This window comes from Episyrphus balteatus, chromosome 3, assembly GCF_945859705.1.
Source record: "Episyrphus balteatus chromosome 3, idEpiBalt1.1, whole genome shotgun sequence".
In the NCBI taxonomy this organism is placed as follows: Eukaryota; Metazoa; Arthropoda; class Insecta; order Diptera; family Syrphidae; genus Episyrphus; species Episyrphus balteatus.
This window is the reverse complement of record NC_079136.1, coordinates 53,040,372-53,162,267: the sequence shown is the minus strand read 5'-3', so window position 1 is coordinate 53,162,267 and position 121,896 is coordinate 53,040,372. Positions and strand designations below refer to the sequence as shown.

At 29.4% G+C, this 121,896-nt stretch overlaps 7 protein-coding genes across 7 annotated transcripts; 4 read left to right on the top strand and 3 right to left on the bottom strand.

The window, feature by feature from the left end:
* Nucleotides 1–1,438: 1,438 nt before the first annotated feature.
* LOC129914994 (reticulocyte-binding protein homolog 2a-like) lies at nucleotides 1,439–3,158 on the top strand. The gene is made up of 3 exons (XM_055994450.1): nucleotides 1,439–1,547; nucleotides 1,793–2,233; nucleotides 3,046–3,158. The coding sequence occupies exons 1-3, from the start codon at nucleotides 1,439–1,441 to the stop codon at nucleotides 3,156–3,158; spliced, it is 663 nt and encodes a 220-aa protein (XP_055850425.1).
* Nucleotides 3,159–22,801: 19,643 nt separating this feature from the next.
* Nucleotides 22,802–24,053, bottom strand: LOC129916121 (serine protease grass-like). The gene is made up of 3 exons (XM_055995913.1): nucleotides 23,670–24,053; nucleotides 23,425–23,606; nucleotides 22,802–23,361 (listed from the first exon to the last, which is right to left on the bottom strand). The coding sequence occupies exons 1-3, from the start codon at nucleotides 23,990–23,992 to the stop codon at nucleotides 22,952–22,954; spliced, it is 915 nt and encodes a 304-aa protein (XP_055851888.1). The 5' UTR covers nucleotides 23,993–24,053; the 3' UTR covers nucleotides 22,802–22,951.
* A 15,236-nt stretch (nucleotides 24,054–39,289) lies between these two features.
* LOC129914993 (uncharacterized) lies at nucleotides 39,290–41,330 on the bottom strand (the record flags this gene model as incomplete). The annotated part of the gene is made up of 1 exon (XM_055994449.1): nucleotides 39,290–41,330. A coding segment is annotated over exon 1 (1,764 nt), but the record flags the coding sequence as incomplete, so codon positions are not given.
* Nucleotides 41,331–46,314: 4,984 nt separating this feature from the next.
* LOC129914992 (uncharacterized) lies at nucleotides 46,315–47,598 on the top strand. The gene has a single exon (XM_055994448.1). The coding sequence runs from the start codon at nucleotides 46,315–46,317 to the stop codon at nucleotides 47,596–47,598; it is 1,284 nt and encodes a 427-aa protein (XP_055850423.1).
* A 37,253-nt stretch (nucleotides 47,599–84,851) lies between these two features.
* Nucleotides 84,852–90,768, top strand: LOC129916117 (probable cytochrome P450 313b1). Its single transcript, XM_055995908.1, has 7 exons — nucleotides 84,852–85,141; nucleotides 89,062–89,259; nucleotides 89,379–89,561; nucleotides 89,612–89,684; nucleotides 89,735–89,861; nucleotides 89,922–90,101; nucleotides 90,159–90,768. The coding sequence occupies exons 1-7, from the start codon at nucleotides 84,988–84,990 to the stop codon at nucleotides 90,744–90,746; spliced, it is 1,503 nt and encodes a 500-aa protein (XP_055851883.1). The 5' UTR covers nucleotides 84,852–84,987; the 3' UTR covers nucleotides 90,747–90,768.
* A 5,709-nt stretch (nucleotides 90,769–96,477) lies between these two features.
* Nucleotides 96,478–100,073, top strand: LOC129916118 (probable cytochrome P450 313b1). The gene is made up of 7 exons (XM_055995909.1): nucleotides 96,478–96,737; nucleotides 98,432–98,629; nucleotides 98,691–98,873; nucleotides 98,924–98,996; nucleotides 99,047–99,173; nucleotides 99,233–99,412; nucleotides 99,476–100,073. Exons 1-7 carry the CDS (start codon nucleotides 96,584–96,586, stop codon nucleotides 100,061–100,063), a joined length of 1,503 nt encoding a protein of 500 aa, XP_055851884.1. The 5' UTR covers nucleotides 96,478–96,583; the 3' UTR covers nucleotides 100,064–100,073.
* A 3,806-nt stretch (nucleotides 100,074–103,879) lies between these two features.
* LOC129916113 (C-1-tetrahydrofolate synthase, cytoplasmic) lies at nucleotides 103,880–106,759 on the bottom strand. The gene has a single exon (XM_055995901.1). It carries the CDS (start codon nucleotides 106,720–106,722, stop codon nucleotides 103,918–103,920), a length of 2,805 nt encoding a protein of 934 aa, XP_055851876.1. The 5' UTR covers nucleotides 106,723–106,759; the 3' UTR covers nucleotides 103,880–103,917.
* Nucleotides 106,760–121,896: the final 15,137 nt, after the last annotated feature.

Here is a 121,896-nt window from a genome sequence, read left to right as displayed (position 1 = left end):
CCAATAATAGCTTGATTTTGAAATTTTTTAGAATTTTTTCAATACCATTGTCAGTCTTGCAATAAATTTATCTATTGATTAAAAAAAATTCAACTCTTTACATTGTCGCGTTTAGAAAATAGCCAATTTTTTGAAATTTTGTTTTACCCCTATTTGCCCTATTAAAAGATGGAATTTTTAAAATCCTTCAAATGTTTAACCTTAGGTTATTATCTTTTTAATAAGCTATAGCAGATTTGTGTACCTATCTCTAATAGTTTATTTTTAATTTTGAATTGAAATTTTTGCCGCACTGCCAAAAATTTCAAGTGGAACGTTAGAAAATGGCTTTACTTTTTCGTGGTGGCTGCCATGGTTCATTCATTTATAAGACGTTATAACGTCAAAAACAACCTAAAAACGAAAAAAATTGGGTTTGTTACTGTGCTCTAAATCAATTAAATCAAATTCATCTGGAACAGATAATATCTCACCAAAATTTTTACGTTTGAGTTTTCCAATTATTATAATTATTTCAATTGCCACAATAAAAAAAAATATTGTTTACCACTTTAACCTATTTCCGGCTAGCGTTGCTTTTTCGCAACATCATGTTTGAAGACTTCTGTAAGAGATTGTTGAATAATTATCTAATCGACCTATCTTTGGATTTCTGTGTGAACAAATTTGTTCGTGCTTTTTTTAGGACTTTCAAAATTCAAGCTCTAGTAAAATTTGAAGCAGGATTTTTGAACGCATTTAACCATTTTATTTTCAAAAATTTTCCAATACCCAGTGTATTTATATTTAGTTAATTTCTTCAAAAAAATATTTAAATAAAAATGATTTATATACTTTAAGTACCTAAAAAATTTTTTTTTAATATTTTTTATAAGGCCCATTTTCGGCGAGCGTTGCGTTTTAATGGTAAATAATTGAAATAAAAATTTGATATACATATTTTTGTTTTTTATTTTCAAATTCTTTATTATAAAGTATAATTTGGTACATTAAGATAAAATATTCTTATAGTACCGATATTTCCTTATATTTTTATATAATTTAAATTAGTTTTGATAACATTAATGATTTTATTTAACAAAGATAATAACAAAAAAAAAAAAAAACTTAAAAACTATTACAAAAAATTAGAAAACAAAAATCATTAAAATTCAATTTGAACAAATTTTAAGAAAATGATAAATATTTGTAACACATAAAATAGATTTGAAGATAGAAGCGAAAAGTGGGGAAAAAGAGCTTTTATGAAAGCTGTGCTATTTGTCAAAGGTAAAATTGAGCATTTAGTATAGGTATATGTAAGTATCGTAGTATTTAACTTCAGAAATTATTATCTTATAAGTTTTTCGACTAAGAATTATCTAAGGAATCCATGGTTTTTGACTTTAGCGGAAACCGGAAATTGTGATTCACCCTGTATACAAAATGATTTAATAATATGAATAATCAGAATAATCTGAATAATCTACATTATCTGAATAACAAGAATAAGAAGAATAAGAAGAATACGAAGAAGGAGAAGAAAGAGAAGCTCCCTCTTCTCCTTCGTAACCTACTTCTTCTTCTTCATATTCTTCTTCTTCTTCGTCTTCTTCTTCTTCATCTTCTTCATCTTCTTCTTCTTCTTCTTCTTCTTCATCTTGTTCTCCTTCCTCCTCTTCTTCTTCTTCTTCCTCTTCCTCTTCTTCTTCTTCTTCTTCTTCTTCTTCTTTTTCTTCTTCTTCTTCTTCTTCTTCTTCTTCTTCTTCTTCTTCTTCTTCTTCTTCTTCTTCTTCTTCTTCTTCTTCTCCAGAAACAGAAGAAACAGTATCAAAAGAAGAAGAAGAAGAATCAAAAGAAGAAGAAGAAAAAGATCTTCTTCTCGGAGAAGAACAAGAACATCTTCTTCTCACAGGAGAACATGAAGGTCTTCTTTTGAGAGAGGAACAAGGAGATCTTCTTCTCAGAGGAGAACAAGAAGATCTTCTTTTCAGAGAAGTACAAGAACATCTTCTTCTCACAGGAGAACATGAAGGTCTTCTTTTGAGAGAGGAACAAGGAGATCTTCTTCTCAGAGGAGAACAAGAAGATCTTCTTTTCAGAGAAGTACAAGGAGAGTTTCTTCTCAGAGAAGAAGGAGAAGGTATTCTTTTCAAAGAAGAAGAAGAAGGTACTCTTTTCAGAGATGGCGAGGAAGGCCTTATTTTCAGAGAAGAATTAGAAGATCTTCTTTTTTTGAGTGAAGATGAAGAAGGTCTTTTTTTCAGAGAAGAAGAAGACGATTTTCTTTTTAGAGAGGAAGATTTTGTTTTCACTTTCTTTTCTTTTCGATTTGAAGCACGAACTACTAAATTAAAAAGTATTGATAGAGCAACATGGTGCATACTATTATCAACAGCAGGAAAATTTAAGCCTTTAACACAGACTTTAAGTTTTTTATCAACAAAAACAAGATCTAAAATACGATCTAAAGAATTAGTGATATTATTTTCCTGTGTTAAATTCAAATTTTTTAAACTATCAATAACTAATTTTTCAATATTCGTTGTAATATTATACGGAATTAAACATTTTTCACGTGAATCAAATTTCCAATCAACATTACCAATATTAAAATCACCTAAATAAATAATATGGTCAGAAGGACTTAAATTACTAAAAGTTGGTTGAATATTATTTAAATGAGTTTGATATATTTCATAGGGACTACCTGGTGGAATATAGCTCACGTTTAAATAAATGTTTTTACTATTTTCGAAAATTATTTTTACAAATAATTGATCAATATCAAGGCAATTTGAATTCTGGTTAGATGATAAGTCTATCTGATTAGAAATAAGCCTAGTATGAATTGCAATTAATACTCCACCACCTTTTTCGGCACCGGTTTTGTCGGAACAACGATCTTTACGATACACATTAAATTGTTGAGCATTAAAAATTTCACTCGTTTGGTGACTATTATTCAACCAAGTTTCCGTTAGTACAATAATGTCATAATCATGAGAAGCAAAGTAAGAATTTAAGCTTTTTAATTTTGTTCTAATACCTCCTACATTTTGGTAGTATACATTAAAGCTTTCACGTTTAGAAGACATAATTTCCAGCAACGGTACCAACTTCAGCAGCAGCAGCAGCAAATTCGTAAGCAGCGATATTCTCGGCAAACAGGGTTGTAGTCAGAAGCAGCAATTATGAATTTTATTCAAAACAACATCAACAGCTTCAGCAGCAAGATCAACAAAGGTATTGTTAAAGCAGTGTTAAAATTCCCAGTTGGAGGTCGATAAACGTAAGACACAATTCCAATTCTTCGAGTCCAAAGTTCAGAGTTAGGAAATTGCGTCAAAGTTCACAAATCGGAGTTTAAGTACGTCACAATCACGTCGATTTATAGAAGACAACTTATTTCCTTTATTTGTTTCCTCTTCGTAAAGAGATTAGTTGTGAACTTAAACTTAAAAGATTGAAACACAGAAACAGACTGAATAGTTTATGTTTAAATATTTTCAATATATATAATATGCAGCCCTTAATTCAAAACTTTATTTTATTTTCCAAGTGATGACACACTATCATTTAGTTTTTCATTCACAATAAAAGCACATAGCACAGCACATTAGTCATTCTAAGGGGGAAGTTATAGAAATCATTAAAATGCATCATTAATAGTTTGTATTTCCGTTTTTAAGACAATGTTGCAAACTATTAACATTATTACCACTTTGGTCTCTTAAGAACGGAAATAAAAAAGATCATTGATGCTCTTCAATTAAAAGCTATAAATGGCACAAAAAATGGGAATTCCCATAAACTATAGTTTAGTTTTTGAATTACAATATGACAACATGAGTTTAGTCATGTCACACTACTTTGTAACATATAGTCGGTAGATAGCAAAATTTTCAGTCATAAAAAGCAAAATTTTACAGGGGATGATTTTTAAGTTTCAATTTGATTTAAAGTGACATTTTTGTTGCTCGTCTGTCATCAAAGTTATGTATTTTATAAATTTTGTTGTCTTTAGCTTGGTTGCGATGTACATACGTACGTATTACTACGTAGATAATAATGGTCAAGTTTAGGATTCGTTAAAAAAACTCGAATTCGAAATAACAATCTGACATGACATTACCATGATAAAGAATGCGAAAAAAGTGGGTGCAACAAATCTATCTGCCTGTCAGTTTGTATCTATCTTGATGTACACGTACTTCGATCTGCCAGCCTAAACTACTTGAACGATTTTTTTCAAACTTGGAACTTATGAGTCTTATAAGATTCTCTAGAAACGAATATTGAAATTTTAACGATACTTACCATATAACTAAAATTTAAAATATTGTTTTTCTTGAAAACAAGTCAAACGATTTTAATAAGGAAAGTGTATTCTTGCACATATGGTCCTACTTTTGATAAAAAAAAATACTTTTGACCTGCAGATAGAACCGTTTTCTTGATTTCAGACTTTCTCGTAAACCACTAATTTAATTTTTTTTTTAATCAATTTTTTCAAAACGGATCAATGAATTTACTTGGGGTCTTTCTTGCATTTTTCTCTAAACTGGAGGGTGACCGGGCAAAACGGACTTGAGATTCGGATTCAGCGTCCCCAAAAACATATAAAAACATAGGTCTGGTTCCTGGTAAATGACAATTTTTTTTGTGTACTTATTTAAAAAAGAGCTCATACAATTTAAAAAAAAAAAAAAAAAAAAAAAAAAAAAAAAAAACTATGAAATCAAATGGCAAACTTTATTTGGAGATTAAAATCATTTAAAAATGTGTTTTCGTTATTTTAAAATCAACTTTTAATGGTTTTCTTACAACTTATTTATTTAATGATAAAATAAATTTTAAATAATTTTTTTTTTTTTAAGCTTATAAAAAGTTTTAATATTCCAAGCAACTTAAAACTAGTCTGGCATTAAATAAAAACGCTTTTACTAGCTTCACTATAGTAGGTAACCATGGTTGTTAGAATATTTATTTAAAAAATGCATTTGAAATTAAAAAAAATATTTATTGCAAATCGAAAAACTTGCATTAAAAAAATATTTACAGCTACATATTAAAAACTTCCATTAAAAAAATTAATTAATTAATATTAATATTATTTCAACTGAAAATATTTTAATTAAAAATTATGTTTATTGCAACTAAAAATTTCTTTCATTCAAAAAACCTTCTATATATTGAACCTGATGTAAGAAAAACAACTCGTCAAAGTTTAAAGAAATACGACGAATGATAAGAAAAGAAAATATTTAATGCACTCTGTTTGCATTGTTTTTTTTTTTTTCAATGATGAAAATTTTGTATTTGCAATAACATTTTTTTAAATGCAAATTATTTTTAGTTGCAACAAATATTTTTTTTTCATGCAAATATTTTGCATTTGCAATAAAAATTTATTTTTCTTATGCAATTTCTTTATTTGACATAAATATTTCTTTTTTAATTAAAAATGGAAAACAAATGCATTAAAAAAAATGTAGGCGCTCTAAAGCTATTGCATTGCATTTTTTATCAACTTATGCAGTTTAATTATTTATTTATTTAATGGACGATAATTTTGCGAATAAATTTTTGAAGCTCAAAATATATATTATAAAAAAGCGAAAATATTAATTAAAGTTAATTAAATTAAAAATTAACATTTTTCATTATGTCATTTTTTTAATGCAGAAGTATACACAAAAACTATACCTTCAATAAGCTTTATATTTCTTCTAAAGAATTAAATTATATTTTAAGCCTATGTGCCGTATTCATAGTTGTCTACTAAGCTCCTTCTTAGCTACTACTTTAAAGTCCAAAGTTTAACCTATTCATAAAAAAAATTTAGACCTATGTTTAGGACTAAAACTGTGGTGCTGTGTTTAAGCAGTTACTAATACGAGCAAACGCAAAATCAATTTTTTTTTTGTAACGCAAAGCTAACAAATATTATTATGTATTTTAAATCAATTTAATTCTCTTCAAATAAAATCTCGATGGATATTTGAATAAAATAAGATTTTGATATATCAGAGGATTTTCGAAACATTAATTAAAAATGTGGAACAATCACAACACCAGTGTTCACCATTTCTGAAGATATTAACCTAATACCTAAATGTTCTACCAGAGTGACATAGTTATACTTTTTTTCAATGATTTAAGTGCAGCAGAAATATTTATGGAGTCTTCGTTTGATAAAAAATTCTTTTTTTTTATCCAAAGGTATATATGACAGATTTAGATAATTTGTTAATTTGTTTTTTTTTTTTTACCAAACGAAACCCCCATAAGACAATTCTGACATTTATGATGTCAGATGTCATTATTTGAAGTATAATTGTAATAGATTTTTTCAATAAACCGAGTTTAGTTAGACATTGCAATGAAAACGTCTATGAATAGCAGTCGAGTTTATTTAACTTATTTAGCTTAAACTGTGGACTTAGAAGTCATAACTTTAGTAAATCTTTATGAATATCGCCCTATATGTTTTGTAGAAAGGATACAAATTATTATTAATATTGTCAATATTTTTACATGACAACCTATAATAATATAAATTTTATATCATATGAAAGCTTATTGTTTCAACTTTCATTATTTATTACCCTCAATCATGTTTGTACGACATCTAGAAAAACTTTTTTAATGCAATAAATTTTTATTAAAAAAATAAAAAACAAAACAAACTTTTTATTCTTTCATTTCTATTTGGTACATTTTTTAATTTGACAAATTATAATAAATTTTATATCATTGGATTATTATTTTACCTTTAAAAAAAAAAATGTCCAACTGTATTAGTAGTACACTTACAAAAAAGTTACATTTTTGTTAGGGCAACCATGTCAAAATTAAAACTGAGATTACAGTACTTCCCTCACTGGTGGCTGGTGTCAGGAAATGATCTCCCACAGGTGGTTTGTTTGTATTGTTTTGTATTACTGAGTTATGTATTTAAAAATAAGAACAGCGTTTTTACCATTTTTTTCATAAATTTATTTTTTATTTTTATTGATATGTCATAATCAGAACAAAAAAAATGGAAAAAATTTGTGAAACAAAATTTATTCAAATACATAGATATTATTTATTAATTTGATAAAACTGAGCTGTTTAAAAAAAAAAAAAACAACTCCTAAGAACCATAAGAACCTTAATAACTCAAGAACGAAGAGAAAACGAGATATGATAATATTCAGATATGATATAAACACAACTTTATTTCGTAGATTATAGATATATTTTTTATTTTATTTGATAATCAACAAATAATTTTATTTCTGTGAAGTGCGCTTATATCAAAACCATACAGTGTCTCTTGGACACCCTGTTTACAAAATAATTTAATAATCTGAAGAAGAAGCAGAAGTATAAGAAGAATTAGAAGATGAAGAAGGTGATTTACTTCTCTGAGGAGAAGATCTTCTTTTTCTCTGAGGAGAAGATTTTCTTCTTTTTCTCTGAGGAGAAGATTTTCTTTTTCTTCTCTGAGGAGAAGATTTTCTTTTTCTTCTCTGAGAAGGAGGTTCTCTTCTTGTCAAAGAAGAAGAAGAAGAAGCAATGTTACCATTTCGATTTGAAGCACAAACTAGTAAATCAAATTTTATTGACAAGGCAACATGATGCAAAGAATTATCAACAGCAATAGATTTTATCTCTTTAATAAAAACTTCTAGTTCATTATCAACAAAAACAAGATCTAGAATACGTTTGTCATCATTTCTGATAGTATTTTCCTGAATTAAATTGTATTTTCTTAAATAATCAACAACGAATCTTTCAATGTTAGTTTTAACATAACGCGGTGGATGAAATCTCCAATCAACTTCTGGAATATTAAAATCACCTAGGCAAATAATATGATCAGAAGGACGTAAATTACGAATGATTGGTTGAATATTTTCAAAATGAATTTTATACAATTCAAGGGGACTTCTTGGTGGAATATAACTCACGTTTAAATAAATTTTAACACCGTGTTTGAAAGTTATTTTAACAAGTAATTGATCAATATCATGCCATTGTGATTTGTAGTCAGATGATAAAAATATTTGTTTTGAAACCAGCCTAGTATGAATTGCAATTAATACTCCACCACCCCGTTCGGCACCAGTTGTTTTGGAACAACGATCTTTACGATACACATGATATTTTTCAGGATCAAAAATTTCGCTCGTATCGAAGCTATCATTCAACCATGTTTCCGTTAGTACAATAATGTCATAATCATGAGATTGAGAATCAAAGTAAGAATATACATCATCTAACTTTGTTCGAATACCTCCTAAATTTTGGTAGTAAATATTATAACTTTCACGTCTAGAAGACATAATTTACAGCAATCAATAGCAGCGACTTCAGCAGCAGCAAACAAATCGTCAGCAGCGATATACTCAATTAAAATATGTATATTCTTAGGCAAATAGTTCTGTCATCAAACGCAGCTACCTTATTATTTATAATAACATCGACAGCTTCAGGAGTTTTAAAGGACTGTTGAAGTGTTTAGCGTGGAATTCCCAGGAGGAGGTCGATAAACGTTAGACCAAATTCCAATTTTTTTGAATCCAAAGTTGAGAGTTAAAAATTGCATCAAAATTCACAAATCGGTTATCTACGTTACAATCGGGTCGATTTACAGGAGGCAACTCGTAATATTTGAGATGTGTTGTGAACTTGAACTTAAAAGCTTGAAGCACAGAAATAGACTGAATAGTTAAAATAAATATTTTCAATATATATGCAGCCGTTAATGCAAAAAATTGTTTCTTTTTCCAAGTGATGACACACTATAGTATAGCTTTTCATTCACAACAAGAACACGAAAGCTTATTCATTTAAAGGGGGTAGATATTTATAGCAATCATATTAAAATGCATCATATTGAAAATGTTTGTATTTCCATTTTTAAGACTAGACAATGTTGCAAAATATTAATTTCATGTTGTTGGGTTGGCCCTTATCAACAATAAAAATGTTCATTGATGCATTTCAATTAAAGCTTTAACTGGGCACATAGAATGGGAACTCCCAAACAATATGAGCTTAGTCATACTAATAAGATGAATGCAAATAAAAATAATACTTTGTAACATTAAAATGGTTCTAAGCCATAATAATCAAATTCTAAATGAGATGATTTTCAAGTTTTAAATTGATTTAAAGCGACAGTTTTTTGCTCGTCTGTCATTCAAATTATGTTTTTTTATATACATAGTTTGTTTTTTTTTTTGCTTGCGATATTGGTAGGTACTAATGGACAAGTTTAGGATTGGTAAAAAAAATAGAACTCGAGATTTTTTTCAAACTTGTTACTTATGAGTTTTATGAGATTCCCTAGAGGAGAATTTGAAATTTTCTTTTTATAACCATAAGCATATGATACATATATCCAAAGAAGCATTTTTTGGGGTGCATAATACTTTTGTCCAATGCTGTATATTGTGGCACATGAGGGCCTACCTTTAACAAAAAAAACACTTTTAAATCGTAGAACCATATTCTTGATTTCTGAATTCCTCGTAAGCCATTAAACCGATTTCAAAGAAAATTTTTGTGCAAAAACACTTTTGGTACTATAGCCTTAATTTAAAACTTTAAAAGAAAAATCAAAAAAGTCAATTTAGAATTCATTTAAAATATTTAAATTTTTTTTTTTGAAAAGTCAATTTTTTTCAAAACGGATCATTTAACTTAGTTGAAATTTTTTTTCGAATGTTTGGAAAAATAATTTATTTTAATATTTTTTTTTAAAACGGATCCAAATATTAAAAAAAAAAAAATAGTAAAAAATTCAATGTAACAATATAAATGTACATTCCATTTATTTTCTTATTTATTTGGATATTTCAAAAAATTTAAAAAGCTGTTTTCGTGTTTTAATTTTATTACACATTCCTTGTAAAATTTATACTAATAACATTAAATAAATATTATTCATTTACGAAGTTTATATTTAACATTCTAAGCACTTTAAACCATAACAGCAAGTACGTGCTATTTAATAAATTTGCTGCGCCCTGATTGCAGAGGGACGAATTTGTTATCAAATGATATTGTTATGTGTGTGAAATATATTCAAAATTATTCATTGGAAAGTCGAGATATTTGAGGTTGAAATTGACCCGAATAAGAACGTAAATTCAACGAAAAAATTCGTTGAGTCAACGAAATGGCTTTTATACTTTAATGAAGCGCAATCAAACAAAATTGTCATATTTTAAGGAAATTCTTTCATAAAAACTTTCGATCAAAAAATTAATGAATTTTTACATCACTTTACTTACGAATTTTTTTCATCAATTAACTTAAAATATATTAAACGCTGCAGCGCGCTGGTGCGTTCTGGACACATACAAACCATACAAAAATATATCGCTCTTGTTGTAACTGTCACACATGTCGTATGTCGCACTTGTTGCATTTTGCTTGCTGGATGTTGCAAGTGGCTTGTGGCACGTTGCATGTTGCATGTTGGCAAATTGCATGCTGGATGCTGCTTAATGCATGTTTGATGTTGTTCATAATACATGTTGCATGTGGTACATTGCATGTTGCATGTTTTATGTGGCATGTATCATCTTTAATGTAGCATGTGGCATCAACGTTACCACTTGCAAAAAAAATTCGAAGTAGATTCGAAAAAAAATGGAAGTAGGTACATTGAGAAAAATCGAAGTAGATTTCAAAATATCCTTTTTTTAATAAAAATCCTTCTGAAAAAAAATTATGGTCTTAATTTTATTTAAGTTAAATAATTTAATTAGTAAAAACAACTAAAACCAAAAATTTGAATTCCTTCAACCTCCATAGTTTTGGTATAAATATATTTTTAAACATTACTAGCTGACCCGGCGGACTTCGTTCCACCTTTTCAAACATTTATTTCCAATTTTTTTCTCTGTAGTATGAGAACCTTCTCTAATATTAACAGAAATCGGGTCTCAAAAACAAATCTAATACATAAAATTCTGTTAAAGCGGTGTTTCTTATCCAACTCCTCCGAAACAGCTGAACCGATTTTTATGACATTTTTGTGGGAATATCAAGTTGGTCTGGAATCAGCAAACACCTATTCTTCATACCCCTCAATGGTTACGGTGGTTCTAAGGATTTTTTTAATTTTTTTTTGCAATGATTTTTATGAAAGTTTAACTTTGTATGCATATTAGGGAGGTCTGAGAATGGGCCAACATCTTTTTTTCCATATGCAACCAAATTATTTTTATGAAGTAACTTAATATTGCATTCCTTTGCATTTGGCTTACCTTTCACATTAATAAAATACTTATATTTACTAAACCGTTTTTTTGACATCACAATAATAAAATATTTATGTTTTTCGACAGAAAAAAAAAACAAATAACATAAAAAAATTGTTCACAATAATAAAACACTTTATTTTTCGATAAAAAATCGCAATTAAAAAACATTGGTTGATCTTAGAATGTTTTTAATTTGAAGTTGGATGTATTGGTTAGAAGTGAATCATAAAAAAATTAAAAAAAATTGTTTTCTTACCATTTATTTGTATGAGAAATAGATATTGGCCGATTCTCAGACCTACCCGATATGTGTTCAAAATTTCATAAAAATCAGTCCATCCGTTTGCATGGATGCATTTAATTAGTTAGGATGACTTAGCTTATGTTGGCTTATTGGGATTTAAAAAAAAAACTAAACTAGGTAGGTATAGTTTGGAAATTCCCATTTTTAGAGTTATAGCTAAATCATTAAACATTTTTATTTCCATTCTTAAGAGAGTAAAGTGGTGATAAGAGTTAAGAACATGAAGTTAATATTTTGCTACATCGTCTTTAAAACGGAAGTGAAAATTTGCAATGATGCATTTAAATGATAGCTATAACTTCCCCCTTAGGATGACTAAGCTTATGTGTTCTTATTGTGAATGAAGAACTAAATGATAGTTTGTCATCACCTGGAAAAAAAAGTTTTGAATTAAGGGCTGCATTATATATATTGAAAAAATTTAGCTTAAAATATTCAGTCTATTTCTGTGTTTCAATCTTTTAAGTTTAAGTTCACAACACAATATTAGTTATTACGAAGTGGAAACAAATAAAGGGAATAATCATTTGTCTCCTGTAAATCGCCCCAATTGTGATGTACATAAACTCCAATTTGTGAAGTTAAAAAAAACTGGTAGGTATCCCGGTTGTATTTACATATGTTAATGCAATTTTTAATTCTGAACTTTTGATTTGAGGAATTGGAATTCGCTCTTTCGATTATCGGCGCCATCAAGGAGTTTCACTGAGACTTAGACGCTGACCACTTCAACACTTCTTTTATCAATTTTACTGTTTCTATTAACTATTTATTAACAATATGATTGTTGATGTTGGTTCTGTTGATGATGATGTTATTTTAAATAATATGGTTGCAGCTTTTGATGACAAAACAAATTAATTGCCGAAGATCATATTGTAATTAAGTATATCGCTACTAACAATTTTGTTGCTGAAGTTGGTACTGTTGCTGGAAATTATGTCTTCTAGACGTGAAAATTATAAGATATACTACCAAAACGTAGGAGGTATTCGAACAAAATTAGATGACGTATATTCTTACTTTGATTCTCCTGATTCTCCTGGTTATGATTATGACATTATTGTGCTAACGGAAACCTGGTTGAATGATAGCTTCGATACGAGCGAAATTTTTGATCCTGAAAAATATCATGTGTATCGTAAAGATCGTTGCTCCAAAACAACTGGTGCCGGAAAGGGTGGTGGAGTATTAATTGCAGTTCATACTAGGCTAAATTCTAATCAGTTAGATTTATCATCTAACCAAATAACACATGGATATGATATTGATCAATTGCTTGTTAAAATAATTTTCAAAAATGATGTTAAAATTTATTTGGCCGTTAGCTATATTCGACCAAGAAGTCCCTTTGAATTGTATAAAATTCATTTTGAAAATATTCAGCCAATCATTTGTCCTTCTGATCATATTATTTATCTAGGTGACTTTAATCTTAGTAAAGTTGGTTGGGGATTTGATGTAGGTCAAAACTGTTTAATTCCATTTAATCTTAGAACCAAAATTGAAAAATCTGTTATTGGTTATTTAAGCAAATATAATTTAACACAGAAAAATCGTTTCACAAATAATTCGAAAGATCGTATTCTAGATCTTGTTTTTGTTGATAAAGAACTTGAAGTTTGTATTGAAAAAATAGAAATTCCTGCACCTGCTGTTAAAAATACTCCGCACCATTTTGCTTTAAAAATAGATTTTAATTTACTGGTTTTTGATTCAAATATTGTTGTCTTTTATGTTGAGACCTCTGTTCTAAAATGTTACTCTTTAATTCAGCAACTCCAACATGCTTTTGATCGTTTTAATCCTTTTGGTTTAATCGCAACTAAAAAAAAACAAGAATAAGGCTTATAAAAGATATTACAAAGAAAAATTAACTCAATAAATCGTCAGTATAATTTTTCTATCCAAAATGTAATCGATTTTTTTCCTAACCATCATTTATTATGAAAAGAATTCTGTTAAATAAAATCTAACACTTAAAATATTGGTTGTTTTCTATTCTTTTTTTTTATTTAATATAATACCGTGATTGATCATAATTATCTGCATCCCATCATTGATCCATAGAACTAAGGATTTTTAAACAATAATCTCAGATTTAAAAGAATATTTCTACTCAATTGGCAAATAAAAAGAAAAAAAAAAAAGAAAATCAAATTTCGTTAAACACAAATCAAAGTATTTGATTTGTTTTATTAAAATACGTCTTTAAAAAAAAAAGCTTTCAAAATTGTTAAAGCCGTTTTTTAAAAACATAATTTTTTATAAACAATTTTTTGGAAAAAAAGTTTTAAAATAAAATTGGTATGGCATTTTGTAGAAATCATTAATGAACATCTAAAGCCTAAATTTAAAAGAATTTAATGCTCTGTTTTGTAAATTTTCCAAAAATTTTTCAAAAAAAAATTTCAAAATTTTTTTAAAAATCCAAAAATTATTTTTTTTTTTTTAAGTTTTACTTCTGATTTAAATTTTACAAAAAGTTTCGTTGATATCGAATTAGCTGGTAGTTTCGGTTCTATGACAGGTACCGTTAGTAATGATTTTCAAAAAAAGAAAAAAATTCTTTAAAAGTAAGACCTTATCTTAAAAGTTAGTTGAATTTTTTTAGCAAAATCGTTTGAGGCGTTTTTGAGAAATTTCAATTTTACTAAAATCGGTATATTACAAGTACCAACAGTTATTTTTGGTTCAAAAAAATTAATTCCAAAAACCCAAATAACCCTACATACCAAGTTTGACATTAAACGGTTCATCCGTTTAGACTGTTGCTTCGTGTACAGACAGACAAACTGGCAGAAGACAGACGGACTTCCGGGACTAACTTTTTTGGCATTTTCTATCATCGTAATGCCATGTCTAATTGTTATCTCAACTTTTTTGTTTGTTTAAGAATGCAGAACTTGATATACAGGGTGTCCCAAAAGTAATGGATCAAACGAATTATGCTGATAGGCCAACTTAAGAGCTCTCAGAATTTGGTAACCTATATCACAAGTAAAAAATGTAAAAAACGGAATTTTTGATTTTCTAACGGGAATAATTTCAAAATTGTGATAAGTATCATTGAATTTTTCTGACATTTGTATCAGTCAATGAGGAGTCAAATGCAGGGAATCCGTAAAAAAATGTGATGTCAGCTAAGTTTGGATGCAGTATTGAAGAGGACTTTATCCTGAGTATAAATCTCTGTGCGACCAGTCGTTCTCGAGATATGGAGACTAATGCGTTTTTCAAAATGGCGGACGCCCCACAGGGCCAATCAATACGCAAATTGAGATTTATATTCAGGATAAACTCCTCTTCAATACTGCATCCAAATTTAGCTGACGTCACAACTTTTTTCGGATTTTTCCCCATTGGGCTGAAAGAAAGGTGTGATTTGGTTTCTATAACAAAAAAAAAATTATTTTGTAGATAAGTGTTATCACAAAATTTTTTGGAAAGTTAAACTAAAAGTAGGTATGTACTACCAAGAAAATGTAAAGAGAAGAGGTTGCGCGTGCTTACGGGTATTTGGCGGTCTTTTGAAAAAAAAAAAAAAACTGTGAAAATGATATCAGTTTGTTTTTTTCTTTCCATGTAAAAAAAATTGGTTACATATTATAACTTAATTGGTAAACCTCTGAACGTTGATTTGCCAGCAATAAAAATATGCTGAAAAACTGATTTGTAATGAATAGAGTCAGTTAACCTATTACATAGAATTTCTTCAAATACTTTAGGCAACATGAAATCTTGCGTAGGTCAAAATTGGTAAGATCTAATACCGATTTATAAGTTGGAGATAAAAAAGAAATTTTCCAACAATCTAAAAACTGTCCAGTGAATGATTAAAATTCAAGAAATAGGCTTTTAGTACAGCAATAACGCAATTTTTAGTCCTTCACTTTTTCTAACATCTGAGTCAGATAAAATGGTATCAACTTCGAGGGGGCTAACATTATCCGATCCAATATCAACATTCAACAACTTTGCTTATCTGTTTGGCAAAATGTATACCGTCGGTCGCCTCAGAAGCAAAGTATCTATCATACCACAAAATTTTGCGATTTTTCAAATATTTTACATCAACATAGTGGAGTAACTAAAGCTCAAAAATTGGCAATATTAGGGAACCCGGCCGAACAGCTTAGATTTTGATGATCTTTTTTTTCAAACGTCGGTAATTAAAAATACTTTAAAGTCTATAGATTAAAAATTGCCGGTGTTGCCGTTTTGATTTTTTAAATTTAATTGAATATTTTTGTGAACAAAAACAAATTTTTTTCAAAAAATTTTCTTAAATTTCATAAATTAATTGATGCCAAAAGATTTTCTAGGAAATTCAGGGAAAAAAAATATATGGGAGTGAGGGACAGTCTTCCATAGTTCAAGCGATAGATGCAATTTTCTTATTAATTGACTTCAAACACAAAAAAAAATATTTGAACACAACGGCAACACCTACAATATTCAAATATACATTTTTTAAAAGCTAGAAGCTTAGTCATATATGTAAAATTAAAATTAAGTTAATTGAATGAACGGCTTTTGAAAGAATGGTAATTGAACTCAGATTTTTGAAAAAAAAAATTATTGAAAAAATTTTAACACGTCGTTTTTTAAATTTGGTCGTAATATAAAATGCATTTATTTTTTTATTTTTTTTGGCCGCATTTATTATGATTTCAAATGATAAAAGGAAATTCCAATATCTATTACGGTTTATGAAAAAAAACTAAAAAGTATTTCATTTTCGAAGAACTTTTTTAATTAAAGTTTTGAAAAAAAAAATGTAACTTATTTTTTTTTTTAAAGTTCAACATCTAAACATCATTTAACAACCCTTACTGTTGAAAGTTAAATAGCAAAAATTTAAAGTTCCTATTTACCACAGTCTTTGAGAAAATTAATTATTTCAATGCAAAAATTTAGTTTTAATAAAAAAAAAGTATTGAAATTGAAGTAATTTTTCATATTTTTTTCAAAAGTGTGATATATTCTACCTTTCTTGCTTCGAAATTCAACTGATAATATTTATGGCCAAAAATTTTTTTTAAATAAATTCATATTTTATTAGAAAAAGTTTGGAAAAAAGTAATTTTAAATTTTTCCAATAACATTTTTTTTTTTAATTCTGAGTTTGAGGACCATTTTTTCAAAAAGTCTTGATTAAATTTAGTGGATTTAAATTTAAGAGAAAAGAATGAGCTTCTGGCTTTTTAAAAATTCATTTTAAAATATTGTAGGTGTTGCCATTGTGTTCAAAATATTTTTTTTGTGTTTGAGGTCAGAATGTTAGAAAATTGCATTTATCGCTTAAACGATGGAAGATTGTCCCTTACTGCCTTCTATATATTTTCCTTAAATTACCTAGAGAATCTTTTGATATCATTTGTTTTATAAAATTTAAGAAAAAAAAATGGTTTTGTTAAAAAAAAATTAATTTTAATTTTAAAAAACAATACGGCAACACCGGCAATTTTTAATCTATAGACTTTAAAGTATTTTCAATTACCTACGTTTGAAAAAAAAAATCTTCAAAATCAGAGCTGTTCGGCCGGGTTCCCTAATAATTTGCTTTAGTTACTCTACTAACAGTTTCAAATTTGTTAAGAAAATATTTTCATTAACACAAATCAGCAAATTAAAAACTATACTCACTTCTATATATGACAAAAACGTTGCGTCAATTTCCTACATAAATTACCAAAAATTTTATCGGTGAACAAAAAAAATTTAAATAAAGTTTACCTATATCTTTTGCAAATATACATAATACTTTCCTTATAATACGTATATTATGAATAAATTAACAAGCTCTACCAACATAAGGTAAAAAAACCCTCCCACAGGGAACCATATAGCATATATACTTACCCACTCTCTCACAATTGTGTTTTATGCTTCTAATCCAAATATAATAATCTCTTAAGGGACGTCATATCGTAGACATATCCATTTACCACAAGAAGAAAAAAAAAAATAGTAAATATGTCGGTACCTACCTATACCTATACGTATGTATTTATATGTGTGTTTGGGCCAAATAGTTAGTGAACGAAGAGTCATAAGAAAAGTCAAGTCTGCCATAACAATGACGTCACCTGTCGGATTTTCCTTTAGCAATAATTTTTTTTTTTTGCAAATTTAAATCAACATTGAATTAAATTTATACAAAAAAGAAGAGAGATATAGTTTTTGCGCAAGACAAAATTATGTTTTTCGCTTAAGAGTGGATAGACTCTTTTAAAACATGACATTCTCTTATGCGCGGATAAAAATTATGTCAGAAATCATCTTGTTTATTAACTTTTTTTTTTAAATGTCTTGGTCTTTTCTGTGATGATTCAACAATTTGTTTTTATTATTATCTTAATGGGAAAACATTTTGTGGATACACTTTTTAATACCTAGGTTTTTCTGCAACATGGTGGAAACTGCTGAATGACAGCCTTAACCCAGTGAGTGAAAACTGATAAATCGTAGCCGATATTGGTAAAACACAGCAGAACCTGTGTTAATCGCAGCCGAAATTGGGTAAATCGTTGCCAAAACTGACAAATCGTTGCCAAAACTGGCAAATCAATGCCAAAACTTACAAATCGGAGTATTAGCAAAAGCGTAAAGCCAAAACTAGCAAATCGTTGCCAAAACTTCCAAATCGGAGCCTTAACCTAATAAATCGTAGTGAAAACTGTTAAATCGCAGCCGATATTGGTAAAATGCAACAGAACCTATGTTAATCGCAGCCAGAACTGGGTAAATCGTTGCCAGAATTAGCAAATCGTTGCCAAAACTGCCAAATCGGAACCGTAACTGGTAAGTTACAGTCGGAACTTACGAAGCAAAAACTAAAAAATCACTGTCGAAAATAGTAAATCGCATGCGGTTTGGCAAATCGCAGATTGTAAAGATTGAAATGCATCATTACAATAGGGTGGAATCAAAAAAGCCAACCTTCTTACAAAATTATTTACAAATCTTAACTCAGAAATATATGCAATACATTATATGTCAAATTTATAAAATTTTAAATGTGTCTTTCATTCTGAAACATGTTTATTTTCGTTATCAACTTTAAGTTTTTATTAACCACATTGACTTCTCTTAGATTCTCTTATGAGTGATAAGCTTTTGACCTCTCCATAGACGAACCCATTGAAAAAAACTCTCCCAAATGCACCTTTTATCGTTCGCTTTGCAGTTCCCTTAAGGTTTTCGTGAAAATTGGTTAGGAGATTTGTTTTATTCCCACCCAAACCATTTGATTTTTTTTTCACAACCGGAAATAAAAAATATTTGTTTTCTATTTTCTTCTGTGTTGTGTTAAATTTCAAAACTCTATTTTTATACGCAGAAAAGTTTAAAACTTTCTCTATCACTGAGACTGACTAATAAAAAAAACAACTGCAAAATATTTGGTTTTTAATTTATTTGCAGAAAAGAATTTTTTTTTTATTTTTAATCACAGAATATCAAATTTTTGAGTTTTTTATTTTTTTTTAAATATGAAGTTTTTGTGTGTTTTCGAAATCAATAATAATTTTTTTTTAGAAAATAATGGTGAAATAACAAAATGACTTGACTTCGGTGTTAATACAATTACACAAATAATGAAAACTGAAAACAAAACCAATATATTCTAAAAAAAAGTGTGAGAAATCAGAACTGAGTGAAAAAAAAACTAAAAATCCATATTAGGGTACGCTGAAACTTGCTATCGAGGATATGTTAGTTGTTCAATATATTCCATATTGCAAGCAACTATAAATTTAATCATACTTCGATAATAAGTGCATTGTGCCTAATTTTAATTGCTACAATGTATAAATATCACCTTAGGAGTAAAAATAGTGAAATTTCGCTTTAATTTCTTTTATTGATGAAAATGTTTCCAGTTTTGTTCTGGCCCGGAAAGTTTATCTTTTGATGTTGATGCTATAGTTTTGCTGATAAGAATAATGTCCAGATCTTATTTCATTGCAGGTTGGAAAATGGTCCGTTCTTCTATCTTTCCTGGAGTTGGTTGGAAGTTCGGTGGAACTGCAGTGGAAGTTTTACCCATAAAAGTAAAAAGCCGAAAATTCTGGGATTATTTTTTGGTATTTTGGTGGATGAGTTAAGGAGTTTTTTCACTATAAAATAAAATTAAGAGTTATTAGCATTTAAATATAAAACGATGTTTTGGAAAAAGCTTGATAGATTATTAACAATGACCTAAAGTATATGTAAAACTACGAATAATTCACGAAAAAGTCTCAAATAATACGCTGCGCCCCTTACAACTAACCGAATTAAAAGGCGAATTTAATTTCAAATTAAAGCTAATAATGTCTTTTTTTGAAAACCAGAGGTCTTCCAAGCCACATCTTGACATTTCACCCCCCAGCTTGGGTGGACGTTTTAAGTAAAAAACGCTCCTAACCTTAAAACAAGCTGCGTGACCTAACTTCCAATTTTTGGCTTGGAAGACCTCTGGTTTTCAAAAAAAAGACATTATTAGCTTTAATTTAAAATTAAATTCGACTTTTAATTCGGTAAGTTGTAAGGAGCGCAGCGTATTATTTGAGACTTTTTCGTGAATTATTCGTAGTTTTGCATATACTTTGGGTCATTGTTAATAAACTATCAAGCATTTTCCAAAACATCGTTTTATATTTAAATGCTAATAACTCATATTTTTATTTTATAGTGAAAAAACTCCTTAACTCATCCACCAAAATACCAAAAAACAAGACTTTATGAAAAAACTCACTTTCATCGCTTCTAACCTTAAAACGGGCTGCATGACAAAACTGCCAGACTTTCGCCCGGAAGACCTCTGAATTTTGATAGCTGACAATATCACCTTTAATTTGACACCAATATTGTCTTTTAACTCTATGAGATGCACAATGCACTTTACCACGCCAATCGTGCCAGGATGCGAACGGGAAGACCTGTGGTTTTCGTAGCTACTAATAGCCCTCTTTCACTTCCCATTTGAAATTTTCTTTAGCTCGATGAGTTGAGCGTTTCTGCAGTGGCCGCCCGGACTAACGGGTAGGAAACTGTTTTGAAGATATTTTTATAATGAAATTTGAACCAACTGTGAACTATAATAACTTAAAAAATAATTAATAACACTGTGCAAGGTTTTTGAAAAAAAATTTTGAGACAGGCGTGCGATTAACTGTTTCGCCCTATTTCGGACCCGAGAAATCCATTGGCATCATTAGTTTTTCGATTTATCGGTACGACTTCGAACAAATTTTTTTTTGAAAGTTTTTTCAATTATTTTGAGAATTTTCCACTGTTTTTAGTCATTTTTCAATCAAAAACAATGTTTATATTGCTAATAATTCTGCTCAAACGTTGTTTGCTGCATTGTAAACAATTTTGAACAATTTATTTGAAAGTTTAGTGATTTTTTTTGAAATTTTTTTTAAAAAAATCGGAATTTTTTACATTGTTATCGTTTTTTCGCACAAAAACAAAAACATATTCTCTTTTGCACAAATACATAGCATGTTTTCCATTAAAAATTAATTTAACTGTTAATTTAGTGTTGATTAAACTTTGACATAATATCGATAGCATCGATAACAAAAAAATATCGAGTATATCGATACTTCACAAAACTATCGATAGTTTCAATACTTCCAAATTATTTTACCACAATTCTACCGATATTATCGAAAGCTTTGAAATTAATTAAACACAATTTGAACTACAAGTTAAGTTTTCGTTTGACATTGGATGTAAACAACGAATTAACATAGTGTTTGGTAGATATCGATAGTTTCCATTGTCGATTGTATCGATAGTTTTAAGAAAAAATATCGGTAGCCTTGTGGTATAATAATTTGGAAGTATTGAAACTATCGATAGTTTTGTGAAGTATCGATATACTCGATATTTTTTTGTTATCGATGCTATAGATAGTATGTTAAAGTTTAACCAACACTAAATTAACAGTTAAATTAATTTTTAATGGAAAACATGCTATGTATTTGTACAAAAGAGAACAAAAACAGCGAAAAAACGATAACAATGTAAAAAATTTCGATTTTTTTTTTTAATTTTCAAAAAAAATCACTAAATTTTCAAATAAATTGTTCAAAATTGTTAACAATGTCTTTCTACTGGTAGCAAATAACGTTTGAGCAGAATTATTAGCAATATAAACAATGTTTTTGATTAAAAAATGACTAAAAACAGTGGAAAATTCTCAAAATAATTGAAAAAACTTTCAAAAAAAATTTTGTTCGAAGTCGTACCGATAAATCGAAAAACTAATGATGCCAATGGATTTCTCGGGTCCGAAATTTGGCGAAACAGTTATTCGCGCGCCTGTCAAGAATTTCGACTTGCACAGTGTAATATAACATATTCTAAAGACGTCAAACGACGGACTGCTGCTTATATTGAATGTTGAATAGTACACTCCAGATCGGTGGATGTGGTAAATAATACATATGTATTTTCGGTACACTCCGGGTCGTTTGGTTAGGTACCTAACATTTTTGAGTGTTGTGTATATTCGTGTTTTGAAATAAAACGCTTTTTGCAATGATGGTATATTCGTTAATTGCATTTCCTCTATACTCAGTTTTTCAAATCGATATTTCATTTTATTTGAAAATGAGGAAAAAATGTAAAAAATATTCACCATAACATTTTGAAAATTTAATATCAAGGTTTGGCACACTGCAACAGGGCGGCGAAATTCCCGAAATTCAGCTTCTTTTTAAGCTTAATTAAACCATCAAAAATGAAATGCGATGTTCTAGAAATTGATACAATTTAAACCGAAATACAATTCTATACAAAATCAAAATTTCATATTATTAAAAAAATCTGAATAGGTAATACTTTTTTTTTAAAAGCAGAATTTCGTGAGCTTTGCCATAGGCTTTCAAATCTTGACATTAAATGCTAATAACGTTAGTATTTTTTCCCTATCATCTATTGAGGAATTGCAATTTGAAAAATTGAGGTGCCGAAAAGCGCTGGGGCTATCTCTTAAATATTTTTTTCTCTAATAGCCAATTTTTCAATAGTCAGATAAACCCCATTTAAGGCTTATTTCTACGAATACAAGTTTTTTTTTATATTGACATATATTCTTCTGATAGTCTAACTGACGATTGAAAAATCAGGGCTAAGAAAAATAATTGGATTTTGATAAAATTTATTGAAAATGTTATTTTTTGAAAAGCTTTAATTTTGTTTAAAATAATATTAATTTTCGATTTTTTTTTTGAAAAATTTACTAATTTTCACTTAAAAAAAGTAGAGTTTTGAACATTTTAATACTGTAATTTCTTTTCTGAAACTTTTACTCTAAGATTGTAACGAAAAACTTACTATCAAACACGGATACAATCGAAAAACCCATTTTTGAGATCGATTTTTCATTAAATCCATTTTAAGATTCTTTCAAGTTGCTAGCAATCCATGGCAAATATTCCGCAACATTAACAAAGACTCCAGTGCTATTTGAATCACATAAAATGTCACCACCTGAAGAAATGCCATATTGTGTGTAAAGCATATCACCATCCTTAGAACGATTAAACAATGGTCCACCAGAATCTCCTTTGCAAGTATTTCCAACACCACATATTTCGTTTTTGTTCAATGGTAACTTATCGAAATGTTCTTTACAGTATTCAATAGGTTTTACTGAAATAGCAGCCATTTCTAGAATACCAGGATTATTTTTGCTATTTCGACGATTTTCAAAAACAGACCATCCAGCGGTTAACATTATCATTTCACTGAAATCAGTTGGTGTTGAAACTGGTTTTATTGGTAAGCAAATTGGTTTAACATTTGCTTTAAAAGAAAGAAAAAAAAAATACTCAAAATCATGGGAAAAATTTATAAAAAAAAACTTACTAGAAATTTCAGCATTTTTGGCAAGTCGAACAAGACCAATATCATTGGAGAGTTTACGGCCATTATAGTCTTTGTGATGAATTACCTTTTCTACATCAATTTCTTGTACTCGTGGTCCACATTTCTTTGATTTATCACAGATTTGAGTGTCGACATTAAAACCACCTAAGCGGACGCTTACCCTGTGATTAATAACTGTGATTTGAATGTTACCCATTAAAATACAATTAATTAAAACCTCTTACAGTTTTAGACTTTCTCCATGAACGCGAGCACAATGTGCAGCAGTTAGAACATATCTTTCGTGAATCAATGATCCACCGCAAAGTGGTTTCTTCTCATCACGATCCATATAAATTATCAAGGCGGTCCACGGGTAATTGGAGATATTGACATCATCGATTCCCTTTTCAGCATCCAAATCAACATTTCCACAAACAGTTTTTTCTAACAAAGCAAGTCCAGCTTTTACATCGGCTTCTGATATTTCAGAAGACGGTTCTGCTCCAATACCAATGATCATCAAAATTATAGCCAACGAAATAAATGAACTTATTTTTGACACCATTTTAAAAGTCTGTCATATGTAAACACTGCGAATATGAACTAGAACTTGAAAGATTGAAACATAGAATAAGACTGAATAAAAACATTTTTCTAATCTTTATTATTGTTGCATTGGCTGTATCTTATGCGCAATAATAATGGGAAATTCCCAAGATTATCTTTAAGTTTAAACCTGAAAGTTGATTTAATTGCCGTTGTTTTTTTTTCAGAATGCGAATTTACGGATTGAACCAATTAGGTTCGTCATGAAAGTTCTTTATGCTTCACTTTTTGTGTTTAAATTATTACAAATAACCAGTTTTAAATGAAAAACAAGTCATTTTATTAAACGCAGAAGCAGACAAAGTGCATCTAACTGGCATTTAGTATAACTTCTATATGAGAACCATCGTGAAGACTGTGTGGAAACATCAGAAACTGTCATATGGGAAATACAAGTAAATTCTGTTCAATTGCTCATAGAACTTATTGCATTTCAAATTTATTGTTTATTTCGATATTGTTGATTAAGTATGACGTAAGGTGGGTGGGAAATGAATGGGATCCACAGTTCTGAGATTCATCTATTGAAAGTTTTAATGTGCATATCTACATTTAAAATAATTTTATTGAATTTTTTAGCGTGCAAAATGTTAAAACCAATTTTTACTAACGGATTTGAGTTCAGAAAAGGTCACCGATTAATAATGTAGATCTGATCACTCAATTTGTTGGTCCGTTTTTTTACGCACTCTACTGTTATTTGAATATAAATAATTATGTTTAAAATAACATAGAAAAAGGAAATACGACGTTTACGCGGGTTTTTCAATGGGTTATAAAAGAAGATAAAACCGTGAAATGCTATTAAATGAGAGGATGCAAATTGAAGATAGCGGGCAAAAGCCAACTCTTTTGGGCTTTTCAATACATCTCGTAGACAACGCAAAATTTTGATACAGTGTACTAACAATTTTTATAGAAAATTAAAATTCCTATCAGAATAGTGTTGTTTTTAAATTTAAAAAAAATTCATTCCAAAAAAGTCAAAACAAACATTAAGAAAATCAAAATATTCGATTTTTTGATTTTTTTTTTTCTTTTTTGGTTGTTTTATTTTTTTTTACTGAGATAGGCATAAGCTTAAGCATAGCTCAATAAAGTAGACTACATTTCCTTCAAAATGCTAAGCTAAATATATTTTTTCATTGCCCATGCTTAAAATTAGCAAACAAATATTTTGTTCCTACCTAGCATTTAAAATAAAATGCGAGACTAGATCGCACGTACTTGCTCTTGCAGTTCAAAATCCTTGTATGTTAGTTTACTGGTAGATTTTAAAAGCTGCCTCTGAAGGTATGTATAAATTTAATAAAAATATTGGAGCCGACATTTAATGCAAAATTTTGGGAAATGAAATCATTTTTTTTTTTTTTGTTATTTGACTTTTTTGAGAATAACTTAAAATGTAGTTTTATTGCAATATTTTTCAATACTACGTCTGCAAAGTTAATGCCGTTTTCGAGATAGTTGGTCTAACTTGAAAAATTTGTATGGGAGATACAAGTGAGATAAAAAAAAAAAAAACAAAAACAAACCAAAAATCATCTGTACCAAATTTGAAGAAAATGATACGTTTTTTTTGCATATTGATACCAATAATTTTCTCATACTACATTTTAAAAATCCCTTAAGACGCTCACAGCTATTTTTAAAAAAGTTGGCCGCAACGTTCCTATAGATTTTTTGTATCTATACCACAGGTGTATTTTTATAAAATCTTTTTTTTCAAATTTTGCATAAAAAAAAAAAACAAATTTCAGATTTTTCACAAGAGCAAGTGCAACAGCTTTGAAAATTTTTAACTGCTTATTGTAAATTATTGTAAAAAATAAAAAAAAAAAGAAAATAGAAAAAATCATTTATTCGTGGCTATGAACGAAAAAAAACTTATGTTTTATGAATGGGATGGATTTTTTTTTTCTTTTTGGTTTTATAAAAGTCATAGGTAAGTAGCGTGCCATGCACCTATCTGTCATCCTTAGCCGGACACTCTGTATAAACCAAAAATCTATTTTACCAAATTTTTGACTCCGTTGAAAAAGAGATAGCGTAAGTGATACAATTATTATTGACACCCTCTTCGTAAAGAACGTTTTATAGGAAAAAATCGCAACGATTTATATAAACCGTTTTTTTAATTTCTTCCCTCTTTCTTACTCTCTCACTCTTTGTTTTTAGTTGGGAGGTAGCTACTCAATTTTGTTTTAAATTTTGAAACTTAAACATCACTGTTACGAGAGTGTGTTTTTTTGGTAAAAAAGTGTCTATTTCGTTAAGGAGTCTTAACATGTAAGTCGATAATTATGTTGTACTTAGTAAAAGTATGATCATAAAAGTTTATAATATATGAAATTTAATGTCCTGGAGAAGGATTTAATGTATTTTTATTGTTTTTCTCTTATTATATATTTAATAAAATGGGGTGTCAACTACTGTCTGAAGATTTTAACATTTTCTATAATTGACACCCCTGTGTCAATAACTGTCTTGTATTGGAGTACAAACGTTGACACTGTGTCTATAATTGTACTTATAAAGAGTATTAGATCACTCTTTTAAATGAATACTAAGCTGGAAAAATGCCTTAGGGCCAATTTTTCAATAGTCAGATAAACCTCAGATAGAGCTTATTCCTACGAATACAATTTTTTTTTATATCGACATTTATTCTTCTGATAGTCTAACTGACGATTGAAAAATCAGGGCTTAATATACTAGGAAATACACCAAAACGGACCTCGAAAAACGCTCTTGAAGCTGTGAGGATACAAAAGATGTCCAAAAAGGCTGCAGCCAAATTTTTTCATATTCCTCGAACTACTCAACTAACACAACAGCTTCTGACATTTGAAATCTCGCAGGTACCACTTTTGATACAGCTTGTATTGAGCTTGCTTTAGAATTTAATTGCTTATAGAAGTTCGAACTTGTTTAACAACTTGTAGTAAGTTGTTTGAATACTCCTAAAGAAACTTAACCGAAGAAAGCTTGTTTTTCGGATAAGCTTGGTTAGCCAATAAACTAAACTATCTGTCGTATCTAAAAGCTTCGATAGAGCTTCGGTAAAGCTTCGTTTAAGATTCTTTTAGACCTTATAAGTTCATTGTTATAAAGGGTCTAACTTGTATAACGTTGCTCTTTTCCATGCCCAACAACCTAACTAAAGTTTAACAAAAGGTGAAATGTATCTTCGGGGTTGGGGTCGAAATTCTGTATGTTGCAAAATTCTGTATTCAAAATACTGTATGCCAAAATACTGTATGTCAAAATTCTGTATGTGCAAAATGCTGTACGAGCAAAATTCTGAAAGTCAAAATTCTGTGTAGCAAAATTCTGTTTGGTCAAAATACTGTATATCAAAATTCTGTACATCAAAATTCTGTATATCAAAATTCTGTAAAAATGCTGTAAAAAAATATCGTTTTGATAATGTAAAAAAGTGCGCGCGCACTTTTGTACATTATCAAAACGATATTTTTTTACAGCATTTTTATAGAATTTTGATATACAGAATTTTGCCGTACAGAATTTTACAAAACAGAATTTTGCAAGTCAGTATTTTGTCCATACAGTATTTTGACGTACAGAATTATGGTCTCACAGTATTTTGACCCTACAGAATTTTGTCGTACAGAATTTTGACAAGCAGAATTATGACCCGCTCCCGTATCTTCGGTAATACCTTTATCAAAGCTGAAATGTTATTTGGGAGAGGATGTACTTCATGCCGTCAAGGGTTTTATTGAAGAAGACAAAAAGGAAAATCCATTTGGGCCACAAAACAGGCGAACGGCTAGTTTAAGGCATTTTTGAGCCGACACCCTTCAAAGGGTGCCACGTAAAGGTTTAAGAAAATGACTTAAATCAGCCTCAACAAAAAAATCGTAATTTGTATTTCCAACTGTCTGTTTGAAGATATGTCAATAATTGTATAAATATGTGGTGTCAATAGTTGTACAAGTATGTCAATAATTGTATAAATATGTGATGTCAATAGCTGTACAAGAGTGTCAATAATTATATGTTTTGGTAGAGTTTTAGAAAAATCAAAATTTAACAATATCACGAATCTCTTAACCGATTTTAATACAAATATAATGAAAAACAATTGAGTAAGGTATTTAAAAATGTACTAAAAGTTTCACATATCCATACCAATTATATTTGCCAGCTGTGTGAACTGAAAAATTCCTTATGGGTGTCAATAACTGTATCGATTACGCTATGATAAAAAACCGTTTACTGTCCCTAAATCCAAATTTTGGAGGCATATTGTAAAGGTTTTAATACAAAATGTGTTAATATGTCGCGAGAAAAATAGTTTTTTTCTAATTATGTTTTTTTTTTTTTTGTTAAACTTCCAGAAGTGCACTTTTTAAACTAACAAAAATGGTTATAAAATGACTTCGGGCAGCTACAAAATTAATTTTTGGGCAACAAATTTTGTTTTGCAAATCTACAAAAAAGTAAAAAATTTAAAAAATCAACTTTTTTGAAAATTTTGACCATTACATATGAAATTGAGTCTTATTTTAGCGGAATACTGAATAACAAGAAAACTAATCGAACTACAAAACCGAGGTTTTTGGGTCTCGTCCTAGTCTATGTTACTTCAAATTTCTGCAAACAAAAATTTTGAACTTCGCATTTTTCGGATTTTGAAAGCTTACTTTTGAGTTTACATTTTTTAACAAAATCTTTAATACAGTAAAATAAGGAGAAAAAAGGGGTAAATCTCGGAATGAATGTTAGTAGAAATTTTTTTTGCTCAATATCTTCCTTTTGCCATTCTATAACATATCTCAAAAGTCTAGAAAAATCTCATGTCCGCTTGTCGCGATTTCAAGGTCAAATCGCGAAATGGAGATTTTCAAAATTAGCAAAAATAGGCTATGGTATTATATACACATATGATACATGATTTCAAGGTATTTTTTAATGCTGATTCCAAAAAATTTAAAATCAAGGCAATCTGACGTCTCCGAAAAAAGTTATACCTGTTTTTCACCTTTCAACCCATATTATTATAACAGTTGCTAACTTACTACCGAAAAACCCTTAAAAGTAATGGTAGCGGAATCATATTTTGCATGAGGGTTTTCATATCCATTATCATTCAGAATCAAAACAATGCAATGCAAAAAAACATTTATATCTATGACAAAATGGTATTTTTTGAGAAAAAGGGAAATTTTGGGATGTGCACTAAAAAACATCCTGGTACAATCTTGGAATTAGTGCTAATAGGCTAATTTTTTTGTTTCTATCTTTGTTTGGATATTCTATAACTTATGTCAAAAATCTAAAAAAATCTCATGTCCGCAAGTTCTAATTTTCCAGATTTTCCAGATTAAACTAAGTTAGGTGCAGATTTAAAAAAAATAATAAGAAAACTTTAGATTCTTATATGTATACCAACATAACCCATATCATTTCAAGGTATTTTTTAACGCTGATTCCAACAAAACCCACAAACAAATCAATATGACCATCCCTGAAAAGTATTGTACCTTATTCATGTTGATCTGACACAAATATCTAAAGAGTAGTTTTTCAATTTTTTCAAATCTGCACCTTATCTTCAAACCAAGAAAATTAGGGCTTGCGGACATGAGATTTTTTTAGATTTTTGAGGGTAGTTAAAGAATATCCAAACAAAGATTAAAATGATTAGCCTATTAGCACCTATTCCTAAGATGAACAAGAATCTTCTTTAATGCATATCCTAAAATTTGCCCCTCCATAAAAAAATACCATTATTTCGTAGGTATATATATTTTTTGTAATGGATTGTTTTGATTTTTAATACTGATGGATTCTAAAATCTTCATGCAAAATTTGGTTCATCTACCATAACGTTTAAGGGTTTTTCGGCAGTAAGTTTGCAACTGTTATAATAATATGAGTTGACAGATGAAAAACAGGTATAACTTTTTCCAGAGACGTCAGATTGTCTTGATTTTAGATTTTTTGGAATCAGCATTAAAAAATACCTTGAAATCATGTATCATATGTGTATATAATACCATAGCCTATTTTTGCTAATTTTGAAAATCTCCATTTCGCGATTTGACCTTGAAATCGCGACAAGCGGACATGAGATTTTTCTAGACTTTTGAGATATGTTATAGAATGGCAAAAGGAAGATATTCAGCAAAAAAAATTTCTACTAACATTCATTCCGAGGTTAAACCCTTATTTGACTGGATTACTTGAATATTTTAAAAACGGTTTGTCAAAATTGGGGTTTTCATAAAAAATCTTGTTTTCAAAATTAATGGAAAAAAGAAAAACTTCAAAAAGTGATATTTTAAAAATGTCTCCACTGGCCTGATCAAACCGGAAGTGCACTTCTGAAACTTTAAGTAAGTGGAGTTACAAATTTTTGCACAACAAATAAGCATTTAATTAGCTACAATTTTGGGCATCAAAACAATAATAGTTTTCCTATTTTCGTCCGCTAACTTCAATCTTATTAGATATAGCCGAATTTTGAATATCGAAAACACTGTTGAGGCTACAAAAACCATTTTTGTGGAATTGAACAGAATTTATAAAGCTACTAATTTAGACTTATTTAAGCGAAAATTTAATAATTCAAAAACTATACGAGCTTAAAATTTTTGGCTTGCGCAACAAATTAGCATTTAATTAGCTACAATTAATAAGATTACCTAATTTTTTTGGTGAATTATTTTTCAAACATGGATGTTCACAGTTTTGACTTTTAAAATTTCCATATCTCGAGTTGCAGTTTTTTTTTTCATTTCTTGTTTGTATGTGTGATTTTCATATACCTATTTCTCATCTATAATCTAATGAGATTCTAATATCAATTTTGTTTCTATCACTTTTTTAAAATTCACCTCTATTTACAATTATTCAATTAAAAATGTCTAAAAATTGTGAGTATTCAAATTTTTAAGTTAAATTTTCTCTGGCCATCAGTGTCAGAAATAAGTTCACTCAGTCCTAAACTGAAGAAACACCTTCCTAATAGAGTTCAGCTAACAACCAAAACCCAGATCAAATATTGACGAGTCAACTTTATAGAGCTCTTTCAACTAAATCCACATGCAAAAGCTTTCCACCGAAAACATCCCTTGTTTTGGAAAGAACGGGATCAGCCATTGGTTATGTTTATGGTTTTCATTGAAATTACCTGTATTTTTTGGTACCTAAATAAAATGATTTATTCTTCAAGATTGACAAATAAATACAAAATATTGAAATATAATATTTATTTGTTAATTAAAAAGTATAATACTCATCAAAAAGTGTAACCAAAAGTGTATCACATTTCTTCTCATATTTACCATAATCATCTTTGCGATACAAAACTCTAATTACGTTCGTCCTTGTAAAATAATTGCGTTCCATCTTGAATCTTCCTTAAAACACTCTTAACCACAATTGCGCTTTGCTTTCAACGATACACGTTTGACAACTAAACAGTGATATCAATATACCTAAGGAGTAGATATTGTTTGCATATAACGCTTTTGTTCATGACTCACCATCATACCGCATAAGGATATCATAACAAGTGAAAATTAATTAATTCACTTTGACTGTGAATATTCGGGGTAGCAATTACAAATTATAGCGAATCTTTAGTGAAAGGTAATATTATTATTATTATCCTATTAAGGATACACAGAATCACTATATCCAATGTGCTACACAGAAGTGGTGAAACTTGAGATAGCTAATACCTATTGATTGAGTCACGGTTATCCTCACAAAAGGTGCATAGCGACCATTCAAGTCAAAAGGTGATGGATAAAAACTCAAAATGCCACTCATTACAACCTTGAGATATTGGATTCGTAGTGATTAACTTATCCCAATTTATAGTATGGATGGTATCCTTGAAAAAATAAAAATTAGAAACCCTGGATAAATATATTTTTAGAAAGGAAGTGATCGCTCTTGAAGAAATAGAGGTTTTGTCCCATAATTTCTTGTCGAATTCTTTGAAGAGAAAAATATCACACCATTTTGTGATTTCTTCTTTTTTTTTCCAATATTTATGTCTTCCAATAATTAAACTCAAGATCCAAAGTACCAAAAATAAAAATAAAAGAAAAACATAAATTACCACCAAAAAAGCATTTTTATTATTCCTAAATTTCAGCTCAACAAGCATTTTCTGGCGAAATATTCTTATCTGCTCGAAAACCAGAACAAAACACAAACCATAAAAACCATTTTAAGTATCTTTCGTTGCTTATCTTAAACACGTTTGCTAAACGCTCTCACTCTGACTCTCTTTCTTTTTTTTTGTTCTGTGTTTATGTTCCTTATCTTTAAGCAGTAAAACTCAAACGCCTTCAATCCAAAACCAAAGCAAACTCTTCTTATACTGCCGTAAGATATGTACCGTTTCCTACATAAAGTATGACTATACACCAGCTACAACACAGCAGCAACACTAAATGTCCTTTTATATTCTTCCTTACACAATCATTCGAAAATTCATGACAATAACTCACCTGCCATAGGGTGACAAAATGAAATGAATTTGCCAGAAGCAAATAATTTATCTTCATTCCTTGGCAATGTTCTCCTTTCAACAGTTAATTAACAAGAGAGGAACAGCAATTTTACTATTGTGTGCGTTAGTCGTCTGTCTGTGTGGGTGTAGATGTAAGAAGGATAACTGGATCTGGAATCTGGATTTAACCATATCATAGATTGTACATGTTGACCTGGCTATTAAGAGAGTAAGGAGTTATATAAACCAGGAGATGGCTCACTCATTCTTTGAGAAGTGAAGCTACTCAATGGCATAAGTAGGCAATATTTGGACAGAAAAAAAAAAAACTCGATCAAAGGACGAAGAAATTGTTTTGGCTAAAATTTCTTCGATACTCATTTTTGGTTTGACAAATCATGGTAATTGGAAACGATAAAATTGACAGAGGAGAGCCTCGTTCTGAAATGAAATAGATACTCAATGAAGGCTCTTTACTTCATGAAGACTTCTTTTTAAGTCTTTTCGCTCATTGAAGCCTTTTTCTTCATGAAGACTTTTTATTTCAAAAAGTTACTTCATGAAGACTTTATATTTCAAAAAAGTCGCATCGCCTAGCCTTTTCACTTCTTCAAGACTTTTTATTTCAAATAGTTTCTTCATGAAGACTCCTTATTTCAAAAAAGTAACTTGAAGTCTTTTTACTTAATGAAGTCTTTTTATTTTAAAAAGTCTCATCGTTCACTGAAGCCTTTTAACTTCGTGAAGACTTTTCTTTTCAAAAAGTCTCATGACTCATTGAAGCCTTTTTACGTCATGAAGTCTTTTTATTGAAGCCTTTTTACTTCATGAGGACAATTTATTTCAAAAAGTCCAGTCGCAAATTGAAGCCCTTTTACTTAATGAAGACTTTTAATTTCAAAAAGTATTATCGCTCATTGAAGCCTTTTCACTTCTTGAAGTCTTTTTATTAAAGCCTTTTTACTCCATGAAGTCTTTTTATTGAAGCATGAGCAAAATTTATTTCAAAAAGTTTCATCGCACATTGAAGTCTTTTTGCTTCATGAAGACTTTGTAATTTCAAAAAGTCTCTTTGCTCATTGAAGTCTTTTTTTTTCATGAAGACTTCGTATTTCAAAAAGTCTTTTTGCTCATTGAAGCCTTTTTACTTCATGAAGCCTTTTTACTTCATGAAGCCTTTTTACTTCATGAAGACTTTATATTTTAAAAACTTCCATCGTTCACTGAAGCCTTTTAACTTCGTGAAGACTTTTTATTTAATAAAGTCCCATCGCTCATTGGAGCCTTTTTACTTCATGAGGACAATTTAATAGCAAATTGAAGCCTTTTTACTTCATGAAGTCTTTTTATTTTAAAAAGTCTCATCGTTCACTGAAGCCTTTTTTTTTCAAAAAGTCTCATGACTCATTGAAGCCTTTTTAGGTCATGAAGCCTTTTTACTTCATGAGGACAATTTATTTCAAAAAGTCCAGTCGCAAATTGAAGCCCTTTTACTTAATGAAGACTTTTCATTTCAAAAAGTATTATCGCTCATTGAAGTCTTTTTGCTTCATGAAGACTTTGTAATTTCAAAAAGTCTCTTTGCTCATTGAAGTCTTTTTTTTTCATGAAGACTTCTTATTTCAAAAAGTCTTTTTGCTCATTGAAGCCTTTTTACTTCATGAAGCCTTTTTACTTCATGAAGCCTTTTTACATCATGAAGCCTTTATACTTCATGAAGACTTTATATTTTAATAAGTCCCATCGTTCACTGAAGCCTTTTAACTTCTTGAAGACTTTTTATTTAATAAAGTCCCATCGCTCATTGAAGCCTTTTTACTTCATGAGGACAATTTAATAGCAAATTGAAGCCTTTTTACTTCATGAAGTCTTTTTATTTTAAAAAGTCTCATCGTTCACTGAAGCCTTTTTTTTTCAAAAAGTCTCATGACTCATTGAAGCCTTTTTACGTCATGAAGTCTTTTTATTGAAGCATTTTTACTTCATGAGGACAATTTATTTCAAAAAGTCCAGTCGCAAATTGAAGCCCTTTTACTTAATGAAGACTTTTCATTTCAAAAAGTATTATCGCTCATTGAAGCCTTTTTACTTCTTGAAGTCTTTTTATTAAAGCCTTTTTACTCCATGAAGTCTATTTATTGAAGCATGAAGCCTTTTTACTTCATGAAGCCTTTTAACTTCGTGAAGACTTTTTATTTAATAAAGTCTCATCGCCCATTGAAGCCTTTTCACTTCATGAAGACTTTTTATTTTAAAAAGTCTCATGACTCATTGAATCCTTTTTACTTCGTGAGGGCAATTTAATCGCAAATTGAAACCTTTTTACTTAATGAAGACTTTTTATTGAAGCCTTTATACTTCATGAGGACAATTTATTTCAAAAAGTCCAGTCGCAAATCGAAGCCCTTTTACTTAATGAAGACTTTTCATTTCAAAAAGTATTATCGCTCATTGAAGCCTTTTCACATCTTGAAGTCTTTTTATTAAAGCCTTGAAGCCTTTTTAAATCATTTAATTTGACTTAACGTGATATCACCCATCTAACTCTTTTGCCGGCAGAATGAAAGTCTAGATTTGAGAATAGTCGTGACCTAAATTATTATGTTTTATAAAAAATAAAAAAAAAATATTTCATTTCAAGCGTATAGCCTAATTTCATTTCACATTGCGAAATGTGGTAAGTTATAGTGGTTTGTTTCATTGAAGAATACAACATGATGATGAATGCGTTCTGAGGTAAAAATTAAAAAAAAAAAAAAAAAAAAAAAAAAAAATTAAAAACATTCAGTAGGAACTCAGAACATAAAAAGTTTTTGTGGTTCATTGCGAAATGAAAATTATGGTTCAGATATGGTGGGCTATTTAACCCATTAACGGTGGTTTTATTGATTGCCCTATAACAACCGTATAACCCAACACAAATTGAGAAGTTGTACATGAATAGAGTCTGAAGGCAATTTTTGCGAACCATGTCGATATTAATAAATTAAACGCGAAAAAATGCATATTTTTTTATTGAACATTTTTTTTTTCTGCATTGCAGCAGGGAGAAGGATAGGGTTGAGACAGGATGACAAACAAAAAAATAAAACACGATACAATTATAAATTTATTATATCTTCTACTCGTTGACGTTGGTTGGTTGGCTTGTTTGTATGTGCTTGTCCAGTCATTGAAATGGAATAGGTTAATGAATGTGGTTTTGGTTAAATTGTAAAAAAAAAGAATCACAATTTAGGGGTATCGAAATACTAAATATTGTATATCATAATTTCTAATGCCTGTTAGGGCATTGAAATTTCAAACCAAAAATAAACTCAAGTTGAATTATATAAAACTGAGTCAGAGAATTATTCGAATTATATTTCATGTTCATTAAAGTCCTTGGATTGATCCTTATCAAGGTTGATGGTACTGTGTAGGTGAATTCGGAGCTGCCATATAACTATGAGAGAAAAGCTAATTTTAACAAAAACGGTTCTAACAATTTTGATCAAAATTCTTGTAGGTATCAATGTGATACTGTGATTAAGACTGATTTTTTTTAAATAAAAAAAATATTTTTCGAACCGTTATTCGATTTAAATCGATTCTAACGAATCAATAAATATTTTAGATGTTTTTAAAAAAATTCAAATTTTGAGAACGGTTTCATGATAAAAGTCAAAATTTAGTTATAATTTGTTGATTAATATTTTCTTCTTTTTTGTTTGAAAAATGTTAGAAAATTTGTATATCTATACAATATAAGCCGTGTTTTATTGGTACTCAGTATTTTACTGAGTAAACATTTTATGTTGTAAACAACTACAATTGATTACTTTTATTTATTTATTAATAATCTTAATTGTTGAAGGGTCAAAAATGTATAAGTTTAGAAAAAAATTGTCTCTATAAACCAACAAATAAAAAACTTTTGTTTATCCTTAGCAATCTTTTGTTGTTGTTTCCCTTGTAAAATTTTACTGAGCTAAGTACTGAGTTACCAATAAAACACGGCTATAATAACCAGGGGCGTAGCTACCGCTGTATCAGCTGTATCTATGTAACAGGTTCCCCGGGATATAGGGACCCAAAAGATACAGAGCACATGACGAGTGTAATTCAATAAAATCTATAAACTTAAAATAATAATTTTTTGTACACGTGTCCATGTTTTTTCGCGTCAATAGTATTTTTCCGTGTTTCTATCAAACTTGGTATGTGGCGACTCCAGAGGGATTATTGAAATAATTTTGTATGACCAAAAAATAACGGTAACTCTGGAAAAATTATATTTTCTCAAAAACGACTCAAAGGATTTTGATGAAAAACTTCAAATGTTTGTTTCTAAACAAGGTCTTTATCATTGTTGACGGTACTATATGGACATTGAATGGTTTATTTAATTTTTGAAATTTTACGAAGTCACTAATTCAATTTTTACCAAGTTTTTAATTTAAAAACATTTACTATATATCTTTAATATTAATTAAAATTCGAAAAAAAAATAAAATAAAAAGTTTTGAACTATAAAATTTTTGAAAATGGGACATTTATTTTTTTAGATGTTGATTAACAATAGCTAACATTATTTAATTTTTTTTTTATTTCAAAAAAATATCTAAAGTGGGGAAGGACCCCCAAAATAATTTGGATACAGGGCTCTCACTGGGCTAGCTACGCCTCTGATCAAATGGCATACTTCGTTTTGTGTATGTCATGTCATTTTTTTGACGTGACCATGGCAGCCACCACAAAAAAGTGACGCCATTTTCTAACGTTACACTCTCGCACTTTCGCAGTGCGGCAAAAAATTTCAATTCAAAATTAAAAATAAACTATTAGAGATACAAAAATCTTCTATAGCTTATTTGAAAGATAATAACCTAAAGCTTAATCCAATGAAAGATTTTTAAAAATTCCGTCATTTAATAGAGTAAACAGGGGTAAAACGGAAAGATGAAATTTGGGCTAAAATCTAAACGCGAAGTCGTAGAGAATTGCTATAGATAGATGAGATTTATTTAAGAATAACTGCATTTAAGAAAATATTCTAAAAAAAATTTGAAACTAAGCTATAACGTTTTGTTTGAACGTTGTACCCGTGGTGGGGCTATGACAAAATGATGATTTTGGGTAAAGGAAATTTTTTTTGACAACTCTAAAAATGCCAGGTGAAAGATGAGAGAAAAAAAATTAGGCGTCTCATATGGATTTTTTTCCAACACTCTGCGTTTCGAAATATGAATTTTTGAACACTGAGGGAAAATCCACCATACAACAACGTAAAATCAATGAAAACCACATTGATTTAATTATTATTCGGAATGATTTTGCGTTGAAGATAAACATTTTAAAATCAACGTGGAAAAAAGGTTAAGTTTTGATGGTTTCGCATCTTAAAGTCACATAATTCAAAGTAGTTCATCTTTGAAACAACGACGTTTTAACTTCAATTTATTTTTTCCCTCAGTGAAAAACACCTTGTTTTTTAGGGTTTTTTTTGGGTAGTTTTTGATTTTTTGGAGCGTTCAATAAATCTCAAACTTATAGGACATGTAGGTTTTGGCTTTATGCATACCTGGAATAATGATAGACCATGACTACGACTATATGTGTGCGAAGTTTCAATCATTTTCGTAAACACAATTTTGAGATAACGGTAAAATAAAATTTTAGAATTCAACAAGTTATAACTTTAGACCAAGAGCAGATAGAAATTTTATTAAACTTTTATGTGCATCCTGATACCATTACCTTTGGTATATCACACATAACGGTAGACTACACAATGTTAAATCAAGAAACTTGCGAAAAACCTCAAAACACCAGTGGAGATCTGTTGCCCCCCCCCCCCCCCCCCCCCCGAACAGCCACCAGTGTGAGAAGTACCGTAATCTCAGTCTGGAAATTCGACATGGTTGACTTTAAAAAATTCTAACTTCTCTTGTAGTCATCTTTGAAATGAGATTGATACGTCATATGAAAGGTTAAATAATAAGCTTTTACATTGTATAAATTTTTTTTTTTTAATTCTATAGCCTGAGAACATAAACATAAATGTTTTTTTTTTTTTGCTTTTTTTAATGAAATTTAATCGAGTTCAAAAAATTTTAGCTCTTTTTGTAAATGTCTCATAGACCTGATCGATATATATATTTTGAGCTAAGACAATAAGCTTTCAGATGGTATAAAATTTTTTATAGGTTGTTAGGGAAAAAAATGGAATTAATGACGTGAGAAGATAAAAATTCATGTTTTTTTTCTTTTTTTTTTGATGAAAATGATTGTTCTCAATAAATTATTTTTATACGTTTTGCGCATTGTAATAATTTAAAAATGCTTTTATTTTTAAGAAGAAATACTTGGCTTTTAAATTGCATAAGCTTTTGAAATAAAAAAATTAATATAATGAGAAAATAAAAAAGGTATTTTTTTTAGCTTATTCTTGTAAATTATGATTGTTTGAAAAAGTAGGTAAACGCTTCAATTGACACATTTTAAACAAAAGCACACAACTTGTTTTCTGACGACGTTATCACGTAAAATCATCGTCCGTAAACCGGCTTTACAGACAACCTCTTTTTTTTCTGAATCAAAATAAGTTAAAATCCAAAAACTAGCATCTATTAACCTCAAATGAAATTGAAATTAAAAAAAAATTTTTATTTGTTCCTTAAAATTTAATAAAAAAAAAAGCACAAGAGTAATTAAAAATTTTTACTTCGCTTTGACAAATAATTTGTTTTTCAAAAGATTTCTCTTAAAAATATAAATTTCTGCAATAAAACACAAACCAGCAATAACATACGCCAATCCCATCACTATCCAAATCCATTTGAAATCTTCAACTTTCAACGGTCGCCGCCGGTTTAATTCAAATTCAAAATCTAACTTTTTAATTCGTCCAAGTCTAATTAATTCAAGAAATCCTTTTCTTTGCCAAAAACCCATCAATCCAGCTGATTGCACTTCTAGGATATGAGTGTTTAAAATTTGTTTGTAAATTGAATTCTCATTTATTGTTAAAGTCACTAGCCTATCTTTTAAGAAGCATAATTCCTTAGACCAGCGAAATAATTGCTGACCATAGAAATTTTGTTGATTTTCATAAATATTCCATTTGTATTTGGGAAGAGCAAAGGCATAATTATCATCAAGGCTATCTCGGTGTTTTAAAAAAGTTTTAAGATTTGATTCACCTAGAAATGAATTTGAGTATTTCTTCATTATAGTCGGTGATAGTTTAAATAATGTCTCATCGATGTCTGATTGCAATGCAACAATCTTCAAATCAAATGAATTAAGGTCTTCAAATGATCTTATAGTTTTTTCCTTTGGAGGTTCCGTCATGAAAGACTGAAGAAACGCATCATACGATGTTACTATCATTATTCCAAGTAAAAATATCAGTGAATAAATCAGTTTTGAAGTAAATGAATAATTTGATTCTTCAGAAAACGATTGTCCAAGTATCCCACGAAAACAGTCGATAAAGTAATCCAAAATAAAAAAGCCTCGATGTGATCCTGACAACTTAGCAACTGCTGTAAGCACTGTAGAAAGTAATATCACTACCACAACTAATATTAGAAATGTTTCCCAATGAAATACAAAAGCAAAAATTTTATAAATGGGAACGTTTGGCTCTATGGGCAACATTACACCATAATCGGTATAACTATGTGGATATGAGTGCCAATCCATTGAATCCTCGAGAAATAACCAACTCGTACCTGAGATTTCAACTTTGCCACTAAAAACACGCTGATCAAAATCATAGAACGAAAATGAAACTTTTACATTCGAAGTATCCAACATTGCATTATGCTTTTTGGCAAATGTATGGAAAAGGTGTAAAATATGGCCACCAATTATTGTATTACCGTTAGCAGTTTTAGAAACGACTTGTGCTGGCTCTGTTGCTCCAAAAATAACAGGTAATGAAGAATTTTGCAGGTTTTGCATTCGATTTGGAAAAACATCGGAGTTTCTGTTGATCCAGAAGAATTCTGTGATTGTAAATTGTCCGAAATTGCTATAACTGTAGTAAGTCGAAGAAGTTACAAAATCTTGAAAAACTACCACAACATTAACCATTCTATTCAACCAACAGAAATTGAAAATATTCTGCAATTTCTTCAAATTATTCCTGGAGGAATTATTCTTGAGCACAAAAATTGTCTTAGAAAACCGAAGATGTTGAAGATGTTCCAATAGTCGCTGAAGAAATAGATCACTTGAATCAAATTGAACGATGGTAAGAAGGTTTTCATTGAATTCTCGCTTCAAATAAAAAGAAGAGACTTCTGTTGAGAGAATTATTGGAATACGAAGTGAAGTTGTGAGGTTGCGAATAAAGATGTCATTTAAATCGGACGAAAAGTGGTCCTTTGATGGTTTGAAAAGAAAGACGCTATCAAATCTCTCGACTTTGTTGATATTATCAATGAAATTCAGGAATTTCGCCTCGGTTGTCAAAAATTCAGCAGTCAAAATGGAGGCGATACAGAAAATTATTTTAATTCCAATGTAAATCATTGTTATCTAACTTGTAACAAACTTTAAAATTTACTTCTTTCTTTAGTTATTCGACGACAAATAATGCAATAAACTTGCTGTGTAGTTCGTCTGTAAATTGAATCACTAATATGTTTCATTGTTCATTCGTGTTAATTTCCTATTCTAAATTAATTTGTATTTTGGATCATTTTATTGAAGTTGTGCAACAATTGACGGTTATTACTGTTTCACGGCAATCACTCTTCATATTAAAAAGTTGAATATATAGTCTTGAGGGAAGAGGTGTCGCTGCTTGTCTACAGACAACTGTATTCGAATTATTGTTCAACATGCACTAAATTAATTATAATATGTTTGAGTTGTTCAGATAAAAGAAACGTCGTAATTGTAGCGTCCTATAACCTACCTTCTCGATTTTGGCTATTATTTACCTAAGGGTGACCACAACCTCATATAACAAGTTCCTCCAACCAGTTAAAATACTGATCAATTTTCTAACACTTAGAATCTTAGATCCCTTTCTAAATAAACATCGCGTTATATTGTTTCAGCTCGAACTTTAACTACACGAAGAAAAAAGACAACCTAAAAGAAGCGGATTCCACATTAAATTAAGCGGATTTCTTTGTTTTTGCCAAGATGTCTTCCGTCTTAAATTAAGTTTACAAATCATCTTAATTTCTAGAATGAGCAAATTTAAAAGTTTTCCGCTTAACTTAAGTGGAAAATCTTTCTATGTGGAAACATTTAAATTGAAAAAAAAAAAAAAAAACTGGCAGCTACTGGGGGATAAAACCTGGTAATAAGTATAGTAAACTGCACCTAAGGAATGACTGACTATAATTTTTAAATTTTCATTTTTTGTTGGTTTTTTAAAGATGGAAATTCACATTAAAATGAAACGAAGGTCACCATAAAATTTTCAGAATTGAAGCGGATTCCACTTATTTTAAGCGGATATCGTATTTTTTTTTAACGACAGCATATACCAGTAAACATTGACCATATTAAAAACGTTTTATCCGCGAAGCAAAAAATAACAAAAATAATAAAAAATTATTAAAATTATTTTTATTTTAAGTGGAGCGATTGAATATAATTCAATTTATAAGTTCAAGTGACCTCAACTCCAAATTATAAATTTTTGGAGTTAACTACCTTTTATCCGCTTCCACTTCCATGCTCGCACATAAGCGCCATTAAAATCGGTCTGCGTTTCTCAATTATGTCAATATCGTCAGCATATGTAAGTAGTTGAACATTATATTGATAAACAACTTTTTTTTATATAGTGAAATTTTTGATTTAAATTGCCATTTTACTGTCAACAACCTGGAAAATTTGCAAAATTCTTTTTTTTGCCAGAACTTTGAAAATTAATTTAAAAAAAAAATTCTTTCATCAAACAGCTTTATTTTAAACAAGATGAGAGATAAGGTTTTTGGTCTTACAAAAATGTATAGTTTGTTATAGTACCTAAATGCAGCCGTAAAAAATGTCTTATATATTTTAATATTTTGATAATATTTTGGTGTTTTTTGTATTCAAAATAGAGTTTTCAATACAAAAATATTTGAAACTTATAGTCTAAGAGCCGGCAGCATATTTTGGCAGTTTTGATATAACCGAAATTCGAGTGTGCACATATCTAGATATGCACCACAGTATGTCAACGGAAAAAGTCTGGCAGTGATCTTTTTCAGCTTTCCCTTGCCAGACGCATTTAAAGTGCAGTCAAAAATCAACTTTTGGCGTTTTGGTATAACCGAATAAATGATACACCAAAAAATCACAAAAAAATCCCCTGATTTCAAAAATGTGTACCAGAAGTTTTTTTTCAGCTTTCGGCCAGCCAGACCGCTTTGAAGCATTTTGAAATGCATTTTTCTAATAAAAAACCTAATAGCTTATTTTCTGTTGGGTATAACCGTATGATGGTAACAAATTAACATTCTATTAATCCAGTCAAATAAGGGTTTAACCTCGGAATGAATGTTAGTAGAATTTTTTTTTACTCAATATCTTCCTTTTGCCATTCTATAACATATCTCAAAAGTCTAGAAAAATCTCATGTCCGCTTGTCGCGATTTCAAGGTCAAATCGCGAAATGGAGATTTTCAAAATTAGCAAAAATAGGCTATGGTATTATATACACATATGATACATGATTTCAAGATATTTTTTAATACTGATTCCAAAAAATCTAAAATCAAGACAATCTGACGTCTCTGGAAAAAGTTATACCTGTTTTTCATCTGTCAACTCATATTATTATAAGAGTTGCAAACTTACTGCCGAAAAACCCTTAAAAGTTATGGTAGATGAACCAAATTTTGCATGAAGATTTTAGAATCCATCATTATTAAAAAGCGAAACAATCCATTACAAAAAATATATATACCTACGAAATAATGGTATTTTTTGATGAAGGGGCAAATTTTAGGATATGCACTAAAGAAGATTCTTGTTCATCTTAGGAATAAGTGCTAATAGGCTAATTTTTTCATTTTTATCTTTGTTTGGATATTCTTTAACTACCCGCAAAAATCTAGAAAAATCTCATGTCCGCAAGTCCTAATTTTCTTGGTTTGAAGATAAGGTACAGATTTTAAAAAATTGAAAAACTACACTTCAGATATTTGTGTCAGATCAACATTAATAAGGTGCATTACTTTTCAAGGATGGTCAGGTTGATTTGTTTGTGAGTTTTGTTGGAATAAGTGTTAAAAAAATACCTTTAAATCATGTCGCTTATGTTGGTATACATATAAAAATTTAAACTTTTCTTATTAATTTTTTAAAATCTGCACCTTATTTTCAAACCAAGAAAATTAGGACTTGCGGACATGAGATTTTTTTAGATTTTTGAGGGTAGTTAAAGAATATCCAAACAAAGATTAAAATGAAAAAATTAGCCTATTAGCACTTATTCCTAAGATGAACAAGAATCTTCTTTAGTGCATATCCTAAAATTTGCCCCTCCATCAAAAAATACCATTATTTCGTAGGTATATATATTTTTTGTAATGGATTGTTTCGCTTTTTAATAATGATGGATTCTAAAATCTTCATGCAAAATTTGGTTCATCTACCATAACTTTTAAGGGTTTTTCGGCAGTAAGTTTGCAACTCTTATAATAATATGAGTTGACAGATGAAAAACAGGTATAACTTTTTCCAGAGACGTCAGATTGTCTTGATTTTAGATTTTTTGGAATCAGTATTAAAAAATATCTTGAAATCATGTATCATATGTGTATATAATACCATAGCCTATTTTTGCTAATTTTGAAAATCTCCATTTCGCGATTTGACCTTGAAATCGCGACAAGCGGACATGAGATTTTTCTAGACTTTTGAGATATGTTATAGAATGGCAAAAGGAAGATATTGAGTAAAAAAAAATTCTACTAACATTCATTCCGAGGTTAAACCCTTATTTGACTGGATTAATAGAATGTTAATTTGTTACCATCATACGGTTATACCCAACAGAAAATAAGCTATTAGGTTTTTTATTAGAAAAATGCATTTCAAAATGCTTCAAAGCGGTCTGGCTGGCCGAAAGCTGAAAAAAAACTTCTGGTACACATTTTTGAAATCAGGGGATTTTTTTGTGATTTTTTGGTGTATCATTTATTCGGTTAATACCTAGCAAAACGCCAAAAGTTGATTTTTGACTGCACTTTGGATGCGTCTGGCAAGGGAAAGCTGAAAAAGATCACTGCCAGACTTTTTCCGTTGACATACTGTGGTGCATATCTAGATATGTGCACACTCGAATTTCGGTTATATCAAAACTGCCAAAATATGCTGCCGGCTCTCGGTCTAAAATGTTTTTGGATACAAAAAAATCGTCAAAATTGACCAAGTACATAGCTTATTTGGGAGACAATTTGAAATTTTAATAATGTTTCTATGGGAGATACCGTTAATAAGGATTTAAAAAAAAAAAAAAACGCTTATCATTTTAAGATAGACCTTATTTAAAAATTTATACTTGATTTTTTTAATTAAAATCGTAGAAGCCGTTTTTGACTGGCAAAAATCCTCGATGGTACCCTCCAAGTGGGTGCCGGGCGGGCAATGACCACCATAATCTATACTTTGTACGAAGTCAAAGCTAAGGTTAGGTTGGATCGTTGAGAGGTTCTTACTTCTTAATAGTACAATCCTCAAAAATCCAATTTCAAGATAGATTCGAGGTCCCTAATTTCAGAGGTGGTGTGAGCTTTTTGAAACCAACCACAACCACTGCTACCTAATCTAACCTAGAAGCCGTTTTTGAGAAAATTAAACTTTTGAAGTAGATCGGCCCATCCGTTTAGACTGTAAACTGGGCCAAAATACTATTTGATTCCTAATTAGGGCAATGAATTGTGAAAAAAAAAAAATATGGAAATTTTTATCAATATATTTTCATATATTTTAGTTGACATAGAATGGCTATACTTCAATTTATTATTAAATAACATTTGCACCGATGTTTTGAATGATATTTATATATTTATGACAGAAAATGATCAAAACCAAACAACGGTGTTACTTTACTGCAAATTTCATCTAATTAAGCTCTCTGATATTCCTATTTAAAACTATAGGAACAACATACGACTCCTATGAAGTTAAATCACAAAAAAATAAATTTCAATTAAAAATATTCTTATAAGAGTTTATTTTATCTCCATAAAATCCATACCAGCCGATTTGCTAACATATAAGTGAGAACTTACAATATATTGCTATTCAACCTCCCCATTTATCAAGTTATCCTATCGTTCCTCAAAATTTTATAATTAGGTAGGTGCCTTTATTGTACCAATGCAGTAGGTCACTGGCCACTCTTAAATCATGTCCACTGTAGAGATTTCTCATTCCCATTATAAAAAACAAAAAAATATAACCACTTGTGAAAAACGTGTAGGTACATTTCATTATTGATTTAATGCATTGAATAATTACTTAAATTAAGATATTAATGACTTTAAAATTTTAAATGGTGTATTTAAAAGTAGGTACCTACTTAAAGACATCAATAAATTGTTATGAAATTTCAATCAATCGATCCATAACTCCATTTATATTAATATTAGAAAATAAAACAGCACACGTGCATCAGAAAACATTAGTGACTTTTTTCAATAATGATAAAAGTACATTACAAGTTAAAATGCTTTCATTGTATTATTTACCATCGAGTTCTTGCAACCAAAAGTGAAATTCAAGGCAGAAGTTTATTTAAAACTGTAAAAAAAAGTTTAAAATTTGATGAAATCGCGATGAATTACATTACAATTAATGTTATTGCTTTCACCGCCATTTTTACTGCTGAATTTTTGGTAACTGAAGCAAAGTTTCTAAGTTTCATCAATAATATCAACAAAGCCGAAAGATTTGATAGCGTCTTTCTTTTCAAACCGTCACAGGACCACATCTCTACTAATTTCGATTTTGATGACAACTTCATGGGTAACGTTACAACTTCACTTGGTATTCCAGTAATTCTTGGAACAGAAGTCTCTTCGTTTTATTTGAAGCGAGAGTTCAATGAAAACCTTCTTACCATTGTTCAATTCGATTCAAGTGATCTATTTCTTAAGCGGCTATTGGAACATCTTCAACACTTTCGGTTTTGTAAGACAATTTTTGTGCTCAAGAATAATTCTTCAGGAAGTAATATGGAGAAATTGAAGAGTATTTTCAATTTCTCTTGGTCGAATAGAATGGTTAAAGTCGTAGCAGTTTTTCAAGATTTTGTGACTTCTTCGACTTACTACAGTTATAGCAATTTCGGGCAATTTACAATAACAGAATTCTTCTGGAACAATAGAAATTCGGATGTTTTTCCAAATCGAATGCGAAATCTACAGAAATCATCATTACCAATTCTGTTTGGAGCTGTAGAACCAGAACAAATCATTTCCAAAAACGTAAACGGTGATATGCTTATTGGAGGCTATGTAGGACATCTTTTCCATGCGTTTGCCAAGAGGCACAATGCTATACTTAATACATCGAATGTAGACGTTTCACTTTCATCGTACGATATTCGTCCTTATGTTCTAGGTGGCAAAGTTGAAATATCAGCTGCAAGTTGGATGTTTCTCGAAGAATCAATAGATTGGTACACATATCCTTATAGCTTTATTGATTATGGTGTTATGTTGCCCATAGAGCCAAATGTTCCTGTTTATAAAATGTTTGCTTTTGTTTTTCGTTTGAAAGCCTTCGTTATAACAATTGTGGTTTTGATATTGCTTGAGGTTTTGCTTGAAACAGCTGCTAAATTTTCAAAACCACATCGAGGGTCCATTTTTGGTGATTACTATATCGACTGTTTTCGTGGAATACTTGGACAATCGTTTTCTGAAGTACCAAATTCTTCATTTACTATGAAATTGACTTTCCATTGGAATTTGGGAACTAAGAATGCATATTTTGTATCAAAACTATCGCGCTGTCTTATAAAAGATTTGAGGTTTGTTTCACCTAGAAATGAATTTGAGTATTTCTCCATTAGATTAGGTCTTAGTTTGAACAATGTCTCATCAATATCTGTTTGATATGCAATGATCTTCAAACCAATTGAATTAAGGTCTTCAAAAGACCTAATGATTTGTTCCCTTGGAGGTTTCGTCATGAAAGACTGTAAAAACGCATCATACGATGTTACTATCATGATTCCAAGATTACTTGGAATCATGATAGTAACATCGTATGATGCGTTTTTACAGTCTTTCATGACGAAACCTCCAAGGGAACAAATCATTAGGTCTTTTGAAGACCTTAATTCAATTGGTTTGAAGATCATTGCATATCAAACAGATATTGATGAGACATTGTTCAAACTAAGACCTAATCTAATGGAGAAATACTCAAATTCATTTCTAGGTGAAACAAACCTCAAATCTTTTATAAGACAGCGCGATAGTTTTGATACAAAATATGCATTCTTAGTTCCCAAATTCCAATGGAAAGTTTATGAAAATCAACAAAATTTCTATGGTCAACATTTATTTCGCTTGTCTAAGGAATTATGTTTGTTGAAAGATAGACTTGTGACTATTTCAATAAATGAGAATTCAATTTACAAACAAATTTTGAACACTCACATCCTGGATGTACAATCATCTGGATTGATGGATTTCTGGCAAAGAATAGGATTTTCTGAATTAGTTAGACTTGGACGAATTAAAAAGTTGCATTTTGGATTTGAACCAAAATTACGATCGTTGAAAGTTGAAGATTTCAAATGGATTTGGATAATGATGGGATTGGCGTATATAATTGCTAGTTTGTGTTTTGTTGCAGAGATTTGTTTTTTGAAAATGAAAAATGGAGAAATATTAAATATAATCAAATTATGGGGACTACAAATTATTCGTAAGATTAAGGGTAATTGTTGTTAAGTTTAAAAAAAAATACGTAAATAAACTTTGTGTGTGTGTGTTTCATTCAAGTAAATATAGAATTCAAGAGTCTGACCGATTTATTTCACAACATTCTATGGTTTCTGGGCAGTTGAAACAAGTGCTATTCCCATTTTTCGAGTTGAGTACAATAACCACTTTAATTGCTATAGAGCCCATAGAGGCTTACGACGTGAAATGTATTTTTTAGAAAAGAATCAAGCAAATTTGGTTTCAATATGACGCACTTCATTTTTAATTTTGACGCGCATCATTTTAGAATGGCTTGCGTCACTTTTAAAATGAGCCTTCTGCATTAGGTTTTCAACACATATTCAGCTAAACTGCAAGGCAAGAAAATTTCAAAATTTATGAGGAAGAATTGCCAACTTAATTCCTACCTATATTTCAAGATCAATTAAATTTTCAGAATTATAGATAGACGTAGAGTCGGTTGGGGTAAGTGCGCGCACTTTTCACTTTGAGGCAAAATTGTAAAGATTCTGTAAGAGATATCAGCATAAAGTTTTTTACGTTTGATAAACCTATATTTTGTTAGCAAGAAAACACAAAAAAAAGTTTTTTTGTTTAAATATTTCATATGTATGATTCAAAACAAAAACCATATGAAGTCATAGTGCGCACTCTTGCCCCTAAGTCAGGGCAAGAGCGCGCACATAATTTTAATAAGAATCTTGACAGTTTACTAAGATTCTTAAAACTTAATGTAATACAAAACTTTCTTTCAAAAGTTCCAAGTTTTCACTATTCACTAAAATAAATGAAAATATTAAAGAAAAAACAAATTAAGTTCAAATACAAAAACTTAAACTTTATTTATAAAACAAAATAGACAAAAAATGTTTCTAATTAAATCAGAGCCTTTCCTTTTTGGAATTCATGAATAACAGCCTTCGTTTTTTAAGATTCAAGTTCAAAAATTCTCTGTACTGTAGGTAAATCAGATTAAAAAAAAGAAAAGTTTAATATGGGGAGAATGTGCGCGCCCACAAAGGTACTTTTTTTTCTATTTATCAAACTTATAATAAAATAAAGCAAAGTCTAACAAATTTTTGACTAAAATCAAATATAAATATGCACTATTCAAAAATATATGCTACTCTCGGTATCTAATGCTGCCACGCCGACGACGCCACATACTTTTCCAGCACAACTTTTTTTTTTGTTATTCGCCGGGTTTTTTCAACACTCTTTTAAAATAAAATTGAGCTGGGCACACACTCGCGAAAATCGTTACTTATTGACGCCTTACTAAGCGCTGATTTCCTCATTTTTCGTTTTAATTTTTTTTTTGGACACAACTCAAGAAATAAGCATTGCGCGCTCTTACCCACTGCGCAATCTTACCCCAAACGACTCTAACATTTTATCGAAAAAGTTTTTAAAATTGTCCTCATGTCTAATGGTTAAAGAGAATTAAAAAATAAATGTTCTTTTGGGTATTCACTTTTTTTTTTTTGTTTAACTGAGCCGTTATGAAAATACTGATACCTATTTCCAAAACATATGTAGATAACTTTATTCGAAAATAGGTACTGCACACAATTTATTTTTTTTTTTTAAGATTTTATGAAGCAACAATGTTTGAGGCTCTGAAATACTTATGTAAATGTTAGATTTTTTTTAAAGCTGTTGTCAAAAAAGTCATAAATAAAAAATTAGAAGTGTATGAGAGGTAACGTGTATAATAAATTCAAAGGTAGTTTTGACTTAAAATCTAAAATTCTAAGTGGAATTTTCATGAAAAATTCATGAAAATATACATAGGTGAATCAAAAATCCACTCCTTACATAAAAAATAAAATGCACGACTGGGTCGCACGAACTTGATCTTAGAGTTCAAGTTGCTTAAATTTTTAAGACTTTTTATATAGAAACTTGGGAAATGTTGGTATAAAAAAAAAAAATAAAATTAATTTTTCAAAAAAATAAAACAATATCTGAAATCAAATCGCCCCACAAAACAAGTATGCAGTTTTATTTGATACATAAAGGTGCATTTTTAGAAAAAAAATTTTCAAGATCGTTAGAGCCGTTTTTTAAAAAACTAATTTTTTATAAATAATTTTTTGAAAAAAAAGTTTAAAAATAAAATTGGTATGCCATTTTGTAGAAATCACTAATCAACATCTAAAAACAAAATTTCAAAAAAATTCAATGTCCCGTTTTCAAAAAATTGATTTTTCAAAAAAAAATTTTCAAAAATCCAATTATTTTTTTCAAAATTTTATTTTTGGCTTATGTTTAAATTATATAAACGCTTTTGTATAAAAAATTTCGTTGAAATACAATAAGTAGTTTTGTAGAAAATCCGATTTGAAAAAAGCGGTCCTATGGCAGGTACCGTTAATAATGATTTTCAAAAAAAAATTTTTTCTTAGAAAGATAGACCTTGTTAAAAAACTAACACTTGAATTTTTTAACAAAATCGTTGGAGCCGTTTTCGTGAAATTAAACTTTTCCGAAATTTTTGTATGACAGGTACCGTTATTTTTGGTCCAAAAAAATTAATTCCAAAAACCCCTCTGGAGAGCTTCCAAAAACTGCTACATAGCAAGTTTGGAGTCAATCGGTCCATCCGTTTAGGCTCTAGTTCCTTATACAGACAGACAGACTGACAGACAGACGGACAGACGGACTTCCGGGACCCACTTTTTTGGCATTGTCTATCATCGTTATGTCATGGAAAAATGTTATCTCAACTTTTTTTTTGTACGAATGCATAACTTGATATATAGTACCTATATCGCAAGTAAAAACTCAAGGACATCGAATGCATTTTCTTCCGTAAGATATTTTCCGCATGCTATCTCTATATTCTAAAAAACAGTATATTTCATAATTTGGATTCTCATGGTTTAATTAAATCAAGTAGCTAGTATCAAGTCAAAAAGAGTCTCTTTAATTTTTTATGCAATTTTCCATTGAAAAAAAAAATGTTTAGCTATTCAATGTTTTGTGTAAAATTTTAAAATATTTTGAAACAATCAACTAAATAAACAAAAATAAAATTTCAAATTTAAAAGCCATAGCCGTAAAGCATTCAACACAGTGGACTTGAATAATAAAAAAACAGCAAAAACTCATTTCAATACTGCATTATTAATTTCATTGCAAATTTGAAAACAACTAAGCAATTTGTTTTTTTTTTTTGCAAATTTAACAATCCAAGTGGACCACCAGTCACTATAACCACCCACACCGTTTCAATACTCCATAGCGCAATCATCATCCTTCTATAACATAACAACACCACACCGAAAAACCTCCAAGCAAAACTGGATTGTGGTTTAGACACTTGACCAAACACATAAACCGAATTTGTTCACTCAACCAGAATTCAATTAGTTTTTTGTCAAAACAATGCACGCCGAATCTAATAGTCCAATATACAGTTGTTGCAGTTCTGTCGCTATGCTATAGGGCAACGCTTGTTTGGTTCTTGTATATGGAGCTGCTGCTATTGCTGCCACAGCTCCAAAGTGCTTAGCAAAATCACACGCGATCCACAACATCATATACATACATAGGTAGTAGGTGCATGAATTATTGCTCGGATATTAGGCACAGCATCCAAATGCAGAACCGAAACCATCCAAGGCTTAAAAATCCGACATAACATCCCATTAGAGTGAAATGAAAAAAAAAATTAAAAAAAAAAAAAGAAAAAATATTGCAATCCAATTCAGATGGACGTCCGTCGTCGTCGTTGTCGACTATAAAGCGAATATGTTCGCATCGCAGCGGTTGGAAATTCAATTTCATCACTTAATACAGATTTTTGAAGTATTATACCCCACAGGCAGATTGGAATATGTTCAATTTATGAAAACCTGCACAGACTTAGGCTATGTTATGGTTATTGAAGCATCATCAGCAAACGATACAATTTCGATATTCTACTAAAATTTTAAATTTATAAAGAAATTCAAAAAATAATATAAAATTCTCCGATTTTCAGTGAATGCCAAAAAATAAACTGCCATCGATTAAAATAATGTACCTAGTTATCAAATATCTGAACTTTCTACGACGATTTTTATTTTCTAATTACACTAGTTTACCAAAAAAATAAAAAATTTTTGGACACCAAGTGCAGTTATACTTTTCATATAGATTCGAAAATCGATTTTTCAAAAGTTTTTGTCGTTTTTTTCCAGCGTACTTAGCATTCGGGCTATTTCTTGAGTAATAAACTATCAATCTGAACAGAAAAACCAGCACCTGAAAACTGAATAAAGAAGCAACAAACACTGGAATAATTTTTTTGGTACATTCAAGATGTGTACATTTGAAAAAAAAAAAAATCGATTTTTAAAGGAAATTTTTGCCAAAAAAATTTCTTACTGAAATAAAAAACCAAAATCTTTCGTAGTTTTATATTTTTTATGTGTAGTGCACTTTCTGTCAAAAATAAGAAAATAATTTTCTTCAAAATAAGTTCTAAAGATATGACAATTTTTTGTAACGATCAATATTTCGACTGATTTTGTTGCTTTTATTTTATCTATGTATAACTTGAAAAGGAAGCCGAGTTTTAAAATTTTTATTAAGAAATTTTCTGTAGATAATTAAATTTCCTATCGATATATCCTTTTAAAAATGTTTAAAATTAAAATATTGTACCTAAAAACTATTCAAAAAAGAGAAAAAAATAAAATGTTTGATGTTTTTAATAAAATAGTCTATTTCTATATTTTGAGCATTTTTATAGATATTGAACATGTAACGGAGAAAATAAAATACTTTATCTTTCAACAAAATGGTCACAAAAATTGAATACGACTAAAATTGGATAAAATATGGACTTTCAAAATCTACTGTTTTTGGTCTTTTTTGAGAAAATTTTCTTTAATAGTTGATAATATTATTATCAACAAGCTCAGTTTAATTGTGGCTTCACACCAAAGAGCATCTACATACATTCATTTCTGCAACCTGAACCTCTACTGTAGAAAAGGAGTAGGTACCTAGCAATCGCTATTTCATGAAAGAGTTGATAGTGGGGGAAATGGTATGCATTCTATTAGAATGAGTTGGTAAAAGCGGTTTGTATTGCAATGCAACAAGTTGTATGGTGTGGTGACTCAAAATCAAAAACAAATAAAATGCACGACTGGGTCGCACGAACTTGCTCTTAGAGTTAAAGTTGCTTAAATTTTTAAGACTTTTTATATAGAAATTTGGAAAAAAAAAAACAAAATTCGTTTTTGAAAAAAAAAATAAAATAAAATCTGAAATTAAATTGCACTCCAAAACAAGTATGCAGTTTTGATTGATATATTAACATGCATTTTTAGAAAAAAAATTTTCAAAATCGTTAGAGCCGTTTTTTAAAAAACTAATTTTTTATAAATATTTTTTTGGAAAAAAGTTTTAAAATAAAATTAGTATGCCATTTGGTAGAAATCACTAATCAACATCTAAAAACCAGAATTTCAAAAAAGTTCAATGTCCCGTTTTCGAAAATTTGATTTTTCAAAAAAAAATTTTCAAATTTTTTTTAAAAATCCAAAAATTATTTTTTTCGAAATTTTATTTTTGGCTTATATTTAAATTATATAAATGCTTCTTCACAAAAAGTTTCGTTGAAATCGAATAAGCAGTTTCGGAGATAATCGGATTTGAAAAAAACGGTTCTATGGCAGGTACCGTTAATAATGATTTTCAAAAAAAAATTTTTCTATTGAAAGATAGACTTTAGCTTAAAACTAACATTTGAATTTTTTAAACAAAATCGTTAGAGCCGTTTTCGAGATATTTCAATTTTACTAAAATCGGTATATGACAAGTACCGTTATTTTTATTCCAAAAAAATTAATTCCAAAAACCCCTCTGGAGAGTCGCCAAATAACGCTACATACCAAGTTTGACATTAATCGGTCCATCCGTTTAGGCTGTAGCTCCTTATACAGACAGACAGACAGACTGACAGACAGACTGACAGACAGACTGACAGACAGACTGACAGACAGACTGACAGACAGACTGACAGACAGACTGACAGACCGACTGACAGACAGACTGACAGACTGACAGACTGACAGACTGACAGACTGACAGACTGACAGACTGACAGACTGACAGACTGACAGACTGACAGACTGACAGACTGACAGACTGACAGACTGACAGACTGACAGACTGACAGACTGACAGACTGACAGACTGACAGACTGACAGACTGACAGACTGACAGACTGACAGACTGACAGACTGACAGACTGACAGACTGACAGACTGACAGACTGACAGACTGACAGACTGACAGACTGACAGACTGACAGACTGACAGACTGACAGACTGACAGACTGACAGACTGACAGACTGACAGACTGACAGACTGACAGACTGACAGACTGACAGACTGACAGACTGACAGACTGACAGACTGACAGACTGACAGACTGACAGACTGACAGACTGACAGACTGACAGACTGACAGACTGACAGACTGACAGACTGACAGACTGACAGACTGACAGACTGACAGACTGACAGACTGACAGACTGACAGACTGACAGACTGACAGACTGACAGACTGACAGACTGACAGACTGACAGACTGACAGACTGACAGACTGACAGACTGACAGACTGACAGACTGACAGACTGACAGACTGACAGACTGACAGACTGACAGACTGACAGACAGACGGACTTCCGGGACTTACTTTTTTGGCATTGTCTACCATCGTAATGTCATGGAAAAATGTTATCTCAACTTTTTTTTTTTGTACGAATGCATAACTTGATATATAGTACCTATATCGCAAGTAAAAATATCTTAAATCTGGTCTAGCATTAATAGAATGAAATTTGACTCGAATTGAAATACATTTATGTCTATAACATACAAATGCAACAAAACAAATATAATATCAATAGCAAAATGCATTGCAAAAGTCATATCATCATCAGGGGTGGGACTTTGCTGCAATTGCAGTAGATCTACTGCATTTTTTTCAAGAAACAAATCTACTGACTTTAAATAAAATCTACTGCACTTTTTGTTTTAAAATAAATCAGCGATTTTCATGTGAACAAGATTTCACCCGAAAAAATTCAATTTTTCAACAGCACTGCATATTGAATGTTCCGAAAACAGCAGACACAACAAAAATTTAGAGTTGTCATATTTTCGCTTTCGGGTTTTTTTTGTATGTTTTACAAAGAGAAACAAAAATGTATGCTACCAAAACTAGTTAAATACGTTTTGTCATTCCAAAAGTGAGTTTTGACGTTTTTAAACAAATTCTAAACAATTTTTGAAAAAAATAGTTTGGTAGCACAGATTTAAAACTGTTCAAAAAGTTAAGCCCAGAGAAATCTCCGGGCTAAACAAGTAAGCCCACGGGGCTAAGGTGTTGTTGTATTTAACATGTAAATTGCTTAGCCCCGACTGCGTTTTATTTGTCCAGTTAAGCCCGGTGGTAATAAAAAACACACCTAATGAGTGAGGTAGTCGACAGGTCTTTTCTAACTAAAATTTTAGTGACGCACAAGGAACTAGTTTTGCCGAAAATATAAATTCCATTCGGGGGAAAATTACAATATATTTTTAATTTCTATGCGAACAAAAATGTTTCGGGTTCACGTGAATCTCATGTTAAAATGTTATGAACATATTATTTTTGTTTGATCGTATTTCTGATTGCAGTCAATGCATACATTTGTCTTTTGTTCTGTTTTTGTTATATTTTCTTAAAGAGAAATAAATGTTGAGTTTTTGTTAATTTTTATAAAATTTTATACAAATATAAAAATCTACTGCGATAAAAATGAATCTACTGCGTTATTTGTTCAAATCTACTTCGACATTTTTTTCAAAAAGTCCCATCCCTGTCATCATGTTACCTTGTGTTGTTGTGTACGATACCCGAAAGGGTTCAACATGCTCATGTGAGTGTGTGCATCTACAGCAAAAAGTGTCGAAAAAAAACTTTGTTTTCGCGGAGTTTTAGAAATGCCAGGACAAAGAAGTGCCATATTGAATTGGCGATGAAACCGGAAATTGAAATGTACCTACAAACAAACCTTTCGACAACTTGCATACGTGCGTACGTGCACCAGCAATATGAAAGTGTTTTGTATGTGAAATTCTATTTGAAGTTCTTAAAAAAAAAATAGGTACATAAAAAAAAATTGGAAAAGAGAAAAGTTTTTCAATCAACTTTATTTACTTTTCGGTGGTTCATAGTTTTTCTCGGTAAATCACACGCTTTGGTCAAACATTTTTGTTTGAATTTAATTTGTAACTCTAAGATAAGGCCACATTAGAAATGTTTTTGTTTTTCAATTTTTTAAAATTTTATTTAGGTTTTTCATACCTTTCGGCTTATTCATTGATATTCAAAATATTGTTCGAAGCCAGTAAATAGAAATACTGGCCAAAAAAGGTGGAGTTAAACTCAAAATTAAAAATATTTAAACATTGAAAATAAAAACAAATTAAATTCATCATTCATTCAGAGATTTATTGGGAAGGTGTTGTTGTTCTTTATTTTAAAAAAACTCTGTAAACTCAGAATCCTGTGTTCTGTACATTAACAAAAAAATTGTTAATGCGTAGAACAAAAAATTTAAGTTCACACCTTTTAACATTCAGGAATTTTTTTTTTTTTTTTATAAAAATAGTGCTTACTTTTTTTCATTAAAAAAAAAAGTATTTCTTTCATTTACAGAATTTTGAAATTCAAACTTCTTTGCTGCCGGGTACAAAGGGGTTAAGTCCAAAAAATCGATTTTCGGATATTTATTGCACTTTAGTCAGTTTTGTTTTCTCTTTCGTTTGGTCTTATCGCCGCACTGTTGTCCAAAATGACTTATCTCGTTGCAAAAATCATAACTTTTGAACGGATTGAGGTAGCGGTACAGTTTTTTTTTAATTTGAAGGAAATTTCCAGGGCTGTTACACCAATGAATTTCAAGAAAATTGTTTTACAGGGTGTTTAGGAATCATCGGCCGAAAACCGATTTTCTTAAAAAAAAAATATTTAAATTAAAATTGGTATGCCATTTTGTAGAAATCACTAATTCACATCTAAAAAAAGTTCAGATTACACTTTTCCATGATATTACGATTATAGAGAATGCCAAAAAAGTTGGTCCCGGAAGTCCGTCTGTCTGTCTGTCTGTATAAGGATCTACAGCCTAAACGGATGGACCGATTGACTTCAAATTTGGTATGTAGCATTTTTTGGAGACCCTCCAGAGGGGTTTTTGGAATTAATTTTTTTGGGCCAAAAATAACGGTACTTGTCATACACCAATTTCAGTAAAGCTGTAATTGCTCAAAAACGGCTCCAACAATTTTGTTTAAAAAATTCGAATGTAAGTTTGAAAACAAGGTCTATCTTCAAATGAAAAAAATTTTTTTGGAAAATCATTATTAACGGTACCTGCCATAGAACGGTTTTTTTTAAATCCGATATTCTCCGAAACGGCTTATTCGATTTCAACGAAACTTTTTTTCAAGAAGCACTTATATAACTCAAATATAGGCCAAAAATAAAATTTCAAAAAAAATAATTTTTGGATTTTTAAAAAAATTTTGAAATTTTTTTTTGAAAAATAAAATTTTCGAAAACGCGACATTGTATTTTTTTGAAATTTTGTTTTTAGATGCGGATTAGTGATTTCTACAAAATGGCATACCAATTTTAATTTAAACATTTTTTTTAAAGAAAATCTGTTCCTTCTGCCTTCATTTTTTTTCAAAGTACAAAATCTCGGCAGTGCGCAAGCATGCGCAGCTAAATATTTTTATTTTGGATCAACAATTGATTGGTACACATACCCTATTCGGCTTAATGCATGGAACCGAATGGATTTTTTACGGTACCTGCCATAAAACCGTTTTTTTTTTCAAATCCGATATTCTCCGAAACGGCTTATTCGATTTCAACGAAACTTTTTGTGAAGAAGCACTTATATAACTCAAATATAAGCCAAAAATAAAATTTAAAAAAAAATAAATTTTGGATTTTTAAAAAAATTTTGAAATTTTTTTTTGAAAAATAAAATTTTCGAAAACGGGACATTGTATTTTTTTGAAATTTTGTTTTTAAATGTGGATTAGTGATTTCTACAAAATGGCATACCAATTTTAATTTAAACTTTTTTTTTAAAGAAAATCTGTTTTTGGCCGATGATTCCGAAACACCCTGTGAAATAATTTTATTGAAATTCATTGGTATAACAGCCCTAGAAATGTCCTTCAAATAAAAAAAAAAATTGTACCGCTAACTCAATCCGTTCAAAAGTTATGATTTTTGCAACGAGATAAGTCATTTTGGACAACCGTGCGCCGTAGCTCTAGTGTATCTCCTTCCTTTAGAAATGATTCGGTACAAAGGGTTTAAGTCAAAAAATTTTAAAATTTTGTGGTACTAAGGGTGTAAGTTGACTTAACTCCTTTGTTTTTGCATTAATTTTTAATTTTAAAATAAAAAAATTGGTCCTAAGGCGTTAAGTCAAGAGGAAGACAGAAAACGAAAAGTCATTTTTTATAGTATTATATTAGCTCAAAAAGCTTTCTCACATTTGGTAAATAATCACATTGATATTTCCAACTTTCTTTTACAAATTAAACTTTGTTATCAATGTAAACAAAGATTTTTCTTGACGTAACTACTTTGTATCAAGTTTATTTTTGATGACTAAATGGCTCTAAAGTGTTAAGTCAACACATTTTTTTTTAAAGAACGTTCATTTTCTGGTCAACAGCATATGGATATTAAAAAAGATCTTATAGATGATGTTTCTGCATCATTACTTTTTCTAAATAATAATATTCAGATTTACAAACAAAAATTGAAACTTCAATTTCATTTCTCTCAAAACTACTTTTTCGAACTTAACCCCTTTGTACCCGGCGCCAGAGAATTTTGAATTACAGAATTTCGGAAAACAGAATTATAGATTTTAAAAATTCATAACTTGGAAATATGCATACACTGAAAATAATAAATTTCGTAAAATTACGAAAATCGTTTCATACACTACATTTTCGCTGGCCCAACGAAACTTTCGTTGGCTCAACGAAAATATGTAATTTTTCGTAATATGAAAATCTTCATCAATTAATGAAAACGTTTCATACACTTTTTCTCCCTTTTTAGTGCCAAAAAATCCAATTCAATGAAAAGATTCATCAATTAACGAAAAGTTTCATACTCATTTTAAAGAATAAAAATAAGAATTTTTTCCTTACTTTATTAAAGTTTTAATTAAGTAACGAAAAAATTCATTAACTTATGAAATTCAACATTAACTAACGAAAATCTTCATAAGCTTATGAAAATTCTTCATATACTAATGAAATATTACATTGGCTTATGAAAAAATACATCAGTTAACGAAAAAAATCGTTGCCTTACAAAAAAAAAAACGTACACTTGGGTGCATTTCTGTTTTAATGATTAAAAATTGAATCTTGCTTTATATAGTTCACATTAGGTTTTTGTTCAAAAATCTATGTAAGCTGAGCTGAATATAAAAAATATTTGCGTATTGACAAGGTGTCTCACGATAATTCGGACATCAGTTGACTTAAGTGAGCTCCACCGGGTCGAAACGCCAATTTTTGGTTTGGACTATATTAAAATAATAATTTAACAAGTCCAATAAAAAAATACAATTAATACAACGAAAAGTTTCGTTAGCAAACAAATATTTTTTCGTAATTTAATAAATGTGTTCATTAAATTTACGAAAAAATTCCTTAGCTAACGAAAGTTCTTTCATAAATTAATCAAAAAATACATTGACTAACGAAAAATATCAATTTCGTAAAGTGATGTAAAAATTCATTAACTCTCGATCAAAAATTTTTATGAAAAATTTCATTAAAATACTACAGTTTTCGTTGATTGATGAAGTTCTTCATTAACGTATGAAAGCCATTTCGTTGAGCCAATTAAATTTGTCATCGGCTGAAAATTAATTAAATTTTCGTTGGCTCAACGAATTTTTTCGTTGTATTTACGTAAGGATTTGGTTCAGTGTAGAATACCTATTAGAAACCGAATTTGGAAACTTACCATACCCAAGGTAGGTACTTGCCATATGGCTGAAATGATATATTTGTTTTTCACCATAACAACGATTCAAACGACATTGCAATAGAACCGATTTCTTGATCTTTGATACTTTCGTAAAAAAAATTAACTGGGGGGTCATTCCGTAATTTTGAAAACGATAATCGAATCGATGATAATCGTTTTACAGTTTGAGAATCTTTAAAGCTATTTTAAGTGAATTCTGATTCAATATTTCCTAAATAGTTTATATAAATAAAAGTTTTCGTATCCTTAGAAGTCGTGTTAGTCTAGGTTATTTAGTAGTTACCTCTTACTCGGGTGTCCGAATTTCGATTCCTGAAATTGAAATTGTTTTTTTTTTCTTTGTTTTCTCAATAATCGTCAATAACTAAACGATAGCTAAATAGGTCTCGTTTTTGGAGAATTTATTCGTTTTTGGGTGCAATATTTGATTTAATAAAAGTGTTTAGGAATTTATTCTAATCTGCGCTCAAGTAGCACAAAAGTCTAAAATACACCAAAATATTTGGTGTATTTGTTGCACTTTCGTGATACACATTTTTAATATAAAAAGTACACCATTTGCTCGTATATAATAAATTTAAAAAAAAAGTTTTGGATTAAGAATTTTTTTTTTTTTTTTGAAAAAATAATATATGTAGGTAACAAATTTTATTATAAAAGTTTTTATATACAAAAACTTTCTTGAACAAGAAAGAACTAAAAAGCCTTCAAAAATTAACAAAATAAAATGCACTTAGAGTTCAAGTTGCTTTGATTTTCAAGAGCTTTGGTAAATGTATTAAAAAAAAATTTAAAAAAAAAACATAAAATTCGATTCTTAAAGGAAAAGGACAATATTAAATCAAATTGAGCTCCAAAAACATATAGTTGGAAGATTTGTGAAAACGTTTTTTTGGTAAATACCGTTAAAGTTTTACTAAAAGATAGACCTCGCTTTGAAAGTCATGTACGATTTTTTTACTTGCGATATAGGTACTATATATCAAGTTATGCATTCGTAGAAAAAAAAAAGTTGAGATAACATTTTTCCATGACATTACGATGGTAGACAATGCCAAAAAAGTGGGTCCCGGAAGTCCGTCTGTCTGTCTGTCTGTATAAGGAGCTACAGCCTAAACGCATGGACCGATTAATGTCAAACTTGGTATGTAGCGTTATTTGGCGACTCTCCAGAGGGGTTTTTGGAATTAATTTTTTTGGACCAAAAATAACGGTACTTGTCATATACCGATTTTAGTAAAATTGAAATATCTCGGCTTCAACGATTTTGTTTACAAAATTCAAATGTAAGTTTTAAGCTAAGGCCTTTCTTTTCTTTCAATGAAAAATTTTTTTTTTGAAAATCATTATTAACGGTACCTGCCATAGAACCGTTTTTTTCAAATCCGATTATCTCCGAAACCACTTATTCGATTTCAACGAAACTTTTTGTAAAGAAGCATTTTAATACTATAAATATAAACCAAAAATAAAATTTCCAAAAAAATAATTTTTGGATTTTTAAAAAAATTAAAAAATTTTTTTTTTTGAAAAATCAAATTTTTAAAAATCGGGACATTGAATTTTTTTGAAATTTGGTTTTAAGATGTTGATTAGTGATTTCTACAAAATGGCATACCAATTTTATTTTAAAACTTTTTTTCCAAAAAATGATTTATAAAAAATTAGTTTTTTAAAAAACGGCTCTAACGATTTTGAAAATTTTTTTTCTAAAAATGCATGTTAATATATCAATAAAAACTGCATAGGTACTTGTTTTGAAGGGCAATTTAATTTCACATTTAATTTAATTTTTTTTTTTAAAACGAATTTTATTTTTTTTTTCCAAATTTCTATATAAAAAGTCTTAAAAATTTAATCAAATTTAACCCTAAGAGCAAGTTCGTGCGACCCAGTCGTGCATTTTATTTTTTATTGTTTCAGCCGTTTTTGGAAAAATTAAACTTTTCCAAAATCTTCAGATATTCTAAAGCAACTAGAAGTGTGTTTCATTAAATTTCTATATCATTATTTACTTTTAAATTATCTAAAAAAAAATAATTTTCAAAACTTAATTCCTATTTTAATTGGAAATGTGCTATTATTATGATGTAGCAAAAATGAAAAAAAAAAAGTTGATTGAATTCTGATTCCATACTGGTATTATATCATTGCGCAAGGTTCTTTTAATATCGATGGTAAATTACAAATTTGTATAGGGTACATTGGGGTGGATTATAATTAATATATGTTTTAAATTTTTTGCATACATGTTTAAGTAAAAGATTCTTTTGTGATAGGAATACCTAGTAGAAATCTCGCATATTAAGACGAAAATCATTATTATTTTTATATTAGTTCAGTATTTGATTAGACATGAAACTTATTTCAAATTAAATACCTATTTAAAAATTTTTTCTTTTAAAAATTAACATGATTTTGTACCTACACAGAAAAAAATATGACCCGCTAAAAACTAACAGATTGCCATATTGTTTTACCGTCCATACATTTCATAAGGAAATCTTACTAAAATCAACTATTAGTAAGGTTTTTTTAAGGAGATTTCTTATTATTTTTATAGAGAAAATCTTATTAAAATTTGACTGAAAAGTTGATTTTTTTTGCAACTTAGCACTAGAACAAAAATCGCGATCAATATTTTCATGGTAGGTTGGTTCAGGTAGTAAGGTGAGCGACTAATGATTTGAAGTCTCCAGTTCGACTCTCAGCCTGGTCATGTTTTTTTTTTTATTTTTTTTGCAGATTTTAAAACAATAAGGAAAACCCGATTGTTTTAATAAGGTTCCCTTCTTGTATGAAAACCATAGAGAAATCTTATTGTTTTTGTTCTATTTTATGTGGGCTATTTTTCTCTGTGTATGCTATAAAAATTAACTTCTTTGTCCAAGTAAATGAAAACTTGCTAAATCACCCAAGTTTACCCTAACACATTTAATGTGTCTCTTCATGAAATCTGACATAAGAAAAATGAAAAAAAAAAACAAAAAAATATCCTCAAAAACCAACAGGATTTCATATACATTTCGAATAATTTCAGATCAAACAATTGATTAAATCAACATGCACACGCTAAATCCCAAACGTGTCGCTTTCTCCCTTCGTGTGTCATCTCTCCCATTGCCTCCAGCTTTAATAAAATTCCATCAAACAAGTTGAATACATTCGTTGCGTTGTGTTGATTGGAGGAAGCACAGTAAATTTCTCTTCAATAATAATTCCATTTAAAAACATTTTAATAAAAAAAAAAAAAAAAAATATGTAAATGACATTTCTATCGAATCATACGCCATCAGTGTGTACATTATACGTATTTGAAAATTATTCATTTGACATTGATTCGAAATTGTTGAGATTCAATAATAATAATAAATTGAATGTTGAAATGAAAACCAATATCTGCCAGGATATTATGATGAATAAACTTGTTTTATTGCAATAAATTTATACCATTTAAACTAATAATATTGAGTTAGTTTTGGTTGACTGAATTATCACGGTTCTAAATAGTTGTGAATTGTTATAGATTTCACTAAAGGCTAGTTAATTATGTCCTTTCGAATGAAATAATTTTAATCTTTGTTCGATGTTGATATTTGGAAAATCATTATACTGCGAACAACTTTGTCAAAAAAAAACACCCACATAAGTTTTTAGTCTTGTAAAAGTTTTTTTTTTTTTTAACAAAAGTAAAAATAGAAATTAAATTTTGGCGGAAAATTTCGCCACACCACCGCACCACATCCGCACCATTTTTTTTGTATGGAAAAATTCACTGCACCATGATATACATTTTTTGATTGAAAAATAAAAAAAAAACTACCGACGAGAAGTAGATTCGAACCCGAGTATGTAGTTCTTTTTCAATTAGCAACCCAACCAACGCACAGTGTGTCGTCCCCTTATGATAAATCACTTTTTTTTTTGTTAAAAATTAATATTTTTGCTATTAAAATATAATTTAGAAGTGTCAACTCATATGAAAACATATTTATCTTACAAAATAACCCAGGTTATGTATTCAAAATAAGCTCCGAAACATGAGTACCTCGGAAATCGAAAATATTTTGAGGAATTTATGGGAATCTTTGAGAGTATATATTTCACGTTTGGTAATTGTTTGAAAAATTTTGTTAATGTTATTTTGTTTATTTGAGTGTTGTTGTAAAACGTATAACAAAAAAAAATTAAATTTATAAAATTATATATGAGTTATTAAAATTTCTTTGATAAATGGCCAAAAAAAAAAAAAATTAATTTTTAAACTTAATTTAAAAAAATACTTATTAAATCATATCGATAATTTTTTTATATTATTTTGCCATAGGCTTATACTTAATATTGGCAAAGTTTGGTCTGCTTCTGTTTGCGATTACCAGAGATATTCACATTTATGTGCTACGAGTCAAGTACTCAAAATAATTCATTTTTTGAGAAACATCTTCAAGGGGATCACAAAAATTAAAAAATCGATGTTTTTAATAATTTTTAGCCATACACAAGTAACAAAAAGCTGTTTATGTAATTAAAAATATTTTAAATATTGTTTTCAACAAGAAAAAAATTATATTTTTCTGCATACTAGATTTTTAATATAATTACTTGACCCGGCCACGCTCTACTGTGTATTATAGCGTATTTACCAACCTCGCCGATATAAGAATTTACGAAAATGCAAATAAAACGTTATTTCAAAATTTGAAAGCGATTGACAAAAAACTATTCGAGATTTGCTATGAAACGCAAATAAACATACGATTTTTTTGTATAGAGAATATAAACAAAACAAGTTGACTTCAACTTAAGATTTCTCAAGGTAGAAAAAAGATATTGAAAAGATTTAAACGGGCTTTAAAAGAAAACATTTAGTTCTTTTAGAAACTGTCACAAATTTATTTAAAATAAATCACCACGTTCAAGAACATAACCTCAAAAACTGTTAAAAAACGACATTTCAGATTTTCTAACGGGAATATTTCAAAAACGTGATATGATAGAATTTTTCTGAGTTCGGATTCGAGATCAGCACACCAAAAACCTTACGAAAAGTATATTTTTGTTTATATATAAAAAAAAAAATTAATTTTGCTCACAAGTGGCTTCTTCAATAAATGTTAATTTCATAAATTATACTAAAAAAAAAGTAATAGGTTGTTTAATTTGTTAACTTGTAATTTTTTTTTCTATTCCTGCCATAAAAACACAAAAAAAGATATTAAAACTCCAAAAACTTAGCTGCAAGTATTTATGATAAACTTTTGTATGGGCTCGACACACTGTGCAACGCCTTGACCACTCGACCACCGATTCATTTATTTGTACGAATTATTTGTACGAACTGGCAGTTTGTTGTTTAAGTCAAAATAATTTGGAAGACGACTTAAACATTTGTAAAAGACGAGAATAGAATTTTTTGATCATGGTACGGACGTGGTGCGGCTGTAGTGCAGCGAATTTTTTCATACAAAATGAAATGGTGCGGCGGTGGTGCAGCGGCCTAGACATTTTTCAAATGGTGCGGCCTTGGTGCGGCGCTGGTTTAGAAATTTTGTATCATAGTGGGGCGGCTGTGGTACGGCGGTCAAAAAGCCGTGTGGACGTGGTGCAGAATTGGTGCGGCGGTGGTGCGGCGGTATTCCATTTTTACTCGGGAAAATTGTTTCAAATAATTTCAGGAAGTCAATATTTTCTTTTGCAAATATGTAATTATTCACATGTATACACAACTTTTATTTTTATAAATTCAAAGGTATTATCTAACTTGCAAACATGTCGTAACGGTAAAAGAAATCACCTTGTGATTGTATAACAACCATATAAAATAAGATGATATTCCCTTTCCCCATATTATTATGTGATTACATCCTGGCAAAGTGAATTAATGAGGTTGCAAAATGTGTCTTACTGGCAAAAATGTTCGAGAGTATTATAAATACACACACACAAAAAACAGGTACAAACGACACGCACATTAAATGTATTGCTTTCAAGGATAAGATCTTGATTATTTAAAATAAATCAAGGTTATCCTGTGTGTGAGCTCTGCTGAGAGGGGGTTGAAAATACTTTTGCTGCTCCTATGTTTGTATTGTACTTTCGATAAATATAAGAGGAATTCAGTATTTCCATGTTTATGCGATGTGGAACGGGCGGGGGAGGTAAAGAAAAAAACCCTTAAAGTGCTGATTCAAGTTAAACGCTTCATTTATTTCAGTTCTTATCATTTTTATTCGTTTATTCAGAGGACATAATAGCAGGTGTGGGAGAGAAATAATTCTACATGGCACGTGTAAAAGAATATTTTGATATATACGAGTAAATGTTTTTAGCCTTGACAAAAAGTGTTCCGGTATAAAACATTATGAATCTTCCTTAAAAATAATTTTTCATAAATAATTTCAATCAAATTATGGTAATGGATGGGGATTTTCCTCCGGTAATTAGAAATTGAAATCATTTATTTTTTTTTGAGTTGGAATAAGTTGAACATAAGGAGAAAGTAATCGCTGTAAAAATGTAAATGACATCAGATTAATCAAAACAGATTGTTTTTTTAAAGAATATTTAAGCTTTATGAAAGATTTATGAAAAATGTTCACATACTTGTAACATAAAAAAAAGAAGATAATTAGGAAAAATTTTGTCGTTCAATTTCCTGTAAAAAAAATTCCAATTATGTAAACAAACGAACATAACAATGGTGAAGATTGCAGCCAAAACGGGTAAAAGGGTTTTCTTAAAATTCGGAACAGGTTATTTTTTTCTGATTTCCTTTAGAACATGTTCTTCCAATACAAAAATTTTTACCATATCGTAATTTACTCAAAAACGGCTTTACGAATTTGGTTTTTCCTCTTTTTTTTGTTGTAATTTAATGCATTTTAGAGACGGAAAAAATGTGTACATTGAAGTAACGTTATTTCTTTTAAAATAAAATATTCAAAGTCAGATAAATGGGTTTAAAAAAAATTGTAGATTGATTTGAAAATAAGAACTTTAAGCTTAATTCACTTAAATTCTAGTCTTTTAAAAGATTTAGCTCAAAAAATTTCTTAGTTGGCATAAGGGTATTATTAATATTTTTTCATTCAAAAATATTAAAAATAGCTTTCCATTAACTTTGAAAAAAAAAAAAAATGCTCAACTCTTTGAAAAATATACGAGATTAATAACACGGTGTAACTCAAAATATACGCGGGCGGAGACCTATCAGGTTTTGTAGAGCTAGTCGCACTGATTACGAAACGGTATTTGAAAATCCCCTAACACCCCCAAAATCTGGAGTTACGTGCAAAAAACGGTTTTTTTGACCTTCGCCCATTGAAAAAATTTTTGATAGAAGATAAATATACCTTTTCAACAATGTATAAAACATGTAACTCGGTTAAACCACTTAGAAATTCTCAAAAACTAGAAGACATAGAAACATAAAGTTTTCACTGTTCGATAAGGAATCAATTGAGGCAGTTTTCTGTGTGAGTAATTTGTTTTACTAAAATTCTGGACAAAAATAGTATAAAATGAGTTTTAAACATTTTTTTTCGCCTATTTTTAACTTTGAAATCGATTATTTCAAAAACTATTAGTTATATTACATTGATTTAAAAATTAGAATCAAATGTACAACTTTACCTTTCGGAAATGGTATAATTTATTACTGTAAGTGTTGCCGTTGTTTTTTAATAATTTTTTTTTATTTTGATAATTTTTTTTAGAAAAATTGCCCCTCCCACCTAAACGGGGAGAGATAGACCCTCCTCCCAAAGAAAAAAATGTTTGTATTGAGCTCCTCTACAAAAACCCGTTATCAAATCCTGGCGCCCAAGTTATCCTACTACGTGCCGAAACAACATTTTTGTTCTATACCTAAAAGTTCGAATTTCTGTATCTGGGTTGAAATCGAGCCTATTTTGAAGTGATTTTCATAAAAAATACCTCGATTGATTGGGAAATAGATATAGTTTTAGAATATATTTTTTAAATAGCATGTTGTTTTGAAAACATATACTTTAAATTGATGCCGAAGTTGGGCAAATGACAAAAAAAATTTAATTTTTGAACTTTGACACCTTATAAATTCTAAGTGGTTTAACCGAGTTACATGTTTTATACATTGTTGAAAAGGTATATTTATCTTCTATCAGAAACTGTAAAAAAATCGAAAATGGGTAAAAATTGACGAAGCTAGAATTTTTTCAATGGGTGAAGGTCCAAAAAACCGTTTTTTGCCCGTAACTCCAGATTTTGGGGGTGTTAGGGGATTTTCAAATACCGTTTCGTAATCAGTGCGACTAGCTCTTCAAAACCTGATAGGTCTCCGCCCCTAAAAATAAAGTTTTATTAGAAGATTAGTACACATACCAAATTGAAATTAAATCGTTTTTGACATGAAACCAATACTTGCCCTAAAGAGCAAGTTTAAATGATTGTTGAGAGCTATACATATATTTATGCGCAAATTTTGTTTCGCAAAGTAACAATTTCTAATTTCTAAAAAAACAAAAGAATTTAAAATTGAAATTTTTTTTTAAATTTGACAGACTTCTTTAAGCGGATTCTTGAATGCAGAGAAAACTAATCAGTCTTCAAAATTGGGACTTAAGCATTTCCAAGACTAGATTACCTACTTCAAGCTTTTGCAAAAAAAAAAGTTTGGACGTCCCCCTTTTTTTTTTGTTTTAAAAGCTCATTTTTAAGCTTTTACGAACAAAAAATTGAATATCTCAATAATAAGTATTTAGGCTACAACATTGGGGTATCAAAAAATTTGTTTTCAAAAGCTACAATTACAGACGAAAAATGTTTTTATAAATTATTTTGCCAAATTTTTTTACTGGTCTGAGCAAACTGGAAGTAGTTTTTTAAAACTTAAAATTCAAAATTATTTATCATTTTTGCACAACAAATTCCGCTAAATTTAATCTCATTTCAACGGATGTAAAAACGAATGTAAAATAAAACTGCAAAATATAGTCAGTTAACTTTTATATTTTACTAATTACCAGAACTGATAAACAAATTAATACAATTAACTACAAAATTTTATCATGACATAATTTTCAAAACACACTATCAGTAATAAAATCTGCTGAACGTTTTACTCAAAGTTTCTTATACCGGTTGTAATTTTGTGAATAAATAAGTTGAACCAAATGGAAGAATACCAAAACCAAGATCTGATGAAAGCGAGCCCGGAAACGTGTCTAAAGTCATTCTATATTATGCCAAAAATACAAAGGCTTTTCCTGCTTATAAATTGAAAGTGATGGTGAATCGTGAATGATATACCTAATAAAAGTGTAAGCAAAAGTTGACAATGACAATTCGTTACGAAAAATCTTCAAAAATGTCGAAAATTACAGTTTTTAGCAAGTTTATAATATTGGAAAGAAGTCCCAAAAACTAATTTTAAATGGAATTTTTTTTTTGGCATTTGATCTAAAAATATTATTTTTCCGTAATATTTTGCTATTTTTTCAACCGAATCAGGAGTCGAAAATTGAAATTTACTTCAAATCTGCTTCAAAAACCATAAGGTACCTTAACCACCAAGATTTTGAGATATCATACCTTTCTATACCAAATATCTTTTAGAAAAAAATAATTTTTAAAATAAAAATAAACGTATTTAAGACAATAAAATATGGCTTTTGAATATTGCATATGTAGTTTTGCGAAAAAAAATTTAACCGTGATGAAATTCAACGCCAAAAGTACCACAAAAACCCGTTTTTGACCTGTTAATATTTAAATATTTCGAAAACTTGACGTGCCAGTGAAATTTTAACTTCATATTCGGAATCAGCACACAAAAGTCCTTTAAAAAAGTATGGTTTGGTTCAAACTCCATTTTCGTTGCCGATAAGTGTAATAGGACGAACCGATAAGGTCAGCACAAAAAATTCAACTTTTGTCATTTTTTCATAAAAAAATGTTCTCGTATGGCAGCACAAACTCACACTTAGCCTCTTTTTTAATTTTATTTTGAACCTCAATTTCTTATTACTCGCTTCAACAAACAAACCAAAAGCATTTAACATAAATTTATTTCCATAAACCAAAAATACGAAGAGTACCAATATTTTGCTGACCTAAGTAAAAAGGGGAAACCGACGAAGTTACGAATACCAGAGTTACGGACGACAGAGTTACGAGCGTCAAAGTTACGCGAAACCGAAGTTACGAAAAACTAGAGTTACGAATTCTAAAGTTATGTTAAGCTATGACATCTGATTTTTGGGTTGGTAACAATTGCGAGGAACGATATGGAATTATGGAAATACAAACAAGAGATTAACATTTTTCTCATTGGTCAGAACTAAATGAGTAAAGAGAAAATGGGTGTTATTTAATCTTGTAAAATTTTGATTGGATAGGTATAGATATACATAATATGGTTTTGTTTTTGTGAGAAGATCGCAAAAACGTTGAAATAGAAAAAAAAACATAAGTATACTTATTTAAGTTTGGGGGACATAATTGAAATTAACTTCTTATTTGTCCAACTAATATTGCACCTACGTATCGATATTCTCTTATTTATGTTTCCATAATTCCATATCGTTTCTCGCAATTGTTGCCAACCTAAAAATCACATGTCATAGCTTAACATAACTTTAGAATTCGTAAATCTATTTTTTCGTAACTTCGGTTTCGCGTAACTTTGACGGCCGTAACTCTGTCGCGGTAACTCTGTTATTCGTAACTCCGTTACCATTTCAGTAAAAAGTAATCCTATATAGAAATTTCAGTTAAGACCTAAAAGCGATTTATAGGAACCACAAAGTGGTGGAACTTTAAGCATAATATTCCAATTTCATTCTAAGAAAACTTACTTGAATATAACTTTTCAAATAGTTAATTAAGTCTTTAGATGTCATTTTAATGTGCCACATGCCCCCTCCCTACATAAACCGTCACAGCTCCCTTTGTCACACAGCTGAAAAACAGATACTACCTACTTTGTATTGAAATAATACAAAAAGTTGTCGGCAGGAGTCATAAAAAAATAGGAATATTTGAATTGAAATTTTCTATTTCTTACATTCATCCAGGGACTGTATATAGGGACTTTGCTCTCTCAAGCTGCTTTTGCGTTTGGCATTTAAAAAAAGGAAGCCCAAGTTTTCGTCTGCTAATTTAATATATCTTTTTTAATTGCACAAGAGTGTTTTGGAGCCACAGCTAGGGTGGTGCGTTTTGAATGTCGAGTATATAGTCTCTAAGGAATTGTCAAAAAATTAAAAGAAGCAAAAGAAAGAAAAAGAAAACGACCACGCCATCTGAAGAGTTTTGTGTGGATGATGATGATGGTTATTTCTTCCGCAGTCATTTTAAAATTGAAAATTATATTCGGAAATTGTCAGCAAACTTCCTGTGTATAGGCAAAGGACTTTGTAATGAAATTATTTTTATTTCATTAAATGAAGTCGCGCGTAACAAATTAAGCTTTCAGCTGGCAGACGAGCCTCAGCCTTGGCTTTGTGTGTAGTAGCATGATGGTGCGCTATGGTGTCACTGACACCATCATATCGCGTCGCTAAAAAATATAAAGGGGGTGGAGGGGACTTGTGAGATGGTATAGAGGGAAAAAGAGTTTGTGTTGGCGCGTGTTTCTTGTGCCGGTAAGTATGTGATATTTTATTTCATTAAATTTCGCTAATTAAATTAAGAATTCGCTGTAATTGCGAAAATTTTGTACAGCATTTTTGTCGTCTGCCTGTATGTCCCATGATGATGACGATGATGAGATGGAAATTGATAAAAGAAGTGTGAATTCATGCGGATATTTTCCCATTAAGTTAAATTTGATTAAGTAGTATTGGTAAAATGTTTTTTTTTTTTTTTTTTTTTAATTATGCCTAACGTCTGCTGTTTCTATCAATTAAAAGCGCTTGAAAAACTTTATGGTACTTATTTTTTTACATAAAAAAATTTTACGTCCTGTTATTTTTTAAGTAAAAAAAAAAAATAAAAATAGAAAATTTAAAAATTCTAATAAAAACGAAAAAATCAGCAGATTTAATTAAAAATAAATAAAAAGTCAGAACATCCGCTTTCACTCATCATCATTGACAGATAAATTAAGGGAGCTTAAATAGGGAAAGCTATATCAGGAATATTTTGATGTGAGAGCCCTTGAAGAAGAGTAATTGAAATGAGTTTAAATCAAACTGGCGGTCAAACTGCTTTATGATTGTACGAAAAAAAAAAAAATCAATTTCAAATTCATTTTAGCTTTGAATGTTTTCTATGAACACACCAACACTATAACACAATGACGCCCATAAACATCTTCCATATAAGTAAATTAAATGTTTATGTTTTTTTGTTTTGTTTTTATTTAATTTCTTTTAAAATTTCCCTTCCAGACACTCAAACGACGACACACTTAATTTTCATGCTTCCTTTTGTCTGGAACAGCAATAAAAATTAAATTCATATAACCTAATGTCCTTGGTCGGGTGGCATAACATAACAAAATAATAATATGTTGTATACCTACCCCAAAGTCAAAAGAAAACTCATGTTATTTAATTTTCCATAAACTTGGCAACCAGGGTATAGGAGAATTTAAGAGGCCCTAAAATTTAATAAGCTCTCTATGTGATGTTGCTGAGATACACGAAAGGATATTGTTGACTGAGTGTATGACATAGCACGTAAATGTCATATCAACAAGTTGTAAAATGCCCCATAAAATGTTAACGTTTCATTAAATAAAATAATATGTTTTTTTTTTTTTTTATAAATCTAAGACTAAAGCATAATGTGATAGTGTATGAATTTTAGATTTGACAATTTTATTGTTGAATACATATTTAAATAAATAAAATAGTTAGGTTTTTTCCTTAATGAAATTTTAAATTTTATTTCTTTTTGAGTCGTAAAAACTATTTTGTTTATAAATGACTTAGCAGTTGGTAAAACCAACAGTATATTTGTTTATTTAAAAGGGATGTTTATTAAACTCTGTTTATTTGCACCCAAAAAATATGTTCCTCTGTTGGCATTATGGGAAAATATTTTTGAAAAGAACATGTGCTTTTTTTACTTTTACGATTATTGACAATACTCGTAACTATCTATTTAATGTTTGTAATTTAAGAATAAAGGGAGACAAAATACTTAATCGTAATTAAAAACTGAAAAGTAATAATGCATACAATGTCACACGAGTAGCAAGCATAAAATAGTACCTACACTTCTTCATTTATATTTCATTTAGTCTTAAATTCGTATGTAAGTTATGGTTTCTTTATTTTATTCTTTATTTTTCTTTTTTAAGAATATATTCTTTTCCATATCTTGTGGCGATTTCCGATTCTACTTAAAGCATTCTTAAAAATAGTTCTGTATTTGGTATTTTTTCAAATAGATAAGTGTTTTTTTTAGTTCTTCTTTTATCTTTACACTATCACTTAACATTTTCTGGGTTGATTATCCAGACTATATATAGTTGTTCGAGAGAAAAGAAAGGTAAGTAAATAACAGGTGACGATCCCATAAAAAAGATTAAAATCAAATTACAGTTCATTAATTTCAGTTTTTTTTTATCAAGTTTCATGGTCAGCTCTTTTGTTTCTCTTATAGAATTCATGTAGCAAATGTTAAGATTAGTTTAGTTTATTAAAAGTTGATTTTAACTTATTCTGAAAACTATTTTATAAGGTATAAATAACTAAAATTGTTTCGAAGTGCTGCTGAAATTTTTCTGGAATCAATTTAAAAAAAAAATCATTTTATCAGTAATCTATTCCCAACTTTGGCAGTTTCTTTTTAGCGAAAATATCTAATTTTTTTAAGTTAATTTATCTTGATGTATATTTTTATTTACCTTAAAAAAAAATTGTTGTCTGAAATGTTGTTTGAAAAAAAAAAAAAAAAAAAATCGTCAAAGCATGTTATAAGGATGTTTTTTTTTTTGTAAGAAAAAAAGATCATACTTGTCGACTTTTTTAAATTTATAAAATTGGAGCCTCATATATTTAAAAATTCGTAAAAAATATTCCATTAAATAATTTTTTTAGGTTTCGAAAGATAATAATGCCTAGTTACTGGATTAGTACAAAAAGTTAGTCTAATATCATTTTTTTTTTATCGAGAAAGGGATTGAAATTCACATTTTGTTTTTTTTTTTTTTGGAAAAAAAACTTTTTTTTTTTAATTTTGAAAAAAAAAGATTTAAAAAATGTTAATCCAGAAAGTGTTTTGTTTTTTGGCTTAGAAGAAATAGCATACATTATTGTTCTATTAAAAGTTATTTCCTCAGTTGTCCGACTTTTTTTGGTGGTCATAGGCAGTGTATTTGTAACATGAGAGTAACACATTATTTTTGGTATTTATTATTTTGGAAAATAACTTTTTGCTATTCATATTTCTTAGTTGTGATGTTTTTGACACTATAATACTGAAAAAAACATTTTTCAATATTGATTTTCATAGCTTGGGTTCGAAAGGGTTAACGGATTTGAATTTCACAAACGGTGTGATTGTTAAGGTTACTGTTGGTACTATATGCTGTTTAGTATTGTAACATAAAATACAACACTGGGTCGCACGAACCTGCTCTTAAAATTTGGTACCTATATGTATATGAAAACTTTTAAAAAAAATATGAATCTTTTATTTCAGAAACAGCATAAGTCCATGAGCTCTAACTTTTCAGGAGCAACAAAAAACTGTTTTTTATGTTTAAACAACACTTCAAATTTAGAGTATGCCGAGTTATAATCTAGCTAAATACTCATTTAAAAACCTTATAAATATAAATTTTTTTTTCAAGTCTTAGCGGGTTTTTAAAGTCGCTGGACTTATGTCGTTTCTGAAATAAACGAATTTTTGTTGGTAAGACTTTTGTTTTCATCTAGCTATAGCTTTTGAACCCTGCTTCTGATTTTAATGAATAAATAGCAGTAGATAGAGTAAATCCTTCCCTCTTCATTGATGTATAATTTTTTAAGCTTGCGTGTCATGATGACTGCCAAAATAATTAAAAACTGGTAAAATGTCATATATTTAACAGTTAAAAACGCTACCACCGCGAGAAATCTGGCTATAACTTTTGAACCCTGAGTTCAATTTTAATGAATTTAAAAGATATAGATAGAGTAGTTACCTTTTTACAGATATATAATAAAAGGGTGTGCGTATCAAGATTGCTGCCAAAATAACTTAAAACTGGTAAAAAGTCATGTATTTAGCAGTCAAAAATGTTTTCACCGGGTGAAATATTTCCATATATTTTGAACCATTTTCTTTCAGTTTTCGTATTTTGGGGGGTCTGACATACTTAATTTTTTTTTAGAAGATGTATAACTAGAAATCTCAAAAAAAAAAAAAAATATTTTTGGGAAAAATGGACTTATGATGTTTCTGAAATAAACGTTTCATATTATAATTCATTCTTTCTGAAAGAATAACTCTTTAAAGGAAATTGAGCTTCAAAAAGTGTAGGTACCTATATTTCATTTACAAAGATTTATTTTTAGAAAAAAAAAAAATTCAAAACCATTATCAGTTTTTTACTTGCTCTATAGGTACGGTGACCATATTTCTGGAAGCAAAACCCGGGACAGATAAAAAATTCGTTGGATCGTTTTGAAAATATTGAGTTTTCAAAAAAAAATTTAATTTTTTAAATGAGTTTTCACAATTTTTCCTAATTTTGATATCAAGATTTCCTAAACGAAATTGTATGATCTTTAACACAACTTTTAACATGTCCTTAAAAGTTTTGAAACTTATCTGGGCTCTTTACTCTTCTATATGTTGTACTTTTCTCGAAAACATTTTACCTGGTGTGGCAACATGACAAACCAAAGCTGGAACTAAATAATTGACGAACATTAAAAAAAACGAAAGCCTAGTCTAGAGGCGAAACAAAAATTCTCTTACAAAACCAGCACAACGAAATCGTAAACGAAAATTGTGCTTTTCGTTGCACAATACGCAGCTTAGGTAACGAAATTCTTACCTGTGCCAGAATATATGGAGAGTTTCAATCGTTTGTCACTTCCATTTATTTGTCCAGACAATTTTCTTGCAGCAAAAGTTTTTTGACTTTGGAGACTTAGAAAAATTTTCGTTTTGCTTCAGCAGCGTACTAGGCTTAATGCTTTATCCGAAAAGTTAGAAAAATTTTAATTTACAACCACTGTTTTCTTGTTTTCCGTACAAAGTATTTAAAATATTGAATACAAAATTAGAGAATGTGCAAATACGGGACAATCACGGGACAAATTACAAAACACGGGACACTTATACGTCCCGGGTTTCTTTGATAAAAACCCGGGACAAGCTGTAGAAATACGGGGCAGTTCCGGGTAAACTGGGACGGATGGTCACCGTATCTATAGGGCAAGTATTGGTTTCGTGTAGAAAAAAAAAATCGAGGTTTTAATCAAAACCAACATTACGATGATAGAGAAGATCAAAAAAGTGGTTTTCGTCATGCCGTCCGTCGGTCTGTGCGTCTGTGCGTCCATCTGTACATCGAGCTAGGGCCTAAACGGATATATGGATTTGCTTGAAACTTGGTAGTGATTTTTACGTAATTCCCTAGACCAATTTTTTTTTTTTTTTTTAATATCTCCATTTTAACGCATACCTCCCATATAACGTTTTCGAGGTATTGCAAATTTCTCTAAAACGGCTCTAACGATTTCGATCAAATTTGGTGTGCGGAATACTCTTATTGATTCTAACAAAACTGCGTTTTTAGTTTTTCTCAAAAAATGCGGAGAACGGAAATATGGCGTTGCCGTTTTTCAAAAATTGACAAATTTTTTAAGTTCGTATATTTCATCAAAGCATTAGTTATTTTGTTTAAAATTTACAGAGATCATTAAGTATAAAACGTTAAAAAAAATATTTTTAAAAACATTTTTGAAAAAAAAAAATTTTAATTTAATTTTCAAACTTTAGATTTTTTTTTTGATTTTTTTTCTACAAAATCTTAAATTTCCAATAGATATTTAAGATAACGATACTCTGAACTACAAGAGCAAGTACGTGCGACCCAGTCGTGCATTTTATTTTTTACTTATTTTGTATAAAGAATTAAATTAATCAACGCCATAAACCAAAGTTTAGAAAAAAAAATCGAAAATTCGATTTTTTATAAAAAAAAAATAAATCCAAAAATTTATTTTTTTTATTTCTACCTATTTTTGGGTTATATAAATTTTATTATACTAATGTTATTGTATAGTAAATTTACTTTATACAGGCAGACGCACGGACTTGCGGCACCTACTTTGTTTGGCATTCTATCATCGTAACGTAGTTTTTGTCATATGTTATAAGTGCCTATATCACATGTAAAGTGTTTAAAAAAAATACAAAAATGATTTTCAACGGAAAAAAATAAATATACTTTTCGGGGTTCTCAGCATTTTCTTACATGAGACTCAGCCTAACATTATATCTCATGTAAGAAAATGATTTTTAGATGAATGAGAGATAATAAACGTTGCCAATCGAAAAAGTTCTTGCAAATTTTCTATACACCAAGTCGTTCTCGAGATATTGAGAGTTATGTATGTATTTTGCAAAATTGTGATATCTCGCAATACCAAACTAAATGCAAACTAATTTGTATTCTTGGAATTAGTTCCTCTTCCAGATAGCAGCAAGCTTCTTGAAAGAGTTCTGTGTTCCTTTTTGACTTCTTTCTTAATTTTATTATTTTAGCTCTTTTGTAATGTTTGCTTTAACCCTGGAAAGCAAACAATTCATAAATTCTGACTAAAAAATCAGAAAAAAATTACTAAAAGGCTCTTGTGTTTTTTGTCGTCAGTAACAACTAATACTTGAGTTTTTGATTTGAATAAATAGAAAATACAAAATTCAAGGAATCAACTTATTTCATTCCAGTATGAAGGGTTTTTCATAACATAACTAGCTTTGACAAGGTGTTTACATCTTGATTATTATTTTTTTTTTTTTTTTGACATGATAAAATAGATTTTATATTAAATTCTTAGAAGAAACTATTTACTTTAACGATGCCGTTTCCGAGTTTCCGACAAGGATAACAATGAATAAGGTAGGCAAGGTACATGCTATACAACACAACAAGACAAAAGAATAAGTACGTATAAGCTTAATAGCCTCAACTCGTGCTTTGCCTTTAAGGATATTTTTTTTTTTTCGTTTATTTCCTTTGTCTGCCTTTTTTCCAACAACGACCTCAATCCTTATGATGGACCTGTCTTAAATGAATTTTCCTTTTTTTTTGTTGCTTCTTTCTTGTCCTTAGCTTCCTGGTATATAAAAAATTGACTTAATAACGGCGGAAATTGTCTCTTGTTTTTACCACTTTCGAGCTCCTTATAACGGAATGAAATATTTCTGCTATTTTATTTATTCTCCCGTTAAAAGAAACATCAAAGTAGGATTTGTTTTTTTTTTTATTATTATTATTTTATTTTTCTCTTCTATTTTTTGTTCGTTCTCATTCGTTAAAGATGAGAACAGAGAAAAAAAACGTTGTTGATGATTATACTGGCAACACAAGGGGGTAAGAGCGAAATTTTATTTTAAATTTTGTTTTTATAGGTTGGAATGAAATATTCTGTTTTTTTTTCATATATTTTTTTTTTTTTTTTTGGTTTTTTTGAAGAGGAAGCAAATATTAAGCATCAGTGATTTTAAATACTCTTCTTGAAGGTTTTTAATATATTTCGGGTATAGAGAGTCGGATGGAAGGTTCACTGTTGAATGTTGACACAATGTTTTTTGGTGGAATATGATAGGTAGATGGAAAAACATGTTTTTATATCAAGATGAATTTTTGTTGTTTTTTTTTTTTTTTTTGCTGGTGTGGTGTGGAATATAACGACTTTAATGAGCAGCACTTGAGTTGTTATGATGAGGGAGAAATAAATTAACCAAAATAAGTTGAGGTGAACTTTTGAGGTACTTTTCAAATTATGTTCATATTAAATTCATATTAATGCATAAGCCATAAGCAAAAAAGGAGATAGGTAAGCGGTTGAATTCAATTTGGGTTTGGGGGAAGGTTATCTATACCTGTTACTCTTGGAAATTTAATGAAGAAATTGATGAAAGAAATTTGATGAAGAAGAATATTATGAGAACTTACCTTTTTGACTCATTTTAATGAACTTTTTCACAGATATCTTTTGAAACTATCAAGTTTTTAAATTAAAATTCCGAGAAAAGTTAATAAAATGATTTTTTTTTAAAGTTCGGGTGAGTTGTATAAGATAAAAGTATTTTTATTCAAATTCACCTTGTTTATTTCATCGGACATTCATCAAGGTCAGTGCAACTTGACCTTCTCAACATACGTAGTGTGTGTATCTGTATAATGCTATAAAGATGCTAACTCTAATTTATGAAAAAAAGTCTTCATGATGAATAAGTATTTAAAGTATCAAAAAGTATAAGCTTAAGACCTCTTTTGAGATGCGAAATTATGAAAGGAAAAGTCTTCATGACGAATAAGGCCTTCAAAAGACAAAAAGTATGAGCTTAAAACCTCTTATAAGACGCTAATTTAGGAAAAAAAAGGTCTTCATGCCGAATCAGGCCTTTACGTAGGAAAAAGTATGAACTGAAAACTTCTTTTAAGATGCGAATTTATGAAAGAAAAATATCTTCATGACGCATAAGGACTACACAAACAAAAAAATGTGTGAGCTTAAGATCTCTTTTAAGAGGCGATTTTATGAAAGAAAAAAGTCTTCATGACGAATCATGCCTTCACGTAGCCAAAAGTATGAGCTTAAATCTGTTTGAAGATGCGAATTTTTTAAAGATAAAAGTCTTTATGATGAATTAGGCCCTTATTTTGAAAAAAGTCGTTACTTAAGACCTCTTTTAAGATGCGAAATTATGAATGAGAAAAGTCTTCATTATGAATCAGGACTTCAAGTATGAAGAAGTATGAGCTTAAGACCTCTTTTAAGATGCGAATTTATGAAAGGAATAACTACTGACGGGCATGTGGAAATTCGTTCAAACGGGCATGTAGTCATGCGTACATTCAGACATGGGTTTTTCGTTCTTTTGGTTGCTTTAGTTGTTTTGGTTGTTGTGGTTGCTATGGTTGCTGTCGCAGTTGTATTTGTATTGTTTGTTGTTTACAGTGATAAATCATATTTATTTTTTTTTAATTCGTAAATTAAAAAAAAAAAGAAAAAAATGTTACTCATACACCATAGAGACTCTCTTTTATTTGGTACTTCTGGATGATTTCTACATATGAGCCGTTGTTTTTGAAAGTTACATAAGTCTACTTTTGAAAGTTAAATTGTGTTAATGCTCAATTAAGAATGATATTTCCATCCTCTTATGACCTATGTTATTAATCACAAGTCCAAAACACCATTAATTTTTTTTTTTTTTAAAGAAGTCTAATTTTATTTTTTTTTTTAACTTAATGAATAAATCAGTTCTTATTTAAAGTGATTATTTATGAATATAAGTCGACTTGAATATAATTTTAAAAAAATCAAATATATACGTATAAGTAACAAAATTTCTATACAAAATTACGGACTTATATTTAAGTTTAGGTTTTACTTTTTATAATTTTTATTATTAATGAAAGTTGTATTAAGGGGTAAGAAAAACTTAACTTTCTTTGAGAAATTTATTAAATTTAATAGCATTTTTAAATTTAACATATTAGTAATCTAAAATGGATCACCTTAATACCCTATCATTTGGCTATATTTTTAAAAACTTAAAAATGGAAAATGATGAAACAAAAACTTTACCTAATGTGGTCTTTTATGAATTTACACCGTAAAGTGAGTGATATAGAAAAACAACTTAAAAATACTTTACCTATGTAAAAATTTGTTTTTTCTCTAAAACCTATAGCTTTTAAAATTTTTTTGTGACCTTTGAACCTATATAACGGGACTAGAAGACGGAGGAAACTTCATAACCATTCACAGATTATATTAACCATAGGTACTTAACCAAAAATAAGCATGTTACGATTTTTTCTTTTTTGAAACTTTTTTTTACTATTTTTATTAACAATTTTTTGAAACAAACTGCTTAATTTTTTTTCTAGATCAACAATTTTAACCTCAGATATCTCTGTACGGTTCACTTGCATAACTGCATAATATATAACTCAACACCTTCCTTCATTTGTTACCAAACTCCATCCTTTTTACTCTGGGTCGAAAAATGGTCACATCCATTTCTTTTTGTATGTGTTATTAACTTTAACACGCATTTTATCTTTAAGTATTATTCATTCCTGTTGAATAAAACAGTTTATTAATGGAATAATGCTACCTTACTTATCTGCAACAAAAAAAAAAAATAAATAAAAATAAAATAAACTCCTTCTTATGTCCTTATACGAGTATATGTCATGTAATGTTGGCCTCGATGTTTATTCGGTCGACGTGTTATTCTACCTGCCTACTTTTTCGAAATATTTTTTTTCTTCCATACAAGTTGTGTTTTATCCCGAAACATATGTGTGTGGTTGTGAATATAAAAATACTCGAGTACCTATGTCTTTTATATATGTGGACCTTTCTGAAGGAAAATCCCTTCTTTATTATGGGGACACTGTTTTTATATGACTCCTCTCTCTGCATTGCGGTCTCTCCAAATAAGATTTTTTTGATGTCAACGACATCATCATTATCCTCATAATATTCATCTGCATGATACACGTTTATGTCAAATTGTATCTTTAAAAATTAAGATTCTTCATATTATTTACAAAAGAGAGATATAAAGAAAAGAAGGTAGGTAAATCCTTTTGTAAGCTTCATGTTTTCCAGAAAGCTTTATGAACATTTTTCACTCCATTAAAATAAAATTCTTTTGGAGATGGATAAAATGGTGGTAAGCTTTGAAAAAAAAAATGTGACATTATTTTGTGAATAAAAATGAATTCATTAGCTAAAGTAGCTATGAAGTTATTTTTTTATTTTTTGTGGTTTTTTTGATTAAAGTTTTTTTTCTTAAGAGCTTTAGAAATTAATTTATTTTCATTTCACTTCGAATAATCTTCTTTCAAAATTTTAATTTTATCAAAAACTGAAAATATTCGCTTCTTGGACCAACTGACAAACAGATACAATTTTTTAGATCCAGAATTGCTTTTTTTAAATCAAAATTAATTTTTTTTTAACTAAACCATTTTTTTTTTTCTTAAATTTCATAAAATAAATGATAGCAAAAGATTGTCTAGGTAATTTAAGGGAAAAAAATATAAGGGAGTAAGGGACAATCTTCCATCGTTTAAGCGATAAATGCAATTTTCTCACAATCTGACTCCAAACACAAAACAAATATTTTGAAAACAACGGCAACACCTACAATATTTTAAAATACATTTCTAAAAAGCCAGAAGCTCATTCTTATCTCTTAAATTTAAATCCGCTAAATCTAATTAGGAATTTTTAAAAAAATATTCCTCAAACTCAGAACTAAAAAAAAAATGTTATTTAAAAAATTTAAAATTACTTTTTTCCAAACTTTTTCTAATAAAATATGAATATTATAAAGTTGAAAATATAAAATGAAAATATTATAAAGTTATAAATATTATCAGTTGAATTCCAAAGCAGAAAAGGTAATATATATCACACTTTTGAAAAAAAAAAAAAATTAAAATTAGGTACTTCAATTTCTATGGGTTTTTTTTTGATAAAAACTGAATTTTTGCATTTAAATAATTGATTTTCTCAAAGAATTTGGCAAATAAAAACTTTAAACTTTTGCTATTTAACTTTCTACAATAAGGGCTATTGAATGAATAAAAATAACTTTATATTTAAATGTTGAACTTAAAACAAAAAAAAATAAGTTAAATTTTGTTCAAAACTTCTATTAAAAAAAGTTATTCCAAAATGAAATACTTTTTAATTTTTTTATTAACCGTAATACATATTGACATTTCCTTTTATAATTTCAAATCATAATAAATGTGGCCAGTCAAATTTGAAAATAAATGCATTTTATATTACGAAAAAGTTTTAAAAACGACATGTTAAAATTTTGTCAATAATTTTTTTTTGCAAAAATCTGAGTTCAATTACCATTCTTTCAAAAGCCTTTTCATTTAATTAACTTAATTTTAATTTAACAAATGTGACAAAGCTTCTAGCTTTTTAAAATTGTATATTTAAATATTGTAGGTGTTGCCGTTGTTTTCAAAATATTTGTTTTGTGTTTGAAGTCAGATTGTGAGAAAATTGCATTTATCGCTTAAACGATGGAAGATTGTGCCTTACTCCCTTATATTTTTTTTCCTTAAATTACCTAGAGAATCTTTTGCTATCATTTGTTTTATGAAATTTAAGCAAAAAAAATGGTTTTGTTAAAAAAAAATTAATGTTAATACGGCAACACCGGTAATTTTTAATCTGTAGACTTTAAAGTATTTTTAATTACCGACGTTTGAAAAAAAAAGATCTTCAAAATCTAAGCTGTTCCGCCGGGTTCCCTAATATTGCCAATTTTTGAGCTTTAGTTATTCTACTAAATGGTTTTCCAATAAAAAAAAATAACATTTCAATACATTGTTTGTCAAATTAAGTGAATACTAGATTGTGTCAAGCTTAAAATGTTTACGTAACCACCTTTGTTAGGCACGCAACCAAATTACCACTAAAAACATGTTTGTTTTTGTGTTGAACTTTAATAATGTCTTACGAGTACCGACAATATTGAGTGTGCGCTTTGAATTAACGCATCAATACTCGATGACGAATTATTTATTATATAAAATGTTAACATGCGACCATTTTAGACCTCTATGATGCCTTCTTACGTGTTTTGATTGTAAACTACCAAATTATATTTTAACGAATCAAATAAACAACTATAAGTTAGGTAAATAGTCTGTAAGGTTGTGTTGATTTTATTGTGCATTAGCCTACAATTGAAGTTGGTATAGTTTTTAAACTAGAAAATTAAAAAGAAATTTATAGTTTTATGGATAGATTGAAAGTCAAATAATATTTTAAGCTGATTCTGTAGTTTTTGAATAAATTGGTTTTATAACTTAGATAATAATAATGAAACCTTTAACAAATCATTTTCATTAAATTAACTTTCAAAGATTTTCAGTTTCAGAGGTTAAGAAAATAACAAGTGCTTAAAAATGTATTTAGAAATTAATCTTTTTTTTTTATTTTAGAAAAGATTTGAAATATAATAGATTTTCAACTTTATTCATCAGACTATAGGACCGTACTAAATCTATCATTTTGACGTGAAATGCAATAAGTAAGATAAAAAGGTTCAATTGTTTACTTATAGTGAGCTTCTGCCGAATTAACTCGCGGTATCAATGATTATATCATTTTGATTTTTGCCTTAGATGCGTGCGGTAAACTGATTTTGTGCTGCGAAGAAAAAATACGAAAACTTTAAAAAAATTTCCTTTGATTGCATTTAACCTGTCGGCGCAGTTTGAAAAAAAAAAAAAAAACAAAAATGATAAGTACAAGTGTTTTGTTGAGTGTTATTTTGATTTTATGGATATATTTCCTGTGGTCTCGGCGTCAATATTACATAGTTGCATGGAAATTACCTGGTCCAATAGGATTACCATTTTTGGGCGTTGGATTAAATATGACAAATCCTGAGAGTAAGAAGAAAAAACTTACTTTTAAGTCTTTGGTCTAAGTAACATATCCTGTGAATACGTTTACTTATTTTTATCAAACTAAGTCTAAGTATAAGGGCATAACACTTTATATAAATATTTTATAATTTTAAACTTTCTTTGTAGAAGAACAGTGTTTTTAAAAGAGCTTGTGTCAGAAAAATTTAATGTTATTCATTAAACCTTTGGAACGAGTTCGAAAATTGCGATAGGTCTTCCATCTTCCACGACCATTATTTGCATTTGAATGAGGTCGAGTGTACTTAGGTGGAATATGCAAGTCAAAACCACTTTAAGTCAGATGAATAAAATGTGACCATAAAAAGTTCACCCATAAAAAAAATCACATTTCAAATAAAAAAATATTTTATAAATCAATAATTTAATATCTATAATCTAAAATTTAGTTCATTTAAAAAACAAAGCTTTTTTTGAATAAAAAAGAAACTAATGCAAATCGAAAATTCTTTGATTTGAAGAAGAGGTTGTCTGTAAAGCCGGTTTACGGACGATGATTTTACGTGATAACGTCGTAAGAAAACAGATTGTGTGCTTTTGTTTAAAATGAGTCAATTGAAGCGTTTATTTATTTCAAACAATCATAATTTACCTAAAAGCTAAAAAAAATTACCTTTTTTCTTTTCTCATTATATTATTTTTTTATTTTAAAAGCTTTCAAAAAAAAATTATACCATTAAAGAGCCAAATATTTCTTTTAAAGAATGAACCAATTTTTAAATTTTTGCATTGCGCAAAAAGTATTAACCCTAGTTTACAAATTGGGGTTCGTGCGAACCCCAACGCATGTTTAAATGGTTATAACTTTTTTCTAAATCGTTTTTTCGACCTGGGAAGAAAACTCAGTGAACGAAATTCATTTTTGTTTACGTTTTTTGTCTTTTTTCCATAAAAGCTGTTTTATATAATTTTCTGGAATTTTTTTCTGAAAAAAAGTGACAAACCAAACTTGGGGTTCATGCGAACCCCAAGACTTTAAATGGACTATTTTCAACAATTTTTATTAGGTATATTTTGGCAAAAATATACCTGTTATATATACGTGTTATCATAAAAAGACACCGCAACTGTCACCTTAATCAATAACAGAAAGAGACAATGCATCAAATTGTTGATAATGAACAATTAGAGGTGCATAAAAGCTTTGGGGTTCGCGCGAACCCCTAAGTTTGGTTATTGCATTATTTTGCGTGCGGTAAACTAGGGTTAAAATAATTTATTAAAAACAATCATTTCTTATGAAAAAAGTGAAAAAATCATTTCCATCACCCAAAAATTCATTTTTTGTTGATATAACAACCTATAATAAATTTTATACCAACTGAAAGCTTATTGCTTCAGCTCAAAATATATACATATATCGATCATGTCTATTAGACATCTACAAAATGAGTTAGAATTTTTTTAAGTCGATCAATTTTCATCAAAAGAGGCAGAAAAACATATAATTTTATCTTCTCACGCTATTGGATTAATTTTTCCAATGACAACCTATAAAAAATTTTATATCATGTGAAAGCTCATTATTTTAAATTGCAAATAACGTTTCAATCTTATTTCTGCGATGCCTAGAAAAAAATTTTAAAAATTTTTTAAAGCCAACCATGTCGAAATTCCAAACTGAGATTACGGTACTTCCCACACTAGTGGCTGTTCATGATCAACAGATCTCCACAGGTGTTTTGAGGTATTTCCCAAGTTTTTTAATTTAACATTGTTTAGCTTGTATACTGAATTTATAGTTATGTGTGATATATCATCAGGATGCTCAATAACATTAAATCAAATCTCTGGATCAAAAGATATAATCCGTTAAAAAATAGAACTTTATTTTACCGTTATCTCAAAATTGTGTTTACGAAATGGATTGAAAATTTTTGCACAAATATAGTCCTGTCTATTATCTATCTACAATATAAATTTCATTTATTTATTTGTTGAAGAAAAAAAGATAAAAATAAAAAACGGTCAAAAAACTTGGGACGAAAAACTTATTTTTCCTGTTATTATATGGTCTATAAGTTTGATTTGATTTTTTGAACGCTTCGAAAAATTTAAAAAAATAAAAACTCACCAAAAAATACCAAAAAATAAGTAGGTGTTTTTCAAAAATTCATATTTCGAAACGCAGAGACTTAAAAAAATCCGTATTAGACTCCTAATTTTTTTTTATTATCTTTCGAATGACGTATTTAAAATTGTCAAAAAAAATGTACCCTACCTATAATCACTTATTCGTCAAAGGTCTACTTCATGTTTTAGTTTTAGAAAACCATTTATAACTTGGTTTTGAAATTTTTTAGAATTTTTTTCAATACCATTGTCAGTCTTGTAATAAATTTATCTATCTATAAAAAACAATTCAACTATTTACATTGTCGTGTTTAGAAAATAGCCAATTTTTTGCAATTTTGTTTTACCCCTTTTTACCCTATTAAAGACTGATTTTTTTTAAATCCTTCAAATGTATTCAAATAAGCTATAGAAGATTTTTATATCTCTAATAGTTTATTTTTTAATTGAAATTTTTGCCGCACTTTAAAAGTGCGAGAGTGCAACGTTAAAAAATGGCGTCACTTTTTTGTGGTGGCTGCCATGGTTCATCGATTTATAAGACGTTATCACGTCAAAAAAAAAAATGTTTGATTAATAAATTTAATATAATTAAAATAGGTCAAGTAGCTTTTGTAAGGTCAAAAAATCAAACTTGAAAGAAATTTGCAGTAATATTATTTGAAACAATATTCAATGCATACATTTTCCATTGAATTTTTTAAAATGTAAACAATTTTTATTTACAAAAGATTTTTTTTTTACTAACACAAAAAATGTTTGGACTTGCATCATTTTTTTGTTCTTAATTAAAAAAACTTTCGAAAACAATAATATTTTTTAAGTGCAAACAATTTTGAGTAACAGCTAATCTGCCACAGTGGGTAAGTTCAAAAAATAAGTCAGGTGTGTACCTACAATCGGTTGTTAAAAATTTTAGGGTTGAATCTTTTTTATTCCAAAAAGCATTCAAGAAAAAGCTGTTGAATTTTCAGCATCAAACATATATAGAAGGCGGTGCTGATCGCTATTGAAAAATTGTATTTTTATGGAAAAAAGTAAAAAAAAATATTTTTTTTTTTTTAATTTTAAGTTAAAAATTGCTTGAAAGTTATGGTTGTTATACTTATTCTGAAAAAATATCGAAATAATAATTTTTGGGGCCACTTCCAAGTAAATTTCGTCAATAGGTGGTACCTACACAGACTTTTTATTTGCACATTTTGCTCATTATTTATTATTATTAATTATTTCTCAATTTTTTTTGTTCGAAAAAAAAAATATTTTATATGTTTCATAAGGACAATTTATTTATTTTCAAAAAAAAAAAAATTAAGATTACCTACAAAACCTAAAAATTGAACTGTTACTAGCACCCTCTTGCGGTTAAGATAGCGAATTGAAATTTCGCAACATTAATGTTGTAGATAAGTGGAACAAATTTAGGGGGTGGCCCGACCGAAAATCGAAAAAAATATTTTTTGCACCACACTAATGTACATTGTACATTAATATCTCATTAAAGCAGATTTTGTATATGTGCTTTAATGTCTACATTTTGATAAAATTGCACCACTCACATAAACGACGGGTTGAAGTTCATGCATAGAATGCTCTTAGAAATGATCAAACTGATCCATTGGAACTTTTAAGTAGGAACCAAGGAATTGCTTACTTGTAAAAAAAATTGATAAAATTATATTTTTATGGATCTAAGTTCTAGAATTCCTTGGGTCTTGTTTTATAAAATTATTTTTCTATCAGCAACTTATCATTTAAGCTAGTACAACGTTGCAATGTATTTTATGAAATATTCACTTTTCCTCTTTCAGAATTCCTTTCATATCTGACTACAATAACCAATAATTACTCAAGCCCTTGTATTTCGTGGATGGGTTCAAAATGCTTTCTGTATGCCGCTGATCCCGAAACAATTGAAACAGTTTTTAACTCACCAAATTGTACGAATAAAGGAGATTTTTACAGATTTATGGCAGCTTCAATTGGTGATGGTTTATTTACATCGAGCAGTAAGTCAAATCTCATCTTTCATTCTTAATACCTAAGCATATGTTGTATAACTGCTTTTTGAAATTGAACCATTCAAAAATTACGTTTCTAATTCTTTGTTTATAATGTTTGTTTCTAGGCCCTCGATGGAATAAACATCGTAAGCTCATCAATCCAGCTTTCAGCAGACAAATCATAAATAATTTTCTACCAATTTTCGATTCGGCTGCAAATATTTTACTAGAAAAATTCCAAACTTGCGGTGATCAAAAACAGGATATCTACGATCTACTCAAGAAATGTGTTTTACAAACAGCTTGTCGTAAGTAAATTATCTTATTTTCTATTTAAAATATAAAATCTCTCAAACAGAAACAACCATGGGCAAAAAAATGGAAATTCAGAATGATAAATCTTCAGAGGCGGTCTTCAAATCTTACAAAAAGTATGAAATTTAATATTTACAGACTGATTTTAAGAAAAATATAATTTCAGCATTATGGATGTTTCAGTTCAGCGTATGCTTTCTCCATGGTTATATCCTGATGTATTTTATAAAGTCTCTTCATTATATACAACAGAACGGAATACTGTCAAGATTTTATATGATTTTATAGAAGGAGTATGATCTCCAAACCAAGACTAAAAAACAAATATTCATGAAATTTCTTATTCTTCGTAGCTCCTTCATTTTAAAAAACCATCAACCGAAAGCGAAACAGTTTTGAAATCGGAATTGGAGAGTGACAATTTAAGCAGAAAATCAAAGAGTATTTTTGTAGAGCAAGTTCGAAACTATGTTGAACAAGGTCAGCTAACTTGGGAAGATATTCGAGATGAGGCAAATGTCATCATAGCAGCGGTAAGGAAAATTGAAATGCATCCATATTGAAACTTATAACTTCTTTTTTCATCAAAGACCTTTGAAACAACATCAACAGCTTTATACTTTGTAACATTGTGTTTAGCAATTCATCCCGAATACCAAGAGAAATTGTTCGAAGAACTTGTGTCAATATTTCCTGAAAAACAATTTGAAATTACCAAAGAAGACTTGGAACAAATGACCTACACGGAAATGGTTATCAACGAAGGAATGCGTTTGTTTTCACCTGTTCCCGTTGTGATTCGAACTGCTTCCGATGATTTCTATTTGAAAAATGGAGTTAAAATTCCAAAGGGAACTCAAGTTGGTATTGATATTTTTAACATGCAACGGAATTCCAAATTCTGGGGACCAAAAGCAATGGAATATGATCCAGATCATTTCAGCGAAGAAAATATGAGCATTCGACATCCTTTTGCCTTTGTTCCCTTTACAAAGGGCTTGAGAATGTGCATTGGCAATCGTTATGCTTTGCTATTGATGAAAGTTTTGATAGCAAAGATTTTTCGAAACTTTGAAATACGTGCAGATGCTAAAATTGAAGATCTGATAATAAAAGGAACTATATCGCTAAAATTGAGACATTATCCTGAGTGCACTATTCAGGAACGAGTGCTTTAAAAATTTTTATTTTTTATTTTTTTTTTGTAAAAATTAAATAATTTTCCTTTTAAATTATTAAAGTAGCTTGATCCTTAAAATAAAGAAAAAGCTTTGGCATTTTAAAATTATTAATCAAATCCCTCAAGTTGATGTGGTACTGACTATATCGCCCAGAGTTGGGAAGTAATAATTCAAAAAAAAAAATTCAATTACATTTTCATGCAATGTAAATGTAAAACATTTTTTCCAATTACATCAAGTGGGTAATTGAAAAATTTAAAGGTAAGATTTTTTGTATTCACATTTTGTGCATAGTTTACACTTACTTATTTCTAATTGCTAGTATTTACTATTTTTTACACATACGAGCCAATTTGCAAATTTTTTTTTTCAAATAAAGTAGAATTTGCTACAGAACTGATCTGTTTTACCATAAAATGTCATGAAATGCAATTAAAAAAAAAAAAACTTTTAAGAAGACCTCATTTTTCAATGGTAAAATATTCAATAGAAGCAATTAATATCAAATTGAATCAACAACAGACAGTATGATTTTCTTATACCATCTATATATAATTATTGAGCATATTACATTAAATAAGATTTCGATCTTGGAAAGTTTCGCGGATTCGCAAATAATCGGCATGAAGCTGTGCACTAGACATAAACTATCATAACATTTGTAACAGTTAGAGCATGCATAACTTATTTTTGTTTTTTTTTTTGTAATTACTTGTGCCACCTGATTGCTGTGAGTGCAAGAAGAACCTGAAACTTGTTTGCTCGCAAGTGTAAACAAATGTTATCATTAATTCTTCACAAACTGAGTCAAGAGAATACAATTTGTGTGCCCAGTAAGATGAGTGACGTAGAAAGTGAAGTTGAAAATAGTCAAGCCCAAAATAGTCAAGTCCAAAATAGTCAAGTCCTATGGGACAAAATCAAAGTCTACAAAGAGAAAATCATCTGAAATTATTTAACCTGATTTTCCCAAAAAGATTAAAAAGTATGCTGAAGAAATTCTTTTTGATGTATATTTTGAAAGACAGGTAAGTTATATAATAGAACATATACATTATGTAGGTAGGTATATGTGTAAAAGCTTGTTATATTTGAAAGTAAGCCATTAAACATTTTTTTTTTTTTCATAAATCAAGTTACTGGAAAAAATGTTGAATTTTTATTTGTTTGCAAAGAGCTAAAATGCGATATCTTCACAACATCTGACAAAGCAAACTTGAAAGAATACTGCAAAGTCATGAAACCCTTTGCCGAAATGCTGGATTTTTTGAATACGTTACGTTGAACATTGCAAATTTGGAAAACCCCCCTGAATCGATCTCAAATATAAAATTTTTTGATTATGACCACGAGTCAAAAGGTATATTTTTCATTAAAAAAAATATTTTTTTTTTTAAGCTAAAACATACTTCATTTTCAATTTTAGACTCTTCGGACATCACTACCGATACTTTTAGTGTAACAGAATTTGAGTTCCACAAATATTTTATGGATGGAAACACGTCTCTCAACAACTTGAGAAACTACCCACTATGGCAAAAGTGTTTGAGAGATCAAACATCATCGGCACCCGTTGAGAAACTGTTTTCTTTTACGGGAATCGTATCAGCTCCTAGAAGACAGAACCTCAATGATATTATGTAGTTTCGAAATGTTAGTGCTATTGAAGGCAAACCAAATCAAGGGGCACGGTAGTGCCCAGCCAAGTTCTCTAGCAACTTTGGCACTACACCCTTATTTACAGGAAACAACTCAGGCCATTTTCGACCCCCCTCTAACTTCCACACCAAAGATGCTAGAAATTTCAAACTCACTACATTTGTTGAGCTCGTAAAAACCAAACTCCTCACAAAATTTCAGCTTCCTACGATGAGTAGTTTCTGAGATATAGGGCTTCAAAAATCGCAAAAACCGTAACTGACTCACTGACTCACTGACAGATCATCAAAATTATGGAGAACTTCCCGATATCGTAGAAACTTGAAATTTTACACGGTGATAGGACTTGTGGTGTATACAAAGGAAAAAATCAAAAATTTGAGATTTTCAATTCAGGGGGCGTGGCATCCGCCCATTTCCGCTGAATTTTCATCATATATTATAGAGCACTTCTGATTATCGTAGAATCTTGAAATTTGGTAGAATAGTAGAGCTGGTAGTTAATACAAAGGAAAAAATTTAAAACTTGAGAATTTCAGCCAGGGGGCGTGGCAACCGCCCATTTCCGCTGAATTTTCAGAAATTATTATAGAGCACTTCTGATTGTCGTAAAATCTTGAAATTTGGTAGAATAGTAGAGCTGGTAGTTAATACAAAAGAAAAAATTTAAAACTTGAGAATTTCAGCCAGGGGGCGTGGCAACCGCCCATTTCCGCTGAATTTTCATAAATTATTATAGAGCACTTCTGATTGTCGTAGAATCTTGAAATTTGGTAGAATAGTAGAGCTGGTAGTTTATACAAAGGAATAAATTTAAAATTTGAGAATTTCAGCCAGGGGGCGTGGCAACCGGCATTCCCGCTGAATTTTCATCAAATATTATAGAGCACTTCTGATTGTCGTAGAATCTTGAAATTTGGTAGAATGGTGGAGCTTGTAGTTTACACAAAGGAAAAAAATTTAAAGTTTGAGAATTTCAGGCAGGGGGCGTGGCAACCACCCATTTTCACTGAATTTTCATCAAATATAGAGATTTTATATTCTACAGCCATAGCTTGCAAAAAGTAGTGAAATCACAACAAAAACATTACTGTTAAAAAAAGAGCCAAGTTCTCCTATGTTGAAATTATGCTGGCACAAAAAGTACTGAGATGTAAAAGTGTACCAAGTTCTAAAGTTTGGGTTCAAATTCGTATCAATAAAATTTTGATTGTTTACTTGGCAATTTTTGAAATAACTTTAAAAATCGATAATTAAGAAAAATTGTCAAGAGAACAATCAAAATTTTATTGATACGAATTTGAACCCAAACTTTAGAACTTGGTACACTTTTACATCTCAGTACTTTTTGTGCCAGCATAATTTCAACATAGGAGAACTTGGCTCTTTTTTTAACAGTAATGTTTTTGTTGTGATATTTTTTTCAAGAATAACCTAAAAAAGTCACATAATAGTATTTCATTTTTTTTTATTTTCTTATGTGTTCAAACTACCTATTAAGTTTATTTTTACTTGCTCTATAGGGCAAGTATTGGTTTCGTGTCAAAAAAAAAATTCGAGGTTTTAATCAAAACTAACATTACGATGATGGAGAAGTCCAAAAAAGTAGGTTTCGTCATGACGTCCGTCGGTCTGTGCGTCTGTGCGTCGGTTCGTCCATCTGTACAAGTAGCTACAGCCTAAACGGGTAGACGGATTTTCTTGAAATTTGGTATGGATGTTTTTTTCGTAATTTGCAAGTTTGGTTTTTTTTTGTTTTTTAATATCTCGCTTAGAACGTATCCCTTCCATACAACATTTTCGAGTTATTGCAATTTTCTCGAAAACGGCTCTAACGATTTTGATTTAATTTAACACACGTAATGCTGTACATAGTTCTAACATAACTGCGTTTTTAGTTTTTCTCAAAAAATACGGATAGTGGAAATATGGTCTTTACATTTTTTTAAATCGCGGATGTCGGCTCTTCCCGTACATCAACCAAATTTCTTACAAATTTCTATAAAGGCAGCTCTCATCTACAAGTAAGCTTAGATAAAAGTGGTTTGAACTGCAAGAGCAAGTACGTGCGGCCCCAGTCGTGCATTTTATTTAATTTATTTTAATTAATTTAATTTATTTTAGTTGAAAAAATAATAAAATTTAATTGCTTAAATAATGTGATTTATTACAATAGGTATAAGTAATCAATTAAAAAAAAAGGTAATAAAAACTATTCTTCGTTTCAATTACTTTCGAATTCATTACTATTTTCAGTTATATGTCACGGGTCGTTTGAACGCGACACTACTCGAAGTGTCTTGCACTCCAGATTTTTTGATGCAGAAATGTTCCTTGGGGTCTAAATAGTAAGAAAAAAGCTTTTTTAAAATTTTCTATCGAGCTATTCGCTTTTTACGAGCTTAATTAGTTATGAAAAAACGTACTTTTACGTACTTTCACTCACGTTTTTGTTAATAACTCTGTTAATAATAATGATAGAAACTCAAATAATGGCTCTATTTTTAGAAGAAATATGCCTCTTTTTAACGGCGTTAAAACAAATTGCCATCATTTTTATATCTTCAGATATTCAAATCTAAATCCATTAATTTTTTCTGTCCAATTCGATTTCACTAATCGAAAAGTTTTTTTTTATAGAAATCAAAGTATACTTTTCTAATGGTTTTTCGTATGCTGAACACGAATCCGAAGTCAGAAAAATTCTATCACATCACGTTTTTGAGATTTTACCGTTAGAATATCAAAAATACCCTATTTTAACAGTTTTTGAGGTTATGTCCTTTTGCGTAATAATATGTTATAACTAAATTTGTGGCAATTTCTCAAAGATTTTGCATTCCTTTAAGTTTTTTGGTAAGTCAAAAATTTTCTTACACATAAACTTACCAAAAAACTTAAAGGAATGCAAATATTTTTTGCGGTTTGCCATGAAACCCAAAATAGAGCCATTATTTGAGTTTCTATCATTATTATTAACAGAGTTATTAACAAAAACGTGAGTGAAAGTACGTAAAAGTACGTTTTTTCATAACTAATTAAGCTCGTAAAAAGCGAATAGCTCGATAGAAAATTTTAAAAAAGCTTTTTTCTTACTATTTAGACCCCAAGGAACATTTCTGCATCAAAAAATCTGGAGTGCAAGACACTTCGAGTAGTGTCGCGTTCAAACGACCCGTGATGTGTCTGGAAATTGAACTTTTTCAATTACAATAATTACAAGTTATTGAAGTTTTTTTTTCAATTACAATGACCTGTAATTGCAATTGAAAAAAGTTTAATTACTAATTACATGTAATTGCAATTAAAGCTGTAATTAATTACAAAAAGGAATCATTATTTCCCAACTCTGATATCGCCTATATTTACATATGTGCCCTTAATTATGAAAGTGGACTAAGTCACTCCTAAAAATGGCATCAAATCTGGCCTGAAAATAATTATTATTTAAGGGGTAAAGTTTATTTGAAAGCGAAATTGCAGTAAATAAACTTCTTTATTGCTCCTCTAGCGATCTCATAAAAGAAATATAATTAAATCGTTATAAGAAAATTATTATGTAAGTTTTTCTTCAAACAATGCAAAAAGTGACTTAGTCCACTTTCATAACCATGGGCACATATGTAAGTTAAATAGTGTGGAAGGTTCTGTTGATTATTGTAACCTTTAAAATATATTTTTATCTTAGTTCTATTTGAAGTTGAAATATTTAAATTTTGGATTTAAAAAGAAATAATCGCTTTATGGATACACAAATTTTCAGTGACATTTAGAGGTACTTTTTAGAAAACGCTCTCATGCAAATGAATTTTATTTTTCATTGTTAAAAGAAAACAATTGAAATATCAAAAAAAAAAAATCAAAAAATCAGACTATATGACTATACAGACTATATGAACCTTTGATACAATAATAAATCTATCATTTTGACGTAAAATGCAATAAGTTAGAAAAAACGTTCAACTATTTACTTATTCTGAGCTTTGGCCGAGTTAAAAATAAAAATAATTCTCTTGGTATCAATGATTATATCATTTTGATGTTGGACTTGGATGAGTGCGGTTAACTGATTTTACGCTACGAAGAAAAAAAAAATACGAAATCCGTCGAGTTTTTAGAAAACTGTAAAAATATTTTTTTATTTTCATTAAAACTATCGGGAGTTGAAAAGAAAAATGTTAAGTACAAGTGTTTTGTTGAGTGTTATTTTAATTTTGTGGATTTATTTCCTATGGTCTCGGCGTCAATATTACATAGTTGCATGGAAATTACCTGGTCCAATAGGAGTACCATTTTTGGGCATTGCATTAAATATGACAAATCCTGAGAGTAAGAGAAATGAATTGACTTTAAAATCAATTTTCTAGCTAGGTAATAAAAATATTCTGTGAATGCAGTTACTAAATTAAAATAGAAAATGCGATCATAACTGCGCGTTAAATATAACAATGCAAACAAAAATGACCATTTCAAATTCCAATGTGCACGTTCGGATATGAACAATAATTACCAGAAATTTATTCCAAATTGGAATTTGCTCTGTATTTTTTACAACATTGGAACATAAGCGATATAAAAAGAAAGCAATTAATTAAGTAATACCTATAGAAACCATTAAATTATTTTTTTTGCATTGATATATTTACTAACCACTTTTTTTCGTACTAGAAACAACAATTGCAAAAGAAATTTGTATAGGTAGGAATTTGTTGTTGTTTTTGCTTACACCTTTGGAGTCAAAATACAAAAAAAAAAACAATTTCATGGGATTTTTTTTGATAAAAACTGAATTTTTGCATTGAAATAATTGATTTTCTCAAAGACTTTGGCAAATAAAAACTTTTAACTTTTGCTATTTAACTTTCAACAATAGGGGCTATTGAATGAAGAAAAAATAACTTTATATTTAAATGTTGAACTTAAAAAAACATAAGTTAATTTTTTTTTAACTTCTATTAAAAAATGATCTTCGAAAATGAAATACTTTTTAAATTTTTTCATAAACTGTAATACCTACATATTGACATTTTCTTTCAAATTTCAAATCATAATTAATAAATGTGGCCAAAAAAAAATTGAAAAATATCTAAATGCATTTTATATTACAAAAAAGTTTTGAAAACGATATGTTAAATTTTTTACAATATTTTTTTTTTCAAAATTCTGTGTTTAATTACCATTTTTTCAAAAACCTTTTTCTCAAATTACTTAATTTTAATTTAACAAATATGAATAAGCTACTAGCTTTTTAAAAATGTATATTTAAATATTATAGGTGTTGCCGTTGTGTTCAAATATTTTTTTTTTTTGTTTAAAGTCAATTTGTGAGAAAATTGCATTTATCGTATAAACGATGGAAGATTGTCCTTCATTCCTATATTTATGTAGTTGTTTTCCTTTAATTTGCTAGAAAAGCTTTTGGCATTAGTAAATTTATGAAATTTAAGCAAAATTTTTGAAAAAAAATGTTTTTTCATAAAAATCTTCAATTAAATTTAAAAAAAATAAAAACTACAACTGTGGCAATTTTTAATCTATAGAATTTAAAGTATTTTTACCGACTTCCAAAAAGGAGGAGGTATTCAATTCTTCTGTATTTTTTTTTTGATTTTTTTTTTGTTTTTTATGTTTGTTACCTCATAACTTTGGACTTAGTGAACCAATTTTGATAATTCTTTTTGTATTGGAAAGCTGGTACATGCAGTGTGGTCCCATTTCGTCCAGTTATTGCTATAATAACTATGAGAAAAACTATAAAACCCAAAATCATTCCGAAAAATTGTTGAATCAACGTTGATTTTAAGTTGTTTTTTCCCTCAGTGTACTTAAACAAAAAAAAAAAATCACTGATATTTAAGCAATCATCGATTCAACTTTGCTCCAACAATTTTTCCTGTGATGCCTATAGATTTAGAAACACTCATATGTATATACGTATATCAACTGAAGCATCCAATCCGGAGCAGATCCAGATAATTACATACTATTAGAAAACGAATTTAATTTTCTTTTTCTTTCATCAGAATTGCTTTCATATTTTACTACAATAACAAATAATTACTCAAGCCCATGCATTTCGTGGATGGGTTCAAAATGCTTTCTCTATACCGCTGATCCCGAAACAGTTGAAACAGTTTTCAACTCACCAAATTGTACAAATAAAGGAGACTTTTACAGATTTATAGCAGCTTCAATTGGTGATGGTTTATTTACTTCAAGCAGTAAGTTTAATTACCATCACTTTCAAAAATTAAACTTACTCAAACCTTGGTATTTGTGTAGGTCCTCGTTGGAACAAACACCGTAAGCTCATCAATCCAGCTTTCAGCAGACAAATCATCAACAATTTTCTACCAATTTTCGACTCAGCTGCAAATATTTTATTAGAAAAATTCCAAACTTGCGGTGATCAAAAACAGGATATCTACGATCTACTCAAGAAATGTGTTTTACAAACAGCTTGTCGTAAGTAAATTATCTTATTTTCTATTTAAAATATAAAATCTCTCAAACAGAAACAACCATGGGCAAAAAAATGGAAATTCAGAATGATAAATCTTCAGAGGCGGTCTTCAAATCTTATAAAAAGTATGAAATGAAATTTTTAAAAGACTGATTGTAATGAAATTCTATTACAGCATTATGGATGTTTCAGTTCAGCGTATGCTTTCTCCTTGGTTATATCCTGATGTATTTTATAAAGTCTCTTCATTATATACAACAGAAAGGAATACTGTCAAGATTTTATATGATTTTATTGAAGGAGTATGATCTCAAAACCAAGTTTAAAAACAAATATTCATCAAGTTTCTTATTCTTCGTAGCTCCTTCATTTTAAAAAACCATCAACCGAAAGCGAAACAATTTTGAAATCGGAATTGGAGAGTGACAATTTTAGCAGAAAGTCGAAGAGTATTTTTGTAGAGCAAGTTCGAAACTATGTGGAACAAGGTCAATTAACCTGGGAAGATATTCGAGATGAGGCAAATGTCATCATAGCAGCGGTAAAGAAAATTTAAAAGCATCCATATTCAACTTGAAACTAACAACTTTTTTTTTCCTCTAAGACCTTTGAAACTACGTCAACAGCTTTATACTTTGTAACATTGTGTTTAGCAATTCATCCCGAATACCAAGAGAAATTGTTCGAAGAACTTGTGTCAATATTTCCAGGCAAACAATTTGAAATAACCAAAGAAGATTTGGAACGAATGACTTACACGGAAATGGTTATCAACGAAGGAATGCGTTTGTTTTCACCGGTACCTATGGTCATTCGCACTGCTTCCGATGATTTCTATTTGAAAAATGGAGTTAAAATTCCAAAGGGAACTCAAGTTGGTATTGACATTTTTAACATGCAACGGAATTCCAAATTCTGGGGACCGAAAGCGATGGAATATGATCCAGATCATTTTAGCGAAGAAAATATGAGCATTCGACATCCTTTTGCCTTTGTTCCTTTCACAAAGGGCTTGCGAATGTGCATTGGCAATCGATATGCTTTGCTATTGATGAAAGTCTTGATAGCAAAGATTTTTAGAAATTTTGAAATACGTGCAGATGCTAAGATTGAGGACCTGATAATAAAAGGAACTATATCACTCAAATTGAGACATTATCCTGAGTGCACTATTCAGGAACGAATGTTTTGAAAATTTATTGAAATTTATGAATTATAGCAAATCGAATGCATAAAAACTGGTTAATTATATCTGAAATCCGAAACAACTGTAATATAATTTAAATTATTATTTTTAAATGATTTTTAATCTAAAAATTATATCATATCGCATGAATATTAAACAGTTTGCTTAAGCTTTGGCATTTTAAAATTATTCATCAAATCCCTCAAGTTGATGTGGAACTGAACTACATCGATTATAGATAGTTATTAATTGGACTTTAACTAAGTTGGATATAAAACACTTGTTAATTTATCGAATTTATTTTTAAGCTGTACAATAAATTTTCTGGCACAAAAATATATTGGAATAATTAATCATGTGCATAATTAAATTAAATAAATTGATGGCAGTTTTTTTTTTTGTTATTTTGTTTTATTTTTTAGGATGCAGTGCAAAAAATATACATAAATATACATTTATTTATGTATGAAGGTAACTATTGAAAATTATTTAAAAGCATTTGAAGCTGACCTTATAATAATTATTAAGAATATATTTTACCAGAGAAACGAAAATGTACGCATTTGAATTTCAAAAAATCCATGAATGAGTTGATCATAATATAATAGAGGTCACTCTTATAAATAAAAAACTTCAATTTTTTCAAGTTTCAAGCTAGAAATATAGGTATCTATTTGAATAATTAAAAAAAAAACAGCTGAATAAAAGAAACTTATTTCCTTTTTTGAGTAACTTTTTGACACTTTCAGTTCTTTGTTTACACATTGTTTATGAACTCACTCTTCATGTGATTTTGTTTCTGATATACGAGTGTCCTACTAACTGCTCTGTTTGCTTTTTTAAAGCTATATACATGTTGTATATCTAACATTAAAAAAATAAAATGCACAACTGGGTCGCACGAACTTGCTCTTAGAGTTAAAGTTGCTTAAATTTTTCAGACTTTTTATATACAAATTTGGAAAAAAAATAAAATTCGTTTAAAAAAAAAAATAAAATAAATCTGAAATTAAATTGCCCTCCAAAACAAGTATGCAGTTTTTATTGATATATTAAGATGCATTTTTAGAAAAAAAATTTTCAAAATCGCCGTTTTTTAAAAAACTAATTTTTTATAAATAATTTTTTGGAAAAAAAGTTTTAAAATAAAATTGGTATGCCATTTTGTAGAAATCACTAATCAGCATCTTAAAACAAAATTTCAAACAAATTCAATGTCCCGTTTTCGAAAATTTGATTTTTCAAAAAAAAATTTTCAAATTTTTTTTAAAAATGCAAAAATTATTTTTTTGAAAATTGTATTTTTGGCTTATATTAAAATTATATAAATGCTTCTTCACAAAAAGTTTCGTTGTTATCGAATGAGCGGTTTCAGAGATAATCGGATTTGAAAAAAAAAACGGTTCTATGGCAGGTACCGTTAATAATGATTTCCAAAAAAAAAAAAATTTCATTAGAAAGTAGACCTTAGTTTTAAACTAATATTTGAATTTTTTAAACAAAATCGTTGAAACCGTTTTCGATATATATATATATATATATTTCAATTTTACTAAAATCGGTCTATGACAAGTACAGTTATTTTTGGTCCAAAAAAATTAATTCCAAAAACCAAATTGCCAAATAACGCTACATACCAAGTTTGACATCAATCGGTCCATCCGTTTAGGCTGTAGCTTCGTTTACAGACAGACAGACAGACGGACTTCCGGGACCCACTTTTTTGGCATTCTCTACCATCGTAATGTCATGGAAAAATGTTATTTCAACTTTTTTTTTTGTATGAATGCATAACTTGATATATAGTACCTATATCGCAAGTAAAAAAAAATGGTATGTCATTGAAAATAGTAAAATGCACACGAAATTAACAAATGAAAAAAAAAAAAAATAAATAAATTTTCTATCTTCGTGGGTCGCACGAACCTGCTCCTATCCTAAAAGGAGGGTTGTAAAATGGGTTGGGGTCAAAATTCTGCCGGGGTCAAAATTCTTTTGTCAAAATTCTGCTTTCAAAATTCTGCAAAAAATTAAAAAAAGGTTTGAAAAATGTTAAAAAGCGCGCGCTTTTTAACATTTTCCAAACCCTTTTTTTAACTTTTTGCAAAATTCTGAAGATCATCTTCTTGAAAAATTATGTGCTTATTTGATTACTTACCTAAATAATTTGTCATTCTTTGAATGCATATTAATTTTTGTTTTATAAATGAATAAATTTGAAAATATTAAGAAAAGGTTTTTAATACTTAACATTTCCGAAAATAATTTAAAATATCAGTTGCAATAAGTTATAGATTTTATTTTAAAGAAAGTCAGTCTATGCATTTTAAAAAATATTTGCGACACTGAACAAAAAAATTAAGGAAAGTACCAATGTTGAATTACATAGATGAGGAGGTGTATTTTTCTTTAGTCAGCGCATATGCTTTAAAAAAAAACAGAAACAATTTAATTGGCAGAATTTTGAAAAGCAGAATTTTAAAAAGCAGAATTTTGAAAGGCAGAATAGAAAAATAGCAGTATTTTGCAAAACAGAATTTTCGTTAAAAAAGCAGAATTTTGAAGTCAGAATTTTGACCCGATCCCTTGTAAAATTATTAAATAAAAAAAATGCATTTCAAATAAAAAAAAAATAGTTGGAAATAAATAAAAAATGATATAAACAAAATTGCATAAAAAAAAAATTGTAACTGAAAAATATTTGCATTAAAAAAAAATTTATTGCGGGTACACAATTTTCTGCATTGAAAAAAATTCAATGTTCGTCGAATTTCTTACAATTTTGGTTATTTAACCATACCTAAGCTATTTCAACTATATTATTGAATCTAATCTACGGTCAACTAGACAAAATTGTAAGAAATTCGACAGATAATAATAAAAACAAAAATATTTAATGCTCACATTTTGCATTGAATTTTTTTTTCAATGAGGAAATTTTTTATATAGCTACATTAATTTCTTTTTTAATGCAAAATATTTTTAGGTATTTACAAAAAAAAAAATTATTTTTAATGAATGCAAATATTTTTCAGTTGCAATAACATTTTTTTTTTATTCAAAATATTTTTATTTGCAATACCTAAATACCTTATTTTTAATGCAAATATTTTTCAGTTGCAGTTACAATGCAATTTTTTTTAGTTGCAATAAATATTTTTTTTAATGTACCTAATTTTTTTTATTTGTAATAATTTTTTTAATTTGTAATGGAAAACAAATACATTAAAAAAAAAGATTTTTTAAAACCCTGCCAAAATGTAAAGTTTTTTTATGAAAAGAAATATAAATAAATAAAATATTTCAAAAATGGTTTTGACCGCAGAACGAAGTACCTATGTCATTTTATTAATTCTATTAAGAGGAATTAAAAAAAAAAATTTTTGCCTATGCCATTTTTAAATAAATTGAGCCTAAGACAATTTGTGACAACCCCAATTACCAAGTCAAAGATGAATCACGGCTTCTGTCAATGAAAACAAAACTAATGCTTTCTTATCAAAGCTTGACTGTTTCTATCTACATATATATCTCTATAGATACCTATGCGAACTCTTATGAAATATTTTTTTTTGTTCACTGCGCATTTTCCTCGAAATTTGTCTTACCGCTTTTCTCACACCCCACTGCTTCAGCTTAGCTCTATATTCTTAGAAATTGTATCCCAAAATGATTTATTTTTTTCCAAAGCCTTCACGAAAAAATGCCAAAGAAAAAAAAAAGGTTAAAATCTTTTTTTTTAAAGTTTTTTTTATTTATTACGAAATAATTGAAACGTAATTAAAAGATAATTTTTCAAACACTCTCTAACTTAATTAGCCATATTTTTTTATTTATTTACAATTTAATTAACTTAATTCTTAAAACAAGCCTTCAATTAAACCAGTTTCGGTATCAAGATCAATATCATAAATACAAGGTCTTGTTGGCAAACCAGGCATTTTAACAATATCTCCACATGATGCAACAATAAATCCAGCTCCAGCTGAAACATACAAATCTCCAATGGTCAATGTAAATCCCCTTGGTGCACCTTTAATTTTTGCATCACCTGTCAAAGAACCAGAAGTCTTTGACATACAAATTGGCAATTGACCAAAACCTTTTTCGATCAAAAATTCAAGTTTTTCTGAAGCTTCTTTGGTAAGGACAACTTCTCCAGCTCCATACATTCTCTTTGCAATTGTATTCAGTTTCTCTAAAAGTGGAAGACGGGGTTCATACAACAACTCAAAATTAGATGGATCATTGCATGCTTTAATTACTGCTTCAGCAAGCTCAAGTGCACCAGAACCACCTTCACCCCAATGTGAACATATTACAGCTTCATATGCTCCAGCCTTAATGGCAGCCTCTTTGACTAAATCATGTTCAGCTTTTGTATCAGAATTATGCTGATTAATAGCCACCACCACCGGAAGTCCATACATTCTACCATTTTCAATATGTTTCAACAAATTCGGGATACCATTTTTCAAAAGCCCCAAATTTTCTTCACTATATTCTTTTTTCAATGGTGCACCTGGCTCAACAGCTGGACCACCACCGTGCATTTTCAAAGCACGAACTGTTGTAACAAGCACAACAGCATTGGGAACCTTTCCCGATGACCGACATTTGATGTTGAAGAACTTCTCCATACCAATATCAGAACCGAAACCAGCTTCAGTTACAACAAATCCTTCTTCCCCAACTAACTTCAATCCAATTTCATCAGCAATTATTGACGAACATCCATGGGCAATGTTAGCAAACGGTCCAGTATGTACAAGAACTGGGGTACCTTCTAAAGTCTGCATCAAAGTTGGTTCCAAAGTGTCCTTAAGCAAGACTGCCAAAGCTCCAGTCATGCCTAAATCATCAGCAGTTACTGGATTTCCAGTTTTGTTATAGGCTACTATCATTTTCGCTAGCCGATCTTTCATATCGCTAAGATCTTTCGCAAGAGCAAGAACTGCCATTATCTCACTTGCCACCGAAATAGTGAATCCAGTTCGACGAGTAAGATTCTTTTCGGTCGGAGACTGTCCAATTGTGATCTCCCGAAGGTATCGATCATTGATATCTACCACTCTTGACCAAGTGATCTTATTTGAATCAATGTTAAGTCTGGCGAAACTTTCCATCTCCTCGGGAGAGAGCGAACTAGGATCAGTTTTTGAGATTCCAAGTCTTTGTAAACGACGAAGTTGAATCTTGGAGAAACTACGTTTTCCCTTCACCGAAGGAACCAAACGATCGTACAAAGCTTGAGTCTTTTGTGTAGCTTCATGGAACATTCTAGCATCTAACTGAGCTGCCAAGAGGTTATTTGCCGCACTATCAGCATGAATATCACCTGTCAAATGGAGATTGAATTCTTCCATTGGAATAACCTGTGAGTAACCTCCTCCAGCGGCTCCACCTTTGATACCAAAAGTTGGTCCCTGAGACGGCTGTCTTAAGCAAGCAATAGCATTCCGTTGCTTATGAGCACACAAAGCTTGAACTAATCCCACCAAAGTTGTACTCTTACCTTCGCCTAATGGAGTTGGAGTTATACCAGCAACGACAACATATTTTCCATCCGTTCTATTTGCTAAACGTTTGGTAACATCGAGGGATATCTTGGCTTTCACACTGCCATAAGGTGAAACCTCTTTCGGGATTAGACCAATTTCCTCAGCTAACACCGATATATGTTTTGGTTGTTGCGATCTAGCTATTTCAATATCAGATGGAACAGGCTTCAAAAGGTTAAGACCGAGTGGTTTAACTTCCCAAGAACTGCATAAAGTGCGGGCTGCAACTTTTTTTGCTGACATGACGGTGTTTTTCATCAGCATGACAACAGTCATTGGTCCAACGCCACCGGGAACAGGGGTAATATAAGAAGCAATTTTCTTTGCTTCTTCGAAACAGACGTCACCTTTAATACTTTTACCACTTTTCTTCGAGGGATCACTCACAGAGTTTATCCCGCAATCTATAACAACTGCACCAGGTTTGATCCAGCTTCCTTTAACGAATTCTGCACTACCAATTGCTGCGACTAAAATATCAGCTTTTTTAGTAACGTCGGGAAGGTTGATAGTTTTCGAATGACAAATGGAAACAGTTGCATGGCTCCACTTTAAAAGCTCAGCTACTGGGGAACCTAAAATTTTACTCCGACCCAAAACAACAGCATTCGATCCAGCAATTTTGTAACCAGTGGCTTTAATAAGTTCCAAACAACCCAAAGGGGTACAAGCTACAAAACCAGTAAGATTTCCAGCAGCTAAACGACCTTTATTAATTTCGTGTAAACCATCAACATCTTTGTCAGGTGAAACAGCATTTAAAATTTTATTTGAATCAATTTCTTTATCACAATCTAATGGCATTTGAACAACTATTCCATGAACTTGGTCATTCTGGTTAAGCTCATGAATTTTCGATAAAAGTTCTCCTTCGTTTATGGAAGATGGAAATTTAATATGACTCACGTCGATGCCAACTTCTTGGGCAGTTTTGATTTTCATACGAATGTACACATTTGAATCTTCTCGATTACCGACTTGAATGATACGTAGACCGGGTTTGAAATTTGGAAGTTGTAAGGTAATTTTTTGAACTTCACTCTGAAGCTGGAGTTTAACTTGCTGAGCTATTTCAAGACCACTAATTATTTTAGCTTCAGACATTTTATATGAATAAACACGATTATCGTTAGAGATTATAAATTTCTAGCACACAAGTCGAATCACGGGGAGTAACTAAACAGAAGGCAAGTATGAAATTTCAATATAAGACAAATAAAATAGTTGATAAGAAATGATGCACAGCATAAGATGGTTCTAGCAAAAAAAGGTTATCCCAAAAGGTCACATAAATAAATGTCAAGATGATAACACATTGTTTTCAAGTTGTTTATATTGTTTTTGCCAAATTTTGTATTGATAATGAATGTGACTTTTATGAGTAAATATTATTTTCAAACATTTTAGAGAGAGAGAGATAAGGTAATTGATGAGCAGAGCCGTAGCTGAGTTAAGTCAAGAAGGTAGTTTAGTCTTTTTTTATACCACTGTTAAGCTTGTGCTTGGTGTACAGAAAATAATTTTTCTAGGGTACGGGTCGAAATTGCCTATGACTGGATTACTGCCTGGTCGAGTATTAAGTCAGATTTGTATGTATATGACATATACAGGGTGTCCCAAAAGTAATGGATCAAACGAAATATACTGATAGGCCAACCTTAGGGCTCTCAGAATTTGGTAATTTGTTCATCCCAATCCTTAGGGTTTTCAATTTAATGCAGTTTTTGTGATATTTCGAAAAATCCCGACTTTGCAACAGTATTTTGCTTCCTCCGCTCATAATTGATTTTTGTTTTTTACAATTCTTTCACTTAAACATTGCCAAATAATAAGAAATAATTATTTAATCAAAATATTTTTTATTTCAAACACCATTTTGCTGCAAATTAATTAACAGTTCCATGTTTTATAAAAACTCAATTTCTTAATTTTTTTGTCAGAGCAACACCCTGAAAAAAATTTTTATGGTGCGTAACAGGTTAATTATTTTAAAAACTTGCCGTGTTATTGCAGTTTTCAAAAATGTATAAAAGTTTGCAAACTTGAAGTTAGAACGAAAGATATTACAGTTTAAATGCAACAAAACAGGCCTTTTCAGAGAAAAATTATAAAGAAAAATAAAAACATTTCCTCGACTGTTGTTTGTTTATTTCTTTTTGAATAAAAGTCTCGATTTTTGTTTGTTAAATAGCTCTGAAAACGCCTGTTTTGTTGCATTAAAATTGTAATATCTTTCGTTCTAATTTTAACTTTGGAAATTTCTATACATTTTTGAAAACCAGTATCACACCATACAATTTTTTTTCGGGATGTTCCTCTCAAATAAAAGTAAGAAATTGAGTTTTTATAAAACATGGAACTGTTACATAATTTGCAGCAAAGTGGTGTATGAAATAAAAAATATTTTGATTAAATAATTATTTCTTATTATTTGGCAATGTTTAAGTGAAAGAATTGTAAAAAACAAAAATCAATTATGAGCGGAGGAAGCAAAATACTGTTGCAAAGTCGGGATTTTTCGAAATTTCACAAAAACTGCATTAAATCGAAAACCGTAAGGATTTGGGATGAACAAGTTACCAAATTCTGAGAGCCCTAAGGTTGGCCTATCAGCATATTTCGTTTGATCCATTACTTTTGGGACACCCTATATAGTTGTTGTGTCAATTCAAAGAAGACCTCCCACCTATGATGGTTTTGTTTGTTAATTAGGTTGAAAAAATTGTATGCTGTTTTTTTGTTATTTTTTTTGTTAATTTGACCTGTTTATCAGATGAGGAGGCAATATAGTCGGAGATGTTATGTGTTTTTCTGACGAAGTTAAGGCAATCAATTTGCATAATTATGTAGGTACGCATTATACAAATGCATTTAGGAGTGTATTAGTTAAAATAAACACTCGTAGGTATATGTTGGATATTTCGCTGAATCAAGTTTCAGGTAGATAGAGTGTTTCTATTTTCTACCTGATTGCAACAAAGCCGTTCATTTATTCCATCATTACTTCTTATTTATAATTTTTAATCATAATTTAGGAAACGAGGTATCGTTGGAAACGTCTTGCTTTTCCGCTCATTAAAAATTAAATTATATCGTGTTAAAGGCTCTCTAAGAGAAAAAACATTATTTCAAAATTCACGTTCGAAAAATTGACTCATTTAACAATTTTGCCATGATGGAAAAATGAATAATTCCAGGATTTATTTTGTCGAAAATCGGTTCGAGTTTGAGGGAAATTCGACTTAGAGGGAGTTCGACTTAGAGGGAGTCGACTGTATTAAATTTTTGTTTGCATTTTTTATTTTGTTTTATCTGAGTGCATAATATTTTAAGAGTAGGTATTGTGTCAAAATTTTAAGTCGATTGGAGCAAAATTGACGAAGTTATGAGAATCTATTAGTCAAACATCAGAAAAAAGCAAAAAAAAGAACCCGATTTAGTTTTTTGAGTTTTCCCAACAGTTTACTAAAGTGGACTTATTCTGTTCTTACAACTGATGATTAAAATAAGGTCCAGTTTTGAAGTAAAAAGTATTTTTTTGTTTGGAATCGTTATAAACGGTACCTACCTGTCTTCAACCGATTTCTTGATTTCTCTCATTCTCGAAAATGTTTCAACCCTTCAACGAATTTTTTTCTCTATAAAAGTAGTTGAGTAGCTGTATATTAATATTTTGAAAAATTATAAAAGTTTAGGATTTTAAAAAATATTAATTTTTTTTGAAAGTGGTTTATTTTAATGTATCAAATGAAATTATTTCTTAAGAATGGCAAAAAAATTTTATAAAAAATAAACAGCTTTAAAAAATAACCGCTCCATCGAAATTGAAATAAGTCTTTGTACATTCTAATAATCCTTTTTTCAATTTATGTATTGTTGGCCCATGTTATCAGTGGGTCACCTCCCATACAAAGTCAAAAATATAATGACCATTTTTTTTTTAAATGAAACACCTGTATTATCATTTTATATGATTTATTATTGCAAAAAAATGCATCAAGTCAGTTTTTTAAAATTTTGATTATTTTCAAGAAAAATAAAAAAAGGTAAACAAAATTTTTTTTTTTTGAAAATATAAAAAAAAAAATGGTTAATGCCGGAAATGGACCTGCCTGTCAGTCGAGCACTTTACCCTTACCCTCTAGTTCAGTCTTTTATAAAAATAATAGTGCCAAAAAGGAATTTTTTTAGTTTTACGTTGTAATTTTTTTTTTCTCCGTGTATCGTCATTTAAACTCGTATTACTCGAAAAGGGGAAAAAAGGGAAAAAAACGGTGCTATTATTTCGAAAGGTAGGACGGTATTCTTCATTTGAGAACTTAAATTGTAGAGGGCACTCGAAGGCAAACCAACTAAATCTCTAATTTAATGAAAATCGAGCTAAATAAAAATGGTTAAAATTGCTTCGCTAACGAGCCCCATTACAATTAGCCTAGCTTAATGTTATTTAACAATATAATTTATGTTTTTAGAAAGTATTAACCTTCTCGTTTAATATCCATAACAATTTAATACTGTTCACAATTTTTAACACCCGCTATCACTATCAAAAGTTCACACCTTATAACTGCAGCGATTAAAAAACTGTACCTTTTTTTATATACCGACTTTGAATGGCTATTAAGAAATGAAAAAAAGGGTAACCGTCAAATTTTTTTTGGTTTTGGTTCGATGGGAGATTGTAGAACGTTGTTTAATCATTGGATTTTAAAAAATTGACATTTACTTTTTTTATTTTTGATCTAGGTATGGCGGGACCCACTGTGCACCCCTGAAATAATAAAATTTACTAGATCATAGATGAAATAACTATTCATCACTTTGGGAAGTTTCTCGATAGGTAAATCAAATTTAACCAATTGTCTAAATAAATTTCCTCGATAGAAAGGGTCACGTAGTGAGCAATAGCCTTGAATTTTACTTACTGATTACTAAAAAAAAACTTGTAAATAAACTTCATCCTTTGGTATTGGTATCCAAATTAACCCCTTGTAGCCGCATGTGACATTTCTGTAACAAACCGAAAAAGATCGCCCAAAAGCTGTAAAAAACATATTTTTTTATTCTTTTAAAGCATTTTACACAATCTTTAAGAATTGCTTTATCGAAATAATGCGCCATATTTCTAATAAATAGCACCAATAGTTTTTAATTGGCAGTTAATGTTGAAAGTTCGGCTTTTTTGGAAAACAAGCAAATTTATATCATAGCCGTAGCTAGGATTTCATTTCGGGGGGGGTTAGCTCAGACCAAACAAAATTTTTTTTTAGAAATCACAATACTTTGTATCAACTATATGTAACTTCAGTCGATTCTAAATCCCGCTAAATCAAATAGTCATTTGAACTGTGTAGAAGCGAAAAATTTGCCAATATCCTTTTTAAATATTTTTTAGGAGAGGAATTCGTAGTTAAAAGTTTAAAAAAGCCCTGCTTACGGTAAACGAATTTAAAAATGGCTGAATATTCAGCGGCATCTCTAGTTTTGTAGGTACAAAGAGTGATAAGTTGGTTGATATAAATTGCGAGCGTTAGCGAGCAAGAAAATTTTTTTTAAGAAACAAATTTTAACCATTCTAAGGCTTTATAAAAAAAATTATTTCGTAAGATTTAATATATAAAACATTGAAAAATGGACTTTTTCTTGCACTGAAATTTTGTAGCAGAAAATTGACAGGTACATTCTATCTATTGAGTTCTAAATGAAATTAGCAATACTTAAAAACCAAAACTTTAAATAATCCAAGTTGTTTCACATGAGCTAATTACACTGGTCAACAAGTTTTTTGTTACAGAAACCAGGGTATACTTTTCTATAGGCTGAGCTCGAATCCTAAGTCAGAAAAATTCTATCACATCACGTTTTGGAGATATTCCCGTTAGAAAATCAAAATGCCGATTTTTACCAGTTTTCAAAGTTATTTTTTAGTGTTTACTTATTTTTTTTAAAATTAAATTTGTAACAGTTTCTAAAAGAATTGTGTCAAAATTTGAAAGCGATTGGTACAGAACTTTTCGATATTTGCTATTAAAAGCAAATAAATATGAGATGCCCCAAAAACTTTGATTTCAAGTTATGATTTCTCGAGGAAGAAAATAGATATTTAAAAGATTTAAACGGATTTAGAGAGACAAAACTTAATTCTTTTAGAAACTGTTACAAATTCAATTTAAAAAAAAATAAGTAAACGCTAAAAAATAACCCTGAAAACTGGTAAAAAGCGGCATTTTCGATTTTACAACGGGAATATCTCAAAAACGTGATGTGATCGAATTTTTCTGACTTCGGTTTCGAGCTCAGCCTATAGAAAAGTATACCCTGGTTTCTGTTACAAAAACCTTGTTGACCAGTGCCGAATCCGAACTCAGAAAAATTCTATCACATCGCGTTTTTGAGATATTCCCGTTAGAAAATCGAAAATCCCGCTTTTTGCCAGTTTTCGAGGTTATTTCCTAGCGTTGGTAGGTACTACAGTCTCTCATACTGGATTTAAGGTTAACATAGAACAAAAGTGGGTAATAAGCAACTGAAGATATCTCGGACAGTAGAAAAGATGTCTGAAAGATTTAAATAGATTTAAGGGTAATATTTCAAAAACGAGATGTGATCGAATAAGTCCGTCTTTGGATTCGAGTTCGGCCACCGAAACCCTTTGAAAAAGCATAGTTTAGTCCCGGCACCAAAAACCCTGCATAAAAGGGTATTTAAAGGGTTCTTAAAAGAGCATTTTAAGGTGTTAACATAGTGCTTAAGGAAATGTTCAAAGAGATAAAAACTCTTTGTAATGGACCAAACAATTTTTGTTTTCCTTTATACAAACTTCATCGAAGCTTCTGCAACGATGCAAAATTGGTAGTGATTTTAATGGAGATTTTCGTATAGGTAATCAAATCACTAAAATACAAAAACAAATTATTTAGTGCTGCATATATTAGACTTGTATATGTTTATAATATAGGTATCTTTTGATTTTCTGAAAAAAAATTTCGGGGGGGGGGGGGGGTAAACACCCAAACCCCCCCCCCCCCCTAAATACGGCTATGATTTATATAAAAACTACGAAATTCAGAAAAAATATTTTTCGTGCATAAACTTACGGGGTCTTATTTTTGGATTTTAGGAATGCGCTTTAAAATAAATATTAGATAGCTTTTTGTTTGAATTTTTGCATATTTACCTATATACAAAAATAAATTATTTAAACTTTTTTTTTTACTGCGTAAATTTCGAAATAACTAAGCAAATAATGAATTTATTGAATTTTTAAAAAATACGTGATTTATTATAGCTAAAGCCCTTTCGATTATTATTATTATTAATTTTAAAATTTACGATGTTGGGTTACAAGGGGTTAACAAACTTACAACATCTTCCATTTTATTTAGCTTAGCCCAATTCCCTGGTCAGTTGAATTATATGAACCGCCTGTTTTTTTTTTTATTTTCATTTCCCTTGAAAATAGAAAAAAAAAAAAAATATATATTATTTTCTCCAACATGTAGGCACCTGCAGCCACCTATATACATACCTATGTTATGCCGGTACGAATTTTCCAAAAAAAAAAGAACTTACGTATTCCATATAGAGTCTGTACAATTTGGTGAAAATATTTTGTATGCGGACCACGGATGCACAACCTAAATGATTTTTATTTGTTAGCTGGACAGAGAAACAACTTTTTCATTGCAACACAAATGCTAATTCGAATGACGTTGTTGGTTGCTACTAACAATGAAAAATTACTTTACCGCATGGACAAAAACGCTTAAATTGTTAACCTTTTTTGAATATAAGCTAACTATGAAAACTTTGCTTCAGTTTGCCAGGCATTTGGGACTCTTGAGTTATATATTTTTTTTGTTGCATAAAATTAAGGTGACTTAATTGTACCTTTGCTAATTAAAAACAACTGCATCAGGGACCGATATTTTAAGGGCAAGTTCTATTACATTCACATTGAGAAGTAGAATTGGTCGCAAAAAAAGCACACTAATGTCCCTATTGAAAATTCCGGTACCGTACGCAAACATACATTTAAAGCTTTAAATTGTTGGGTTATTGTCGACTAAACGAAAAATAAAAAAAAAGTTTTTTTTTAAACTCGATACAGATATATTTTAAATAGTGGAGTAACTAAAGCTCAAAAATTGGCAATATTAGGGAAACCGGCCGAACAGCTTAGATTTTGATGATCTTTTTACTTGCTCTATAGGGCAAGTATTGGTTTCGTGTCGAAAAAAAAAATTGAGGTTTTAATCAAAACCAACATTACGATGATGGAGAATTCCAAAAAAGTGGGTCTCGCAATTCCGTCCGTGCGTCTGTACGTCTGTGCGTCTGTGCGGTTGTGCGTCCATCTGTACACATTTCCACAGCCTAAACGGGTGGATGGATTTTCTTCAAATTTGGTACAGATGATTTTTATGGAATTCTGAAAGTTGGTTTTTTTTTGTTTTTTAATATCTCGTTTAGAACGCATACCACCCATACAAAAAAATACGATATTGCGAATTTCTCGAAAACGGCTCTAACGATTTTGATTAAACTTTGTATACGTAATATTTAAAGCAGTGGCAATAAAACTGCATTTTTATTTTTTCTCAAAAAAGTCAAATAACAAAAAAATTTTTTTTTCATTTAACATAATTTTGCCTTAAATGTCGGCTCTTCCCCAATATCAATTTTTTTTAAATTTAGATCCAGCTTTTAAAATCTACAAGTAGACTAACATAAAAGTGCTTTGAGCTGCAAGAGCAAGTACGTGCGACCCCAGTCGTGCATTTTATTTTTCAAACGTCGGTAATTAAAAATACTTTAAAGTCTATAAATTAAAAATTGCCGGTGTTGCCGTTTTGATTTTTTAAATTTAATTGAAGATTTTTGTAAACAAAAACAAATTTTTTTCAAAAATTTTTCTTAAATTTCATAAATTAATTGATGCCAAAAGATTGTCTAGGAAATTCAAGGAAAAAAAAAAATATGTTTGAGTGAGGGACAATCTTCCATAGTTCAAGCGATAGAGGCAATTTTCTTATTAATTGACTTCAAACACAAAAAAAAATATTTGAACACAACGGCAACACCTACAATATTCAAATATACATTTTTTAAAAGCTAGTCATATATGTAAAATTAAAATTAAGTTAATTGAATGAACGGCTTTTGAAAGAATGGTAATTGAACTCAGATTTTTGCAAAAAAAAAATTATTGAAAAAATTTTAACATGTCGCTTTTAAACTTGGGCGTAATATAAAATGCATTAATTTTCAATTTTTTTTGGCGGCATTTATTATGATTTGAAATCAAAAAACGAACTGTCAATATGTCTTACGGTTTATGAAAAAAATTAAAAAGTATTTCATTTTCGAAGAACTTTTTTTAATGAGAGTTTTGAAAAAAAATTTAACTTATTTTTTTTTTTTAAGTTCAACATCTAAACATAAAATTATTTTTTATTCATTTAATAACCCTCACTGTTGAAAGTTAAATAGCAAAAATTTAAAGTTCCTATTTACCACAGTCTTTGAGAAAATTAATTATTTCAATACAAACATTTAGTTTTAATAAAAAAAAAACCATTGAAATTGAAGTAATTTTTCATTTTTTTTTTCAAAAGTGTGATATATTTTACCTTTTTTGCTTCGAAATTTAACTGATAATATTTATGGCCAAAAATTTTTTTTAAATAAATTCATATTTTATTAGAAAAAGTTTGGAAAAAAGTCATTTTAAATTTTTCTAATAACATTTGTTTTTTTAAATTCTGAGTTTGAGGACCATTTTTCAAAAAGTCTTGATTAAATTTAGTGGATTTAAATTTAAGAGATAAGAATGAGCTTCTGGCTTTTTAAAAATGTATTTTAAAATATTGTAGGTGTTGCCGTTGTTTTCAAAATATTTTTTTTTGTGTTTGAGGTCAGAATGTTAGAAAATTGCATTTATCGCTTAAACGATGGAAGATTGTCCCTTACTGCCTTTTATATATTTTCTTTAAATTACCTAGAGAATCTTTTGCTATCATTTGTTTTATAAAATTTAAGCAAAAAAAATGGTTTTGTTAATTTTTCATTTATAGACTTTAAAGTATTTTTAATTACCTACGTTTGAAAAAAAAATCGTCAAAATCAGAGCTGTTCGGCCGGGTTCCCTAATAATTTGCTTTAGTTACTCTACTAAAAATAAGATTTCTCACATTAGGTAGTTTGAGTAGTCAATTTCAAAATACGAAACAATTTAATTACAAAATAAATAACAGAATTAAATAGAGATAACCACATGTGACCTCATGTTTATGTTGATGCATTCAAACCAAAATTCCAATAAAACAGAACTTGTCTTTCTCTCTTCTTCTAGCTATATCTATCTCTATCAATAAGAAAAATAGCTTATCTATTTCTATTGCTTAATTTAAATATTTGGGTTTTTGGTCATTAGAAAACCAATAAAAGGAGAAATACTGAAATACTCGTATAAGTTGAAATACATAGGTATATGAATATCCTTTTCGATGTGGAATAATATTCTTATTTTACTTTTCTTGAGAGACATAACATTGTACGAGTAGGTATGAAATGTTGGTTTTCGTTCTTTGAAAAGTACCTATCAAAGTTTATTCTATCACAAGTTCTAAGTTTTTGAGGTTTTTTGAGTTCATTCATTTCATTTAGAATGTTAGTATATTGGAAAATCTTTCTATAAAAGAATATAAAATTCATCAAACTAGTACTTTAAATATTTATAATAGTTAACATGAGAGTGATCCTTGAAATCGCGATGAAAGTTAGAGAAAAACTGTTTATGAACTCTTAAGGAGAAATATCCTTAGACTTTTTACTTTTAAAAGTTTAAAACAAAACAAGCCAAATTAACAACTAAACTAAGCAAATAAATGTATGCCATTAGATAGGTAAGTACTTTTTTTTTGAAAGAACAACTTAAAATCGTGTTGGGATTGTTGAGAATAACAATCAACATGAAGTTGGGGAGAAAAGTTGCATTCACAATTATTTGGCAAGGGACTACAGAAAAACCGATGGCTTAACCAATTAAAAGTCTCTATAGAAGCCGAGTGTTGAATGAAAAGTTGTTTCCGATTAGGGCTGTAAAAGTAACGACAAAATGAGTACCCGCATGTATACGTTACTTTTGATACTAGTACCCGCATCATATCGTTACTCGTTACTTTCGCATGCCTCGTATTTTTCGTATATTTCGTATGTTTCGTGTGTTTCGTATGTTTCGCATGTTTCGTATGTTTCGTTACTTTCGTTACTTTCGCATGCTTCGTACGCTTCGTACATTTCGTATATTTCATGTATTTGATACATTTCGTATGTTTGGTATTTTAAGTATGTTTCGTACGTTGGTATAAGGATAAAAAATTTTTTTTGAAAAAACCAAAAACAATTTGTATAATCTAAGCTACATTTTAAAGCCAAAAACATTAATTTAAGTTGCGGCGTTCTCATGTTATAAGAGTTTGAAGGTAGCTATACTGATTTTTTTTCGATTTTTTTTAATCAAACGTGTACATTTTTTTTTTTATTTTTTTCTAATTTTTTGACAAAACTTTGGTAATTTTTTGCTTATATTCGTTCAGTAATCTTATCATAATTCTTTAGAGACCTTTATTTCAAAAGTACATCTCGCAGATCTCGGAATATTAACACTTCAATACAACCATGTCGAACAATTTTTCATTTTCTTTTCTATTAAAAGCTTTTTTCAAACCCCGTTTTTTGCACTGAAAATAAAGAAATTTTTTCAAAAACCAAAACACTTTTGTACAATCTTAAGCTACATTTCAAGACTAATAACAAAAAGGTCATAAACACATTGGTTGCGGCATGGATATATTTCGGCCACATAGATAAAATACTAAAACGTTTCTTTTGATATTTCTGTATAAATTACTATCGATAACACAACTATACCTTGGCAGGCACTACTGTTTTTATAGAGACAAAAGTAAACTCCAGATAATTATCTGGGGTAAGCATTCCGACTACGGTAACGATATCGATACGAGATGCTAAATGCGACAAATTGAGTGTATCACTTTGTTTCGTATCTTATATATCGGATGATTTAGTTTTGAAATTGGAATGGGGTCGTTACTCGTATGTTTCGTATCTCGTATGTTTCGTTACTTCAGTACCCAGTAACGAAACATGCGAGTAACGATACTGTTTAGAAAGTAACGTTTCGTTATTCGTTACTGAAGCAAATACCCGCATTTTAGTAACGAATACATACATACGATTTACTACAGCTCTATTTCCGATAGGAAAATTCAGAATTAAAATATAAATTTGTGTTGGGAATTTTAAAATGCAAGGCTAATGTTTATCATAAAGATGTTATTACTTTTATTAAATTATTATTTTCGTAGTAATTAGTTTTAAACTTGTTTTTTTTACTTGGTGCGAAAGGTCAAGTTAAGGATTCGTAAAACAAAATCAAACTCTATATAACAATGAAAGACGAAAAACGATTTTACAATAATGGAGAATGCGAAATAAGTGGTTCTTGCAATTCTGTCTGTCTGTCTATCGCGAGCTACAGGCGAAACCACTGAAGTGATTTGCTTCAATCTTGTTAGTTAACGGTTTTTGGAAGTTTCCTTGAGGTGAAATAAAAATAATATTTTTTTGACCATTATTTATGGTATCTTTCATTGAACCGTTATCTAGATTTCAGAATTAGTAAACCATTTAACCAATTTCAACCAATTTTTTCCTACAAAAAACTTTAAAAAGTATAATTTTAAAAACAAAGAAAATTTACAAAAATAACAACTTTGGATTTTTAAAAATATTTCCAAATTTTGAAGAAGAAGATAAGTTTATAATACAAATTCTATACACAACTGAAATCAGTAAAGTAGAAGAAGATGAATAAGCACTATATTTAATTGGACTTGTTAAATTATTGATTTAACATAGCTATTTACGGCCTTTAGTCCAAGGAAAAATCTGGCGATTCGTTCCGGTGGAGCTCATTTGGACACATCAGTTGACTTATGCAAATTTTGTTTTTGAACATTCACATTTTTTAAAACGGATAAATTAATTTTCTTGAAATTTTGTTGAAATATGTGAAAAAATAATATCTTTATAAACTACAAAACAAATTTTATTTTTGAAAAATTTTCGTAAGTTTTTATACCTACATATATGAATATTTTTTTTTTTTTTTTTGAAAAAACTGGGTCTAACTATTTTCAAAAAGAAAATTCAAAAAATTATTCTTTTATGAATGCCATTAAAAACTTTAAAATTCTGAGCAACTTTAACCATAAAACCAAGTACTAACATTTTAGACAAAATTAGCAATCGAGCTTTTTAAAATGTTATTTAATTATTTTTTAAATAACTTCTTGAACCAAAAAATTAAAAAAGAAAGTGGTATGCCATTTTGAACTAAAAAAAGTACATAATGGTCCCGTCGAAAATTCTGCGGTGTACATATGTCATTTGATTTTTTGAATGATAAAACTTTTAAAGAAAACAATTTAAAAATCGTTAGAGCCATTTTTATTGAAATATTTTTATTGTTAATAATCTAATACAAAATTTCCAAAACGTTTAAGAAAAATTGATATTTCATATAAATATCAAAACATAAAAACAAAGTTGCAATAAATTTTATTCAACCGTTTTCAAAAGAAAAAATTATACTTTTTTTTCCAAAAGTTTTCTGGATTTTTTGTTGTTTTTTTTTTTGAAGTGAAAACTTCAATCGTAGTGTAGTATCGTAGTGATTTGAAACAAGATGAAACGAAAACGCGACACGACTTCAACTTGTTATAACTTTTTTGCTTTAATAGATAGATGAATGAAATTTGTACTGTAGAAAGGTAATTAAATAAATTATAATTGTACAAAATTTCAATCAATTTCATATTCAAAATTCGGAGATAACGGTAAAAAGATGTTCTTTTCCAACACACGTTATATCTTTTGATCTAGTGCACATACAAATTTGATTTAACTTTAGTAGTATAGACTAGAGGGTTCTGGAACAGCGGTATCAGCGGTATCAGCGGTATCACCGGTATCAGCGGTATCACCGGTATGGGTTTTGACATATGCTATACCGCTATACCGGTATGGATTCTAATCTATGCTATACCGGTATGGGTTTTGATCTGTGCTATACCGGTAGGGATTTTGATATATGCTATACCGGTATGGATTCTGATCTGTGCTATACCGGTATGAGTTCTGATTTATGCTATACCGATATTATTTTGGGGTTCTAGACCATGCTTAGCAAACGGTAGAACGCAAAAAAAACGTAAAATTCGCGTTCACGTTAAAACGCAAAAAACGTAAAATTCACGTTAAAACGTAAAATTCGCGTTCACGTTAAAACGCAAAAAACGTAAAATTCACGTTAAAACGTAAAATTCGCGTTCACGTTAAAACGCAAAAAACGTAAAATTCACGTTAAAACGTAAAATTCGCGTTCACGTTAAAACGCAAAAACGTAAAATTCACGTTCACGTTAAAACGTAAAAACGTAAAATTCACGTTAAAACGTAAAATTCACGTTCACGTTAAAACGCAAAAACGTAAAATTCACGTTAAAACGTAAAATTCGCGTTCACGTTAAAACGCAAAAAACGTAAAATTCACGTTAAAACGTAAAATTCGCGTTCACGTTAAAACGCAAAAAACGTAAAATTCACGTTAAAACGTAAAATTCGCGTTCACGTTAAAACGCAAAAACGTAAAATTCACGTTCACGTTAAAACGCAAAAACGTAAAATTCACGTTCGGAACGCAAAAATCACCATCATAGGAAACTAAACAAAATCATAAATAGAACATGATGTTTAAGAGTAAAGTTTTCAGTTAAGTCCATTTGAGCGAAGAGAGAAAAGATTAGTTAAGTAAAAAAAAAACAGACATGGTAATTTTTTTAATTTTTTTTTTATTTTCTAATTATAGTAGTTTTATATTAATTAAAAATGTTATTATATCTGGTAGGGGGCTTACATCAAACCCCCCTTTCATTGCTTTCATCTGCAATGAATTCAGCAGGTGGGCCACTGTCACAAGGCTTAGAATGTTGGTAGTGTCCACACTACCAACCTCCTCCCAAGCGGCATCCTGAAGTAGCTGGAACTCCCAGCATTGGCACCCATATTTAGACAACCACTCTTCCATTTGGGTTCTAGGCCATGCTTAGCAAACGTTAGAATGCAAAAACGTGGTATCACCGATATCAACCATCGGTTGGGAATAATTATCAGTGGTTGGATTTCTAACACCATATCTATTTTTTTCATTTCAACATTAGTTGTGGGATTGGATTTTCAGTGATAAATTGGTTGTGGGATATACTTTCATAGTTGGATTTTTTGAATAGCACAACATTAGCACCTGCACGGCATGCAATATAAAATTGATGTGTGCATTGGATAAACATATTCTCAATAGGATGTCCATATGCTTAAGATCAAATAAGAACTAGCATTCCAAAATACTTACCTCTGTTGGTTGTGCTGCTTAGAATTATATACAATGCAAGAGAATTTCAGAAGAGTGTGATTAAAAGACATATTTTTTTTTTAATATTTATTTTTATTTAGATCAGTTTTATATGTCATTTTCAAGTTCTATTCGAAAATGACCCCAAGCTAGTGTATTTACATTATTGCTACATATAAATCTTTTGTTATCAGAAGAACTTAAACTAAATTTGTTTATACATTCAGTGTATATAGTATGATGTTTAGATCTAAAGTTCAACATTTTACTATAGAAGTTTTGTTTGTGTAGCAAACAGTCTCTGTAATTTTGTAAAGACATTTTTTTTACAGCTGATGATTTAACACCCTTAGCCTTTTTTATTAGAGCTGCATCTTCTATGTCTATACTATACATTTTAGCTCTTAATCCTATAAATTCCTTCATTATTAGACCATTATTTTCATCCTTCATAAATCCTAACTTTTTAACATTGAGCTGGGCAATACCGTAGCGGTTTTGGGGTGGATAGTCTGAAGTATCAAATTTATCTATTATATCATTTCTTATATCATTATAGAAATCATCTGTTCTTATTTTATAAATAAATGAATCGGTATCCATGTAGGCCAGATGTAGGTTGTCATTAAATTTAGGTTTCATGTATGCATAATGAAAGTCGTACATTTTATACTTTGAAATCTCCAAAACACAAAAACCTAAGTATATAGGCTTATTATATACACTGTGAATTCGTTTTAACTGAATAGCAGCCATGGTTTCCGAAAATTCTAATATGCT

Excerpts from the sequence above, each read along its gene's own strand:
- LOC129914994 (XM_055994450.1), top strand. The coding sequence starts at position 1,439 with ATGAATAATCAGAATAATCTGAATAATCTACATTATCTGAATAACAAG. Across the intron at positions 1,548-1,792 it reads GAAGCTCCCTCTTCTCCTTC|AAACAGAAGAAACAGTATCA; the intron begins GTAACCTACTTC and ends CTTCTTCTCCAG. Across the intron at positions 2,234-3,045 it reads TTTGAGTGAAGATGAAGAAG|TATACATTAAAGCTTTCACG; the intron begins GTCTTTTTTTCA and ends ACATTTTGGTAG.
- LOC129916121 (XM_055995913.1), bottom strand. The coding sequence starts at position 23,992 with ATGGTGTCAAAAATAAGTTCATTTATTTCGTTGGCTATAATTTTGATG. Across the intron at positions 23,607-23,669 it reads CATGGAGAAAGTCTAAAACT|GGTAAGCGTCCGCTTAGGTG; the intron begins GTAAGAGGTTTT and ends TATTAATCACAG. Across the intron at positions 23,362-23,424 it reads CAAAAATGCTGAAATTTCTA|CAAATGTTAAACCAATTTGC; the intron begins GTAAGTTTTTTT and ends TTTCTTTTAAAG.
- LOC129914992 (XM_055994448.1), top strand. The coding sequence starts at position 46,315 with ATGAATTACATTACAATTAATGTTATTGCTTTCACCGCCATTTTTACT.
- LOC129916117 (XM_055995908.1), top strand. The coding sequence starts at position 84,988 with ATGATAAGTACAAGTGTTTTGTTGAGTGTTATTTTGATTTTATGGATA. Across the intron at positions 89,862-89,921 it reads TATATGATTTTATAGAAGGA|CTCCTTCATTTTAAAAAACC; the intron begins GTATGATCTCCA and ends TATTCTTCGTAG. Across the intron at positions 90,102-90,158 it reads CAAATGTCATCATAGCAGCG|ACCTTTGAAACAACATCAAC; the intron begins GTAAGGAAAATT and ends TTTTCATCAAAG.
- LOC129916118 (XM_055995909.1), top strand. The coding sequence starts at position 96,584 with ATGTTAAGTACAAGTGTTTTGTTGAGTGTTATTTTAATTTTGTGGATT. Across the intron at positions 98,630-98,690 it reads TGGTTTATTTACTTCAAGCA|GTCCTCGTTGGAACAAACAC; the intron begins GTAAGTTTAATT and ends GTATTTGTGTAG. Across the intron at positions 99,174-99,232 it reads TATATGATTTTATTGAAGGA|CTCCTTCATTTTAAAAAACC; the intron begins GTATGATCTCAA and ends TATTCTTCGTAG.
- LOC129916113 (XM_055995901.1), bottom strand. The coding sequence starts at position 106,722 with ATGTCTGAAGCTAAAATAATTAGTGGTCTTGAAATAGCTCAGCAAGTT.